This window comes from Eriocheir sinensis, chromosome 15, assembly GCF_024679095.1.
Source record: "Eriocheir sinensis breed Jianghai 21 chromosome 15, ASM2467909v1, whole genome shotgun sequence".
NCBI classification, from domain to species: Eukaryota; Metazoa; Arthropoda; class Malacostraca; order Decapoda; family Varunidae; genus Eriocheir; species Eriocheir sinensis.
Window position 1 is genome coordinate 5872387 of NC_066523.1, and position 144179 is coordinate 6016565.

The following is a 144179-nucleotide window of genomic DNA, read 5'->3' on the forward strand; positions in this document are numbered from 1 at the left end:
AGTTACCCGTAACAGAGCTCGTATTATGAACACCATGTCTGCATATTCCACGTTGCTGTATGTATACGGCATTGAGATGAGCGTGATAACCTAACAAAATTGCAAAAAAAAGCAGCACACTTTCCCTCCTCGCGTGAGTGACCGACCAGTGACGGTTGACAGTAAACTGTCTGTCTGGTAGGGGATAGGGCAGGTACCGGTACCAGTACCGGTACTAACGGTACCAGCTAAACGGTACGGTACCGGTACCAGATTGCTCGGATTTATTTATTGGATTTATTGGTAATTCTTCATGTCCGATTTTTTTTTTAGGTTGCTGATAAATATTGTTATTGTTATTAGACTATGATCGAGTACATCCATAATAACTATACATGCTATTTTTTTATCGAAAAAATAAATATTCACTTCATTCAGAGAGAGAGAGAGAGAGAGAGAGAGAGAGAGAGAGAGAGAGAGAGAGAGCGAAGCCTCATGATCACTCGGCACTGAGCATTGCCACTGGTACCGGTACCGTTTGGATCTCAGTGACGACCGGCGCTCGCCCGCCTCCATGCGGTATCACCGGTATGGGCCCTGTGCGGAGACGCTGAGGCACTGCCTCGCTGACCTCCCAAGTTCCCACCATTTTGTCCTGCTTTTCGTTTCCATCACAGCTCCCGTTTCCATTATTTTATTATTTGATTTATTTATTGGAGTTACTGGATAATTCTTGATGTCCGATTCTTTTTCTTTTTTAGGTTGCTAATAAATATTGTTATTGTAATTAGACTATGATCGAGTACATCCATAATAACTATACATGCTATTTTTTATCGAAAAAATAAATATTCACTTCATTCAAAGAGAGAGAGAGAGAGAGAGAGAGAGAGAGAGAGAGAGAGAGAGAGAGAGAGAGAGAGAGAGAGAGAGAGAGAGAGAGAGAGAGAGAGAGAGAGAGAGAGAGAGAGAGAGAGAGAGAGAGAGAGAGAGAGAGAGAGAGAGAGAGAGAGAGAGAGAGAGAGAGAGAGAGAGAGAGAGAGAGAGAGAGAGAGAGAGTTTTCTTTACAGGAAATTTATTTGGGAATTTCATCAGAAGTCATTAAGATAAAAAAATAATATTCCATCGGGTACCGGTACTAACGGTACCTGAGTTTTCGATACCGGTACTACCGGTACTCATATTAACGGTAATTGCCCATCCCTACTGTCTTCCTGGCTGCCTGCCCGCACAGCTGATCGCTGTTGCCATAGTTCCCAACGTTTTAGTTACTGATTGCTACGATGATACATAACGTTCTTTTTATGTTGGACATTTTCTGTCATAAAGTACTCTTTTCATTTCAATGAGTATAAATGGAAACCAATGCACTTTTTTATCAGCGATAATGATTTACATTTAATTTACAATGATCTTCATTGTCATTCGCATTGGAATTCGGAAGCAGAACAAAAATAAGGTAGTAAACGAAGCATATTTTAGCTCTTATTCTTATTCCTTTTACTTTGTTGAGAAACAAAGTGTATGCTGGAAATTTGAAATTAAACATTAAGTGAAATTAATAAGACAGTCAATCTACAGTAATATGTGTGTTAAGCATATCAAAAACCTGAAAAGGAAACTAGGTATAATGTGCAATTTTAGACAATTGAAACTGCCGGGATTAGGGTTAATTCTATCCCGGAATCCCGGGACAAAGAAAAAAGTCCAAAACGACAATCCCTAGTTCCCACGCTCCAAGAAGTGGGGGAGATTTTATTGGGGTCTTGGTGTCTTGCCGACTGTCTGGGACATTCGGCCAACTAGTTGCCAGCATGTCGTGCTCACCCTCACGACTCAAACTAACGTCACGACGTCGGCACAGCAATCGGCAACAGTCTCAAGACCTCTTTCAAGACATGCCCGACCCTTTCATATCAACACCCAAGACCTCATGTACCCTAGAGTCGTGGGTAGTCGTGGCCCAGAGTCGGCACAGTGTGAACGGGGCTTAACACTTATTTTCGTTCTTCATTTTCGTATCACCTTCCTTCTTCGACACTTCACGCCCCCTTACTTGACAGCTTCTTCCATCTCCTTCATCCCGAACTCAATTAGCGGGCTTTTTTTTTCCCCCTTGAGTTACTTCCTTTACTGTAAAAAATAACAATAATAATAAAACTCAACACATTGTACTCTCCAATACTATCGCAAACAACAACAAAAAAAGCACCAATAATTCAGTTTCAACAAAAGACTTCACTGAATATCGTTATCTCTGTGGGTACGCCAATTTTGGGGCGGACACCAGTAAATGGAATGCTATGAGTAAACAATGATATGGCAACGCTGCTGAAACACAGGCCCTTTGAACACCCCTCGTTACGTTCACGTCGCCTCGGCCCTCACCATATACGCCCTTGTTACCGATATTTCGTACGCGTCAGGGTGACACTGCATTTCGGTTTTCCTATTGCGTCATGTTGACATTAAGATAATAACTGGTACACTCTCTCTCTCTCTCTCTCTCTCTCTCTCTCTCTCTCTCTCTCTCTCTCTCTCTTTTTTGATTTCAGGAGTTCTACCACGGACGTGGGCGGAGAGCGACTTTTTCAGTAAGGCCTTCAGCCTAAACAACCGCTTACAGACTCTTTGCAGGGAGCTTGACGTGGAGTTCCTAAACGCATGGGACAATTTCTATGGACAAAATGAGCTCTTCCACAGGGACGGATTGCACCTTTCTCCCATCGGGGCAGCCAGACTCGGAAGGCTCCTCAACGAAGCAGTGCGTGTCATCCGAGCAAAAAACGAGTCACGGCCACGTCCCTCCACCCCGCCCGTGTAAATAGACGCCGTGCATCGCAACAAACCCGTAACCGTGATCCCGCAAGTACCACCACCTGTATTACCAAGCCTCTAGATAACTTAAAAATCCTTAGTTTCAATGCGCGTAGCCTAAGAAACAAATTTGATGAACTGAGATGTCTTGCTTTAACAGAAAATTTTGACATAATTGCTATAACCGAAACATTTATCGACACCACAAATATTGATTTAAGTTCCGAATACAACATAGATGGCTACAGACTCTTCAACAAAGATCGTGTAAACCGTAGAGGCGGTGGCGTCGCCCTTTATGTCAAAAGCTATTTGCAACCCACTGACAAAACACCGGGAAACAGTAACGTTGAACATTTGTGCGTGCGAGTAAACATTGCAAAAGTCAATTTAAATATATCTGTCACCTACAGACCTCCCGGGCAATCACTCGATGACGACCTTGAAATGTACAGCGTCTTAAGGCAGTCACTTAATAACAACGACTCACTGATATTAGGAGACTTTAACCTCCCCCATATCGACTGGGCGATACTGTCAGGTACAGAAGGCGAGTCACATAGAATGATCGAATTTCTAGAAGAAAATTATCTAAGCCAAATGGTTTCTGAGCCAACTCGACAAAATAATATACTCGACCTTGTTATAACGACCCAAGATAACCTTGTCAGTAGTGTCACGGTAGGAGAACACCTCGGTTCTTGCGATCATAAATTAGTGCGCGTCGACATTAAAGCTCAATCATCAGTGACTGAAAATAAAGTAAAGGTGCCCAATTTCAAAAGAGCTAACTTCGTAGAAATCCGACAAAATCTAACAGAAATACAACTATCAGATGACGGCAACGTAGAGGAAGCCTGGCTAAGCCTTAAAAATCACTTACTCACTCAGCAGAACACATTCGTCCCCTTGTGCGAGAAGCGAATTAACAGTAATAAAAGCCCACCGTGGTTTAATAGCGAAATTAAACAATCAGTCAATGAGAGAAAATTGTTTTACAGGTTAAAGAAAGAACAAAGCACGCCCGAGAACATTAGACTCTATAATGATGCCAGGCGACGAGTAAAAAGACTAGTAGGTCAGGCAAAGCGTAGATATGAAGAAAATATTGCAGCCAACTGTAAAAATAACCCGAAATCTTTCTTCAGTTACATAAGCAACAGAAAGGCGATCAAAAGTGGTATTGGACCTTTAACAAACAGCGACGGTGCACTAGTGACTGACAGCCAACACATTGCAAACCTCTTAAACAATTACTTTTCCTCGGTGTTTAATACTAACAGTCTTCCTCTCGCTACCACCAGCACCAGTACTATTGTAAATCTCGAGCATGCATTGCCTAATTTTGAAATAACAACCGATGAAGTCCTTAAAGCTCTCCATTCACTTAAAACAAATAAAAGTCCTGGACCTGACAAAGTATATCCAACTCTGCTGAAAGAAACGAAGAGCGAAATACTCTCCTCCCTCACAACCGTATTCAATATGTCCTTGCGACAAGGCATCGTCCCTTCAGATTGGAAAAAGGCTAACGTGACACCGATTTTCAAGAAAGGAGACAAAAAGTACCAGGTAATTACAGGCCCATTAGTCTAACTTCGGTTGTAGGTAAGCTACTTGAGGGCATAATTAGAGACAAAATTGTGAGTTACCTTGAAAGCCACTCATTGATTGGGGACTCACAACATGGCTTCCGAAACAAAAGATCCTGCCTATCAAACCTATTAACCTTTTATAACGACCTCTTCACTGTTTGTGACGTAACCAAATCACTGGACGTAGTCTATCTTGATTTCCAGAAAGCGTTTGATAAAGTCCCGCATCATAAATTACTTTACAAATTAAAGCAAATAGGTATTGACGGTCAAGTAAACCAATGGATCGCGAATTGGTTGAGCAACAGACAACAAAGAGTAGTGATTGACAGATTTAACTCAGAGTGGGCGCCTGTCACTAGTGGCGTCCCTCAGGGCTCGGTCCTTGGCCCAGTGCTCTTCATTATTTACATCAACGACGTGGATGTTGGACTCAATAACCGCATTAGTAAATTTGCAGACGACACAAAGATTGGTAACTCGGTTCTCACTGACGAAGACAGGCAAAGCCTCCAAGAGGATTTGCACAAAATTTCAGCTTGGTCGGATAGATGGGAGATGCCCTTTAACGTAGACAAGTGCCAGGTCCTTCAAGTTGGAACGAGGAATAAGAAGTTCGAATACGAAATGCGCGGCGTTAAACTCAAAAGCGTTCAATGCGTCAAAGACTTGGGGTCAAAATCGCGTCAAACCTCAAATTCTCACAGCAATGCATCGATGCAGCAAATAAAGCGAACAGAATGTTGGGCTTCATTAAAAGAAACTTTGTATTCAAGAATAAAGATGTAATACTCCGCTCTACAACAGTTTAGTCAGACCCCACTTGGAATATGCGGTACAGTTTTGGTCCCCACCATGCAAAGGATATTGCTAAATTAGAAGGTGTTCAGCGTCGGGCAACGAAAATGATCCCTTCCTTGCGCAACAAATCCTACGAAGAAAGGCTTTCTACCCTTAACATGTTCTCTCTTGAGAAACGTCGCCTCCGAGGAAAATTGATCGAATGTTTTAAAATACTTAATGGTTTCACGAATGTAGACAGATCAACATTGTTTATGATCGATGACAGTCTGCGCACGAGGAACAATGGCGTAAAACTCAGATGTAGACAAGTAAATTCAGATTGCACCAAATTTTTCTTCACCAACGTTGTAGTGCGAGAATGGAATAAGCTTCCACCATCAGTGGTCCAGTGTAACACGATTGACTCCTTCAAAAATAAGCTCGACCGTCACTTCCTTCAACTTAATATCAACTAGAGTAGAAATGCAACGTTTTGGAGTCTTCTGATTAATGTAAAATCACTTAGGTTTAAGGACAGACCACCAAGTCTGGACCATGGGGTCTGTGTGGTCTGATTTTCTATGTAAATCTATGTAAATCTCTCTCTCTCATATTTCCTGAGGTGTGTGTGTGTGTGTGTGTGTGTGTGTGTGTGTGTGTGTGTGTGTGTGTTCTGAGACTTCTGTATTTTTTTTCTTTATAGCTGTGAAACTTTTTTTTTATTCGGTATTGAGTCCATTGGTTCTGTCTGGAAAGCTGAAATTTATCTTTTTTATGTATTTTGTTTTTTTCGTTGTTGTTGCTGCACCCTCTCGAATATGACTATCTAGAATTCTAGATCAGCGGTTCTTAACCTGGGGGTCGTAACCTCCTGGTGGGTCGTTTGGGGTTTCTCGAGGGGTCACGGAGGGTTTGGAAGAAAGTAATTTATTTCATGTATTTGAGGTGGCCAGCTGCTAAAGACATCACCCACAACCAGTCAATCAGTCAGCTCATAGCTACGGTGGGGGACTGTATGTGTTTCGCCCCTGTTCTGTGACTCCCAAGGCGCTTTGCGTTCCGTTTCACACAACGAAGAACGAGGTAAGTTGTTTCGAGGATTATTGGAATTTATTCATATGGTGTAAGCTTTTCTGCATGTTATACCGTATCCACAACTTCTATAATAATTGTAAGTGGAAAGAGCTTTACAATCTGTAATAACCTGCTAATAAGCCAATGAAATAGTCAAGTGAAATACATTATAATTTTACTTTGTACACTAGCTTATAAATTTGCATTTAGTAAAATAAATATATGCACTCGTTAGCGATAAGGGTTCGTGTCACGGTGACTCAGCATTTTCGGCTCCTAGCTGCGTCATGTGACCTCTGTGATTCTCTCTCTCTCTCTCTCTCTCTCTCTCTCTCTCTCTCTCTCTCTCTCTCTCTCTCTCTCTCTCTCTCAGAACACAAACACAGACAACACAACTCCTTTACACTTGGTTGTATGATTTCCCCCTTACGGGGGAACGGGCCTTTGTCGTATCCTTAATTTACACTGTAACCTAAGAGTAAGAATGACAACAAACAACTTTACTATAACCTAAGAGTAAGAATGACAGATGAAATTTCAAATTAATCAACAACTTATCAAACGACATCTCACTATTGAAGGACAGAAAATATAAGTACGCGTCACTGTGACATGTGTGGTAAAGAAAGATAGACACTGAGCTACCAGTATGAATGGTCGAAAGCAAAATGACTCGTGAAAACCGGATAAACAAATCACTAAGATGCCACACGCCGCCACTTCCATTAATGCCATAAGGATCAAAGATTTTGGCCAAAGAATACATTATGCTAGAGAAAGTATAGAGACGAACATGGATAATCAGAATATGCATCATCCGCCCAAACTGCCAACTATCAAAGCTACCCGACCGTCCTCATTTCCTGTTCGTTCTCCTATTAGGCACACGGTTGCCCCTTGCTCGCAATGTCACGTACCCGTTAAACGAAGAGCAATGTTTAATAACGCTATCCTAAGAAAACAAATGACTGATTTGCTTGCGTTCATGATAAAACTTGAGCCACAGGCCTTTAGCATCAGCCTCACAGGGAAGCCCGCACTCCCGCAGTCTTACTTGGGAGGTGGGTGTGGTGGCACTCAGGCGGCTCGTGGCAAACACCGCTGGAAACATTTTCCTTTTCTCCTCGTTTCCTCAAGTAAGTTGACAGCGATTTAACATTTGAGTATCGGAAAGTAAACGCATATAAATTATGACTCGAAATATTTCTAGCACACGCGAGGCTGAACAAACACCTGGGAATGTGTTTTGCCCATTTCTCATATGAGGAAGATGTAGACGAGACTTTATTTATGTTCAATGCATGTGATGAATTTAAATCAACTGATATATCATTCTTCCTATAAATTTTCATTAAATCTATTAACTTAATCATCTACGTAATGCTCTCCTGACAGATTGATTTAACTCGTCTTAAGATAAACCCTAAGTGAGAGAGCACAGCAGTGTGAAGGAGTCTGTCCAATCACACACAAGACTTAGGGTAAGCCTGCATGGTTGTGGATGCAGCCTGTCGCTCAGTGGTGAAATCTGAACTGTCTTGTGTGGCTAGCCGCTGGCATTTCCTGGCTGAGTGCAAACATTAATTACTGCACGTCCAGGAAATGCTAGTCGCACTTCCTACAGCTAGAGTGCGAATATATCACTACACGTTTAAAGAATGCTCTTGATCCAGAGGTACAGCTGACATGAAAGGTAAGTCAGCAGAATATGAGAATGATCGGGTGAGTATTAGACAGAGGCATAATAACCGATCCCAGACATGACCTTGGGGCGGGTCCCTTCGCAGGAGCAGAGGCGGAGCTTCTTATTACAGCTGAAATTTATTTGTTTTCTTTTGGTTGCTTTTCACACTGATGATTACACATGAATATATGCTATGAATCATTATTTCCAAATTAATTTTCACTTGGAGACCGTGGGTTACAACTTACAACTAATAAGAGACTATTATCATTTATCTTGGTCTTTGGTTGCAAGTCCCGGGAGGCGGGACCTTGGCTGCGTCAGCAGGCCTTCCATCTGTCTCCACTCCGCCAGGAAATCAAATCAAAGTTGAACGTTTTAGATTTACTATTGCAGTACTCACCCATATGTAGTTTTTTTTTTTTTTTTAACTAATTGTAGTCTGTTTCTCATGATCAGGCTTGTGTCACAACTCACTTACACGATCTTGACTCCCGACGTTAAAAAATGTCACACTGCCAGACATACGTTACGACCATCGTAAATAGACCACATCGAAACGACGTTGTTGAGATGAATATCCAACGGTCGTGGTTTATTGCCGACGAGTGACAGATGTACGTCGGGGAGGGCGCCGATTGTTTTGAAATTTCTAATACTGTCGACGTGGCCTGACGTCGGGAGGCGTCGGGAATCAAGATCGTGAATGTGACACTAGACTTAGTGTAACCTATATGACTCTGGTCTGTTTACTCCTAAGCAAATCGTCCCTTACTTATTAAAATAACCTTGTGGCGACATTGTTCGTAGACTAAACAAATATCACTCAACTTCAGATATAGTTTCACTATGGAAAACGAAAAATAAAATAGTTTTCAGTGTTCGTATATTTACGTCTGAAAACTTGAGTGTCACTAATGTGCTACAAACCTAATTGGCAAGAAACACAATGACTCATCCAGAGAAAAAAGAATAAAGATAAAAATAACATGACCAAAAAGGGACTTTGACGTACGTTCTGTAATACTTTTTGGTTCGGCAGGAGTGACGGCGTGGCACGATGGGCGTGGAGACGTGGCTGCTGCTGGCGACGGTGGCGGTGCTGGCGTGGCTCTACTCCAGGTGGCGCCACAGCTACTGGGCCTCAAGGGGTGTGCCCTCCCCGCCAGCCCTGCCCTTCATCGGACATTTCCACAAGTCGATGCTCATGAACAGGAAGCCGTGGGAGTTCCAGACTGAGGCAAGATTATTATTACCATGTCAACTCAGTGCTTCTTAATTGATTATTAGTATAACTCTTCCCTGTTTCATTGTAAGGCGTATGGATGCACTTTATATATGTATATATATATATATATATATATATATATATATATATATATATATATATATATATATATATATATATATATATATATATATATATATATATATGTGTGTGTGTGTGTGTGTGTGTGTGGCTTTATTTGCGGCGTCGCCGCCGCATCGTCGTATTGTCGACGACTCCTCGCCGAAAGTTGACAATGTCGTGAAGGTGCACGACGGTTTGGTGCAGCACCAAGTCATCGTGACCCTTCACGTAAATCTGACGACTCGTGGCACACATCAGCGACACGCCACGATTGCCAACGATTATTTTTCACGATTAGTAACAATCATGGATTTTTGACACATCATGACTTTATCTTCGCCATTTACGGCGAAGTGAGAGAAGGGCTGAACATTTTGAAGTTGACCGGTGGTGGGCGGCGACATCTATACGCTGAGTATACGGTCATCAAAATTATTCGGCAATGCATGGCGGCTTGCCACCGACCATCCCCAATCCTTACCGCCAATTTTCTGCCACCGGCAGAAGATGGGGGATGATCGGGACCGTGACCGTGAATGTGTGCGAAGGCTACCAAGTCTAAGGAATTCCTGTTGTCAATGGCTCTAAGACAAAGTGGTCCGCTGTGCTCTAATGCTTGGTGTACTGTCTGCGTGAGGTGCATGGTTGAGAACCTATTCCGAAAACCAGAATGCTAGGCTGCTTAGAATTCTGCCGGTCTTTCTGAAATTTTGTTTGTGATTATTTCTGTAAATTTGTAGATAAGTGACAGTATGGTGATAGGACGATAAAAAAAAATTCTGGTCACATGATCATGACTGCATTTTTCCAAATTTTTGGATTTTTTTATAGTTTTTATGGATTACTATATATGGCATCCTACAGCACCTTCCCCAGGAGCTTTTCCGCTTTTCATATTTCTTAGTGCTTCTTTAATTTCACCTTTAATTTTTGCCGGGATATCTGTGATCTCCACTCCTGCTTCATTCGGGGCCTCAATATCTGACGGCTAAAGGTCACCGTAAAACTATCCAACGACCTGTATTAGTTCGTTCCTGTCGTACGTGAGTTGACCTTTTGGTTTTATTATGTCCCAGATCTGCTTCTTCCCTATAGTGAATTATTTCTTAACTGGTTTTACACTAGAATCTGAAATTAGCGCTTCGTTGATTATGATCGTGCTGAACTTTGCCATGTCTACTTGTTTTTCTTCTCATGTAGTCTATAGTTTTTATAAGTTCTGCTGCTATTTTATCTTCAGCTGATTGTGCTCTTCATGTTGTTTGCGTTTCTCCATTAGCAGTTTAGTTTCTGAATAGATTTTACAGTGATTTTGTTTTCTTGCTTTATATACTGCTAGAAGTGCAGTTTCTTTCAAAATTTTTGTTGAGTTTTCGTTAATTACTTTAATAATAAGATTTTTTTTTTTTTAAGATAGCGTATGTCTTGGTGATTACTATTTATAGGAATTCGGGCTTTCTATTATGTAAGCTCATGATATTTGTTAGTTACTTTCTTACAAAGACATTTCTGCCTTCTCAGATTGATCATGATTTCTAATTGAACCATTCTGTAGTGACAACTAACATTTACTTTATGGAGGACTTACAAATTGTATTAGGTTCTGCCTGTTTGTGAGGAAATAGTCAATATACTTATTACTCCAAAGGAGATTTCCAAGTCCACCCTCGGTGCGCCTTTTGTTAAAGAGTGAAGTTTTACATTTTGTTTTCATATATTTTTTTCAGTATAATTTACAAATCAATAAAATAATTGTTAAAATGCTGACTCGCTTTTTCTTTTCAGTTGCGCAGCAGGTTCAGGGAGCCGTCAATGTGTGGCCTGTATGAGTTTTTCAAGCCTGTCTTGATGGTCTGGGATACTGAAATGTTAAAGCACATTCTTGTAAAAGACTTTGATCACTTCACTGACAGAAGACAATTCAGTTTAGATAGTGGTTTCCATGAAAGGGATAAAATGATGATGGAGATGCTGTCAATAAAGAACGGTCCCCAGTGGAAGGGTCTGCGGCCCATCATGTCTCCCACCTTCACCTCAGGCAAGATGAAAAGTATGTACCCTCTGGTGTGCGAGAAGGCCGATGCTCTGGTCAAGTTTTCGATGAACCAAGCAACCAAACAGCCTCACGTGGACATGAAGAAAAACTTTGGCCGATTCACAATAGATACAATTGCATCTTGTGCGTTTGGTCTTGAGTGCAATTCTCTGGTGAATGAAAAAGCCGAATTCCCTCGTAAGGCAGAAATCTTTTTCAATATGACAGGGTTGAGGCTTCTGAAATTTGTAATCATGATGGTTGCTCCTAAAATATTAAGAACCTTCAATATAAGCGTAAATCCCCCGGAGACAGACTTCTTCATCAACGCTGCGAAAGCGACCATTGCAGCCAGGAAGGCGGGGCAGAAACGCGGAGACTTTCTGGACCTGATGCTGGAGGTGCTGGATAACCCCGACAATCCGGACAGTAAACACGGTAAGCCATAGTCACAAGTAATCGGCACTGGCAAACTGCAAATATGCTTGTCATCTTTCCCGGTGAGAAGTTTTTTTGAGAAAGTTGCTTCGAGTACCTGTTATTAATAGGCTGCCTCAAAGTAACTCTTGCAAGAAGAGTTTCTGTAAGTAGCTCTTTAGAAAAGCTGCCTTGACGTAACCGTTTAGGAAGGTTAATTCAACGAAGCTATTAGGGGAAAGCTGCCTTGATAAAGCTATATGAAAAAACACTTTGACGCATTAATTACTAATAATTAGGCTACTCCGACCTAAATGATAGTTGAGGGTTATCTTAACGTGTCTATTGGGCAAAGATTGACCCTAAGTAGCCAAAGGAAGGTCTCTCGAAGTAGCTACTGGGATAAGGTTATTCTAAGCCTATACCAACTCTTAGTACAAGATGCCATTCGAAATATAACTCTGAAATCATCATCATTATTATTATTTTTTGTTGATGCAGTGTTGAGCGACATGACTCTTGTGGCCCAATGCGTGATGTTCATCATCGCCGGCTACGACACCACCGCCTCCTTGTTGGCCTCTTCCTCCTTCCTGCTGGCTAAAAACAAGGACGAACAGCAGCGCCTCCGAGACGAGGTGCGGCAGATCGTGGCCGAGCACGGCGACCTCACCTACCACGGCATCATGGAGAACAAGCTGCTCGACGCTTGTCTACAAGGTAATCACATTAGTTTCTTTCTCATCATCTGATGCATCCGGTGTTGCTGATTTCGGCTAGAGGCAATGAACCTTATGATTTAAAGGATATGGTCCTCTGGTACGCTCATAATTAATGAAATCTCGGTCACTCATTTCAATTTTCTTTATCAGAAACTCTTCGTCTCTACCCACCCGCTACAGCGTTGGAACGTTCGTGCACCAAAACTTACACGTACGTAAGATAATCTTCAGTACAGGGGAAGGGGTCGAAAGCACACCAGTTTCATGTTTGCAGATATTGAAGATGAATAAATACTAATATTTTATTTTACTTAAATTCTTCATGTACTCGGCCTAGTTATCGTCGTCTCCCGTTAGACCTTTTGAATGGATCATTGGTTTCCCTAGGTTGCCTGGTACTGACCTGACTCTCGAGCCCGGTGACCTGGTGCAAGTGCCAGTCTGGGGCATCCACCACGACTCCCGCTACTGGCCAGACCCCGATGCGTTCATTCCAGATCGCTTCCTGCCTGAGAACAAGAGCAACATACAGCCCTTCACCCACATCCCCTTCGGAATGGGGCCCAGGAACTGTTTAGGTGACGACCCTTAAATAGAAGCTAATCATCACTTGTTCCAAAGATCTGCTTGTCGAAATAACTGTTGAGTTTTAAGGAACACCAAGTAATGTGTTCCTTCTGGTGCTTACAGCCATGCGGTTTGCCCTGATGGAGGCCAAGGTGGCGCTGGCCAAGTTGCTGCTGGAGGCCGAGCTGGAGCCGGCGCCGGGCCACGAAGACCTTGTTGTGACAGGTGCAGGAGGCCTACTGCGTCCAAAAGATGGAGTGAAGTTGCTGCTGAAGCCACTCAAGGAAGAGTAAATCACAACATGAGCATTTTGCCAGATAGCAATTGGAACACTACTACTACCACATTAGGCCTATTCAAATATACTACGGCAAGGCTAATAAAAGCTCATAAAGAATCGTGTTGTTTTTCACCAATACACACAATCACTTCACCTAACTATAATCGTTTACTGCCCATACATTCCATTACTCAAAGTCCTATTGATGCATGCACGAAATTTATGACTACTATGCATTTCAAGGCTAGCGACATATCGTTTTATTGCAATAGCGTCTAAAATAGGTTGCTGATTGACATGGCATTAAAACACATTGTGTTTCAGACACCGACGTAATTAGGAAAAATATAACCAAGTATCTACTCTGCTTCATTAGGGTAGTTGTCTTAGAGACATGCCATCAAAATTTGATCGAAAAGCGAGTCATCAAAAAGCCAAATGGCAACTGGGGCACTGGGAGCGGGCCTTGGCTGAGGTGTGTCTACCATGACGTATGGCCGTGACGTGTACTCTTGCCACGCCCCAGAATCATTGACTACTAAATAATGTAAAACGTGTACTGAAATATATTGCTCTGTGATGGACTTTAAGGATACTGAACCGGGCTTGTGCAGGAATTAATTCATATTCGACCTCAGTTGAGGCTATTGCCCTAATACAATTAATTAGCAGGAATCGGCGGTTTCCCCGACGTACACACACTCAAAAAACTATCGTTACACATTCAGCACGATGCAAACTGATACCAAGGACGAAGCCATTGGAAACGGGCTACTCATGTTTGTATCACTGCGTGTGTTGGGTGTGGGTTCACTTGCGTGAACCAAGCGAGCGGGACTCGTAAATGAAGCAGTCAAATTTGAGCTGGCACAGTAACGCTTCATGAAACACACAGGTCGAGTCTTAGTCGAAGTTGATTGATCTGTGTTCTATGTAGCTATAATATTGTAGTGTTTGGGGTGGTGAAATTATGCTTTAACACCTCACACACAAGTGAAGAGTTGAAATTTCGTCCATTTAGGATACAATAAGATAAACACCTGGCGGTGATGAATCACTCAGGATTCGGATATCAGAGTGAATCCCACTAACTGATCGTCACATACGGCTCCACTGAGCCTAGGAGGTTACGTGAAACTTACCTAACCCTTATGATAGATTTATAGTGGATTATAAACTTGACTTATCACCCAAATGGTAAGATAACGTTGGCATTGATTTCACTAGTATAGCATGCACCACTCGAGTCACGGTATTCGCTTGTCTCAAAATAATCATGAAATGCACCCAATAAGATTAATTATCTAATAATTCTCGGCGAGTCATTATACCAACATGGACAAATTAACTCCTGCATGCAAGCTATTTAATAAATTACTCTTCTCCAGGGACGACTAATTTCGGCAATTCAAAACGCCCGCGCCAAATTCCTTTTTCGTCAACTTAAAAAGCGCGCAAAGTTCCTACTTTTTATTAGGCAATGAGGCAGCACTGAAGAGAAGGGTAGCCCAGGAGTAGATTGAAACAACCTGTAGAAGTCCATGCAACTCTGTTTAAACTTTATCTTTCTTACCAGCAAAGCTTTTAGCGTTGCAATTTGAAGTTGTGTTTTTTTTTTTTCAGATGCCCACAACTTGTTCATAAAAGAAAAGACACGTTCAGTGGAAGCATTAGGGGGGACCAGATACCATATCTAATCCAGGAAGAAGACAGAATGTGCTACATTCTGTGAAGTTTTCATGCCAATCAAAGCACTACAATAAGCAAGACACCAATAAGATGAGAAAAAAATTTCAGGAGCCGTTTTCTCGAAAACGTGCAATTTTCACTTCAAAAAATTTCAAAAACTCAACAAAAAATCTCAGAGTCCATTGTGATATATCAATGAAAAGTACAACTAAAGAGCTATTTTTTGTGTGGAGGAAATTTGGAAAAGATGAAAAAAACATGCTAAAAAAAAGTATAGAAAATCGAAGGTGAATTTTTTTTATTTTTTTTTTCTCGAAAACTAAAGAAAACTTTACAATTTCATCCACACAAAATAAAGATATATAAACAAGGTTTCTATACAATTTTTTTGAACTCGATTGACAAAAAAATAAAAGCTCCAAAATAAAAACAAAAAAAATGAAGTTGTTTCAGTATCCCCTTCAGTTTCACCCAAATTTCGTGAAATTTGCAGAATCACGTTGATGAACAGCAACAAGCAACATACTTAAATTTCAAAGCCATAGGATCTACCATATGCCCAGGAGGTACCCCCCCAGACCTCCCCCTTAACCCATAAACCTCGGGCTAGGGGTCTATTGTCGCTCTCCCAGCGCGCGAGCGATACTGCAAATTTTTGGAAAAATAGGTGTTGTTCACCAATGCCCTGTGTGGTAATTTCAAACGAAAACATAATAGTTTTTACTGCTATCTCATCGCCAATCCTTCCTCCTCATGATGAAAGATATTGGAAGTGTCTAGGTTGAACCACGGCAGAGATATGATGTTGGGAAGAGGTACCATTTTCGGCCAAGCCGAGCGCACTTGTTCGTGCGGGTGCTGTTGACCTGGGCCTTGGTCTCCTGCCTCGCCCCGCGCCATCACACAGTACGTAGGCATCCTTTCCTACCAGCTCGATTATTCATATTAGGCTACATATTTCGTATGTTTGACTCTCATAAAAAATACCTTCTTCCGAAAATAAATGTTTTTTTTTATTACATGCAGAAAAAAGCTTCCATAAGCACAGTACAATTATGGCATATATACACTCATTAGGCTACATATTACGCAGGTTTGACGCTCATAAAATAACTCTTTACGAAACTGAATGTGTTTTTGCTATTATATGCGAAGAAAATCTTTCATAAACACTGTACAAATATGGAATACATAAACATATTAGGCTACATATTACGCGTGTTTGTAGCTTACATAAAAATAAATCCTTACAAAACTGAATAACTTCTCTGCCTTTATATGTACAAGAAATACTTTCATAAACAGAAATATAACATGCGGTGGCTGAGCGCGCTCCCTGAGAATAGGGGTAGAGGAACAGGGGCCCGCTGGCGCGCTCCCTTCCTCCACGCATTCAGACACAGGGAAATCATTATCAGCACGTCTCTCCATTACAATGGTCTGTAGTGCTCTGGGAGGTTGCGTGAAACGTAGGACAGGGATGCCATCAACCACTGAAAGTAATAATTACGTCACGGGATTACAGATCTTGGCGGGAGAGCAGAGAGCGGGAACTCCCGCCACCCGAAGCTCTCCGCCCGAGCGGGAATTCCCGTCACCCGAAGCGTATGGGTTAAGCAGCACATTGGTCGGGGTGTGGCGGATAAAGTGGGCGGCCCTGGCTTCACCTCTCCGCAGCAAGCCGGCTTCTGCAGGGTTAGCGGGCGGTGGCGGGGCAGGACAGCATGTAGTGCACCAGCGGGCGCCTGGTGCGCCCCTCGCAGTGCTCGCACGTCCGCCCCACGAAGTCGTTGGCGAGCTCCTCTCTCGTGCAGTAGCCCAGCCTGAGGCGCTGTAGCAGCACGCCGTCTATTCTGGGCTGCTGCTGGGCGGGGTGTAGTGGGTGGTAGGCCGTGGCTGTAGCATAACACGCCGCCTGCCTCTTCCTTGCCTCCAGACCTCGGTGTTGCTGGTAGGCTTCGCTGGTTGCCGCCCGCCTAGTCTGTGCCTTGGTCTGCGACAGGCTTGGTGACCGTGGGTGCCTGGGTTGCCCTCTTGGCCGCCTTGTCCGCCGCGTCGTTACCTTGCACGCCCACGTGGCTGGGGATCCAATTGAGCCGGACCCGCCTGCCCTGCGCTGCGAGACTCTGCAGGACGTCCAGGGGCTGGATTCATCATACCATTTACCGGACCTCTGTCTGGTAAGTTTCGCGGTATCTCCGCCCACCCGGTAAATCTGCATTCATCAACCACTTACCGGACCCTTGGTAAGGCCAAAAGTTACCGCGGCTCCGAGCACCCTAAGTGAGTTACCGCAGGCGTGCTAAGTGGGTAAACACTGCCGCGGCTCATGTTCGGAGGCGATTTTGAGCCTATATATATTTTTACCTCGTGACGTGCCCTACACCATCAGAAGTAGAAAACCATGCAGATTTAGGATCTGGTTTTGTAAAAGCGATGTGACGTAAACCAGCTGAGTACGAAGGAGTTGAAGAGAAATAAATGCAAGAAAATGTGTACTCCCTATTCATTTAACTCTGATTTTCGTATGTGTATTTACAGATTATTATTACAATTTTATGCTTGTGTGATGCAGAATTTTCTCAGGAAGATGATGGTGGTCTTCATTTTTCTCAAAAATGAATGTTGGCGTCAGGAAATGGGGTGGGAGTGAGGTGTGTGAAGTCGTCGGTTTGGGATGAACTGGGCGCACCCGTGCACGGCCTCAGGCGGCTTCACTTGCAGGCCGCAGTCTATAGTATGTAGGTCTGTGGAACTGTCCACCCACATGACTTTTCCCTGCTTGTTAAAACACTTCAGAGGGAATAATGTTCTTATCTGTGACAGTCACCTCCCGACCCAAGTCTCCAATATTCTTGCTGTGGAGTTTAGCGTCGTAGAATTTTGCTCTGACCTCCTCCACACTACTCACGAAGCCACTCACGCCATTCACCAAGCAGCCATAGCTTCCCACGCCCACACCCATTTCTTGGCTGCACCAGTGAGGCATGATGACAATGGCCCCCTAGCCAATTTTGGTTGCGAGGGGTGAGTATGGGCAAACATTAGAATAATACCCAATCTTGTGATAGCGAGGCACGCTGTTGGCGTTAGCGACGGAAAACTATGAAGGTAACATACACAAATGTTCATAATATAGGCTACATGATCGAGTATATTTTTATTTCAAGGATAAATATAGAGATAACGTACATTCAATCGTAAAAAACGCATCTAATTGAGGGATTACAACGCTAATTATTTGTTTTAAGGCAGTATTTACGCCTGTACAATACACATGTCTTGATTTTGAAGTCTGTGTTTTAGTAAACAAACGACACGTGAAAGCTGAAATACAGCATCAAAGGTTGCACGTGATTGGCTATCCAGCCCAACCAATCGTTGCTAGGATACGAGTTACCGGAGCGTTACCATACCGTTGATGAATCCCGTGTTTCAAAGATGCCGCAGCTCTGGTAGCGCTCCCGTAAATGTGAGAGACACCGGAGGCGTGGCTGGTAAGATTGATGAATCCGGGCCGATGGCGGTGGTGAGGCCTATGTTGTCCCTCGGCTGGGTCCGCTGAAGGGTCTGCAGCGCCGTCCGCGAGTCCGTGTGGATCACCACAGTGGCCTCCCGGCGGAGCTGGGCGTGTTGCAGGGTGTGGAGGATGGCCACCAGCTCCGTCCGGAGGGTGGAGCAGTGGTCTGATGTTCTCCACGCCCTCTCCAGACCACCCGTGACGAAGGCGGCGCCGGTCCTTTCGCTATCCGGATCCACCGACCCATCAGTGAAGTAGACGGCGCTGTCCAGCTCGGTGACCTGAGAGATGGCTCTGAGGGCGTGCTGGCGTAGCTCCGGTGTGTTGCAGAGCGTAGAATCCCAACGTTAGAAAATGTCGCGCTGCCAGACTACGTTACGACCATCGTAAATAGACCACGTCGAAACGACGTTGTTGGGACGTTGTTTATTGCTGACGGGTGTGTGAATGATGTACGTCGGGGAAGGCGCCGATTCCTGCTAATTAATTGTATTAGGGTAATAGCCTCAACTGAGGTCGAATATGAATTCATTCAAGCACGGTTCAGTATCCTTAAACTCCATCACAGAGCAATATATTTCAGTGCACGTTTTACATTATTTAGTAGTCAATGATTGGAGGGCGTGGCAAGAGTACACGTCACGGCCATACGTCATGGTAGATACACCTCAGCCCGCTCCCAGTGCCCCAGTTGCCATTTGCCTTTTTGATGACTCGCCTTTCGATCAAATTTTGATGGCATGTCTCTAAGACAACTACCCTAATGAAGCAGAGTAGATACTTGCTTATATTTTTCCTAATTACGTCGGTGTCTGAAACACAATGTGTTTTAATGCCATGTCAATCAGCAACCTAGTTCAGACGCTATTGCAATAAAACGATATGTCGCGGGCCTTGAAATACATAGTAGTCATAAATTTCGTGCATGCATCAATAGGACTTTGAGTAATGGAATGTATGGGCAGTAAACGATTATAGTTAGGTGAAGTGATTGTGCGTATTGGTGAAAAATAACGGAAGATAAGCACGATTCTTTATGAGCTTTTATTAGCCTTGCCGTAGTATATTTGAATAGGCCTAATGTGGTAGTAGTAGTGTTCCAATTGCTATCTGGCAAAATGCTCATGTTGTGATTTACTCTTCCTTGAGTGGCTTCAGCAGCAACTTCACTCCATCTTTTGGACGCAGTAGGCCTCCTGCATTTGTCACAACAAGGTTTTCGTGGCCCGGCGCCGGCTCCAGCTCGGCCTCCAGCAGCAACTTGGCCAGCGCCACCTTGGCCTCCATCAGGGCAAACCGCATGGCTGTAAGCACCAAAAGGAACACATTACTTGGTGTTCCTTACAACTCAACAGTTATTTCGACAAGCAGATCTTTGGAACAAGTGATGATTAGCTTCTATTTAAGGGTCGTCACCTAAACAGTTCCTGGGCCCCATTCCGAAGGGGATATGGGTGAAGGGCTGTATGTTGCTCTTGTTCTCAGGCAGGAAGCGATCTGGAATGAACGCATCGGGGTCTGGCCAGTAGCGGGAGTCGTGGTGGATGCCCCAGACTGGCACTTGCACCAGGTCACCGGGCTCGAGGGTCAGGTCAGTACCAGGCAACCTAGGGAGACCAATGATCCATTCAAAAGGTCTAACGGGAGACAGCGATAACTAGACCGAGTACATGAAGAACTTAAGTAAAATAAAATATTAGTATTTATTCATCTTCGTTATCTGCAAACATGAAACTGGTGTGCTTTCGACCCCTTCCCCTGTACTGGAGATTATCTTACGTACGTGTAAGTTTTGGTGCACGAACGTTCCAACCCTGTAGCCGGTGGGTAGAGACGAAGAGTTTCTGATAAAGAAAATTGAAATGAGTGACCGAGATTTCATTAATTATGAGCGTGCCAGAGGACCATATCCTTTAAATCATAAGGTTCATTGCCTCTAGCCGAAATCTGCAACACCGGATGCATCAGATGATGAGAAAGAAACTAATGTGATTACCTTGTAGACAAGCGTCGAGCAGCTTGTTCTCCATGATGCCGTGGTAGGTGAGGTCGCCGTGCTCGGCCACGATCTGCCGCACCTCGTCTCGGAGGCGCTGCTGTTCGTCCTTGTTTTTAGCCAGCAGGAAGGAGGAAGAGGCCAACAAGGAGGCGGTGGTGTCGTAGCCGGCGATGATGAACAGCACGCATTGGGCCACAAGACTCATGTCGCTCAACACTGCATCAACAAAAAACAATAGTAATAATGATGATTTCAGAGTTATATTTCGAATGGCATCCTGTACTAAGAGTTGCTATAGAGCAGTGGTTCCAAAACTTTTCTGGTTGCGACCCTAAATACAGTCTTGACCTGGCCTGGCAACCCCAAATGCGTAAAGATGTATTTATTTCCAATTATCTATATATGTTATACTTTCAGATATCTATGATTATGTTCTCCGCCTCCTTGCTGTCTACTCAGTGGACGAGAATTATACGTAAATGATATGCTCGTATGACGTGCCGTATTGTACCGTATGTGCATGCGAGTTTTAATACATAGCTACTTTTGTTAGTATATTTAGGAGAATCTTTGTACTGTCCTACTGAAGTAATTCAACTACAATACTAAAAAATATGAATTTGACTTATCTGTTATTTAAAAAAATCGTCCTTTATAGTATGATATAGTTATAATTATGGCTTTTTTTTCCAAGACCCTCCAGCGACCCCCAGAAACACTCGTAACCCTCATTTTGGCCGCGACCATGGGTTTGGGAACCACTGCCTTAGAATAACCTTATCCTAGTAGCTACTTCGAGAGACCTTCCATTGGCTACTTAGGGTCAATCTTTGCCCAATAGACACGTTAAGATAACCCTCAACAATCATTTAGGTCGGAGTAGCCTAAGTAATTAATGCGTCAAAGTGTTTTTTCATATAGCTTTATCAAGGCAGCTTCCCCCTAATAGCTTCGTTAAATCAACCTTCCTAAACGGTTACGTCAAGGCAGCTTTTCTAAAGAGCTACTTACAGAAACTCTTCTTGCAAGAGTTACTTTGAGGCAGCCTATTAATAACAGGTACTCCGAAGCAACTTTCTCGCAAAAGCTTCTCACCGGGAAAGATGACAAGCATATTTGCAGTTTGCCAGTGCCAATTACTTGTGACTATGGCTTACCGTGTTTACTGTCCGGATTGTCGGGGTTATCCAGCACCTCCAGCATCAGGTCCAGAAAGTCTCCGCGTTTCTGCCCCGCCCTCCTGGCTGCAATGGTCGCTTTCGCAGCGTTGATGAAGAAGTCTACCTCCGGGGGATTTACGCTTATATTGAAGGTTCTTAAGATTTTAGGAGCAACCATCACGATTACAAATTTCAGAAGCCTTAACCCTGTCATATTGAAAAAGATGTCTGCCTTACGAGGGAATTCGGCTTTTTCATTCACCAGAGAATTGCACTCAAGACCAAACGCACAAGATGCAATTGTATCTATTGTGAATCGGCCAAAGTTTTTCTTCATGTCCACGTGAGGCTGTTTGGTTGCTTGGTTCATCGAAAACTTGACCAGAGCATCGGCCTTCTCGCACACCAGAGGATACATACTTTTCATCTTGCCTGAGGTGAAAGTGGGAGACATGATGGCCCGCAGACCCTTCCACTGGGGACCGTTCTTTACTGACAGCATCTCCATCATCATTTTATCTCTTTCCTGGGCAGCATTATCGAAATTGAATTGTCTTCGGTCAGTGAAGTGATCAAAGTCTTTAACAAGAATGTGCTTTAACATTTCAATATCCCAGACCATCAAGGCAGGCTTGAAAAACTCATACAGGCCACACATTGACGGCTCCCTGAACCTGCTGCGACACTGAAAAGAAAAAGCGAGTCAGCATTTTAACAATTATTTTATTGATTTGTTGTAACTTATATTGTGAAAAAATGCATGCAAAAAAGATGTAAAATTACATTCTTTGACAAAAAAGCGCACAGAGAGCGGACTTGGAAATCTCCTTTGGAGTAATAAGTATATAGACTATTTCCTCACAAACAGGTGGGCCCTAATAAATTATGTAACATTCCTCTATAAAGTAAATGTTAATTGTCACAACAGAATGGTTCGATTATAAATCATGATCAATCTGAGAAGGTAGAAATGTCTTTGTAAGAAAGTAACTTACACATTTCATGAGCTTACATAATAGAAAGCCGGAATGCCTATAGATAGTAAGCACCGAGACATACGCGATCTTTAAAAGGAAAAAAAATCTTGATATTGAAGAAATTAACAAAAACTTAACAAAAAAGTTGAAAGAAACTGAACTTCCAGCAGGATGTAAAGCAAGAAAACAAAATCGCTTCAAACTCTTTTCAGAAACTAAACTGCTAATGGAGAAACGAAATGAAGAGCACAATCAGCTGAAAAGAAAATAGCAGCAGAACTTGTAAAACCTATGGGCTACAATAGAAGAAAAGCAAGAAGACATGATAAAGTTCAACATGATAATGATTCAACTTTTAGTGAAAAACCATTTAAGAAGTAATTCACTATAGGGAAGAAGCAGATGTGGGACATAATAAAACCAAAAGGTCAACTCACGTACGACAAGAACGAAACGAACTAATCATTTCGTTTGAGCGTTTTACGGTGACCTTTAGCCGTCAGATATTGAGGCCCCAAATGAAGCAAGAGTCGAGATCACAGATATCCCGGCAAAAATTAAAGGTGAAATTAAAGAAGCACTAAGAAGTATGAGAGAGGAAAAGCTCCCGGGGAAGATGGTGTAGGATGCCTTATATGTATAGTAATCCAGAAAAAAAAAACAATATAAAAATCCAAAAGTTTGGAAAAATGTAGTCATGATCATGTGACCAGAAAAAAAGTTATCGTCCGCTCACCATACTGCCACTTATCTACAAATTTACAGAAATAATAACAAACAAAATTTCAGAAAGACTGGCAGATTTCTAAGCACAAGACGGCGTCCGCTTGCCATCCGGTCGCCGTTCAACAGTTAATGGTCACCTGTCGGCCACCGGTGGCAGTCCGCTTGCCGTCCAGACGCAGTCCATTCGCCCACCGGACGGCAACCTTTTTTACGACCGGCAGCGACCTGAGAGGTCGGCTGGAGGTTTTAGAGCAGCACCTAAAACCTCCAGCCGTCCTTTTCGGTCGCACGGCGGACGGAGACATGACGATACACGCACGACCATGTGGGACCTCCCGCGACCTACAGGTTGCTGGAGGTCGTCAGCAGGTCGTAAAGTCAGTGTGACTGGGCCCATATATAAGTGCATCCATACGCCTTACAATGAAACGGGAAGAGTTATACTAATAATCAATTAAGAAGCACTGAGTTGTCATGGTAATAATAATCTTGCCTCAGTCTGGAACTCCCACGGCTTCTTGTTTATGAAAATCGATTTGTGAAAATGTCCGATGAAGGGCAGGGCTGGCGGCGAGGCCACGCCCCTCGAGGCCCAGTAGCTGTGGCGCCACCTGGAGTAGAGCCACGCCAGCACCGCCACCGTCGCCAGCAGCAGCCACGTCTCCACGCCCATCGTGCCGCGCCGTCACTCCTGCCGAACCAAAAAGTGTTACAGAATGCACGTAAACGTCCCCTTTTGATCATGTTATTTTTATCTTTATTTTTTTCTCTGGATGAGTCATTGTGTTTCTTGCCAATTATGTTTGTAGCACATTAGTGACACTAAAGTTTTCAGACGTAAATGTACGAACACTGAAAATATTTTATTTTTCCATAGTGAAACTATATCTGAAGTTGAGTGATATTTGTTTAGGCTACGAACAACGTCGCCACAAGGTTATTTTAATAAGTAAGGGACGATTTACTTAACAGTAACCAGACCAAAAAAATAAACACTACATATGGGTGAGTACTGCTATAGTAAATCTAAAACGTTCAACTTTGATTTGATTTCCGGGCTTAGTGGAGACAGATGGAAGGCCTGCTGACGCAGCCGTGGGTCCCGCCTCCCGGGGCTTGTAACCAAAGACCAAGATAAATGATAATAGTCTCTTAGTTGCAACCCACGGGCTCAAAGTGAGAATTAATTTGGAAATAATGATTCATAGCATATGTTCATGTGTAATCATCAGTATGAAAAGCTATCAAAAGAAAACAAATAAATTTCAGCTGTAAATAGAAGCTCCGCCTCTGCTCCTGCGAAGGGACCCGCCCCAAGGTCATGTCTGGGAACGGTTATTATGCCTCTCTAAAACTCATCCGATTATACTCATATTCTGCTGACTTACCTTTCATGTCAGCTGTACCTCTGGAGCAAGAGCATTCGGTAATGTAGTGTAGTAATATTTGCACTCCAGACAGGAAGTGCGACTGGCATTTCCTGGACGTGCAGTAATTAATTTTCACCACTGAGCGACAGGTTGCGTCCACAACTATGTAGGCTTACCGTAAGTCCTGTGCGTGGCTGGACAGACTCCCCCACACTGCTGTGCTTGAGGCAGTCACCTCTCTCACTTAGGGTTCATCTTATGACAGGTTAAATCAATCTGTCAGGAGAGCATTACGCAGCTGATAAAATTAATAATTTAATGAAAATTTATAGGATGAATGATCTATCGGAGTTGATTCAAGTTCAAAATTTATAGGATGAATGATCTATCGGAGTTGATTCAAGTTCATCTCTCATGCAACGAACAAAAATAAAGTCTCGTCTACATCTTCCTCATATGAGAAATGGGCAAAACACATTACCAGGTGTTTGTTCAGCCTCGCGTGTGCTAGAAATATTTCGAGTCATAATAATGTGTTTAGTTTCCAATACTCAAATGTTAAATAGTTGTCAACTTACTTGAGGAAACGAGGAGAAAAAGAAAATGGTTTTAGCTTTGCTTGCCAGGAGCCGCTTGAGTGCCACTCACACCCACCACATTCGCTCGCACACTGCCCCGCCCCCGGAGCGACAGTGGGATTCCATCACCGTCACGCAGGGTTGCCTAGTCTCATGAGTGGGCGCTTACCAAATCCATGAAGATTCATGGCCCGCTTGGCGCTGCTCCAACAAAAGTAACCAGAATAAGAGGCCAAAAGAGAGATCAATTTCGGGAGGAGAGGTGTATACAGATGATATAAATGATAATATCGGAATAGAGTTACATGCATGTTTGCTGATGATGTTAAAACACAAAGAACAATAAAAAATGAGGAGATACGAAAGGATCTAACAATATTAAATAAATGGTGTCATAAATGCTATTTGGAATTCAATGCAGAAAAAAACGTCATACAATATCATTTAGAAAGTATCAAAAGGCCTGACTGGGACGATGAACAAGGGACAGTAGTTTTAGGAGTAATTAACAATAACAGACTATCACCAGGCGACATATACATGAAAACTAAGAAATATGTATATGATCTGATGGGGAATATGCGAGTAGCCTTTGCACACATCGATGAGGAAATGATAAACAGGATAATTGCATCATTCGTAAGACCAACCCTGGAACATGTGGGAGTAATATGGAACCCACACTTGAAAAAAACCATGCTGACAAGGTTAGGAAGGCACAAAGAGCAGCCAAAAGATGGGTGCCAAGCCTGAGAGTTTCATCCTCGAGGAAAACTTGAAAAAAACTACAATCATTAACACTCGAAAGAGAAAGAGAAAAAAGAGGCGATATGATCATACTTAAAAGATATCTCGAAATAGAAAAAATAAAAGATTGAATTTAATGATTATAAATAAAGTATCTATTTTTTTAATAGACTATAGTCATATACGAGAGGGTGCAGCAACAACAACAACGAAAAACAAACAAAAAAAATACATAAAAAAGATAAATTTCAGCCCCCCACACTTACTACTTACTTACTTACTACCGAATACAAAATAAGTTTCACAGCTATAAAGAAAGAAAATTCATAAGTCTGAGAACACACACACACACACACACACACACACACACACACACACACACACCTCAGGAAATATGAGAGAGAGAGAGAGAGAGAGAACCACCATACCAATTATTATCTCAATGTTAACATGACGCAATAGGAAAACCGAAATGCAGTGTCACCCTGACGCGTACGAAATATCGGTAACAAGGGCGTATATGGTGAGGGCCGAGGCGACGTGAACGTAACGAGGGGCGTTCAAGGGGCCTGTGTTTCAGCAGCGTTGCCATATCATTGTTTGCTCATAGCATTCCATTTATTGGTGTCCGCCCCAAAACTGTCGTACCCACAGAGATAATGCTATTCAGTGAAGCCTTTTGTTGAAACTGTGAATTATTGATGCTTTTTTGTTGTTGTTGTTTGCTACAATATTGAAGAGTATAATGTGCCGAGTTTTATTATTATTATTTTTTTTTTACAGTAAAGGAAGTAGCTCAAGGGAAAAAAAAAGACAAAAAAGCCCGCTAATTGAGTTCGGTATGAAGGAGATGGAAGAAGCTGGTAAGACTGGGCGTGAAGTGTCGAAGAAGGAAGGCGATACGAATATGAAGAACGAAAATAGTGATGCATATAGCCTAATGGCCTTGATGACCGAAGCAAAACAGAAGCCTTGAAGACAGAAGGAAACAACGAAATCACTGCCTCTACTAAAAGGAGTATAGCTGAGTAGCCAAAAGAGAAGAGGTCTGGTAACGTTGACTGTCGACGCTTTCGCCTCTCACAACAAACATTTCCCAAGGCCACAAGCGAGACAACTGCTACAGGCGGGTTCCCATGAGTGTTTTTCACGTTCACGGTGCAGCAGGGGCCTTGTCGAATTATCATCATGGGGTTCTAAAACTACCCATGGAAATACTATGCCCATAAAACCCCTTTCAAAGCCTTATCAAATGTGGGTATGTGAAGCCCGAATGCTATGGAAATGCGTTGTGGGGCTTAGAGGATAAAGAGTAAGATTGCATTTATCTTTATTGATGTAGATTACTAGATATGAGAGGACCGGGCATGTTAGGCAACTCTCTCTCTCTCTCTCTCTCTCTCTCTCTCTCTCTCTCTCTCGTGAAGTAGAGGAGAGGCGTGCAGGGGTGGAGTAGAAAAGAGGCATGCAGGGTAAAGGGAGAAGAGTTATCTTGAGTGCGAGGGTCAAGGAGGAGAACGTTGGTATTTATATTAGGGAAGGTTGAGAGAGAGAGAGAGAGAGAGAGAGAGAGAGAGAGAGAGAGATTGTCAGCTGGTCCGTGTGGCGTCATTGTGTGGAGGATAAGTGAAGGGTATTTAGGTATTTAAAGCTCCTTAGGACATTATGTAAGAGACTAAGAGTATGATAGAGAGTGATGGTAAGGTCAGTGTGTTCTTAGGGTGAGGGGTGACTGGGTACGAGCAGATAGAGACAACAGAGGGAAATGTTTTTATATAGGGGAGTGTTCAAGGGAAAGCTTCGCTGTGATCCATAGTTGCTCAGTGCTTGTTGACACGAAGCATCTGTGACCTCATTTACATCATAACGTCTGTACAGAGTCTTGGGGTGTGTACAGGATCAACTGGTACTTACTTCTCTCTAAACCAGAGTTAATGTACGAAGCAATACTGATATTCACTCAACAGTTTATCATTATTTCCCTGCTGCTGTTATCCATGTATTTGATATTGCCATAATTTTGTTCAACATCCCGTTATGACAGTGTCAAACTGGTGCCAGCGTGGTCACTGTCTGATGTTGCCAGAGGGACTTTCAACAGTGTCATTATTTTTGTTTGTGAGGAAGATTCTTTAGTTAGCTATTTGAACGTCTTCCTATACATTTCAACATTTTTGTGAGGGGATTGACAACACATCGTTAAACACCACGAGCAAGACACCCATGCAGCTCACCTCTTTTCTTCCACTGAGCACGCATGACTCTGTGTTTGATTTTGGTTAAGCCAGAAAGTTGAAGCGTTTTATCCGCTCTTGTATCTCCTCAAGTAATGTGTGAAGGCTATCCAGTCTTCGACTCAAGTCCGACTTTGGGTAGTCATGCACGCTCCAAGAATCCAGCCATTCATCACTCCCTGCTGGTTGGCAAGCGAGTGGATTCAGAGAAAAACGAAAGAAAGGCACCTCCATGTCAGGGTTGTTGTGCGCTTTAGCTGAAGGATCCACCACCACCCCAGCTTCAAAACTGAAAAAGAGACGGAGCTGTGGGCTGAGGCAACGTGCAGCATCGTGTGCACGCCTCCTAAGGTACCATCCCTCACCTTGACTTATCCTGACAGTTCCCGTTTTTGCATTGTATCTTCTTTTATTCCCTTGCGGTTTCTCTTCTTTTCTGTGGCTTTTTTTTTTCTACACGCACATATATTGAGTACCATTTTATAGGTGTGTGGTAGTGGTGATAGGGGCTGTGTGTGTTTGAAACCTGCTTTAAGTGTTGTACATTAATAATATCAGCCAAGGCCTTCCTGAAAGCAAGATAGATAGATAAATAGATAGACAGACAGATAGATAGATAGATAGATAGATAGATATAGATATAGATATAATAGGTTAAACTTGCCGCGTCATCAGTTTTGGGAACTTCTATCAGCCGTACTTATGGTAGGCTTAGAGCATCCTATGATCTGGTGGTGATGCGGCTGAGGCTGGGCTACAGATATTACTGGGAGGTCAGTGGGGCTGACCCTGTACCTTGCCGCTTGTGTGCCAGGCCAGGGGCTCACACGCTCAAACACTATGTCCTGCAGTGTTCTGCTATTAGTGCCTACCGCCCACAGGGCCACTGGGACCTGCCTGAGCTGGTGGGCTGGTTCATTAACAATAATGTTCTTTCAGTTGTGCTTAGTGAGTATCCTGCATTTGCCCCTAAATTGTAGTTCATATGTCCAGTCCCTTATGTCTGCTCCCTTGACTACATCAAGGCCTTTATTTTTTTTTAGGACTTGTCCCCAACCATTGTATCTTTTTAGTTTCCTGGTGCTACTTACACATGTATCCTTAGTTGTATAATCACATTCTGTACTGCCTGGGGGTTAGGATGGCATGCTCCTCCCTTCTCCTTTGTTGTTTTACTTGCAACAATAAACTATCAATCAATCAAATCTCCTATACTATCGCAAACAACAACAACAAAAAAGCATCAATAATTCACAGTTTCAACAAAAGGCTTCACTGAATAGCATTATCTCTGTGGGTACGACAGTTTTGGGGCGGACACCAATAAATGGAATGCTATGAGCAAACAATGATATGGCAACGCTGCTGAAACACAGGCCCCTTGAACGCCCCTCGTTACGTTCACGTCGCCTCGGCCCTCACCATATACGCCCTTGTTACCGATATTTCGTACGCGTCAGGGTGACACTGCATTTCGGTTTTCCTATTGCGTCATGTTGACATTAAGATAATAACTGGTATGGTGGTTAACTCTCTCTCTCTCTCTCTCTCTCTCTCTCTCTCTCTCTCTCTCTCTCTCATATTTCCTGAGGTTTGTGTGTGTGTGTGTGTGTGTTCTCAGACTTATGAATTTTTTTTCTTTATAGCTGTGAAACTTATTTTGTATTCGGTAGTAAGTAAGTAAGTAGTAAGTGTGGGGGGCTGAATTTTATCTTTTTTATGTATTTTGTTTGTTTGTTTTTCGTTGTTGTTGTTGCTGCACCCTCTCGTATATGACTATAGTCGCGGGCTTTTTAGTTGCTTTTTAGTTTGATTGCCCTTGAGCTGTAAAAAAAAAAAAAAATCAGGGCCAACACGATTACACGTGTCACCTCTTTTATGGATTCTTAGTATTGTTATCATTCCCCTACAATGGAAAAAGTCCTTCATCCAACGCAATAGGTTCCTCTGGATTCTTCTTTGTACTTAAGCATCCATGTTAACTTTTCATGAGGCACCCTGTCAGAGGCTTTTCAAGTCTAAATGTATATTGTCTATCCATCCATTTATCATTTGGATTGGTTCTGCAACTGTTATAGTAATGTAATGGATTTGATCTGCATGATTGTCATTTCCTAAATCCAAACTGCCTTTTCTGGTGGGTGGGTTTTCTACCCACCTTTGCCATAACAATTATCTTTTCTATTATTTTGCTTACAATACTAGTGATTGAAACTGGTCAGTAATTCAAGAGACATTGTCTTTTGATTACATTTTTTTTTTTTTTTTTGTAGAGAGGAACTGCGTTTGCATTTTTCCACATTTCTGACAACTTACCTCGATTTAAAGTATTTTCGTTGGTCTTTGTAATTTCCCAATTTATATAATTTAGTGAGTTCATATAATCATCTTCGACTATCATAAGCTACAATAAAGTTATATTCTACTAATGCATGATCAGTGTATCCTAGTGGAGGATTATGCATGTAATCCACCATGGTCTAATCACGCGATAGACTTGCGATCGCCAGCCAATACCCTCCCCTGAGCATGGTGCGCAGATATGACGGATTTCTGGGTTCGGCAGAAACCTCACACCCACACACACCCGGGTGGCGGGACACAACATCCAACTGATACCCGGAATCGAACCTGGGACCCCTCGGTTGTGAGGCGAGTGCGATACCACTGCACCACGTAACAAAGCCCATCAACACCAAACCCAGCTGGTTCACGCCCGACGCCATGCTGACACCACGTGTCACGGTCACGAGTCACGGCGACTTAGCATTTTCGGCTCCTAGCTGCGTCATGTGACCTCTATGATTTTCTCTCTCTCTCTCTCTCTCTCTCTCTCTCTCTCAACAGACAACACAACTCCTTTAACCTTTACTATAACCAAAGAGTAAGAATGACAGATGAAATTTCAAATCAAACAACCTATCAAACGACAACTCACTATTGAAGGACAGAAAATATCAGTACGAGTCACGTGACATGTGTGGTACAGGAAGACAGATACTTAGCTACCAGTAGGGTGACTAAATAAGATAAATGAGTGATCCCAAGCAAAATGATTCTGGTGAAAACCGGATAAACAAATCACTAAGATGCCACACACTGCCACTTAATTAATCCCATAAGGATCAGATTTTGGCCAAGAGAGGAAGTATAGAGACAAACATGGATAATCAGAATATGCATCATCCGCTCAAACTGCCAACTATCAAAGCTACCCGACCGTCCTTATTTCCTGTTCGTTCTCCTATTAGGCACACGGTAGCCCCTTGCTCGTAATGTCACGTACCCGTTAAACGAAGAGCAATCTACCCCCCCCCCACCCCCACCCCACCTTCAGCATCAGTTACAGGGAAGCCCGCAGGCCCCCTGGCCCCGCACTCCCACAGTCTTACTTGGGAGGTGAGTGAGTGTGGGGTGTGGTGGCACTCAGGCGGTTCGTGGCAAGCAACGCTGAAAACATTTTCCTTTTCTCCTCGTTTTCTCAAGTAAGTTGACAACAATTTAACATTTGAGTATCGAAATATGTCTAGCACACGCGAGGCTGAACAAACACCTGGGAATGTGTTTTGCCCATTTCTCAGAGGAGAAAGATGAGACTGATTATTGCTGTACATTGCATGAGAGATTAATTTAAATGAGCTCTGATGGATCATTCTTCATATAAGTTTAATTAAATTTATCAATTTATCAACTCCGTAATGCTCTCGTGGCAGATTGATTTAACTTGTCTTAAAGAGAGTGAGAGAGGTGACTGCCTCAAGTACAGCAGTGTGAAGGAGTCTGTCCAGCCACGCACAGGACTTACGGTAAAGCCCCGTTCACACTGTGCCGACCCTTGGCCACGACTACCTACGACTCTAGGGTACACGAGGTCTTGGGTGTTGATGTGAAAGGGTCGGGCATGTCTTGAAAGGTCTTGAGACTGTTGCCGAATACTGGGCCGACGTCGTGACGGGAGTCTGGAGTCGTGAGGGTTAGAACGACATGCTGACAACTAGTTGGCCGAATGTCCCAGGGCCAGACAGTCGGCAAGACACCAAGACCCCAATAAAACCTCACCCCCCCCCCCTTCTTGGAGTGTGGGAACCAATTTGTCAAATGGAAAAGCCGCTGGGTTGTCGTGGCCCAGAGTCGGCACAGTGGAACGGGGCCATGAGTAAAGCCTGCATAGTTGTGGACGCAGCCTGTCGCTCAGTGGTGAAATCTGAGCCGTCTTGTGCAACTGGCATTTCCTGGCTGAGTGCAAACATTAATTACTGCACGTTCAGGAAATGCCAGTCGCACTTCTTGGCTGGAGTGCGAATATTACTACACTACACTTCAGAATGCTTTTGATCCAGAGGTACAGCTGACATGAAAGGTAAGGTAGCAGAATATGAGTATGGTCGCGTGAATTTTAGACAGAGGCATAATCGTTCTCAGACATGACCTTGGGGCGGGTCCCTTCGCAGAAGCAGAGGCGGAGCTTCTATTTACAGCTAAAATTTATTTGTTTTCTTTTGGTAGCTTCTCATACTGATGATTACACATGAATGTATGTTATGAATCATTAATTCCAATTTGAATCTCATCTGGAGCCCGTGGGTTACAACTAATCAGAAACTATTATCATTTACCTTGGTCTTTGGTTACAAGCCCCGGGAAGCGGGACCCACGGCTGCGTCAGCAGGCCTTTCATCTGTCTCCACTCCGCCAGGAAATCAAATCCAAGTTGAACATTTTAGATTTACTATTGCATTACTCACCCATATGTAGTGTTCATTTTTTATAACTTCAATTGTAGTTTATTTCTCATGATTAGGCTTCCGTCACACATTCACCATCTTGACTCCCGACGTTAGAATATGTGCTGCCAGACTACGTTACGACTATCGTATATAGACCACGTCGAAACGACGTTGTTGGGACGTTGTTGATATGGATATCCAAGGGTCGTGGTTTATTGCTGACGGGTGTGTGAATGATGTACGTCGGGGAGGGCACCGATTGCTTTGAAATTTCCATTATCGTCGGTGTGGCCTGACATCGGGAGTCAAGATCTTGAATGTATGACACTAGCCTTAGTGTAAATTTACATGAATATGGTCTACTTACTCTTAAGAAAATCGTCCCTTACTTACTCAACTTCAGGTACAGTTTCAGTATGGAAATATGAAATATTTTCAATGTTCGTATATTTACGTCTGAAAACTCTAGTGTTATTAATCTGCTACAAACCTAATTGGCAAGAAACACAAGGAGCAAGGCAACACAGTGACTGAGACATAGAAAAAAATTAAAGATAACACCTTTTGGTTCGGCAGGAGTGACGGCGCGGCACGATGGGCGTGGAAACATGGCTGCTGCTGGCGACGGTGGCGGTGCTGGCGTGGCTCTACTCCAGGTGGCGTTTCAGCTACTGGGCCTCAAGGGGCGTGGCCTCCCCGCCAGCCCTGCCCTTCATCGGACATCTTCACAAATCGATGTTCATAAACAAGAAGCCGTGGGAGTTCCAGACTGAGGCAAGATTATTATTACCATGACAACTCAGTGCCTAATTGCTTATTAGTATAACTTCCATGTTACATTGTAAGGCGTGTGAATATATATATATATATATATATATATATATATATATATATATATATATATATATATATATATATATATATATATATGTATATATATATATATATATATATATATATATATATATATATATATATATATATATATATATATATATATATATATATATATATATATATATATATATATATATATATATATATATATATATATATATATATATATATATATATATATATATATATATATATATATATATATATATATATATATATATATATATATATATATATATATATATATATATATATATATATATATATATATATATATATATATATATATATATATATATATATATATATATATATATATATATATATATATATATATATATATATATATATATATATATATATATATATATATATATATATATATATATATATATATATATATATAAAAAAGGCACAAAATAATAATAAAATAAAATAAAAAGCCCGTTACACGCTGCTCACAAAAAGAATCCAAAGAGGTAGCCGAAAGAGAGGTCAATTTCGGGAGGAGAGGTGTCCTGATACCCTTCTCTTGAAAGAGTTCAAGTCGTAGGCAGGAGGAAATACAGAAGAAGTCCGCTGTGCTTTAGTGCTTGGTTTACTGTCTGCGTGAGGTGCATGGTTGAAAACCTATTTCGAAAACCAGAATGCTAGGCTGCTTAGAAGCCAGCCTCTCTGAATTTTGTTTGTGATTATTTTTGTAAATTTGTAGATAAATGACAGTATGGTGATAGGACGATAAGTTATTTTGGTCACATGATCATGACTGCATTTCCCTTTTTTTTCCTGGTTTACTATATATGGCATCCTACACCTTCCCCGGGAGCTTTTCCGCTTTTCATACTTCCTGTGCTCCTTTAATTTCACCTTTAATTTTTGCTGGAAAATCTGTGATATCCACTCCTGCTTTATTCGGGGCCTGAACCCTGTCGGCTATAGTTCACCATAAAACTATCCAACGACCTGTATTAGTTCGTTCCTGTCGTACGTGAGTTGACCTTTTGGTTTTATTATGTCCCAGATCTGCTTCTTCCCTATAGTGAATTATTTCTTAACTGGTTTTACACTAGAATCTGAAATTAGCGCTTCGTTGATTATGATCGTGCTGAACTTTGCCATGTCTACTTGTTTTTCTTCTCATGTAGTCTATAGTTTTTATAAGTTCTGCTGCTATTTTATCTTCAGCTGATTGTGCTCTTCATGTTGTTTGCGTTTATCCATTAGCAGTTTAGTTTCTGAATAGACTTTACAGTGATTTTGTTTTCTTGCTTTACATCCTGCTGGAAGTGCAGTTTCTTTCAAAATTGTTGTTGAGTTTTCGTTAATTACTTTAATATCAAGATTTTTTTTGTTTTTAAAGATAGCGTATGTCTTGGTGATTACTATTTATAGGAATTCGGGCTTTCTATTATGTAAGCTCATGATATTTGTTAGTTACTTTCTTACAAAGACATTTCTGCCTTCTCAGATTGATCATGATTTCTAATTGAACTATTCTGTAGTGACAACTAACATTTACGTTATGGAGGACTTACAAATTGTATTAGGTTCTGCCTGTTTGTGAGGAAATAGTCAATATACTTATTACTCCAAAGGAGATTTCCAAGTCCACCCTCGGTGCGCCTTTTGTTAAAGAGTGAAGTTTTACATTTTGTTTTCATATATTTTTTTCAGTATAATTTACAAATCAATAAAATAATTGTTAAAATGCTGACTCGCTTTTTCTTTTCAGTTGCGCAACAGGTTCAGGGACCCGTCAATGTGTGGCCTGTATGAGCTTTTCAAGCCTGTCTTGATGGTCTGGGATATTGAAATGTTAAAGCACATTCTTGTTAAAGACTTTGATCACTTCACTGACAGAAGACAATTAAGTTTCGATAGTGGTGGCCATGAAAGAGATAAAATGATGATGGAGATGCTGTCAGTAAAGACAGGTCCCCAGTGGAAGGGTCTGCGGGCCATCATGTCTCCCACCTTCACCTCAGGCAAGATGAAAAGTATGTACCCTATGGTGTGCGAGAAGGCCGATGCTCTGGTCAAGTTTTCGATGAACCAAGCAACCAAACAGCCTCACGTGGACATGAAGACAAACTTTGGCCGATTCACAATAGATACAATTGCATCTTGTGCGTTTGGTCTTGAATGCAATTCTCTGGTGAATGAAAAAGCCGAATTCCCTCGTAAGGCAGAAATCTTTTTCAATCTTACAGGAGTAAGATTTCTGAAATTTATTATCTTGGCAGTTGCTCCTAAAATCTTAAGAACCTTCGGTATTAGCGTAAATCCCCCGGAAACAGACTTCTTCATCAACGCTGCGAAAGCGACCATTGCAGCCAGGAGGGCGGGGCAGAAACGCGGAGACTTTCTGGACCTGATGCTGGAGGTACTGAATGACTCCGACAATCCGGACAGTAAACACGGTAAGCCATAGTCACAAGTAATTGGCACTGACAAACTGCAAATAAAGGTTGTTATCTTTCCCGGTGAGAAGCTTTTGTGAGAAAGTTGCTGCTGAGTTGCTACCTGTTATTAATAGGTTGCCTCAAGGTAACGTGCAAGAAGGGTTTCTGTAAGAAGCTTTTTAGAAAAGCTGCCTTGATGTAGCCGTTTAGAAAGGTTGCCTCGACGAAGCTATTAGGAAAAGGCTGCCTTAATATAGCTATTAGAAAAAAAATACTTTGACACTTTAATTAGGCTACTCCGACATAAATGATAGTCGAGGATTATCTTAATGTATCTATTGGGCAAAGACTGACCCTAAGTAGCCAATGGAAAGTTCCTCGAAGTAGCTACTGGGATAAGGTTACTCAAAGCAGTGGTTCCCAAACCCATGGTCGCTACCCAAAAGAGGGTCGCGATAATGTTGCTGGGGGACGCTGGAGCGTCTTGGAAAAAAGCCATAATTATAACTATTATACTATAAAGACCGAGCTTTTAAAATCAGTTAGGTCAAATTCAGATTTTTTAATAATGTAGTTGAATTACAATTCAGTAGGACAGCACAAAGATTCTCCTAAGTATACTAACAAAAGTAGATTTGTAAAAAAGCACGTATAGGCTACACATACAGTACGGCACGTCATACAAGTAGCATATACGAATAATTCTTGTCCACCGAGCAGACAGCGAGGAGACGAAGAATAAAATCATAGATATCTGAAAGTAAAACATATACAAATAATTGCAAATAAATACCTGTTCACCCATTTAGAGTAACCAGGCCAGGTCAAGACTGTATTTAGGGTCGCAACCAAAAAAGTTTGGCTGAGTGGTTAGCGTGCTGGGCTCACATTCACCACGCCATGGACAACGTCTGTTCGAATCCCCATGCTGCCACCTGTGGGATTTTTCAGTCACCGCCGAGTGGCCCACATGCTGTACAGAAGACCACCCATCAACCCGGACTCTAGAAGAAACCGTCCAGTGAATCAAGAATGAGTTCCGGGGGGCAGCATGAGGCAAGCATAATTGGCGCCACTATAAAAATTACCTACGCCATGACGGTCTTGGGCTGACCATCTGGCGGTATTTTATTTTTTTATTTTTTTATTTTTATTTATATTTTTTTTTACAACAAAGGAGACAGCTCAATGGCACACAGAAAAGGAAACTGTAATAAAAAAAAAAGCCCGCTACTCGCTGCTCCTAAAAAAGAATCCAAAGAGGTGGCCGAAAGAGGGGTCAATTTCGGGAGGAGAGGTGTCCTGATACCCTACTCTTGAAAGAGTTCAAGTCGTATACAGGAGGAAATACAGAAGAAGGAAGTTTGTTCCAGAGTTTACCAGCGTGAGGGATGAAAGAGTGAAGATGCTGGTTAACTCGTGCGTAAGGGATTTGGACAGTAAAGGGATGAGCTTTAGTAGAAAGTCGTGTGCAGCTTGGCCGCGGGAGGGGGGAGGCATGCAGTTAGCAAGTTCAGAAGAGCAGTCAGCGTGAAAATAACGATAGAAGACAGAAAGAGAGGCAACATGGTGGCGGAATTTAAGAGGTAGAAGACTAGCAGTAAGAGGAGGAGAGCTGATGAGACGAAGAGCCTTAGACTCCACTCTGTCCAAGAGAGCTGTGTGAGTGGAGCCCCCCACACGTGAGAAGCATACTCCATACGAGGGCGGACAAGGCCCCTGTATATGGATGGCAACTGTGCGGGGGAGAAGAACTGGCGGAGACGATACAGAACGCCCAACCTCGAGGAAGCTGATTTAATGAGAGAGGAGATGTTAAGTTTCCAGTTAAGATTTTGAGTTAAGGATAGACCGAGGATGTTTAGGGTTGAAGATGGTGACAGCTGAGTGTTGTCGAAGAATAGGGGATAGGTGTTTGGAAGATTGTGTCGAGTTGATAGGTGGAGAAATTGGGGTTTTGAGGCATTGAAGGACACAAGGTTCCTTTTACCCCAATCTGCAGCCTCCAGCCTGGAGTTATGTAATTCCTGTTGAGAGGGTCTTCTGTTGAAAGAAATTGAATAATGCAGAGAGGAGTCATCAGCGTATAAGTGGACAGTTTGTTATGGAAAGAAGATCACTGATGAATAATAGGAAGAGAGTGGGTGATAGAATAGAGCCCTGTGGAACTCCACTGTTGGTAGGTTTAGGGGAAGAACAGTGACCGTCTACCACAGCAAAGATAGAACGGCTGGAAAGGAAACTGGAGATAAAGGAACAGAGAGAGGGATATAATCCAAAAGAGGGCAGTTTAGAAAGCAAAGATTTGTGCCAGACTCTATTGAAGGCTTTCGATATGTCTAGCGCAACTGAGAATGTTTCACCGAAACGGTTAAGATAGGATGACCAAGAGCCAGTTAAGAGAGCAAGAAGATCGCCAGTAGAATGCCCCTTACGGAACCCATACTGGCGATCAGATAGAAGGTCTGAAGTGGATAGGTGCTTTTGAATCTTCCGATTAAGGATTGATTCAAAAGCTTTAGATAGACAAGAGAGTAGAGCTATAGGGCGGTAGTTTGAGGGATTGGAACGGTCACCCTTTTTAGACACAGGCTGTACGAAGGCGTACTTCCAGCAGGAAGGAAAAGTAGATGTTGATAGGCAGAGACGAAAGAGTTTAACCAGGCAGGGTGTCAGCACGGAGGCACAGTTTTCAAGGACAATAGGAGGCACTCCATCAGGTCCATAAGCCTTTTGAGAGTTGAGGCCAGAGAGGGTGTGGGGTTCTTGAAAGGTCTGGACTTCCGAAAATCCCGTAAATTCTCAGCAATAAAAAATAAAAAATAAAATAACTGAAAACTGAGTTATCAGACTCACAGCCCCTCTAGTCCTTATTTATTTAAATATCTGACTTCTCACATCTCTCATAGGGTAAGCAAAAACCAGATAAACCTGCTCTTAAGTTTATTGAAAACAACAAAGAAACTCGCTGGAAATTAAGAATAATTAATTAAACCAAGCACACAGCAACCTAGTTATCTACGTTAACACATCCTAGCAAATGGTTACTTAGCTGTAGGGGGAGAGGAGGGAAGCCACACCCTGATTTGCCTCGTGTCTGGAACCTTGGAGTCCTTCTGTCCTCTTCTCGTTCCTTGCTGCAACACGCCGTGCCCTCCTTCCTCCCACGGGCTTCCCTTGACCTGAGTATACAATCACTCTGGAATTGTGGATACTAGACGGCAGGAAAACCCCACGATGGAAAACGTGGTGTGGGAGGCAGGAGGTAGGGACGTCTGCTCGCGGCCGAGTCTGGGCGGAAGATGCTTGGAAGATGGCGGCCGTCCCACAATGCTCAGGCCGGGCTACGCCGTCAAGATGCCAGCTCTCGCCATACGGCATCTCGTTTTCTGTGCAACACATACGCTAAAACGCCCTAACGGCTATGGATTGTTATTTATTAATAACCTAACACATGCAATTGGTCATAGTGGATCATGCATCCCACACATAGCTCAGCGTTGGCAGTAATAACGAATATGATTTGAAAAGCTCGCTGCTCCCTGAATAATGAAATCATGACAGAGTCACAGAGGGCATAGAAAACATCATTCTTAAGAATCTTAATAACAGGCATGAAGGAGTCAGAGGGGGGGGGGGGGGGATGAGTTGGAGGAATATACCCAGAATCGTCCAGAGTGGAGTTGTTACAGAAAGTTTGAGTGAAAAGTTCAGCCTTAGAGATAGATGAGACGGCAGTGCTGCCGTCTGGGTTAAGAAGAGGCCGGAAAGAGGAAAAGTGAAATTGGAGGAGATATTTTCGGCTAAGTGCCAGAAGTCTCTGGAAGAATTAGAGAAAGCAAGGTGTTGACATTTAATATGGATAAAGGAGGTTTTGGTAACGATTCCGGGCGGGGATGTGAAAAAAAAAGGCAACTCAGCACAGGATGCCATTCGATATATATCTATGAAATCATCATTACTATTACTTTTTGTTGATGCAGTGTTGAGCGACACGACTCTTGTGGCCCAATGCGTGCTGTTCATCATCGCCGGCTACGACACCACTGCCTCCTTGTTGGCCTCTTCCTCCTTCCTGCTGGCTAAAAACAAGGACGAACAGCAGCGCCTCCGAGACGAGGTGCGGCAGATCGTGGCCGAGCAGGGCGACCTCACCTACCACGGCATCATGGAGAACAAGCTGCTCGACGCTTGTCTACAAGGTAATCACATTAGTTTCTTTCTCATCATCTGATGCATCCGGTGTTGCTGATTTCGGCTAGAGGCAATGAACCTTATGATTTAAAGGATATGGTCTTCTGGTACGCTCATAATGAATGAAATCTCGGTCACTCATTTCAATTTTCTTTATCAGAAACTCTTCGTCTCTACCCACCGGCTACAGGGTTGGAACGTTCGTGCACCAAAACTTACACGTACGTAAGATAATCTCCAGTACAGGGGAATGGGTCGAAAGCACACTAGTTTCATGTTTGCAGATAACGAAGATGAATAAATACTAATAATTTATTTTACTTAAGTTCTTCATGTCCTCGGCCTAGTTATCGCCGTCTCCCATTAGACCTTTTGAATGGATCATTGGTCTCCCTAGGTTGCCTGGTACTGACCTGACCCTCGAGCCCGGTGACCTGGTGCAAGTGCCAGTCTGGGGCATCCACCACGACTCCCGCTACTGGCCAGACCCCGATGCGTTCATTCCAGATCGCTTCCTGCCTGAAAACAAGAGCAACATACAGCCCTTCACCCACATCCCCTTCGGAATGGGGCCCAGGAACTGTTTAGGTGACGACCCTTAAATAGAAGCTAATCATCACTTGTTCCAAAGATCTGCTTGTCGAAATAACTGTTGAGTTTTAAGGAACACCAAGTAATGTGTTCCTTCTGGTGCTTACAGCCATGCGGTTTGCCCTAATGGAGGCCAAGGTGGCGCTGGCCAAGTTGCTGCTGGAGGCCGAGCTGGAGCCGGCGCCGGGCCACGAAGACCTTGTTGTGACAGGTGCAGGAGGCCTACTGCGTCCAAAAGATGGAGTAAAGTTGCTGCTGAAGCCACTCAAGGAAGAGTAAATCACAACATGAGCATTTTGCCAGATAGCAGTTGGAACACTACTACTACCACATTAGGCCTATTCAAATATACTACGGCAAGGCTAATAAAAGCTCATGAAGAATCATGCTGAACCCTGTGTTGTTTTTCACCAATACGCACAATCACTTCACCTAACTATAACCGTTTACTGCCCATACATTCCATTACTCAAAGTTCTATTAATGCATGCACGAAATATATGACTAATCTTGTAACATGTGCCACCATGACACACCTGTGGAATATATATATATATATATATATATATATATATATATATATATATATATATATATATATATATATATATATATATATATATATATATATATATTGGGATGCACTGAACCAGTATATCAAGTTCCGGCCGGAACCAGAACTGACCTGAACTTTTAAAATTCCGACTGAATTCAGGTTGGAACCGGAACTAGAAAAGTACTATATATATATATATATATATATATATATATATATATATATATATATATATATATATATATATATATATATATATATAATATACTATTTATTTTAGTACTGAATATGTTCTCTAGTTTCGGTTCCGGCCGGAACTTCCGGAAAACTGTGCAGGTAGCACAAATAGGTTGTTGAAACGGCAACGTAGTAGAGAGGCAGTGGGAATTTTGACTGAAATAGCTAATGATATTGATAAGTATGGTAATAGTGAAACAGCTGAAAAGAATCAGGACCTAATGAAATTCTAGAAAGATTCTGCATTAGTTTTCCCGCATTAGCCAAAGTTTCCAGAAAGTATTTGTCCTGTCCTGCTTCTTCAGTCTCCTCTGAAAGCCTGTTTTAGGAAGCAGGCAATGTATACGAGGAGAAACGCTCTCGCCTACTTTTTTTTTTTTACGTGTACGCCTATAGCGCCGGTAGGCTTTCTGAGGGGTCTGGATGGTAGTCGTAAAGGAGAACAAATTCTTTTTTCTCCATCAGAATGTTCCTTGAAAGAAGTTGAATAATGCAGAGTGGAGTCGTCGGCGTATAAGTGGACAGGACAGTTTGTTATGGAAAGGAGATCATTGATGAATAACGGGAAGAGAGTGGGCGATAGGACAGAGCCCTGTGGAACACCACTGTTGATAGGTTTAGGGGAATAACAGTGACCGTCTACCACCGCAGAGATAGAACGGCAGGAAAGGAAACTGTAGATAAAGGAACAGAGAGAGGGATAGAATCCGAAAGAGGGCAGTTTAGAAAGCAAAGACTTGTGCCAGACTCTATCGAAGGCTTTCGATATGTCTAGCGCAACTGAGAAAGTTTCACCGAAACGGCTAAGAGAGGATGACCAAGAGTCAGTTAAGAGAGCAAGAAGATCGCCAGCAGAACGCCCCTTGCGAAACCCATACTGGCGATCAGATAGAAGGTTAGAAGTGGAAAGGTGCTTTTGAATCTTCCGGTTAAGGATTGATTCAAAAGCTTTAGATAGACAGGAAAGTAAAGCTATAGGGCGGTAGTTTGAGGGATTGGAACGGTCACCCTTCTTAGGCACAGGCTGTACGAAGGCGTACTTCCAGCAGGAAGGAAAGGTAGATGTTGATAGGCAGAGACGAAAGAGTTTGACCAGGCAGGGTGTCAGCACGGAAGCACAGTTTTTAAGGATAATAGGAGGCACTCCATCAGGTCCATAAGCCTTCTGAGAGTTGAGGTCAGAGAAGGCATAGAAAACATCATCAGGAAGAATCTTAATAATAGGCATAAAGAAGTCAGAAGGGGGATGAGTAGGAGGATTATGCCCAGAATCGTTCAGGGTGGAGTTCTTACAGAAAGTTTGAGTGGAGTTCAGCCTTAGAGACAGATGAGACGGCAGCGCTGCCGTCAGGGTTAAGGAGAGGAGGGAAAGAGGAAGAAGTGAAATTGGAGATATTTTTGGCTAGGTGCCAGAAATCACGGAAAGAATTAGAAAAAGCAAAGTGTTGACATTTTCTATTGATAAAAGAGGTTTTGATAAGTCGGAGAATAGATTTGGCACGATTCCGGGCTGAAATATAAAGTTCATGGTTAGTAGGAGTGCGAAGGCTCCGGAACCTTTTGTGAGCTGCCTCTCTGTCTTTAATAGCACGAGAACAAGCATGATTAAACCAAGGCTTTTTAGCATGAGGAGAAAAGAAAGAACGTGGAATGCATGCCTCCATTCCAGAGACAATCACCTCTGTGATGCGCTGGGCACACACAGAGGGGTCTCTCTCCTGGAAGCAGTAATCATTCCACGGGCAATCGGAAAAGTACATCCTCAGATCGTCCCACCGAGCTGAGGCAAAATGCCAGAGGTATCGCCTCTTCGGTGGGTCCAGAGGATGAACAGGAGTGAAAGGACAGGATACAGAAATAAGGTTGTGATCGGAGGAGCCCAAGGGAGAGAACAGTTTGACAGAGTAAACAGAAGGATTAGAGGTAAGGAAGAGGTCTAGAATGTTGGGCCTGTCTCCAAGACGGTCGGGAATACGAGTAGGGTGCTCAACCAACTGCTCTAGATCGTTGAGGAGAGCAAAGTTGTAGGCTTGTTCACCAGGCTGGTCAGTGAAAGAGGATGAAAGTCAAAGCTGGTGGTGAACATTGAAATCTCCCAAGATGGAGATTTCAGCGAAGGGAGAGTGAGTCAAGATGTGCTCACTTTAAGAGTTCAAATAGTCAAAGAATTTTACATAGTTAGTAGAGTTAGGTGAGAGATAAACAGCACAGATGTATTTAGTAATAGAATGACAATGAAGTCTTAGCCAGAGACATCCTAGAGTTAAGTCAAAGTATGTGCTTATCTTTGTATTCATTCATACACACACTGGTAATATTTCTGTTGTGTCTGATTCATTAGTTTGAATGAAATTCTGTTGTGAAAAACAGTCAGATATTCGTGTCACTAGTAAAAATGAAACTGGTAATGTAAGTTTTGCCACCATGAAATATACACAAATAGATAAATATGAAAGCTCACGAAGTCACAATAAGTGACATCACCTGGTTTGCGCAGTAAAAATATGCTATTTATGGTATCTGATACCCCCAAAATGGTGTGTAGGCTGGCTCGGGCCACGGAGCTACAGCCAGGCTGTAGCTCCGTGGAATCCTTATAACCAAAAACTAACTAAAATTATGGGTATTCTTTTTCTTGAACAGAACATTGAATAAACAACAGAACAATAATATGAAAATACGTATAGCCTATACGTATTTTCATATTATTGTTCTGTTGTTTATTCAATGTTCTGTTCAAGACAAAGAATACCCATAATTTTAGTTAGTTTTTGGTTATAAGGATTCTTTACGAAATACAATTATAACGTTACCTCCTACTAGTTAGGAAACGTACTGAATCCTGGATCGGCTACGGTGATGTCAGGTGCGCCTATTGGACTCAATCAGTCAATCGGTATCAGTCATCAGAATCAGTTATTTAATCATTCTGACTTTTCAGTTATTGTTCAAAATTAAATACTAAATAGACAGACTAAACTACTCCACTGCGAGTCTTCTTTAACCCGCGCGGTGTCGGCCATTTCAACCCTGGACCCGTCCGTTGTGCCGGCCGATTTTTCATTGTGCTATTTTAAGCATGTTTCCTTTATTTGGATAGCCAGGATAGGCATTGAAGTATTTTTTTTATTTTGACTACCGCTACCGCAGTATCGCACACCGCGTACCGCATTGGGAAAGAAAAAAACGAGACCGCACTACCACAACCGCACAGCTCCGGAAAAAGTACCGCACTACCGCAACCGCACTACTGATTTTTCTGTACCGCGCCCACCTCTGACAAAAAGAAAGAGACAGAGACAGGAAGAGAAAAAGAAAGAGTGGAAGAAAGAAAGAAAAAGAGAGAAAGAGTGGAAGAAAGAAAGAAAAAGAAAGAAAGAGTGGAAGAAAGAAAGAAAAAGAAAGAAAGAGAAAGAGAAAGAAAAATAAAAGAAAGAAAGAAAGGAGAAAATAAATAAATAATGAGAGAAAGAATGAAAAATATATACAGAAAGAAAGAGACAGACAAGAAGAGAAAGGCTCAGGAAGTGGGAATATGCCTCCTGCTCAGCTAAAAGTGTTAGATGGACAACGGCCCCGACTGTACAGTTAAGCTGGAGGTCCAGGCAAAGGGAACATGTCCTCGGAGGAAGCAAAGATTGAAGAGCTTTAATAGAGAGCTACCAGGAACTTTCTGAAGCAGACGAAGCACTTGGTAAGTAATACCGTCATCGCCGGGGGCAGTGGTGTTTGTACGTACAAGCTAGGGCACGTCGCAGTTCAGTCTCCGTTAAGGGGGGGTTGTGAATGGTCGGCCTGAAGAAATTTCCTCTTTCTTTTGGGATATGAATGAATATGATGAAAAAATAATACAGTGCTATGCAACATGCAACGCAACGTCCTGCAATGAGCTTCCGCGCGGCGCCACTGGCTTGCAACCATGTTTTCGCCCCTTTTTAAATTTAGGATTTTTTTCATGGTCTGTCATGGTACTCTTAGGCTCTCTCACACCACTAGTCAAGAAAATGGGAAATGTTAGCAGTCACTAATATATTTACGTATTTATCTGTGAAAATCGATATATATAATATTTTTTTTACATAAATCCAACAAAACACTATGTATCCGCCTCAAATATCTTTTGAATTATATTTTATTAATTTTACACAGTAGAAGACCGTTTTTTACTTTGAACTATGGTCAAAATCGAGTACGTGGATTTGTGACCCCGTAAAAAAGACGTAACAGTGGGTAAACAACACAGCCTGTGTACACATCCAACGAAAGTAAGTTAATTAAGGAAACCATGTCTGCTTTTTCTTCATATCCTAATGTACGTATCACGTGGATTTCAAGTCCCTAGTTGGAATAGGTAAAACACAAAAAATATTTCAACTTCATCGCTTGATATCTCAAAACCATGATTTTGCACTTTAAAAATTATATCCTCCGTTGCACTTTTTGTTATACACGTATCTCCAACTGCAGCTTTTGAAAGTATGTCTAAGGAATAGGGTTTGATATCGGAACTGTGTTTGAAGTTGATTTTGATTTTTGAAAACTATTTGTCAAATTTATTTTTTTTCCATCGAAATTTACAAAAAAAAATTTTTTTTACTGTTGTAGAAAACTTACCGATAGCAAACGTTAATCTTCCACCCTTCCTGATTAAAATGCTTTTTGAATGAAAGAAATCGGCCCGTAAGTAAGGGAGGAGATACGCTTAAAACTTCAGGAATTTAACATGGGATTTGAGATTTTACAACACCCCCTTAATGGTAACTCATCCTCCTCATCCGAATTAAACAGTGCAGCCATCAGGCGGAGGCTGCGAACGTTGCGTTGGGAGGAAATTTAAGTGCCTCTTGAATATGAACAGGAAGATTACATACTTGAGACTGTGTGACCAAATATTGGTGAGGTTCTGTGTGGGCATATTCCTGTGGGCTGTGGTGGAGGGCGCAGGTGGGGGTTTTCATGATGATCCTGTTTATTAAATGCCACATTATCCTGACGCTAGTCGAGATAATGTGCGCTACGGCGCCGTATCTCTGCATTCCTTTCCCATATTCAAAACTTTTTAAGGCCGCTGCCTTAGGGCGCGCAACGCTGCAAGGCGGCCGCGTCGCAGTGGCCAATCAGGGGCAAGTTCTAGTCGGCAAATAGGAAGCGTCGAGCAATCGCGAGATATAAACACAAATCAGCGGTTGTGCGAACGTTCCCGCGGTGCCCACCCTCACGACAATGGAGTCTCTCTCTTCACCCCCTATACCTTGCCTCCTACGAAGAAAAGGAGGCCAAACTTTTCGGAAGAGGAGCTACTAATGCTAATAGCACTGACACAAACCTAACCGAACTGACCCTACCTTTGTTCATAACCTCAGACATTCAGACTATTCTATATTCTATATGCAAGCTAACACCACTTTTGTGAAAAGTTACCTTGAACATTTATCAGCACTATGGTATATACGTATATACAACACTTGCAACACAGTGATGGCCCTGCTCACCCAAGCGTGCAAGATAATACGTTGCGAAGGATGGGGGGTGGATCCCCAAGTTTGTAGGCTTTAGGAAGGGAAATATGAGGAAAATGGTGTCGTGCGCGTAAACTGCATGTATATTTGCCCCGTCTTCAATTGTGATGCTGTCCATAATTAAGGTATGAGTGCATAGGAACATGGCAACATACCTATCTACTAATTCTTTGCAACTCCACGTAAAAAAAAATGTATCATTGCAATTAAGAGGCAGTGGGAAGCCCCCTCACAAGTTTTCACCAAACTTCCTATATATATTACTGTATTACTAAACATGTTACTGGTAGTTCATTCACTTCTTACAATTGTATAACTAGTATAACTACGTAAACATCGTTTATATGCATTTCCTTCCTGTATGGAGGCTGTATGTTCCACTTGTAGCAGCGAAGGCATGCAGGGAATTGAGCACTACCCGCCTTAACCTGCGGCGCCGTAGCTCTCCTCAAAATGGCCGCGCCAGTGTTTCCAGCGGAAGCGCTACGGCCGGACTTGCAGCGCCTTAAGCAGATACGACGCCGTAACTTCGTTTCGGAATCCGCCAGCTTGTTTTTAAAGGAGTCAATCGTGTTACATTGGACCACTGACGGTGGGAGCTTATTCCATTCTCGCACTACAACGTTGGTGAAGAAAAATTTGGTGCAGTCTGAATTTACTTGTCTACATTTGAGTTTTATGCCATTGTTCCTCGTTCGCAAAGTGTCATCGATCATAAACAATTTTGTTCTGTCTACATTCGTGAAACCATTAAGTATTTTAAAATATTCGATCAGTTTTCCTCGGAGGCGACGTTTCTCAAGAGAGAACATGTTAAGGGTGGAAAGTCTTTCTTCCTAGGATTTGTTGGGCAAGGAAGGGATCATTTTTGTTGCCCGACGCTGAACACCTTCTAATTTAGTAATGTCCTTTGCATGGTGAGGAGACCAAAACTGTACCGCATATTCAAAGTGGGGTCTGACTAAACTATTGTAGAGCGGAAGTATTACATCTTTATTCTTGAATAAAAAGTTTCTTTTAATGGAGCCCAACATTCTGTTCGCTTCATTTGCTGCATCGATGCATTGCTGTGAGAATTTGAGGTTTGACGCGATTTTGACCCCCAGGTCCTTAACGCATTGAACGCTTGTGAGTTTAACGCCGCGCATTTCGTAATCGAACTTCTTATTTCTTGTTCCAACTTGAAGGACCTGGCACTTGTCTACGTTAAAGGGCATCTCCCATCTATCCGACCAAGCTGAAATTTTGTACAAATCCTCTTGGAGGCTTTGCCTGTCTTCGTCAGTGAGAACCGCGTTACCAATCTTTGTGTCGTCTGCAAATTTACTAATGCGATTACTGAGTCCAACATCCACATCGTTGATGTAAATAATGAAGAGCACTGGGCCAAGAACCCAACCCTGAGGGACGCCACTAGTGACCGGCGCCCACTCTGAGTTAAATCCGTCAATCACCACTCTTTGTTGTTGAGAGAGAGAGAGAGAGAGAGAGAGAGAGAGAGAGAGAGAGTTAAGAAAGCTACTATTTTTTAATAATACAGGAGACCCTGTGGAGCACCTTTGGGTGGAATGGGGCCTGTAAACCCAATAAAGAATAAAGAACTCACTGCTCCCTTGACTTAATCAAGGCCTTTATTTTTTTAGCACTTGTCCCCTACCATTGTATATCTTTTTAGTTTCCTGGTGCTACTTACACATGTATCCTTAGTTGTATAATCACACTCTGTACTGCCTGGGGGTTGGGATGGCATGCTCCTCCCTTCTCCTTTGTTGTTTTACTTGCATCAATAAACTATCAATCAATCAATCAAGATCAAGACGACGGTGGCGTTACAAAGGCTCCCAGCCAAGACCGAGACCACGACCACATGTTTACAGTTTAACACGGGTGCATCAGCTGGTGCGTGGAAGAGCGAGGATCATTGGTCATCAAAGGACACCAGAGGAGCGTGGCCGAGGTAACCATTCAAAGCGTCAGAGCTTAAAGAAGAGAAAGCAGCAGCAGGAGACTTAAGGAAGCGACTGGAGGTAACGGGGAACGCTTATTATGACAGCTAAGATTGTTCCTGGCGTGGCTCACTATCTCTTCTTATTGCTGCTTTTTACAGACCGCCTTCTACTAATACAGACTATTTACACAATCTTCAGATTTCTCTTTCACGCATACAGGCAGACAAACACATCTGGATCACGGGTGATTTCAACCTCCCCGACATTGACTGGACTGCTATTTCCCCATTTGATCCTCCCGATGCTGACGCCCCCAACCCCATTATTCCCCCACACAAACAGACGCCAACTACACGACACATTCATTGACATCATAAATACATTTTCACTCTCACAAACAGTACTCCAGCCAACACGAACACATACTGTAACACGCCCCGCTGGCCACAGTGGCCCTTCAACCACAGCACATACACTTGACCTTTTTCTCACCAACAACATTCTTAACATAACAAACACTCAGGTTGTTCCAGGACTTAGTGACCATAACATACTTCTCATTGACGCTGACCTCCGACTGATTAGATATAAAATGGCCATATTCAGAAATAAAACAGACCTGCGGAACAACACAATGCATGATGGAATAAAGATTACTTATGATCTCACCAGGAGGGAGAGGGAGCAGGATGCAGCTCTTTGAAATGAGGCAAAAAACCTGTACACTGCCGGGAAAGGGAGACACACAGTAGTTGGGCCACCGTGGAAACGAAGGGTTGTGAAAGCCAGGGAGCCTCAGAGCCCAACAGGACCCAATACTCAGATCAACTCAAGATCCAAACCTTAGGTGAATCATCAGAATCATTTTCTCACCCACACTCATGTCCAGTCCAGGTTTCATTTCTAGACCATAGTAAGCACATCATGGACAAGTATTTTGACATAGTGCATCCCCGACAGGTGAGATTACAGCTTTTTGTGCAGTTTTCCTGATTTATTAGTATATCAAGGAAATTAAACATATGAACATAAATTACTGAACTCAATACAAATTGTGTTCTAGGGTCCAGCGATTTCATCACATAAACCTTTTGCATATCCTAGTCTATATTTAGTAGTACTGTTCTTGAAGGCAAAGGATGCAGTACAATAGATTAAACAAAATATCAGGAAAAGTTTAATATTTAAACTTTTCCTGCACAACCACGCATAACCACATCTGGGAAAACGTCTGGGATAGCCCATCAAACACTTGCCTCAAAATCAAGTATTACTTTTTGAACTTTCAATTGTTCTCCCAGAATTTCTCATTTCGGTCACACAAGCTCTATGTTGCCAAAAACTGCATCCATCACGCAGCAATGCCCCCTGCAAAATTATTTAATTAATTTCTAATAAAGGCCTTTCACTGGGGACAGGCTGTTTGGAGGAAAGTCCATGAACTCGCCTTCAGTCTGCCTACACAAGCGACAATGAAATATACAAATTTTTAAGACAATTGCTTTCATTACCATATGTGCCTGCTGCATACAGAAAATCAAATGGGTCACAACCACTATTAAATCTTTTAGAGTACGTAAACACTACATGGATGAGGTCTAAGGTTTAGCCTCCCACACCACTTGGTGTGTGTTTGCAAGGAGTGTCAGAACAAATAATTATGTTGAAGATTGGCACTATAGACTTAATTTGAAAGCATGTAAAGGCCAACTTAATCTCCATTCACTCATAACAGTATTGTATAATGAGGCAAGGCTCGTAACACTACAAGTGCATTTATTAAATGATGGAAAGGTATTGCGACACCAAAAAACAAAATATGCCAAGCATCATTGACAACTTGTAAAATTTGGGACCAATTTTCTAATGGCCATAGATCAGCTAAAATTTTAATAAAGGCAGTTTCTCATTACATTGGCGTGAATGTTATTGTCTTAATGTTACGCGTGAATTTTATTGTTTCAAAGCTTTTATACTTTTGTTTTTCAACTACTGCATTTTAATTTTTAATTTCTTAACCTTGTTGTTTTAAGTTTTTGTAATTTTAGGTTTCTTAATAATGAATTGCAAACAAAATTCTTGGATGCGTGAGCTTTGTTGTTTTAAAACTTTTGTTTTTACCTTTTGTTCTATTCATTGATATCTAGATCTGGTCCGAGTTGGTCCACTATTGTGGTCCGAGTTGGTGCCGGTCTGGTCCGAGTAGGCAATGGTCCGAGTTGGGGGTGAACCGTTTATTATGTTTAGTAATGTAGATATCTTTAGTTTAGATAAAAGACTTGAACTGAAGCACAGGCTAAAAGAGATGGAAAAAATGCCAGACGTTATTGCTTTACAAGAAGTGAAACCAAAACACTACAGATATGAAAGGACCATAGCAGAATACACTCTGGATGGGTATGAAATTGTTGAACAGAACCTGCACAGTGACATGGGGAGGGGCCTGGTCATCTATATCAAGAGAGGTATACAGTTTGAGGTAGTGGAGTTGTAGACCAAATTCTGTGAGTACTGTTGTGTTGAGGTAGCTTGCTGTGATGGAAAATTATTAATCACCTCTATATACAGAACCCCCAGCAGTGGCATCAATAATAACGACAGTTTGCTCCAATTGATGCAGGAAGTAAGTGATATGCAAGTGCAATACAAGCTGTTTTTAGGGGACTTCAACCTTCCTCACATCAGGTGGAGCAACTATACAACTGAACTGGAGCAGCCAATTTTGACACTGTTTGTGGAGAAAATGCGAGATTGTTTCCTCATCCAACACATTCATGAAATAACCAGGATGAGAAGGGACAATGCAGGCAACACATTAGATTTACTATTCAGCAATGAAGAATCGATAGTTGACAAGATCAAGGTGGACAGTCCACTTGGGAGGAGTGATCATGCCTGCATTTCCATCAGAGTAGATATCCAGGAGTTGGAAAATAACAGCAAACAGCAAATTTATATGTATGAAAAGGCAGATTATCAACTAATGAAAAGACAGCTTGACATAGACAGGACACAATATCTGCCACAGACTCAAACACGGAGCAGAAGTGGAAAAAATTTATTAGCAAACTGCAAGAGGTAGTAGAACATGTACTGAAGATCCAAGTCAATGCAAGGAAAATCAGAAAGAGGACGAATGAAAGTTTACCGATGAACAGGAAGCTCTGGTTAAAAATCAAGCGAAAACAGAGACTATGGGAGAGGCTTAAAACAGCAAGGAAAGTGAACGACACGCGTGGAACAGACAAGAGAGTTGAGAATGAATATAGGAGGCTAAACAATCAAGTCAGACGGTTAACAAGAAATGCTGTGAAGAGTAAAGAGAAAGAAGTGGCAAAACATGTGAAAGAGAATCCCAAAGTGTTCTGGAAGTATGTAATGTCAAAAACAAGGACCAAGTCTCGTATTAGTGATTTATACAAAGGCGCAAATTGTACGGAAAAGATGACAATGGACAAGGAGAAGGCAGATGTACTCTCAGAACAGTTTGCCAGAGTCTTTACCCAAGAACCTGAAGGAAACTCACCACCACCTGCACTAAGGGAGGCACTGAGATTAAACAATATAAAGAGTTATAAAAGGAAATTACAGACCCGATCAGCCTGACAAGTGTGTTCTGCAAGTTAATGGAGTCACTGCTAAAGGAGGAAATTATTTGCTTTATGATGGAGAACAAATTATTCAGCACCAAGCAGTTTGGCTTCATCTCAGCCTGGTCCACAGTGTTACAGCTGATCAAGGTGCTAGACTCTTGGACAGAGAAGGTATCCAGTTACAACATTGGAGAGAAGGCACTAAAATGGATGCAAAGCTTCTTGACTGACAGGAGACAGAGGGTGATGGTTAATAGCAAGGCATCAGAATGGAAAGTCTTGTTCATCAATGACCTACCAGAAACAGTCAAGCATGGAAGTGAGGTGTTCCTGTATGCCGATGACACCAAGATCTTCAGGAAGGTACAGAGCACCAAGGACTGTAACAAGCTGCAGGAGGACCTGGATGGACTTAAGGCATCCAGAAAAGAGCAGGCACATGAGAATCAGTAGAACCCTGGCTGATGATATGGGATACCATATGCATGCAGGGATAGAGAAGACCAGGAAAGAAAAGGACATTGGTGTGGTCATTGATGACGAGCTGATATTCTCAGACCATCTTGCAGAAAAAATAAATAAGGGCAACAAGATAGTGGGACTTATAAGAAGAACATTAGTACACCTGGACCCAACAGTATTTAAGCCTTTATTTACAGCCTTGGTGAGGTCACACCTTGAGTACGCTAACCAGGTGTGGTGTCCCCACCTTGTTAAGGATATAGAGGCTGTGGAGAACGTCCAAAGGAGAGCGACAAAGCTGGTGCCTTGCCTGAGAAACCTGCCCTATGAGGAGAGACTGAGGAGGGTGGATCTGCCCACACTGGCATACAGGAGATCCCAAGGAGACCAAATTGAGACCTTCAAAATTGTCACCAGGAAATACGACAGGGACTGCACAGAGGGAATCTTTGAGTTGAAGGCCGACAACACTATATGGGGGAATACCAAGAAAATTTACAAAACAAGAGCTCGGCTGGACCTCCAACAGTATTCGTTTCCCAGCCGTGTAGTGAACAACTGGAACAATTTGCCAGAGTGGGTGGTGAGTGCAGACTCAATGGAAACATTTTAATCCAGGCTGGACAAATTTTGGAAAGACCAGGATCAAAAATTTAACTATAGTGCACAAATCACCACACGCAGCCAACATACAGTTGTTGTGGCTGCCAGACTGGAGCCACAGGCCCACTAGGGCCTCTTCCAGGGAATCTTCTGTGAGTATCTGTGAGAATCCCAGACAGATATTCCTTTATTCAAGGGCAGACTTAGACATGATCAAACAAGACCTAACTGCCTTCAGCACTGACTTTTTTACGACAGACCCACACACAAGACCTCTTTCCGCCAACTGGAACAACCTGAAACACGCTATACACAACTCTATGAACAGACACATACCACAAAAAACACTTTCTAAACACTTTCTAGTAGGTACACACTTCCCTGGTTTTCCAGGGATCTATGCAGACAACATCGAAAGAAACAGACTCTACAGATGTGCGCAGACATACAGCACAACAGATAATTGTACCACCTACAGAAACCACCAAAAAGCCTTTGCCAAAAACATAAAAGTAGTGGAATGTAAACATATAGCAACTTATCTCACAGACAACATAAGAAATAACAAAAGAAACTTTTTCAAATTCTTTAAGGTGCGCAAACATGACACTAACACGATTACATCACTAAAAGACAACAGTAACACATTAGTAACCAGCCCACAACACAAAGCACAAATACTCAACACACAGTTCCAATCGGTATACACACAAGAACACAACCTAACATCAAACATGCCCACAGCCCCTTTCCCCCCATAGCCCCCCTTGACATTACAACTAAGGGAATACAGAAATTACTGGAAGGACCTGACACAACTATATCCACTGGCCCCGACAACATTCCCGCCTTCATCCTTAAATCCTTTGCCCCATTCTTGCCCCCATCCTTCAGGCCATATTCACCCAGTCCCTATCATCCACTTCATTACCCTCTGACTGGCTTTTGGCAAATATTAATCCTTTATTCAAGGCAGGTGACTGGACTGACCCAGCCAATTATCGCCCCATCTCACTAACAACGATTCCATGTAAAATTTTCGAACACATAATACACAAACTCATAATGAATCACCTTGACACAAACAACATCCTTACTGACTTACAACACGGCTTTCGACCCAAACGCTCATGTGAATCGCAACTCATTACTACATTTCACGACATTACCAGGCTACTTGACTGACGTGACATTAAACAAGTTGACACTATTGTTTTAGATTTTGCCAAAGCCTTCGACAAAGTCCCGCACAAAAGACTGACATTAAAATTGAAATACTACGGAATATCAGGACCTGTTCTACACTGGATCACTGCATTTCTTACTAACAGGACTCAACGTGTTCTTCTTGACGGATCTTCATCTGACACTGTCCCTGTTTCTTCAGGTGTCCCACAAGGCACCGTTCTAGGCCCCCTTCTTTTCCTCCTGTTGTAATGTATATACAGTCGTCCCTCAAATAGTACGGCTTCCAATAGTTCGGTTTCGGTTTTATGTGGATGTTCATTGATTTTTTTAGGATTTTTAAATTTCACGACGAGCAGGAAATTTAAAAATCCTTAAAAGATCTTCCATGACAATCCGTATAAAACCGAAACCGAACTATTGGAAACCGTACTATTTGAGGGACGACTGTATTATAATGTACATGTGAGTGTGTGACTGTGTGTCTAAGCACAGGCTCAGTGCCTTTGCCAGGATGTTATGGAACACATCAGAGCTGATGGCCGTGGAAACACATGCTTGGCTGATACTAAATCAGCAATTGATGACAAATCATCGTCAGTCATCAACCTGAAGCCACACCCTTCCGGAGGAATCAACATCCAATAAAAAGGGCGAGCAACGCAGAAGAGAGAGAAGACGGGCAGCGGGTGGTGCTCAGCCATATATATATATATATATGTATATATATATATATATATATATATATATATATATATATATATATATATATATATATATATATATATATATATATATATATATATATATATATATATATATATATATATATATATATATATATATATATATATATACGTTAACTGAATCTCAATCACCTGTTCTGCAGTGCTATATTACACCATTCATCTTTCAAGTGAAGTAATAATAGTAAGGTAACCAACACCCTAAACAAATTAAGGTTTGTCTTGTTTCAGCACTTAATTGTATGTGTCTGTTTCAGGTTTATGTTGGTTGGAAGATGTCGAAAAATAAGAAAGTGCTCTTTGAAGAGTCTGAGAATGAAGAAGAGGAGGAGGAGGATGATGAGCTGCACATCAACAAAGCATATGCCAATAAGTATCAGGAATGGCGGCTGTCTGAGGAGCTCCAGAAGTGTATGTATTATTGGCTTCTGTTTCAGCCTTGTATGCAGTTTCTTTTATTAATGTTAACCTTTCAGGTCATAAATGGGTCCTAGTGTCGTGTCTGAAAAATCACTTTTTTTGGCCAGCACATCAAACTTTCAAGCATAAGGAACTAATAATCTGTCTACAAAATACTTGACCTCTACTTACCATACAAGTGCTGTAAAAATGATGAGAAATTACATAGCAAGAGGTATGAGGTGTGTGCCAGTGTTAGCATTTCAGGGGAGGGGTTCTTAGTGCATATGGGAAAATGCTAAATTGCATTTGGCAACCATTTTCTTGAATTTGACAAGTATTTTCACCCTAGGAAATGCTCTCTTTCTGTTCTCAGTATATATCACCACTATAAAAAGTTTGGCAAACTATCATATGATTCCAGTTCTCAGCTACTTCACCATGTTGATGACATCGTCTTGTGACATGAGATAAGGAAATACTGAATTAATATGTAATCTCTTTCAGACAAGGATCGATTTGGGGATGAAGATTTGACATCATCAGAGAGCTCTTCAGATGAAGACTTTGCAGAGGTAATGTCAAGTGATGGAGTGGAGAGTATGTCTTGAAGAAAGTGCAGGTGAATCACAGCAGGGTGTTGTATTGGCAAGAGGAACCTGACACACCTTGTCCTATCTGTCAATAGCTGCAATACCCTGTTTCCTCCTGAAACTTCTTGAAGGGGTGGCCATATCAGAAAAGTTTCAGGTTCTCCCTTTTTACAACACACAGCCCCTCTTTATAATTAATACACCTTTCCAGGGGCCTCCCTACCACCTCCTGCCATCCTATATGACTCATACACACTCTTCATAAAATCTTTATTCTATATGGTGGGGCAGGTGGGAGCAGGGCAAGCCAGACAGGGTGTTCAGCCATGGGAAAATGCTAAATTGCATTTGGCAACCATTTTCTTTCTGTTCTCAGTATATTTCACCACTATAAAAAGTTTGGCACACTATCATATGATTCCAGTTCTCAGCTACTTCACCGTGTTGATGACATCGTCTTGTGACATGAGATAAGGAAATACTGAATTTGCAGAGGTAATGTCAAGTGATGGAGTGGAGAGAGTATGTGTCGTCACTGCAGCCGCCATTATATTTACACAAGATCATTCACTTTATTTTTCATTTTGTAATGATCTTTTTTTAGATTCATAGTTTACTATCCAGTATACAATAATGGCACCAAACTGAAGAGCATAATCACATATGTGCCTAACTTATACCAGATATAACTTAACTTATGTGTTCCTGTCACTTACAATATTGATCTATTTGCATCTCCATGCCTTATCCTCTCATGGGAACTTCACCCACATGACTGCCCACTGTAGAAGTCTTAAGATTTTAGGCTTCCCAGATTCCCTCTCCACACATTCAATCCTTTACCTACCAACTCTCCAGTACTCATCAGCTCCATCAGCCCACTTCACTGATGGTCTCCCCTTCATGCCATTTCTCTCAATCATGCTCTCATATGATCTCTTCATATTCTCAGCCCAACCTCCCCCCACCCCCCCAGATAGCTGAGTCAAACCTGAAAACCTTCCCCCATTCATTTTTATTTGTTTTGTATAAGTTGTATCCATTGTAATATATAATTTTTCAGTCTAACAGTTGCCTCCAAATAAACCATTTCTTCCTTTTCCTCATCTTTTTATTATTATTATTATTAGAATTTTTGTGGAACTGTATATTAAATAGTTTAAGTAGCCCCACTGACTGTAATGGTTTTGTACAATTAGATGCATATATTTCAACAAAAACAAATCATTTCAGGCAGATAATCCTGAATTTGACCGAGAGTTTTTACGGACTTTGGGAGCGCTGCATAAGAAGACCGACCCCAAGCTGCAGGGTGCCAGATTTTTCACCGGGGACTACAGCAAGAAGAAGGAGAAGGAAAAGGAAGAGAAGTCCATGACTGTTAAGGACTACGAGCGTCTGATGATAACAGACCGTGGCGGGGAGCTTGACGAGGAAGAGGAGGGTGAGTCTTTTCTTAAATGCCCAAGAATGGTAAAGAGCATTTGCTTTACAGTACCACAAATTTACCCTGAAATCAAGCCATGCATGATTCTCAGAGACTTCCATCTTTACATTCCCAACATATTATTAGGCAGCACTTCACAATTTTTTTATCCTGATTATCTTCATTACTCCACACCATAGATGACTTGGGAACATTACACCACATCAAAGATTTATGTTTGTTTGATGAGATTTCCATTGAATTACACATCCCATGCTACCACTTTAGAATGCCTGCCATTTTCAAAAGCCTTCTCTCTGAAACAAAAGCTAGTGAGTAATCTCATCTTAATGGAGTGTGAGATATCATACACTATCAGTCTTGATGACATGGACACTGCAGATCTTAGTGTTTTGGGCAACAGTGCTTAAAATAATGTGTGAATATTTAGTGTCCCACATTTTAGTTGGTAGTGTTTTGTTTCTTTTGCCTTCTTTCTCTCCCTCCCCAGCCAGCGCAAGAAATAAGATTTTTGATGGCAGTAAATTATCAGGTTCACTGTGCATTGATTTTGTCAGGTTTGTTGTTTTGGGGGCAGACTCTATGTGTGAAAGATGTAAAGCAAAAACAGGGAAGTAAATTGATTCATCAGAATTTCCAACATGTGTATACAGTTCAGAAATTATTGAAAAATGTTCTCAAGAAAAGTATTAGTGTGATGGAATTTGTAGGATGAACAAACATTGATTACTTTCCATTAGCATGAACTGATTTGAACATTCATTCACAGGCCAGGGATCAGTAAAGGGTAAGATGAAGGCTCCCAAGAGTAAAGTGAGTGGGTTTGAAGATGGCCTGAGCAGCGATGAAGATGATGGCAGTGATGCACTGCTCAAGTCTGGACTCTTCAAAGTCAAGGAAACTCCCAAGCCCTCAAAGGAGGTGGAGGCTGAGGTACTGTACAAAAGAAAGAGGCTGACCATTAGACTGTGTGAAGAGGAGATTAGTTTTTGTTTTCTTATTTTTTCCATATGTTAATTTTATAAACAAAGCTCATAAGCCTTTTCATTAATTTTCACTATAAGTGTGGGTAGTTCAAAATGGGTAAACATAAGAACATAGATATGTAAGGAGTTTGCAAGAGGCCAGTCAGCCTATACAAGACAGCTCCTGTAAACCTAACCCCACCTAACCTCATTATCCATGAATTCATCTAACCTCTCCTTGAATGCATCTATCATATTGGCACTCATAACATGATTGGCGACCCTGTTTCACTCATCCACCCCTATATTAGCAACCCAATTCCAACCTATATCTTTATTGAATCTGAATTTATCCAGCTTAAACACATTGCTACATGTCCTACCTGGCTCTCCACCAAAACCTTATTAACATTACACTTATTAAATCCCTTCGTACTTCTATAAATTTTGATCAAATCTCCTTGCACCCTCCGCCTTCCCAGAGAATGCAGATTTAAATATTAAAGACCAGCCTCATAAGGCAGATTTTGCAACCCTTCAATAATTTTTGTCATCCTCCTCAATTGGAAGTTTGACTTACCAGAGGCCAGTTCAATTAATAGCAAGGTTTGGATAATGGCAGATGGGGTATGGGAGGGATTACTGTATGTGTATATATATATCCACTTACAGAGCCAAGAGGATCCACTTGCCTTCATCAGGGGTGAATCTTCATCAGTAAAAAATGATGAGGACAGAGATCTGCTGGAGGGCCTGAAAAAAGTGTGGAGTGATCCAAAAAGATCTAAAGATGAAAAGTGGCTGATCGACTACTTTGTCAATGAGAGGTTTGTTGCCCAGTTTTTTACCATTTCATATCCATTTCCAGTCTGTCTGTCTCATATTCACTCTGTAAGGATATAGGCGTTGGCAACATTGTGAATATTTCCTACATTTCCATGCTCTGTGTGAGTATGGGAGAATGGAAGGAAAGGAAGAGAGAGCACCTGAAGGAAGACAGGTTATGAATCAGTGGAGGAATATGTGATCATGAAACCAGATTGGAGATTAAGGAATGGGATGAGGGAAAAAATTAATGTGGAAACAATCTGGAGATACTTAGTAAAGGCAAACAGGTGTGTATGCTGGCATTGGAAATTAGGTAACCAGTGAGAGCATGATGGTTAACCCATCTGCTGTGATTGGCATGGATTTGGATTTCACTGGTAGCCTGGCAACATATACTCCCAGGTCTTTCTCTGCCTCTGTGGTGGATAGTGGAGTGTTTCCCATGTGGTATTGGTATGCTGATATCCCCTCCCAAGGTACATGACTTTACATTTTTCTTCGCTGAATTGTAGCAGTCATTTTTTGTTCCACTCCTGTAGCTTGTTGATGTCCTCTTGTAGGAAATCCACAGTCAAGGGGTCATTGGAACAATATGTAATCATGGAAGCAGATTGGAGATTAAGGAATAGGATGAGGGAAAAAAATGACCATGGAAGCAATTGAGAGATACTTTAGTGAAGGCAAACAGGTGTGTGAATGCTAGAAATTAGGTAACCAGTGAGAGCATGATGGTTAATAAGAGGTGGTGAGAGCATTGAGAACTTGGGTAAGATGGATAGTTTGGATGTAAGAGCAATAGGTGTAAGGCTGAGAACATCACCCTTTAAATTTACTAATACTATACTTAATTGAAAGAAGAAAGTTGAGAGTGAATGTGGGAAAAAGCAAGGTTATGAGATGTGTAAGGGATGCTGATGGTGGCAGAATGAATGTGAGGCTGAATGGGGAACTGCTGGAGGAAGTTGAGAGCTTCAAGTATCTGGGGTCACATGTAGTAGTAAATGGGAGAGTGGATGTGGAGGTTGGAAACAGAGTGAAAGAAGCAAGTAAATGTATGGATGGAATAAAGAGTGTATTGAGCAACAGAACATTAGGGATGAATGTAAAGAGAAGACTGTATAAGGGAGTAGTTGTGCCCACAGCTCTGTATGGGGTCGAAACGTGGAATGTGAGACAGGACGAGAGGAAGAGGTTGAATGTGTTTGAGATGAGGTGCCTGAGGAGTATGGTAGGTGTAACAAGAATGAACAGACCGAGAAATGAGGACGTGAGGCAGAGAACGGAAATGGTGAGAAAGCTGTCTGAAAGGGTGGATCAGAGCGCGCTGAGTTGGTATGGGCATATGGTAAGAATGGGTGAGAAACGTCTGACGAAAAGGGTATGGAAGGCTGAAGTGAGTGGGGTGAGAGTGAGAGGAAGGCCTAGAAGAGGTTGGATGGAGGGAGTGGAAAGAGCGCTGGGTGTGCGAGGTCTGTCAGTAGAGCAAGGAAGGAAGAGTGCAAGAGATAGGCGTCAATGGAAAGCAATTGTAGATGGATAAATGGTGACGCAGGAACAGGGGTTTGCCTTACACTTAAGCCTGCACAGGTGGGGAAAGTGTGATTCGGGTATGGTGGATGAAGCGGTGGGGGTAAACCAGTTTTCGCTGTTGGGCCTCACTGTGGAAGGTTCCCGGTAACTGTGCTGTATGTGGCCTGCGTGTGGTACAGGAACGGTGAGTACCCTAAGGCCCCTCGGGACTATGTTGGTATGAATGATTGTGTGGGTGTGTGAGTGAAAGAGCATCTGCCAAGAGTGGGCCACCCCCCTTGGATAGGGAGACATTGGCTAAAGTCTTTAGATAGATAGAGACTTAAGGACTACATGAGGGTGCATAAGAGGTGTTAAGCAAGGAATGATCTTGTGTGGAATCTTTGTAGTAAGTAAATGGAGTCTTTTCTGTCTTGGCATTGGAGCTATAAATGAAGATAGACTTAGAAATAATATGACAGCATTAGGAAGGAAGCATTTCTGTTACTGTAAATTGTAATTTTATTTATTCATCAGGTACAATGAAGAAGAAGATGAGTCAAAGTTGCGGCCCTACAATGGGGTGGTGATAGATGAAGAGCCAATATCAGACGATGAGAAGACCCTGGAGAGCATGGAGACCTTTGAGACAAAGTACAGGTTCAGGTATGCTTACACAGTGGACCAAAACTTTATTAGTAGATCATGAGAAAGACTATTCCTAAGATCGTTGTAATGCTATGTTTAGTCTAGAGTCTCTAGACACTCATTTGAAAGTTTCAATGATAAAATGTAATAACATATTGATTTATTGTCCTTTGAGTTTAAAGTTGGACATGTGGTAAAGCTTAAGGTATGAAGGAATGTACAATAAATCATACACTTGTGTGACAGATTCGAGGAGCCCGATGAAGAGTTTATCAAGAAGTATCCGCGCATCATACCAGACTCCCTGCGAACAAAGGATGAGAGCAGGAAACAGAAGCGCATTGCCGTGAAAGAGCGTAAACAGAAAGAGAAGGAAATAAAGCGGCAGGAGATTGAGAGACTGAAGGCATTGAAGTACAAAGAGATTCAAGCTAAAATTGAAAAGATTAAAGAAGCTTCGGGAAACCAGGATATAGATCTTGGGGTATGTATATAAATTGTTATACGTGCAGACATTTTGCCTGTAGTTGCCTGTCAAACCCCTTATTAAAACCTGATATTTGCTCAGAGAAAATGGATGTAGTGAAAAAGACAGAGATAAAATTAATTGTTTTAAGTTTATTAATAAAAAAAAATTCTTCACAAAGGAAAAACTGTTTGAAGAGGATTTTGATGAAGCAAACCACGACCAGGTAATGTCAGGCATGTTTGGCGATGATTATTACGCCACCAATGACTGCGACGAGGAGAAGCCGGTCTTTGACGATGATGACGACATTGATGTCATACGTAAGTTGAGAATTTGTGATTATTTCTTGTCATTCTGTGAAGTACCGTAGCTTATTTTCACACTTATTTATATTCCTAGTTCCAAGCTGCCGTTTGGTGAATGAGGCTGACACATGCAAATATATAGCCTTCCAAGTTGACGCAAAACAATTTACATGATCTTCTCTCCATTTGACCAAGTATTGCAGATACTAAATAAAAAAAGATATACTCTTGTGATTCATTGCAGAGGACTATGATCATTGGCTGGAGAAGCAAGGTGCCAGCCAGTTTGGTGGTGAAGAAACTGGTGACTGGGAAGAGGAGGAACACTGGGATGAATCTGTAAGCAAAAAGTGTAGCTTCAAAATAATTTTCAAGCTTGTCTTTCCCAACTTGTATTAACATATGCTCCTTGAAGTGCCATTTTAGGGGTGGCCATACAATCTATATTTGCCTGCTATGTAATTATTTCTCTACCATCTGCTTTTCTTTATTATTCTGATTTATGGGTCCCATTTTGCTTCCATTCCCTCATTCTTACATGCCAGATATTCCCTACACATTAGGGTTATTCTCATCATCCATTCTGTTAACTGTAGTTGGAAATGGTAATATTTTAGTGAAACTTTAACTCAGGATCCTGTTTGTCTCTAAATGGGTGACCTTTCTTCTTCTGCCTTAAATCATGAGGCAATACACAAAGATATCAGGACACTTACAAGAGGCCATTCTTTCTACATGTGGTAGCTCTTCATCTTCCCTCTAAGGTAAAGGTAAACGTAAGGGCATATTCCATATATAGCTGTGTTGTGTCAGTGCTCATCTGTCACCTCTGCCCTTGACCCCCAGGACATGGAAAGCTAACATCTGGGTTACCAAAGTTTATCTTCCCTAGGTTTCCCAGGCACCTCACTGACTAGCCTGAAAAGCAGGATGAACAGTTGTTTGCTATGTGCTGATTCCCCAGGCCAGGATTCGAACCTGGGCCTGTGGATTCATAGCTGGACATGTTAGCCATTACACCAGAGGTGCACCTTCCCTTCCCATCCATAAAATAATCTAACCATATGAAACTCCAGCATATTTGTATCAACTTCATATCTGCTATTTATCAACCAGTTTTTACATCCTTTTCCTAAACCCAAATTTATTATGAAAAGTACTTTATGAACTTAGTTAACTTTAGTTATCTTACCTTTGACTTGCCTCATATTGAATGATTTATTCCAGATGGGTGATGGCAATGATGACAGAGCTGGATCCAGAAAAGCTCTAGAGCAAGAGATGATTCAGGCATCTTCCAAAAAGAAGGGCAGGAGGAGGAAATCTAAGTTTGCCATGGCCATCAAACAGAAGAAGCCGGTGTTTGATCCTGATGAAAAGACCTTCGAGTCCTACTTTGATGAGTACTACCAGCTGGACTTTGAGGACATTATCAGTGGTGTGCCATGCAGATTTAAGTATAGGAAAGTAGAGCCTAATAACTTTGGGCTTACAACTGAAGAGGTAAGTTCCTGATTCATTAGCATTCATTTGATGAAGAAGTAGTATTTTTAAAATTGATTTACAATCCATCTTGTGTGACACATCCACAAATAAACAGGCTATTGTAACTGGAAAGTGTTAAGAAGCAGGGAGAAATAGATCTGTGCATAAAAGTAAACTATAGCAGGAAGCAGGGAGAAATAGAGTTGTGCATAAAAGTAAACTATAGCAATGAAAATAAACTAGGTATGTAATAGACCAAAAGCTTGAAAAGCAGAAAAGAATTGTTCATCATCATCTCATCGACTCCTGCTCCTAGGAGCTCCCACCAGGGGATGGCCACGGCAGAAGAGTTTCCATCTCTCTATTCAGGCACTTCCTCCTTGCCTGCTCAGAGTTTCTCATGGATCTTTCACCCCTCTCCCTGACATACTCCTGCACCCTATCTCTCCATTTCACTGGAGGTCGTCCTCTAACATTCCCTCCCTCTATTTCACTCACATACACTCTCCTGGTCATCTTACTCTCCTCCATTCGCTCCATGTGACCAAACCACTTTAAGGTCTGTCGCTTCACTTCTTCCACCACTCCACACTTCTTCCCTTCACCCATATGACCCATTCCAAAATGCTCATTCACCCTAACATTACTCATTCCATCCATTCTACTCACACCACAAGCACTCCTCAAATAACTCATTTCCACTGCCTGCACTCTAGACCTCTGACTTTCATTCCAGGCCCATGTTTCGGTTGCATATGTGAGGGTTGGTACTATTATTGTATTTCTCAAATTCCTCTTTACCTCCATGCTCACACTTCTGCCATTCATGATAAGTCCCAAAGACCCTACCACTTTTCTTCCTTGCAATGCCCTTTCTCTTGTCTCTCCCTCCATACCACCATGCTTACACATAACTGATCCAAGGTACTTAAACTCATTAACCTCCTCCATTTCTTCACCTTTCAAAATTATTTTGCATTCTTTTTCACATTCAATTCCCACTGTATATGGGCATACAAAATCCACAACCTCACTTCTACTCTGCTCACAAACCATCACCTTACTTTTGTTGACATTTACTTTCAGCTTTCTCCTTTTGCATACACCCTCCTTTCCCAACCCTGGGGTTGCCAAGTGCTTTTCCTGTGGTTGCCAAGACCTCAAAATATCAAACATGGTGTTATGTTATAATAACACATATACAACTAAATTAGTGGAGTCGTGGTCATGTCTAGAGGTGCATGATTGGGGTCACTTGAAAAAAAGGTTGGGAACCACTGACATACACTATCAAAAACACTGACCAAATTTTGTAAGTCACTTTCATTTTCTGCAATGAGCACTGTGTCATCAGCAAATAAGATTGAATTCAGCACCCACTTCCTTCCCTCAGCGTACATTTTTACACCAACTTCCCCAACTTTGCCCTTCATTTCTCTCATAACACCATCCATATAAATATTGAACAACCACACACCCTTTCCTGAAGCCCACTTTTATCTCAAAATGTTCACTTGTTTCTCCATAATTTTGACACATGCAGATTTTCATCCTCATAGAAAGACTTTATTGCATTAAGCAGTTTTTCTCCCTCACCTTATCTTTAAAACGTCCCACATTGCCAGCCAATCGACTCTGTCATAAGCTGTTTCTAGATTCATGAAGGCAGCATATAGTTTTTTTTCTCTTCTGTAAGTCTTTGCACCCTCTCTATTATAACTTTAACATATACCTTTCTGGGGATACTCAGCAGACTTATACCTCTATAGCTCCCACACTCCCCTCTCCTGCCCTTCCCCTTGTAAACTGGGACAATGATGGCTTTTGTCCAGTCTGTTCCCCCCCCCACCCACCCCCACTTCACATATCTTGACCATCCATTTAGTAACTACATCTCCTCCACACTTCAACATTTCTGTTGTAATTCCATCAATTCCTGCTGCCTTTCCATTTTTTAATCTTTTTATTGCTTGATTTACTTCTTCATATGTTATACTTTCTTCTTTATATACTCCTCCTCTACCTCCACTCAAAATTACTGCTGTTGCAACCACTAAGGCCTCTGCCATTTCACGTTTATACTCATCTCTTATTTCTTTTTCCTGTAACTTTTCTATCTTCAATATTTCCTTTTTTACTTCACCTTTCTTTTCAAACACCCACTTTTCCTTCAGCCTTAATTTTGCCAGCACTGCAAGATGGTCAGAGTCATCGAACATTCCTCTTACTACCTTCGCATCACACGTATCCTGTCCAAGTTTTCCATCTACTGCCACATAATCAATCTGTCCTTTCTGCTCATAATCTTCCTCCCTCCTCCATGTGTATCGGTGGATATTCTCGTGCTGAAAGAAAGTGTTCACTAGGAACAGCCCCCTCAGTACAATTGTTGCATGTGAGATCTCAGATCTCCAGTTTGGTGTAGCTAAACAGAGGTCAGTCAAACACTCACAACTGATGTTAAACCCAAGAGTCAAAAGAAGAGCATTCACTTACGTTGCCTTATATCAGTTTCCCTCTTAAAACTTATTTGCAGTCTATTTTGAAGAGTCCATGGTCAATGACAACTTTTTAGCTGTAGCAGAAGCATTAGCCTTTAGCCATGTCTTCTCAGCTAATGGACATCAACACACCCATACTCATGTCTCTAGAACTTGCCAATGCTGGCAGTAAAAAAGAAGGAAAAAAAGCATAAATTTTATGGAGGACAGTTTACAGATTTACCATTTTTCCCCCGTCTCCTGTAGATGTTTTATCTTTATATGGTTCAAGGGGTAGGAAGTAGGGAGGGTAATAAGGGGGGTAGGGGATGTGTGTGGAGGAAGAGCTAGGTAGTGTGCAGCTGGAGGGAAGGAAGTGCAGACCATTCAGCAGGTAAAGTGTAGTTCATACTTGAGGAAAAAGACTGAGCCGGGCCAGGAACAAATCCCCGGTCCCAAGTCACCCCCTGATGACATCAAGGCTTAGAAAGGGGTGTTTTGTATCGAGTGCCATTTGATCAGAGAGGCATTCTTATGTAACCTTTCTTAAGCAGCAAAGTGTGAACGGTTTATTGTAGAAGATACTCATAACAAATAAATCCAGCTAACTAGTTTATCAATAAACATCAAAGGAATCTTTTAACTTACCAAACTCAAATGCTCCTAAGCAAGAATGTTCTTTACAGATTTTGTCAGCCCAGGATAGAGAGCTGAATAAATGGACTTCACTGAAAAAGATGCTGAAGTATCAAAGAGATAAAACGGAGGAGCTCAAGGACAGCAAAATGTACCGTCACCGAGCATCCCTGCCGCACGTAAAGCAGAAGATTCTTCCCAGCCTTTTTGTAGAGTAAGTTAAGAATAGATAAAATGTAACTATTAGTGACCACATTTTCTTCAAAACACAGGGTCAGGTTGATTTTAGGTAAACAAGTAATTGATATTTATGGGGGTGACCAGACATCTAATCACAATTTCCTTTCAGGCTACTAAAATGATTTTCATTCACTACCCATACAAGTTTATCAAGCTGAAGGCCTTAGTTAGATTAGTCATCATGTACCTGTAACTGATATATATATAGTTGCAGTACCTGAGTCTGAGGTGTGCATTATTGTGCTCTGGCAAAACCTGCTGTCAAACAGCATGTCTGATTTCATGGATAATATATGATAGTCTTTCCAGAGGAAATAGTTATCTGTAACAAAAAATATGCAGGCAGCAATAACAAATATCATCACTTATAATTATAGTTGATTGAGTTTCAAATAATTAATACTGTCATGGATAGCTGTTTTGTTAATTTGTAAGGTCACTGATTATAATTATTACACAATCGTGGTGTGACAGTATTCATAATTTGAAACTTAAAATCAACTGTAAATGACAGTATTCCTCATTACTGCCTGCATATAATTGATACTACTATTTCCTGTGTGTAGGCTACCATATATTATATCCATGAAATAAGACATACCATGTGACGGCAGGTTGCCAGAGCATGTTATGCACATCTCAGACTCAGGTGCCGTGACTATAGTTAGTCTAGCCCCTGTGACCGACCCATAAATTTAATTCTTGTTCAGCAAATTCAATGCCCCCCCTCTTTCCCTATTTTCATTTGCATGACACCTTGAATTTTCAGGAAGAAACTAACTTGGAGCATACACCAGGGTGTGTGTTGCATCACTATTCACCTGCCTCCTCCACCCCTCTGAGCAAGCCCCTACACAGTTACCCTTCCTATTTTAATCCACTCTTTGGCAGGATCGATCAGCTTGCCCCATCCATGAGTTATGTGGGTGTCCCCTTGATCTCCACTCAGGGTTGCGTCTTACAGAAATAACCCTGTAAGCAGGATTGACATCCAGGAAGCATGCCACATAGCCACAGTTGGTGTTCACAGATGAAGCTAGTAATGGGCCTCATTTCAGTTTCACAAAATTGTTGCTGGTTTGACATTACGTCATTCCAGCGATACCCTATGGCTCTGTGAAGGCACTTGGTAACAAAGGCATCAACATGCCTCTCCAAGTTCACTATTCAGAGTGAAGCAACGTGCCCCCTGGCATATGCTCACTGTTAGTATAGAATATGGTATGAATGAGAAAACAGATGTGGAATGCAGTGTTAGAGAATGTAGGTGTGGATTGGGGGGCTCAAAGACTTTGCTGAGGGAGCATTTGAAATGAAGGGTGGTGAGACATGGAAAGAAGATACTGAGGTAGCTTTAGCAAATCAGAAAAGTTGTAAGTTATAAGAAAGTTATAACAAGGTGTGGGGTGACTTAGAGACCCCTAGTCAAATAGATTGTTTTGTTTGTACAGCTGCTAACCATGTTCATATGAGGTAGCTGTTTTGGAGTTATGACTGGGGTTAGAGCACATGAAAACAATTGATTGATATAGCATCTACAATACCAAAAAAAAATGCCACGTAGCAAAAGGAAATTCATTAATGAACTGTAATACATGAGGGTTAAGTTAACTAAATTTTAACTTCAATTACAGAGATACTGTAAATCACCACATCACAGAGGAAGAAAAGAAACGTTTGAAGAACCTCAAGAAAAAATTACGAAGACAACAGAAACTGCAGAGCACCATGGAAGGAAATTCTAGTACCCAAACAACAGGGGAGTCTGAACATGCTAGTGATAGTCAAAATGAAAGTAACACTACACAGCAGACTGGTGGCATAGGACCTCACAAGACAACGAAGAAGAGGAAGAGTGCCACTGAACATTCTTCTCAGGATGATGAAAAAATAAATCAAGCATCTGCAGTTGAAACTTTGGAACAACCAAAGAAAAAGAAGAAAAAGAAAATAGGGAATGACTCCAATGAAGACAATCTACGTGCACCATTGAGTTCATCTGGACACATAGAAATTAATGAAACGGAGGAACTTCAGTCTAATACAAACAAAAATGTGGAGGAAACAAAAGGCATACTTCATAGTTCTGAAGTTTCAGAAACAGACAACAAAAAGAAAAGGAAAAAGAAAAAGAAGGCTAACAGACAGTCTGCTTCAGAAGTTACACAAAAATCAAAGAAGCACAATGCACCAGCCCTCGAAAACTCAGTATTCAAGGGGATAAGTGACAGCAGACTGGCAGCGTATGGGGAAAACCCAAAGAAAATTAAAAACAAAGTAAAATATGGAAAACAGAACTTCTGAAAAAAAATGTATATATAAATAAAATTCATATACAACTAACAGACAATGCAGTTTCCCTCATTTCCTCTAAACTTGGTGACAACCAATTGCACATCAGGAGAAAAATCTTACCTAAATATATTTCATGGCCATTGTGGTTACAATCAATCTTTTTGTTTCCCCATTGTATTTTACATGTAAGTAAAATGTAAATGACAACCTGTTTCAGGGAAAGAATTTATACATGTATTCCTGTAATGTAACACCACTGAGTGCTGAGGATCAAACTCTGGCCTTCCGAGTAGAAGTTAGGACAGCAAACCAACCGACCCACTGATGAGCTCAAAGGTCACTGTGGTAGAGGCCACTTCTGCTGCACTATATCACTATACCCACTATGTGGACTTGAAGGAAAGGTGACATTGCTCACACTCATGGTAGCTCGAGATACTTATAACCTCTTCACTACTGGTGGGCAAAAACAGCACCCCGCACCGTATCCAAGCTGGCTGCATGCGCCAAATTTCAAATGTCACTTCTGATTATAACAAGTTTTCAGCCATAAACTCAACATAATCATGTATTATATATAAAATCATGCAAAATTAAATGGTGCACAAAGAAACATAAATTATTTGATAATTTTGAGATGTATGCATAAATATACAGAGAAATTTGCGTTATTCGTAGGTGACACGTTTCTGCTGAATTTTATTTCCTGATATTAGTTGTGATAAAGAAATAGATTTGTGTAGAAAAGTAGAGGAAAGGGAAGGACACAGATGAAAGTAAGATCATGGAAAATATCCCACTGATTCACCAGCAATACACAGACATTACAGAGTAAATGGCTGAAAGGCCATGTGAGAGAGAGAGGAGGGGGGGGGCGATCAATAGTGATACGAAGGGAGAGATGCATTCTCTCTCTCTCACACACACACAGATTAGATGGCGAGAAAGGGAGGGAAGGTTCGAGGAACAGCAAACTGAAACTTAAAGAGGCACCTCTCATCTCCCTCCCTCTCACACACACACACTGCAAGGAGGAGGTATAAGGAAGGAAGAAAGAAAAGACAGGAGGATGGATGTCCGCGTGAGCCTCACGCCACGTCCCAGATCTCTCTCTCTCACACACACACACTGCAGGGAGGAGGTATAAGGAAGGAAGAAACGAAGAAAGAACGAGAACAGACAGAGCAGGATGAATGTGAGGTGGAGGCAAGGAGGGGGAGACCGGAGCCGTGTCCTTGACAATGCACTATATAGCCAGCCACTCTGCAGCTCGAGGGAAGAGGACCTCCACACACATACACATGTATCATTTCTTTCTCATTATTTTTGTTATTTTCAGTTGGAACTGATTGTTACTGTCGAGTTCAAATGCGCGCAAGACACACTTTACATTATTACACAATAATAACATTGAAAGTCAAATAAGACACCGTATCATATCCGACCTATATCCTAAAAACAATCGTATAATATCCAGGATGAAATAACTCATGTGCTGGCTAAAGCGAGCCAGGATGCTGTATACACGTCCTCTGATATGCTACGGAGCGTGCAAGGACACGCTATACGCGTCCTCGTGTTGAAGGGGTTAATGGGATTTACATCAATTTCAAAGGGGAAATTCGTTTTGGTTTACAAGTGTTTCTGTGTGCGAAGAAAATTACGGAATGAATTAAACTCGTAAACCAAGGCATGACTGTACATTTGTGATGTAAATAATAAATACTCTGGTGCCAAAGACAAATTTGGTGACTAAATCAATTTCTAATGAGGTCTTGCTCATCAAGATTCTAAATCCTCTTATACATGGCAGTGTTGAGTATTCAATGTGCCATTTTGTTAGACTTTCTGCCAACACAAGGCTGTAGTTAACCAGGTATTTAAGCAAAACCAACCAAGTAAATACTGATTGAATAGACACAATTTTAAAATTCTCTAAGTGGCCAAGGGTGGTGGTGCCTGTATATGAAATATGAAGAGGGCCAACACAGGCATGTCAAATTTCTGACAGGGTCAAGTGAATACAAGGGAATGAGAGTAATGTAGGAGAAAGGAATTACAACAAATAACTCTATGATGAAAACTGAAAGAATTTCATTCACTAACAAAATCTTTAGTATCCTAATGACAAAGAACTTTTTGTTTTTGATCTCCATGAGACAGAGATGAGCACTGCAGCCAAGCGCATCTATAGCACATGCCCCCTCCCCTCCTGCTTTTTTTTTTTTTTTTTTTTTTTCCCATGTTACTGATTAGTTCACACACACACACACACACACATATATATATATAAATATATATATATATATATATATATATATATATATATATATATATATATATATATATATATATATATATATATATAAAAGAAAGTAGACATTTAAATTCCTGTGAATAATTATTTTTTTCATAAATTACTTATCTACTTCGTGAGTGGCAAAATAATACATTCTGACATGTTGTATTCCTTTCTTTCTCACTTCATTGAAAATTGCCCACACAGTGGGGTCACAATAATGAAAGGAAAATAAAGGCACTTTTCTTTGTGATAAAAAAAGTACAAATACATTCAAACATTACACAATGTCAAATGTTTTCAGTACACCAGTATTACAACAGTCCTGATTAAATTATAAAAACATTTAAAGAAAATCAGGTGTAGTTTCAAAATATTACATTCTGAACCCTTTGAACTCTTGAATTTAAATCTGATGTAAGTTCAAGCATCTAATGAAATGCACAATATTTTTCTACTAATATCAGAAAAGAAAACTATTGATATCACAAAAAAAGAACAGGAGATGATTGTAGAGAAGTGCACAAAATAAAACAACTTTTCTTACAAGTACCTATCTTAGATGCAAGGCTGTGAGGGAGTCAACCAGAATGTTGCTTAAGTAACAAGATTGAGTGTTCATCATAGTTCAAAGGGGCAGTAAATTCTTTAAGAAGCGATAAATTCAATCTTGTCTTGGTATAGATCTATGATGACATAAAACAAGAGTTAGGATTTACAGCATCAAATATTCTGAGAATAATACAAACATTAATAACAAGTGCAATATTATTTGAGTTTTTTTCCACTTTTTGCAACCCATTTTCAAGAAACTTGGAAAGTCTATATCAACTGCATCCTGTGAGAGGCAGATGCTCCAAGACTTGAAATTATCACACAGCAACAATGGAGAAACAAACATTTCACCATGTACCTTACTTACTTCCACCCATTTCCAATATAGCTTGGCATTAATATCACCCTCACTGACCCTAGACTTTCTTGCAAATCTGGACCACATCTTCATCATTGAGAACATGCTCCTTCCCCACTTTCTGCGGCTGGTGCTTGACAGAACTTCCCCACACCAAGGCACTGCAAGACACAACCCGTCAATATTGCTTACAAGCACATCCTCCAATACACTTGCCATCTATTGACATAGGTATTAGAGTACTACATCTTCCTCGTCTGAGACTAAGGGAATTAATGCATGGTCAACCATGCATCCAGAAAAATATAAGACTTTCAGTGATAGATGACTCCCTAGATATCAGTCACATACAACTGCTGTAGCATGCTTCCATGGCACTCCCTTGATAAATAAGGAAGGCTTGGTCCAGGGGAAATCGTAGAATTGTTATCACTGGGTACATACTAATAGTGCGTCCACTGTTATTACCCTTCATCTTTTACCCTGCTTTTGAAATGAAACGCATAAAATACTCTTAAAGTTTCAGCAACAAAAAGAGCAAAAGCAAAAAACAATATAAGGGCGATGAGAATAAGTCAAATAGATAAAAGTTGCAAAACTTACTATTTGAATTCCCTGATGATTGTTCTGTGGATTTTGTTGCAAAAGTCCTCAACAGTTCTCTTATCAGCATGTAGCACAACAGGAGCACTGTAGTCTGGGAGCTGCCCTTTGGGTTTGGTGTAGCTGGCAAAGATAAAAAAAGGGAGCAATTTAAGTAATAGCATATAGAAGGTTAGTATTTGTTTTACCATTCCTTCCAGAAAACAAGTGAACATCTGTACATTGCTAAACAAAAAAAGGTTAGACAATCAAAAGAGACTCGTTACTGTAGCAAGTCACAAGAACTTACATTCTACAGAGGTTGAGGTACTCCCACATCCTCTCCAGCAAGTCATCAAAGTTCCATTTGTGGTGAGCAGAAATGGGCACGCAGTGAGGGATTTTGTAGATGATGTCCAGCTCCTCAATGCTTATCTGGTCTGCAAAAGCAAAGATAACTGTGTTCAGGATTTTCACCACATCATTTCCTGCACAGGCATACAGGAGGGTGGGAAGAATAAATACTTGGACTTTATTGTTGTTGGGAGAACATGCAACTGATTTTGAAATTCCTGTCATGTGCTGAACCCTTTCTCTCTACCTATTGCCTTTCAGTGAATGGTTAATGGTTTGATACACTTTACAATGAATTATTAATTAAATCTATACTAAGAAAACACCTCAATCTACACTAAGATAAACACACCCTTACCCTCAACAATCATAAGTAACAAAAATGTGTGATACAAAGCCTGAGCCTTACCAATTTTGTTAAGGAGGTATATGCAGGGAATGTACACCCGGTTGCCTTCAATCACATCTATGAGGTCGTCAGCATTGGCATCATATTTGAGCACAATGTCCGCATTGTGGATGCGGTACTCAGCAAGGATGGTCTGTGGAAAGGAAGCATTGTAAACACCTTCATATTACCCCTTTGGTCACCTGTGGAAGAATGAGGTCAGGGGTTCCTAACTTTTTACCGGCCAAGGACCACAAATCATGATGAGCCTCCTTCACAGGCTCCCTGCTATTGTAGTGATGAAGAGGCAATCTCACATGAGTGAGAGTTTTTATTCTCTCTAAAGTGCAGTTCACTGTGTCTTCTATATGTCAGAGTAACACTATTAAAATTGTTATTGATAATTTTCTGGCTCTACCTACCTAATAGTAATTTCAGCGCGATCAAGGCATATTCCATTATTTTCATTTCCATTACTTTGTGTGGATGAGAATGCTTGAATTAGTAAAAAAATAAATGAATAAATAAACACTATCATATAACATGTATCACTACCATATTAACCAAAATCATACGTATTTTGATGACGACCATCATCAATCACTTATTCATTGTATTTTATCAGCAATGAGTCGGAGAACCCAACAGGAAACTAGAAATTTCTTCAAAAGCTTTCCAATGGTGTGCTTTCAAAGGAATCAGTCCCCAAATAACCATTCCTCCAGCCTGGCACAATAACATAATAATCTTACCCACTCCTCATATATATTTGTCTCACCTTTACAAGTTCCATGTCCAGTTCACTTTGCTGCACTGCACACTGCAGGTTCACGCCACCCTTCTCCTTCTTCCTAAATGTGATCTGTGGTGGCTCCTGTAGGGCAAGGGATTATTATAAGGACTCATCAAATGGGAACAAATGGCATGGGAAAGTTAGTTGTACTGAAACCGTGTAGGAATATAGCATCCTGCCCTCATTCTATCTATTAAAGTCTCAAGAGCATACAATAAACCTGTCTAGTAAATTCATACAATGGAAAATGATCTGTCTACTACCTACAGATCAGTTGATGTGAGGAGTTGACCATGTAGGCTTTGGCTGCTGCCACTGCCCACTGCATGGCTGCCTCCCTGAGAGGGAGTGGGCACTCAATGTATAATCATACTGTATATTTCTCTCATAATGCTTGATAATTTTCATAAAAACTCAGTGTTCCCCCATCACTGGCATAACATATCTCAAAATCCCTGTAGCTGGTGAATGAATTATAAAATAAGCTTTATAGAGAAAGTATTGGGGGAGCAGGTGCTTTTGTTTGGTGTGCAGGTGCTAGCTTTCAGATGGCTCACCCATGTACTGTGACACTGCATTGTCAACTGGTATTTGGAAAAGACCACACCATATAATCCTCAATATTGCCATTGTGAAGCTTACCTTGGATTATAAGTGAATAAATAATATGACAGCTAATTAAGATAACTGACAGAACCACTGAACCATTGGGGGTCGAGAAAGTCCCAAACACTTGTGTCTGGTGGTGGACCAACCAGTCAAATGAGCAGGCAAGAGTTAAGCCCAGGATTCAATATTCCATACACTTTCTCCACTTCTCATACTAAAAAGCCCTGGTTCAGTCACGCTTGTCCTCCCACTATCATGTAAAGAGGCAGCTCCCAAAAGGTACTTGAGCCTTTGAGCTCCTGCTAATCATGATCTCCATCTGGCATTTAGCTACCCTCTATCAACAGTGGTCCTTCACAGGGCTCTGTCCTATCTTCTACTTGCTATTGTTCATGGTGTTTACAAGAGCAACTGCTCTATCCACCTCTTTGCCAATGACTCTACTCTGCATCACTCAACATCTTTTAACACAAGACCCTACCAACATCATGACTTAAACCTGGATGCTCAGGATGATTAGCCTCTGATCTTACTATCATTTCTGAATAGGGAAGAAGGAACTTGGTGTCCTTCAGTACCTCAAAAACTCAACTTCTCCACCTGACACAATCTTGTAAATGTCTATCCGCTATTCTTCGATAACACTCAGCTGCCCATTTCTACATTAACCCCTAAAGTACGGCTGGTGGGAATTCCCGCTCAGGCGGAGAAAGGCAGAAAGGCGGGGTGTGGGAATTCCCGTCATCCTCTGTCCTGCCAAAATTTGTGCTTCCCAACATCATATCTCTGCCGTGCTGTAACCGAGGAACTTCTAGTTTATTTCATCATGTAAATGAAAGATTGGTGATGTAAAGCACTATGAACTTTTTTGTTTTTGTCTGAAATTGCCACATAGGGCACTGATGAAAACCACATTATTATCCAAATTTTATCAACATGGCACACACTCTGCGAGCAAAAAAAGCCCTCTAGCCCGTCCTTTAGGGGTTATTAAACATACTCAATCTACCTCAACTTCAAATCTTAACTGGAAGCTTCATTTCTCAGATCTTACTAAATCAGCATCCTTGAGATTAGGAATTCTGTATTCTCTCCACCAGTTCTTCTTCTCCCAGATGCTACGTATATACAATGGCCTTGTCCACCCTCACATGGAATATGCATTTCATGTGTGGGGGGTTCCACACACATAATCCTTAGGAAAGAGAAAAGTCACATACTTTTCGTCTCATCAGCTCCCCTCTTGTTCCTGAGTCTTCTACCTCAAATTCTACTGCAATGCTGCCTCTTTCTATCTTCTATCAATATTTTTACACTTAACTGCATCCCCCCACCCCTCCCATAGCCCCGCTGCACACTGAATTTCTACTCTAGCTTATCACTATGCTATCCAAATCCCTTATGCAAGAGTTGGCCAGCATCTTCATTCTGTACTTCCTCCTGCCAACAACTTTAACTGTTTCATGAGGCAAGTATCAAGAAAACTCTCCCACCAAAATTAACCGTCTTTTGGCTACTCCAGCTATTCTCTATTTGCAGGAACAGCATTGTGGGTTTTTTTTCCCTTCAATTGATCCATTAGTGAAAGAAAAAATAGTATTAACCTTATGATCAACTTGGGTTAGAGTGAAACAGATTCAGCCTCCTTTGGGAACACAGCAAACTGAGCCCCCAGTGGTAGAGTCAGGGGCACAGTTGACCTTCCTCATGTTTTCATAGGTACTCAGCTTCTACTGGACATGAAATATGATAACTTGTGAAAACTCCAAAGCTAGAAGAACAGAAAGGATAATGAGGAGATATTTACACACCTTATTCAATCTGATGCCGAATCCCTCCAGTTCCTTCTCAATGAGTTTTTTGTGTAAGATGGGCTTGAGGACATCCAGCACGATGAAAATGAGGGAGCAGGTGCGCGCCACAGCAATCACCTGCTTGCCACGTCCCTTACCATCCTTGGCTCCCTCAATGATTCCAGGCAAGTCGAGTAACTGTTGGTGGGGCAGATGATTGGGTTAACCCGGTAGCTGCAGGGATCACGTTTCTTAATTAAAGGCTCCTCTAAGTGAATTAATGAGAAAAAATCATCACTCACACAAACCATTTCATAATATATATCAACGCATTTGTGATCAGTTTATCTATCATCTATTTTGGGGGGTTTATATCATGGCAAAAATATGGCCCGTTGCTGGTACACGGTAAGGCCACAAATTTGGCCCGTCACTGCTACCAGGTTAATGAACACAAAGGACCAAATAACATCATCATACAAAGAAAACCTCTACACTAATAATCACAACAGAGGAGCTTTAACATTTATTTACGAGAGCCTCCCGTGGGTAGGTAGGACTGGCTGGCATCCGAGGTATTACAAACGGGAATGGGAAAAAATAAGATGGTTTAGCATAACTTTGGGTATCCAAGAAACTAAGAATTCAAAACTTCAGTCTACTAGATCTGCATTACACCAGGCAGCAGTATCTCAAAATGTGTCACCTCCCCCAGTCAAGTTCAGTATCAACTTGAGGGATTAAACAGTCACCAACCTGGATCTTGGCTCCCTTGTACTTGATGCAGCCCGGCACCGTGGTGAGGGTGGTGAACTCGTAGGCTGCCACCTCTGAATACACACCAGCCAGGTTGCTCAACAAAGTAGACTTGCCAACTGATGGGAATCCTACAGAATGGTGTGTATGTTAGATGTTTCATGCACTTGGAGGTGGGTAGAGCAAAATTAAATAAATAAATAAATTAATTAATTACTAATGTAATTTCTGAGGCAGCAAGTAATTAGTCATTCCATATTTTGGTTCTCTTATACAGGGAATGCTATACCTATAAGCCCACATTTTCAATGGATACTTGGGGGTTGTTTTATATGCTGACAAATACAGTATATATTCTTCATGGTTAAAAACATCCCAACTCAAAGTCATCACTTACCATTCATGAAGTAAGAGACAACATAAGTGAAAGCCATTCAGTCATTAAAAATAAGCCACTGAGTGAATCACATACACAAGGAATAATTCTTGCAGAGTTGGTCCCCCTGAAGCCATCACACATCAAGCAACACAAAACACTGCAGTGGCAACTCACCAACAAAGCCAATACGAGCGTCACCAGTCTTGGCCACGTCAAAGCCCTCGCCCGCTGCCGCTCCCCCTCCCTTAGGGGTGATCAGCTCCCGCTTCAACTTGGCCAGTTTGGCCTTGAGGAGACCCAGATGGCCCATGGTGGCCTTGTTCTTCTGGGTCCGGGCCATCTGGAACCAAGGTCTATAACTTTAACCAAACTCTTTTGATGATGCTAAACTTGCACTACCCAGCAGTAACTATGTGTTCTTATGGTTACTACTAAAATAAATGGCTGCCTCCTGAACTTAGAGTTAGCATGAGTTCTGATTCTAAATGTTTTTTTCCCTAAGCTTCTCTTGATCCCACTTTGTATAACCTGGATAAGTTTCCTTGGCTACATGACACTGCATTAGTAATATTAATATAAATTACAAAATCCCACAAACTAAGGAGGCAGGTGAACAAAATAAAAAATCTAAGTGCATGACAATGCTACATCCCCCTCCATGCCCCTACAGTGGGTAGGACGTTTGGGAAGTGCAGCGAGGATGAGAGCGAGGAAGTATGATGTCATCCATGAGGTTTGGAAATGTGCAGCTGTCCCGAGCATTATGTATGGAATGGATGTGGTGACATGGAACGGCAGTGAGATAGAGACAGATTGGGGTAGCAAGAATGGCACTGAATGCACCAAGGTTTGCAGCAGAAGAGGCACTTAGGGGTGACATGAGATGGAGCACTTTTAGGGCAAGATTAGTGAAGGGAACCTTGAGATACAAAGTGAGACTGGAACAAATGGAGGATGCAAGATTAGCACGAAAGGTATACTTGTGGAATGTAAGAGATGGCAAATGGGCGAATAAATGTGGGCGAATGATAGACAAGAATGTTATGCAAAATAGGTAGGTGGGTGTGCCAACCCTTTGAAGATAGGCAGAATGTGTTTGAATGGAGAATAACAAACAGAAATGGAGAGGAATTTGAGTGTGATGTAAGAAAGTGGAAGAATGTGATAGATATGGCAGTAAAAGATGAGGGATTGAGCAAGTGGAAGAATGAAATGGAAAGAAACCCTAGATAGTCCATGAGCCAAGACTGTATTTTTAACATATCAGTACCAGAAATTCTAGTAAATCTTAGTATTTTTTGAAGAGGTCTATGCTTCAGGATCATGAACTGGTATGATAGCACTCCCAGATGCATAGCTAAGTGGTTGCTATCACCGTTTAAAGTTGACATATCATGTTTGCTTTTTGGGCCAAAATTATGGGGTACGGGAAACATTAAGTCACAGAATCTTTACTTTTCAACTTACAGCAACGAATGACCACTCAAAATGTTTGCATAATTGTTCTCTGCATACCATAATACATATGTCAATATGCAAATTAAATGTCTATTTAGGTCACCAAAGGTCAAAAGGTCATGAACAAAGGGATGCTAAATACCTGAGCCCAACAAAACTTTCTTGTTGTTGCTATTAAAAACACTCCTGTTGGTTGAATTCTTTAGAAGATAAGTTATTTGGGAGTGACCTAGTTTATTTTTTATTTTTTTTACGTCTTGGCCAGTAGGCTTCTTCCCGGTGGATCCTGATGGTCGGTCCAAGGCTTCTTCCCAGTGGGGCCTGATGGTCGGCCCAGCCCATTCTGGCGCAGGCGAGTATTTATAGTGGCGCCATCTTGCATTGGCTCATGCTGCCCTCCCAGAGCTCATCTTTAACCCTTTCATTGCTAAACGCTTGCAGCAGGCGTTAGGCGTATTTGCTGGTGGCGCTAAACGCCTGCTGTGACCTCCACCCGCACTCAAATCTCCCACATATGAGTGTTTTCTAACACTAATTCTCACAACACAGGATTGCCAATTGAGTGGGTTCTTCACTAAATTTGGTGGAAAATCATATCAGCCCAGCGCGGCAAATGTACAGACAAGTAACTGGTGGATGTTCTTGCCCAATATAGCGGCATTTTTGCATAGCTTCACATCACCTGACTGATTCTTTGACCAAATAGTTGTTAATATTGCAGGTGGCAATACTCCCTTGCCAGAATCTGAAGAAAAGATGTCCGCAGTTCCCTCAATATGGCTGATCATCCCGCACGCATCGAAGTAAGTGTTAACATTCAACACTCCCTGAACGTGCATGTACGTTCGCAAAAGAGGCATACATAACCGACTCCTATAGATCTGGACCTCCTCTTTCCAATGGTGTTTTTGGTTTTTAGCTGTGATAAATAGTTTTTGAGATACAGAGGTTAAAAGAGACTCCCCACTGGGCTCCCCAACTGCGCCTGAGGGCGCACCGCGCGCAAGGAAAGAGTTCATCCTAGAATCTAGAGTCCGGGATGATAGGTGGTCTTCTGGACAGCATGTGGGTAGTTTTAAGCCACTCGGCGGCGGCTGAAAAATCCCAGCTTGGTGGCACCGGTCGGGGATTGAACTCGCGTCCTCCTGAATGCGGGGCCGTCTCGCTATCCGTTCAGCCACCGCCTTATGATTTCTCATAAAGCAGATGTTCAAGATCAGGGAAAAGTCATTTTAAAATATTAAACACCATAATAAGATCAGCTCTAATCAGTCTGCCTTCAACTGAGTACAGACTCATTATGCAAGATGATCCCTATAAGGTATATACATCACGGTAACCAATGATTTTCTTCGTCCACCTTCACTGAACAGTTTCTGAAAGTCTACCATCACCCAAATATCCAGTACCACAGAAGTGTAGTCGAGGATTGACCTAATATGCAAAATAAAAACCGTTCATAAAATCTGGATATCTACAAACAGTTCCCTTAAGAATGCTATAGATTATAGGGGTGCCAAGCACAACCCATGTTGGTTAGGCTACAATTAGTTTTAATAAATGGAATTAGAATTTCCAAGTCTTCTTTACCCTTCATATAGCACAAATGTCCTCTGCCGTGAGACAGGCAAACTTCATTTCATTTCATTTCTAGGGGACCCGCAGAGGGCCTCTCTCAGGTGGCATGATATGCGGGAGTTGTGCGGGGGATTCAAGGGGCCAGGACAGGATTAGGATAAGGGTTAGGATAAGGAAAGGTATTGGGATATGGTAAAGGGGCAGGATTAGGCAGATAATGATTGATGATCCTATTTCTAAATGTGTCAAGAGTGGGACTATTAACTACATGAGATGGGAGATGATTCCATTCTTGGGTGCTGCAGTGAAAGAATGAATATTAGAATATACTAGTGTTGGTCTGGTAAGTGTGGTATTTAAGGTTGTGGCTGCCTCTAGTGGATCGTGTAGTTGTCGGGTGTAGATAAGTGTCTTTGTTTATGTCTACTAAATTGTTTGTGATTTTATATAGCATTTGTTGTCTGTGTATTTGTCTTCGTGTTGCTAATGGGTCTAGTTTTATGTCTTGTTTATGTCTGATGTAGTGTGTCTGTAATCACGTCTGGCCCATCTTGCAGCTTTGTTTTGTATGGCCTCTGATTCATTTATGTTATTGTTAGTGTGTGGGTCCCAGACAATGTCACAATATTCTATGTGTGGCCCAACGAGTGTTTTATCTGCAAGAATTTTTATGTTTGTGTTACATCTGCTAAGGTTCTTATGCAGAAACCCTAGGGCTCTGTGAGCTTTGGCCCTGATGCTGCTCATGTGTGTGTTCCACCGCATGTCTGCCGAGATGTGTACGCCCAGGTATTTGTGTGAAGAGACAGTGTTTAGGTTTGAGTCATGGAGTTTGTAAATGAAGGGAATTAGGTTTGTTAGTATGGATGAAACAGATGTGATGGCATTTGTCTGGTCTAAACGTCATCTGTCACTTGGCTTCCCAGTCTTCAAGTGCAGCTAAATCATCCTGTAGATAGTTGAAGACAGTCATCCCTATCTAAAATGGGTCAATAAACTAAGCTGTCATCTGCAACAAGTCTAGTAGTAGAGCTAAGTGATAGTCAGAGGTGGGCAAGTGTGGTACTTATGAATGAACTGAATGTATGCTATATTAGCGGAGGGTGTGAAACATACTGTGGCAAAGCATCATAGTGATCCAACAGATAGTTACCGAGATATTCCAGAAAAACGATATAACACAGCCTCTGAAATCCATAGTAGTGCGGTAGTACCACATCACAAAAAAAGTACTGCACTACCACAAAATTTCTGAAAATACCACACAAAAAAATCCTGCGGTACTTTTAGCGGTACTTTGAAAACTACCAAAGACGACATTTGCAGTGTGGCATGCTCACAGAAATGGTTTTGTTTTTGTTTTTTTGTTTACAATAAATCGGAGTCAGTCAGTCTATCAGTATTAGTCGTCCGAATCAGTGATGCAATCATTCTAACTTTTCAGTTATTGTTCAAAATTAAATACTAAATAGACAGACTAAACTACTACACTGCGAGTCTTCTTTAACCCGCGTGGTGCAGGCCATTTCAACCCCGGACTCGTCCGTGGTGCCGGACGATTTTTAATTGTAATATTTAAAGCATGTTTCCTTTGTTTGGATAGCCAGGATAGGCACTGAAATATTTTTTTTATTTTGACTACCGCTACCGCAGTACTGCACACCGCACTGGGAAAGAAATAATGGGACCGCACTACTCCGGAAAAAGTACCGCACTACTGCAACCGCACTACTGATTTTTCAGTACCGTGCCCACCTCTGGTGATAGTGGGAGATCATTAATGTAAGAAAGGAAAAGAAGGGGGCCGAAGACGGTGCCTTGAGGTACCCAAGAAGTAACAGGAATAGATGAGGATTGACTACCATCAAGAACAGCTCTTTGCTTGCAGGTAGTCAAAAACATTGTAATCCAGTTAGAAAGTTGTCCTCGTATGCCATTGTATTCCAATTTAGCTAACAGTCTTTGGTGGGGAACTTTGTCGAAGGCTTTCTTCTGGAATAATACTGTAACCTAATGAGCATGGTTAGTTTTTTTTTTTTAAACTGGCTACAAACTTTCCCAACCACACAAGTGAGCCGAAAATTATCTTATGACCCGAGCCACGACCCGCCGCGGCTGCCTGACCCCGGCACCGTGTCGTGGGGGCGGGATGAGTGGCCTCCGGTCAGCACCACGGCGAAACGACCTCTAATGCCATCAGAATGATGCCTCCATTAACAAGTGATGAGCGAATGCCGAAGGAGGACCTGTCAAACCCGCGCCCACATGAGCCACACAACCCAGACGGTCAGCTGTTCGCCACGCCGCCCCACCACGCCCCCCACACGCCACCCCCGCCACTCCCGCGCCGCCCTCACCTCGGCCTCTATGTCGGCGATCTTCTGCAGGATACTCATGGCTGTGGATGTCTGCTGCAGGAGCCGTCAGGAGGAAAGTGTGTGTGGGGCGCCGCGCAGCCACCCCGCACGCCCGATGGTCTTGGGTCTCGGTCTTGGCTTGGGTCGCCTCCTTGGCCTTGCTCGCCTATCACTCGACCATGACGAAAAAGGAGATTAATCGTGTTTTCAACTTTTCATGAGTATTTTTTTAGGCTTATGGTACAGAAGAAGGCTCCGACTACCACCAGTGCCATTAAACTACTCCTAGAAATGCCCAAAACTCCTACGAAAGCCTCTCTCTGTCTCATATCAATTATTTCCAAAGGCCAAAAAGGAGATTATTCGGGTTTTCATGAGTGTTTCTTTAGGTTTATGGTACAGACGAAGGGAAAGACCACCATCAGGGCCCGTACTAATTACAAAACAATTCTAGGCCTCTCTCCCATCTACCGTAGCCTTAATTTAATTTAGGCTTAGGGCTTGTTCACGGCTGATATAGTCTTTCTTTTCTAATCTTCCACAGTTCTTACCGCCCCCCTCCCTTGTTGTGCATTCATTCCTACCATTGTATCTTTTTACTAATAGTTGTATAATCACACACTGTCCTGCCTAGGGGTTGGGACGGCATGTTCCTCCCTTCTCCCTTGTTGTTTACCTGCAACAATAAACTATCAATCAATCAATCACATAATATGCTCTGTATTTTTCTTATTCCTTTTCTCTCTCTCCCTCCCTTTTTCCCTCCCATTGGCTGACAGTAAGCCTTTGTAACGGCTCATGATTCCTTGTTGTGTTCTACTTTTCCTTTTGCTTATGTTGTTGTTGTTTTCCAGCTGGCCTTCACGTCTATGCATGTTCTTGCTTTCTTTTTCTTCCATTCCAGTCATTTCACAAATTATTTTCTGGCACGGTACCGAGACGGTCGCCATCTGCTAAACACGTGCTGGCTGGAGCCGTGCACATGTCATGGTTTTGGCTATTATTCTAGGACTTCTTATGTTTTCTATGTGTGCTTTTAGTCACCCAGATACTATTGTGAGAGTACAGACTACCATTTAGCTTTTTTATATATTGTTGCAGCCGAAACGGTGTGTATCGACAAGCCCGCCAAAATTTGAATGGGTGATTTTTTTTTTGTGAACTTTTTTATTATTAACTTCTCAAAATACTTTCCTCTGCTTCCTCTTCATAATATGTCCTCAGCACTCCACACTTCGCCTGACCCTCTTCCTCCTCATCTTGTCAGCCATCCTCTAAACATATCCTTATTTCTTGTTTTAAGCATTGAATTTTCCTGCTCATGCCATATTTATTTCTCTTCCTTATAAGTCTATCAAGAATGGCATCCGAGTCCTTCCATGGATATCTTATTCTGGTTTAATACCCACCTTACTTTCATCAGTTTAGCTTCACTTACTCCGAAGGAATTATGAGAATATTTTAACTTTCTGCTTCACTACAATATATACTACCTTTCTCATCACTTTAAACTTATATGCTTCACTAAATCAAGGGTTTTATAATTCATCTCAGTATTCTTTGGCCATAACAGTAATCTTTTCTATTTTTCCTGTCTTTACTTCATGGCTCTGTTTATTAGTACCAAGATTCTGCAAACATCTAATCAAAACAAACTGAGCCATCTGCATGAATGAAACTCAAAAATATTTGTTCCAATGATAATGAATTCTTTCTTCCTATTTCATGTGTAAGTATCACCTTGACATAAATATGAGCCTCTGCCAGCTGGACTTGATTAAGTGAAGCCATCCAACACTATTCCGTACTATCCTTCTAAAAGCAGTGATAAGTTATTGCTATGTGGGATCTCAACTATTTTTCTAATGAGAATATTCAAGATACACCTTCAAAATTGTTTTATTAGTAATGCATACATCATACAAATAATGGCTGAAACTGGACAGCTCAGACTAGCAACCGAGAGTAATTAATGGTGAGGCGGCCCGAGGGAGGGTCGGCCACAGGCACGCCTGCGGGGCCGCCCTCCCCCCTCGGCCACACCTCAAGGCCACACACGTCCCTCTCCTTATTTTGCACCTGTAAGCTTAAATCAGTGGTTCCTAGTCACTGTCTGGCACTGATGTCTTATAATCTTTAACTTACTCATTACCTTGCATAATCAAGATTGATGAGTAGAGCAAGTTATTCAGCTTTAATGAGAGTAATAAATAATAGAATCCTTCACTCCAGCACACACTCAGTTGAGGCAAGCTGGCTATCACTGGTATCGTTTCTTAGAGTTCCACTTTGCTCTTACTTACTTCATCCATGCCAACTTCTAAATGTTACATGAAGTCAAGCATTATATGCTCTTGCACACTCTGCTTCTTAGTATGTACATTGTTATTAGGTATGACAAGCAGGTGATCACATTGTCTTTGACTGAAAAGTTTGTCAACATGACAGACACATGCCAACACTGGACTATCAGGAATGGTATCAGAGGCAGGACAGTGTGAGGTGAACACCAGGGTGTGCCAGCCTTGGGTGTTCATGTGGGGTTCACAAATAAGCTGATAAGTTATCATTCTGTAAGGCAAGAGAACCAGGAATAGCAGCTGGAGTATTCCTTCACCCTGAGATGATTCTGTTGTGGAGCCAGACAAGGATAGAACACTCATCATACATATGAAAATATATATCACAGACATGGGAAATATATCATCGCTATGTATGAAAATATTGTTATTGGTCAGCTGTAATAAAACCAAACCTCTAAATGAGTATTATGATAACTAGAAAGAGCTCGGACATCTGGTGACAAGAAGGTACAGAAGGGACTACATGGAGATGGTGTATTTTACCCTTTCAGGTTTTGTCTTAAAAATCTACATTGAATAACATAAAAGAACTAGCATATGACAGATACAATTTGAAAAGCTTCCCTTTGATTAAATGAGAGCTGACCACTTTTCTCTGATGAAATAAATGCAATGATCGACCTACAACACTTGTTTGTCACCGGTTATTATCAGTGCACCTCAGTTCTAAGCTTAAAAGATCAGCGTATGAAGTCAACTGAGGGCAAAGTGAATGGCAGGAAGACACCTATGTACAATCACAAGAAAGAAAAAGAATCTTAAAAAGTATATGGACTCCCCAAACATATCCATTAAAACAAGATCCAGCAACAATGAGAGTTATCACTTTTAAGCAAGATCACTCATTGTTTCCTCTAAAAGGAAATAAAATTTTTAAAAAATCACATTTTAATAGTGGAGACTAGAATTTGTGACAGTAACAAAATATGGGAACTTTTTGCAATTTCACTAATGAAACATACATTCTAGTAATGTTTTTGTGAATTAATAATTTGGATAATAAACAAAACTGAACAATAATGTGTCTACTAATAGCCTGGATTCTAAGGAGTATCACTGGGCTGTGTTCTCTTATGAAGGGCATGTGCCTGTGGTCCAGTTCTGTGTTAAGTCTTGAAGAGCTGAACCAAGTCACATTCCCTTTCAGCACAGTTTTTAAGTTATCGATAAAATGACTGAATCTCCTTATGAATCAAATTCTACAAGATTTATACCTTTATAAATACAAAGCCGGACATGCAAATACCTTCCTCAGTTGAAATATATAAGGAGTTACCTTGAAGCAACCTACAGATGGACTTGGGACACAATACACTTATCTCCACATTGGAAATGACACAAAAAATTTCCTGTGGGAAGACATAAGGCAGACTGAATTGTAGTTGGTATTAAAGTAGCAAAACTTGGACACTATTTTGAAAATTATTAATTTTCAGCCTACAAATATACAAAGTATGAGACCTTCAATACTGCTCCTTAAGTTTTAAAATGTTTCGCCCATTCCCTTCGATTGCACCTTGGGCTTTGACAAGCTTGCTGGTCTCTCCCTTGATATGTCCCTAAAACAGCATTAAAACCTGCCCTTAATGACATGATTACTTTGTACTGTTCAGTCATGTAAATAAACTAATTTTCCATAACAGCATTAGATGCCATACTAAGGTGAACTTGAGATGTCTAGAAGAGCAATATACAAGGTGAAATAGTTTTCTAATGAGAGGCTTTGTGTCCTTGAAACATTGAAGGGACAGGAGCACCTGATGCTAATGGTGCTGATCTGAAAGATCTTGCATCTGGAATAAACACATTCTTCAAAACTATAAACACTTCAAGCTTTATCATAAAGCAAGCAAAAAATGGAAGTACATTTCTTTAAGGACTGGAGTCGTGTTATTTACAAAGGCTTAGTTTGGCAGTAACAATCCAGCAGAGCTGTGATTCTTAGAGAGACTATTGTCTGTTTTGAGTAAAATACTTAAATCACAATAACAAATAATCTCAGGAACATCAATAAAGAAAATCAGACACAAAGGATGAAGTGGTGGAGTTCCCCGCGCCCTGGTCCCAAAGGCTACCTAAGGCTGGTCATCACTCGGCAGGCTTGTTCTGCCACTTGCCCTTGATGGGGTTGTCCGGAGTGAAGACGTCATAGGTTCCCTTCTCTCTGAATGCCTGCTTGTAGTGCGTCATGCAGTAAAGCTCTCCTCCACCCACCGAGAACCTCCCAACACTGGAAAAGTTATACAAATATAATGCTTTTACAAATCATTATGAACACAGTGTTCATATATTGACCAAAATACTGCATTATATTATTATGTCAAATAGGTAACTGAGCTGTTCATTGAGTATAATGGTTAATAATGAATATTATCTTATTTTTAAAACTTATAGCATATATCTGAGAACTAATATGATTATTTTGCCCTTGATCCAGGAAAGTGAAAAGAACTAAATGTTCCAAACTAACAAATAAAAATAAAAAAATTAAAATAAACTACAGTAAGGATGTAGTTTGCATGGAGGTATGTGAACTAGGTTACCTTCAACATATCCCATGAGCACTGTAGGGTGAAAATGAGTTATTGTGAACAGAAAATGAAGTAAACAGAAAAAACCACTGAAAGTTAGAAATTATGACTCATTCAATTGATGCTGAATGCCGTTGTGGTGTCATCTGTTATCCGGTATCCTAAGATATCCCATCCTTAATTTTGCATTGCAGAACCCAATCTTTACTATCACAGAGTAACTAAGTGTAAAAAAGTACCAAGGAGGTCCTAAAAAGCAATGCAAAGTGGAACAGGTCACAAAAAGAAGAAGAGTGACTGTTGATATCCTAGTTATGTACATACATACATCATCATTTGCTTTCATAATAATATAAATAAACTTGGGTGGGACAGATCCTGACAAGCAGTCGACAAAAGACACGGTACCGTGTCGAAATTCATGTACGCATGTATTCAGGATGGGATGTTTCACAATCTTGGGATGTCTCATGACACCACACCGTCACTGGCCAAGAATCAAGAAGACCGTTTTAAGATTTCAACATGGAGGAAGCAGCGAGGTACCTGAGGGGGGAGTTACACTTGCAGCATCTGAAGCAAGTCTTGTGCATCAGGCGGCCGGCCACCTCCATCCTCTCCATCGCATACACTGTCTTCTGGCACTGGTTACACTTCTCAACAGTGCCACCCTACAAAACAACATCAAAATATAAACAAAATCTTATAACAACCTACTAGTATATGTAAATCAGCGTGGACTTTTCTAATAATGGTATGTATATTGTTTCGAAGGTTTCTCCACTTTCTATGTAGTATCTGAGGAATCTAAATAAATACCTTCATGATATGTTGATTATAAATAGCTTCAAGTTACATGAAAGTGGAATTGAAGCCTTGGGTACAGTTCATGCTCGCCTCAGGTCAACCAATTCTATATATATTCACTGCGGCAAAAGATACATTATGTGTTGTTTCATACATTGCTGATCTTATTTCCCACAGAGCAAGGTTGGGTTATCAAGAAGAGCCATGTGACCCTTTGGATAAGTGTTCTGGGCAAAAATACTTGACAGGAGGCCCACCCTTCCAAGCTAAACCTCCTGCACTGAAGGAGGTACAGTCCCTCAAGTCACCTCTTACAGCATCCCACGAACACAGAGAAATGATGTCTTAACCCGGTAGCAGCAGGGATCATGTTTCTTAATGGTCCCTCTAAGTGAGAAAAATGAGAAAAAATCATCACTCATACAAACCATTTCATAATATATATCAAAGCATTTGTGATCAGTTTATGTATTTGATCTTGCTTTCGGCCACCTCTTTTGTTTCTTTTTTAGGAGCAGCGAGTAGCGGGCTTTTTTTATTATTGTTTTCTTTTTTTGTGTGCCCTTGAGCTGCCTCCTTTGTCGTAAAAAGAAATAAATTAAAAAAAAAGTATCATCTATTTTCGGGGGTTAAATCGTGACACAAATTTGGCCCGTCGCTGCTACCAGGTTAATCATCATGTTACATGGAAAACAGGGTTAATAATAATAATAATAATAATAATAATAATAATAATAATAATAATAATAATAATAATAATAATAATAATAATAATAATAATAATAATAATAATGATAAAATTACACATGATAGTGCTAATTTTACAGTATGGAGTTAATGTGTCCAAAATAATGAAAGCAAAAAAGAGTATAAATATGAATAGCATGAACTGAAATGAAAATAATGCAACCTTTTCATCAAGCTACAAAATATTAAAAAAATGTAAAAAAAAATGCGACTATTGCAAACACGGTAAGCCACTCCTTTCATCAGTTGGTGGTCAGCTGGTGAGCGTGTGAGTGATGGCAATGAGTCAGTGGGAGACACTTCACATGCTTGTCTAGATGACTGAATGGCAGTTCAGTGAGAACTAAATACAAAATCAAATCTCAAGTAACACTTGATTTTAACCCCAGTTCTATAAAGTTTGAAAGTGTTATGTATTTTCTGAAACAATCCATACTAATTGCAAAATTATATCTTAAATATAATCTATCATAACCCCAGCTCCTAAGTTTTATATATATATATATATATATATATATATATATATATATATATATATATATATATATATATATATATATATATATATATATATATATATATATATCATTTATCTATAGGAATTTGTACTGCTGCAGCTATATAGAGAAAAAAATCTAATAAAAGTTGGCATGAGTCTGAAGAGTACAACACAAAAACACTTCCGGGACTTTCAACAAGTATAGGCAAGGCAGCGGGAGGGCCTATATATACCTGCAATTGCCTGAGAACTGCCAAGTTCACAGGGGCAAGGACTGTGCCAAAGCCTTGTTGTTAAACACTAATGGATGAAACACCACCAAATTTAGAACAGTCCCTTCCCTCCCTCCTATTGAAGCAGCATCACATGTCATGCCTCCCTGACAAAACCCTTTCAATCTTGGGCCAAGCAATAAAGGAGCATGCAGATGACTAATGACTTTGATTTAAGAGCCAATATATATATATATATATATATATATATATATATATATATATATATATATATATATATATATATATATATATATATATATATATATATATATATCCTAGATAATTAGCAGAAAAATGATAATAAAGAGCTACTAATATTTCCAGAGCTGGAATAATTGATTAATGAACATTTATAATATTGGCAGATGCTAATCATGGGTGGTCTACCTCAGTGGGTCCTGACATAATCTAAAACAACTTGCTGCATGAGTCATGAGAATAAATTTGATGCAGGGCATCAGCACTCCTTTGATGCTTGGCAACAAGAACAATAAGTTACAAGAAGGTCCATGAGAGTGCATAGTTGTGACAGTCCTGCTCTAAACATGTGGAACATGGGTGGGGGGGTGGGGGACAACAGACTTAAAAAATCCAAATAGTGGAGATGAAATATTTGAGGGGTGGTGTTGATGAGAGCAGGGGGATGGCAAGACTGATGAGAGTGTTAGCAGGTTTGGCAAGGCTGACAAGCGTGACGGAAGCTGTGGGGTGGCATGAGTGACCACACACAAGACACTGAGGAGGTGACATGGAGGAAATACTGCAGTGGCAGAGGAAGCAACGTGAAAGTACTGAGCTGCATCTAGAGAGCAAGTGACATGGTTTTAGGCTCCATATTGGGTAAAAATATCAATTTGGTGAGGGATGATGAGATGATAAAGGTTTATAAGGGTAAAATAAATGTGAGAATAAGGGAAAAATACAAGCATGTACTTACGAAGCGACTGGTCTTTGCGGTGTCAGCCATGTTGTCTCCCTCGTTTCTATGGGAGTGGTCTGTTGGGGAATCGCTATGCTCCTTCCCAAATGAATCCCACTTGGACTTGAGTTCACTGATGCTCTGCTGACTCTCCTCCTGCTTACTTACTTTCTTCTTGAAGTCAACTATGTCACCAGACTCTTGTTCCTTATTCTTGTTGTTCTCTTCTTCTTCTTTAGTTAGTTGTTCCTCAGGCTCGAAGTGATTGTTCTGTTCTGCACTTGTACCATTGATGTGGTTCTCCTTGTTGTGATCAGCTTCCTCTTCCTCTTCAAGTGGTTCCTCAACTTTCTTGTTTGCTTCTTTGTCTAGTGATTCTTCATTCTCTAAGTCTTGCACCTCTTCTCCACTCCCTATATCATTTACTTCTTTCTCTTCTTGAACCACACTTTCACTTTCCTGCCCCTCAATCAGCTCCTCAGCAACTTGTTCATTGGTCACTGGCTCTTCGTCTCCAGAGTTCTCGCAGCTTTCAGGAAGATCTTGTCCAGTTCCTTCGTCCTCAGATTCTACCTTTGAGTCATTGGTTGCCTCCTCAGACTGCTGCTGCTGGGGCTCCTTAAGCTCCTTGGTGGTGTTCAAATCACCTACAGGTTGGGAAATTCTGTAAGTAACTATTTAATATGTAAGGAAAGTTTAGCATACAAAGCAACCTGTATTGGGCAAAACTTTTCAAAACTTTTTTTCGACACCTTTGATGTTCTCTTTTTTTTCTTCAGTTTGTATAAGTTTAACTACTCTTACAAAAACTGTATAGGTCTATACACTCTACCTCCCTTTGCTTTCACTGTCTTAATGTAACTATCTTTCAGCAGCCTGTAAAGGGGTGAACTTTCTTAAGGGAAAAAAATAAATAAAATAAATAAATGAGCCTAGACTTTCAAAGGTGGATGAAATATATCATATGTTGAACTTTAAACTTTGAGGACAAGTTTTGGCTGACTGAAAGTATACCCAGTTTGAGAACAGCCAGAAACACTTCCCTTGTGACCCAGATTGGAGCAACTGTAAGTATGCTCCAAAAAATAATTTTTCAGTATGGAAGTTAAAGGCAAATGTATATCAGGTCTGTGTTAAGAATACTGGATTACCTACAAGACAACTGTAAATCAAACAGACTCAATAACTGGTGATGAAAAAAAAGTAGGACGATGATTCAAGAACAAAGAAAATGTGGCTCACAATTAATTATAAGACTGATGTTTTTTTTTTTTGTTTTTTTTCACGAGGCAAGGTGCTTTAATGGACACACACAAATTGGTAGACACCTATAAATTTGACTTAATTAAATGCATTGTACTGTCAAAAGAGAATAGGGGATACCTCATCTTTTCTTTAACACTATGAATGACAAAATAAAGCAACAAAGGACTGGATGTGAAGAGAATGAAAACTGCAGTTGTGTGTGTGTATATATATATATATATATATATATATATATATATATATATATATATATATATATATATATATATATATATATATATATATATATATATATATATTTTTTTTTTTTTTTTTTTTTCTATGAAGGGACGATGTAGGTTAGGAGAGGATGGGTTGACTATCATGCAATATATGCCGAGTGGTGGGAGGTTGAAGGGACTGGAGGAGTCTTGAGTCTCTCAGAATGGATGAGTAAACACGAGAGAGAGAGAGAGAGAGAGAGAGAGAGAGAGAGAGAGAGAGAGAGAGAGAGAGAGAGAGAGAGAGAGAGAGAGAGAGAGAGAGAGAGAGAGAATTTGATACAGAAAACAGACCAGCAAAGAGACCATTCCGTCCAAATTCGGTGGTCTTTCATTGGAGAGAGAGAGAGAGAGAGAGAGAGAGAGAGAGAGAGAGAGAGAGAGAGAGAGAGAGAGAGAGAGACTTCGTACTGTTGACAATTGTGCTGTAATAAAAACAACAAACAATTAACCTTTAGATAGCATGCTTTAATGAAAACGAACACCAATTCTTTTTAATCGGGTTAGTCATCAACTCATTATTCTATCTCTCTGAGCACACCGATGCAATAATAAATTCTTCTTACCTATAATACACGTCTCGCGGCATTGGATGAACAAACGTCACATTCGCTCATCAGATATGCGACAGACATCTTCCTCGTGGGCTTCACCTCATGTCCCATTAACTTTTATATACCTCTAATGGGTGCGCAGGTAACCATCAAATTTTATATACTTCTAATGGCCGCAAGGGTGACTGTTGCCTACTGTACGCTGGCACATACATCAAGGGAGATGGGGTGAATAGCTACCAACCTCATCCGTCTCAGAAGACATAACATGTCACGGATCCTTAGAAGAGCCCATATTTTTAAACGTCTCGGCTCCTCAGCTCGCCTGTTTGAAAAGCCTCTCATAGAAGTTATACCGGGCTTTCTATGGACTGTGTTGTAATCCCAGTGACAGTTTTACACGACTTCTACACGATGAATGGGAAAAACACTCATGAAAACCCGGTCAATCTTCTCTGTGGCCTTAAGGGGCTATTACACTGGACAAATTTTCCGTGGATTTTCAGTCAAACCACGATTTCCGCTGGCGTGGTTCTCATATTTCCGTGGTTTTCTGACGTGTCCACGATCTTCCAAAGCTACTGTAGATTTCACCAAAGGAAGACGGTATTACTCATCATTATCAGCAGCAGCAATAACAAGAAACAAATGAGAACCACACCAGCGGAAATCGTGGTTTGACTGAAGATCCACGGAGAATTTGCCCAGTGTAATAGCCCCTTTAGAAGAGTCGTAATGGGAGCCCAATACGTTTAAGAACATGGACCTTAGCCACGCGTCACCCATAGCGGGCAAGGGTACCACTGTCACATAATCTCCATAGAATAAACAGCCACTACCATAACTAGAGACAAAGGTAGTGGTTATTCCTCTTATATGCAACGTACATATAATAAGACCGTCGCCATCACATCTATCACATACTGAGGATTTTATTTGAAGAAGTGAATAAAAAAACCTCGCAAAGAGTCTATACCTGTAAAGAGAATGAAGAAAGATCCACAAAAGAAATGATCGAATTGAGTGTTTAAAGTATAGCATAACTCTCCAGTTGCGAGTAAGTTTAAAGTCGTGATTCTCTTCCTCTTCTCTATGCGTCGACGAAGAGGCACGTCGACGCCAGCCAGACATAACCAGAGCTACGTACCACCCAGCACGCCTTGGTCCTGCTCCTCCATGCCGGCGCTGCAGGTGGTGGTGGTGGTGGAGGTGGGCGTGGCCGCTGTCCCGCCGCTGTGGTCTGTCTGTGTCTCTCACCGGCACCACCGTATTGCAAAGAACGTACCGAGGGCGGCTAGGTAGGCTATCGCGTCAGTTAAGGCACAGCACTGGAGGATTAGCTTCTGAAATAGACACATGATCCATTCTTCCACGGTTTTCAACTCGTTTTTGGTTTTGGTTTTTTCTTAGAGCGACGGCGGAAGCTGATGCAGAACCCCCGGAGAAGCGATGCTGTGTGTGTGTGTGTGTGTGTGTGTGTGTGTGTGTGTCCCATGTGCTGGTGCTCTCCCTTGGCAGGCTTGCTGGTGGCCCAATCATGCCGGCGACTTGACAAGCGGTTTAGCTTATTAGGAGGATCATCCCAGCGAAGAGTTCCGCTGGCTCATTCCGGTGACCCCGAAGCGATGGATCTAAAACAGGAGCGGGGGCAGAAGGCGGCCTTGTGGGACTGCAGTTATTCGGCAAAATGTCATCTAAACATTAAGAGTGTTGCGAAGGTGGATTCTGAGGTATAACGGTAAGCCTATATTATAATGTTATGCACATCCACGTGTAAAAGCTACATAAGCAGGAAGCACCCGATGTCAACACAGTAACCAACCCTCTGCAGCGTGTTACCTCGGAAGCACGTACCCCAAAGCAACATGTCAATCATATAAGCTCAGCCACATGGTCACGATCGTTACTGTCAAGACGAACAAGGAATGAGTAACCCCTGAAGCACGTAACCCCAAAACCGACATGTCAATCATAAAATCTCTCCATTATAATCACGATCGTTACTATCAGGACGAACAAAGAATGGCATCAGTTAAAACATTCCCAAGCTATTTGACCCCCTGGTGAGCTAGCCACGTTGCCTCTATGTGTGTGTGTGTGTGTGTGTGACCAGTATGACACACACACAGAGGCACGAGCTGCGTCACTCACTAAGCTCATTACGTTAGGCTAGTTCACGTTCATCCTTCTTCACATTGACACGCGCTCTTTCACCATCACCAACACCATCACCACTACCATCACAAGTTCCAATCGCCACCACTACTTGCTTATGCCATGTGTGTTGATGTACATATGTCAATTACTGGGTTAGCTATATACACCATCACTACTGCTACTACTATCATTTCTACTATTAGGCATGCAGTATAAGGTATAGGTACGTATATATGTCACCTAAAATGCGAAAATGTATAAAATGTTGATATTCTAATTAGTTTTATAATGGCTGTCTTTACCGGCATAATCAAGTGGACAATTAAGCATCGGTAGGATAGAAATTGGTCACACACACACACACAACCACGCCCACCTCGTCTTTCTCCAGCCTTTCAAACTCTCACCTTTTAAACACCTCCAATTAATACCTACCTTACACAATGCCGGCAGCGACTGAATTCTCACACCCAGTTAATGATAGATGTTTTCCCTTCTTACAACACACAAAGTAGTATCCAAAAACAAGAATTACCACCTTTTTTTTCTCTGCCTCTAGTTGACGTGTGACACCTTGACATTAATTAATTACCACGAAGAACACCTGTTTGTCTTTTACTTCTTCCTCATTACGAAAGCACGCAGGTGAGAGTTGGATAATGTCACGGATATTTTTCCTGTTTTCATCATGACGGAAACCCTGAACTACTAAATCACCCATGCCCTCACCTGCCCTGTCCCTTCTCACCTGTCCACCTGCTAATTGTCTACCCACCTGTCTTCCCCCCTTCCCCCCCTTGCACAACGGCCCTCAGGCAAACTAGGGAATCCCCCGCCCCTTCGACTTGTCACTCTTGCCTCCAGAACCTATCAAAGAAAATAAACAGATCGAGCGACTGTTATTATAGACCCGCTCAAGGTTTACGTGATCTTATTCTGCTCGCCCGTGTGCCTGTGTGTGTGTGTGTGTGTGTGTGTGTGTGTGTGTGTGTGGTAAATAAAGGCAGTATAAAAACACTTGCATGCAGACCTTTAGGAAGTAGATCTTGCCTCACAAGAGAGAGAGAGAGAGAGAGAGAGAGAGAGAGAGAGAGAGAGAGAGAGAGAGAGAGAGAGAGAGAGAATGATAATTTGATACAGAAAACAGACCAACAAAGAGACCACGCCGTCCAAACTCGGTGGTCTTTCATTGCAACCTTAAACCCCCACATGAAATTAGACGAGAGAGAGAGAGAGAGAGAGAGAGAGAGAGAGAGAGAGAGAGAGAGTAATATGCCCTGCCCTGGTATGTACGTAAATTTCCTGTCACCGTTTTCTCTTTCAATATTACATAATACTCAGTCGCGCACGATACGGTCAGCTAACAGGGCAACCTCGACCTCTGCGGATGATTGCAAACTGAACGAAAGGTGAAAATAAAGGCAAATGGCAAGCAGAACAGGGGAAGGGGGAGAAGGAGAAGGAGAAAGGGGGTGGGGAGGGGAGGGTGATAATGGATGTGAAGGAGTGAAAGGGGGAGAAGGGCAGGGGAGGATGGTAAAGGTAGTGAAAGGGGGAACGAGGGAGAAGAAGAAAGAGGTGGAAGGGTGGTAATGGTGGTGAAGGGGGGAACGGGGGAGAAGGAGAAGAAGGGGAGGGAAGGATGGTAGAGGTAGTGGAAGAAGGGGGGAGAAGGAGATGGAGAAAGAGAAGGATTGAAAGGAGGGGAGAGGTGGGTGGTGGTGGTGAAGGGGGGGAAAGGGGAAGGAGTAGAAGGGGAGGGGAGGATGATCGAGGTAGTGAAAGAGGGGAGGGGGGAGGAGAAGGAGAAAGAGAAGAAGGGGGAGAGGGTGGTGAAGGTGGCGACATTGAAAGCTCACGCAACTCAATTTCCTTTGCCAACTCCTTAACACACACCTCACCTCACCCCACCCAAAGGAATAAAAACAAAAAGAGAGAAAATACAAAAACCAGAACTCACGGGAGGGGGGTACTCGTATTGTTGATGTTATGACCTCAATTAAAGTGAGAAAATATACATATATCTTTTTTTTGGTTATTGTTATCAAGATCGTGATATTTAAACGCGACAAACACTTCTGAAACCTTTACAATATATATTAGTCATCCTTTGTGTACGAGGAGGAGGAGGAGGAAGAGGCTGACGACGGAGAAGACGGCGGAAAAAAAAGGTTTCACTAATCCCCTTTGGCAAGAATTACGACACACCACTCACTCAGGGTAAGCAGCTACCTGGTAAATGCCTCATGAGCGACCGATATATATGTACAAACAACTTACGTAAGCATACATCGCACACACACACAAGGACAGACGTACGTGACACCGTTATAAGAACAGTTACAATGCGGGGTTGCCTACTGATGGGCCTCGATCTTATGCAAATGGTGGTATATATGGTCCCTGTGTGATTTATTTGTTTCCCGTTCTCCCCTTACTTTTATTTTTATCCTTTTTTACAGTAAAGGAAGCAACTCAAGGGGAAACACAAACAGAAACAAAATAAGTCCGCTAGCTGTTCCTATAAAAGCGAGCAGAGAGGAGTGGTCAAAAGAGCGGTCACTTTCGAATGGAGAGGTGTCTTGATACTCTCCCTATGTTGATGTGTGTGATAATTCCGCTTGATTGTGTATTTCGGTCGTCATATAAGACTTTTATATATTGCTATAGTTATTTCTTCGGCTTCGATATACCAAAGAACAACCTCAAGTTACCCTCCTATCATATGAAACCTTCGTCTCAGTATTAGCCTACTTAACATATAATGGTTCTTAGTTTGTATTTCTTCCTCTCTAATATCCCAAAGAAGCCACCCTGATAGCCCTACTTCAATAAATAATAGGCTAGTTAATATAAGAGGTAAAGACTGGGTAGCGTAATTCAAATTGGGGATATACTTAACAAGGGAACGATCAAACTAAAAAAATCATATAACCAACACAGTATAGGTGTCATTTTAAGAAACAAAACAGGGGGTGGTACATGTTTCATACTATCCTGTCTAATTTTTTTATAACCGCCAACTTTACTGAATGAGTATAGCTAAACATTTCTATTTGTCTTCAGGAAACACTGAGATATGTCCAAAAGTTTAATTATTGCTAATTTTTGGAGTTGTCAAAGGTGGATACACTAATCAGGGAAATAAAGTATGTCATCATTACATGCCTTTTGGTGCAACCTTTAAATCTGTGCCGTCCCAATTTCTGCAATAAATGTTACCAAATCAATACAGGAAGTCTGGCGCAAAGCGTGAAAGTCGCCACAACCTTCTCGAGGGGCAAAAAGAAAATAAGCAGTGACCATCAACCTTACATTTAATTAAGGGTGAGTTGAAAGAGAGCTTCACACGTTTTGATTTTATTTTTCTAGATAAAAGAAATTATCGAAAAGAACTTTAATACTGAGTCATTCATCGTCTAGTATTCATATTGCGATGATAATTAGTATGCTTCATTATTATTTGCTTGACTACCCTTATAGTAATATATCTTATGCGGTACTTAACGATAAAATAAGTTGACAAGGAACATCGAGATGGGTTCATGAGGGTATATAAGTGTAAATGGTAACTAGGGATAAAAGGAACCATAGGAATGAACTAAGACCTACAAGAAAAAAATATGGACGAAAAGAAATAAGAAAAAAAGAACAACGCAAAGAGATAACTTAGAACATTTTACACAGAATCGGACTAACTCTAATCCTAACCAACTTCTACGAGAGGCTTTTCAAACAGGTAAACTGAGGTGCCGATACGTTTAATTAAGAACACGGACTTAATTTTGTACAGAATGCGACTTGCTTTCCTACCGAACCATCGCGTTCCCTCTCTTTTTCAGGGTGTGTACGGTTAGGCAGTCGGTCATCGTGGTGAAGGCCATAATTATTGAAGAGGGGGAGGGGGGGGGGTCAGGTTGGGTGTGGAGCTGACCTTAGGAATATCAAGGTCGGAAAACTGTAAGAACTGCTGCTCTTCACCCGTTTAATTTTTTCGCCCTACTGAACACTTTCTCAACTTGTTTTATCGTGAAGTTCCCCGGATGATATTTTATTGAAAGGCCAGGCCAGTGAATAATAATGAACCGTAATAAATAAATATCGCCATGACTTGACAACGAGACAATAAATTATTCGGCACTAAAATAAATACTCTAGCAAATAAAAGCAAACCTCTTGGTAATAATATAGAGGAACTTATTTCGTAACACCAAACGCCCCTTCATCCTCTGCCTCCTCACTTTTAAGTAACGACATCTTTACCAGAATTTACCTGTATTACCTATTGCATGGCGTTTCAGTAATTATATGTCCAGTTTATTTTTTTCACAGCAAGGAAGACAACTCAATGGCATTAACGAAAACAACCGCAACAACAAAAGGTCCGAACAAAAGCAGAAAGAACGAGAGGCCAAAAGAGAGGTCAATTTCGGGTGAAGAGGTGTCTTGGTACCAGCGTTGCCAAATTATCGTATTAACCACATATCGTATCTATCATTTTTATGCCTCAAACTCTCGTACCTACACAAGTAACGTGAGAAAATCAAAGTTAGTGCTAAAACTGTTGAATATTGATGTTTTTCGTTTTTTGTTGTTATAGTTATCGGTCAGCAACTACGAAAATGAAATGCGGTGAGTACGATAATTTGGCAACGCTGCTTGGTACATTCTTGTGTTGTTTGGGTGATAGAGAAATATCTGACAGCTTATGTATAGAGAAAAAAAAACTAAGGATGAAAGGAATTGAGAACTATAAGAACGAAATGAGGACTATAAATGAATTAGTGACAAAAATGGCGGAAAATAATACCGAAAAAAGAACTTAGAACGTATTAATGATGAAAAAAACTAGGGACAGAAAAATAACGGAGAAAAGAACTTAGAACGTATTAATTAATGATGAAAAAAAAAGACGGAAAAAATAACAAATAAGAACCTTGAACGCATTAATGAGGCAAATAATAACTAGGGACAGAAAAATATATATAAAAAACTTAGAATGTATAGAAAAAAAGACCTACGCATGAATATAATCGTTCAGAGCAAAACAAAACCAACACGTACAAAAAAATCTATCACGGCTTTGAGTTTTAAGAGCCAGAGACAACTCATCATCTTCGAAGCGGCACGTAAGCTTTAAAACAGTTGCCCTTCCTCCTCCCAGCACTGAAACGTATACGTGTCTCCTACAGGGTGCCGAGGACTAGCGCGCGTGAGTCTGCGATCAGCGGGTTGCGTCAGAGGTGGGGGGGAGGGGAGGAGTTGGGGGAAGGGAGATGTAGTGGTATGTTCGCCAATTTGTACGTAGGTCTCCATTTAGCACGCATATTACCCATTACATAAATAGAACCCCTCTCGGTAACTGAGTCCTAGAGGTATGCAACGGTGCCAGATTGTCGTACTCAGCCGCTTATATTTCCCGACTTCCTGCCCCAAAACTGTCTTCTGGGCTCGAATAACGAAACGCATTTATAATTATCGTTAAAAGTTAGATTCTGATGTTTCTTGGCAATAGTTAAGCGTCAGAAACCGGTAAATACTATGCTCTGAGTACGACAATCTGGCAATGGTGGGTATACGTATAAAGAAACACTGTTCAGATTAAATAAATCAATACTAAATAAATACTGTTAAAGGTAGGGTATTTATATAGATGAAGAAATACTGTACAATCTTTCTTCGTTTTGATTTGTTCATTTTCATACCTCGGCTATTTTTTATTTATTTTTCTTTTCCAGAGTGGTTGTAGTCTTGATATGCATACTAGCTGGGATGGCGCGTACGAGTTGGCGAGCTAGCCCATCTATACTTTCCCACCCATGGCTTCCACTCAACGCCTCTCACCCAAGACGCCCATCACCCGTCCTTTGACCACACCCAATCATGTTCTCACCTAATCGAAGGAGCGAGACAAGTTATATTCTTATTAAACATTTCGGGGCTTACACAACCACACTTAAAAAGGCTTTCGCGGAGATTGTATTAATAGTTCCATGAGGGGCAGTTTTATGAGCCTAGCGATCGTTTGACAAGGCTTCTGCACTACGAACATGAATAGACTCATGATACTCCGACTAATCCCCTTTGTGGCCTTTGAAAATATTTATTGTGAGAAGTTGAGAACAGAAAGTGTCTGAGAATACGGGGCTTGCCATGCACTGTCAGCTTCTCAGTAGAGACTAACGTACCGGTGCAGACACGTAAAGGAGTTGCGGATGAACGGGTAATAGCCTTGACAACAGCTAAACCTCATGCAGGCGACTCAAAAAAAGACATTGTGAAAGAGACGAGAGAAAGAAAAGAAGCATAAGTTCATAGACAGAGAGCTTGAGAAAGACACGGTAGAGGAGTTGCGGATGAACGGGTAATAAATAGCCTTGACAACAGCTAAACCTCAGGCGACTCAAAAAAGACATTGTGAAAGAGACGAGAGAAAGAAAAGAGGCATAAGTTCATAGACAGAGAGCTAGAGGAAGGAGAGTATGGTCAATATCAAGGAAAAAAATGTAATAGCTACCTTTTCTTCAAGAGGTAAATGAACACACACTCACACAAGCCTATACTGTAACCCGAAACGCGGATGAACGGATAATAGACAGAGAGCTAGAGAAAGGAGAGTATGGTCACTATCTAGGAAAAAAAATGTAATAGCAACCTTTTCTTCAAGAGGTATACATGAACACACACACACACACACACACACACACACACACACACACTGTAACACACACACACACACACACACACACACACACACACACACACACACACACACACACACACACACACACACACACACAAGAGGACACCAAAACCACTGATACACAGGAAGCTGATCCCGGCATTTCCCTTTCACGAGACAGTCCCTTTGGAGCACGCTGGTGAGAGAAGCGAAAGAGAGCCGCAGAGAAGACCTGACGCAAATAAGGGATGACGCAAAGAAAGGGAACTGAGAACGCATAGAAAACAAAAACGAGGAAAAAAAATAGAAGTGAGAACGAGAAGAGGGAACTGGTGGCGTATGTATAAAGAAAATTGACACGTAAAATAATAACTGGGGAAAGAAAGAACTCCGATCGAAAATAATGAACTGAGGGCGTAGAGATAGGATAGCATTAAGAACTAAATACGAAAATGAACTGAGAACATAGAATGGCATAAAGAACTGAAAACGATGAAGAGGAAGTGAGGATAGAGAGAGGATGACATAAAGACGACGATAATGAAGAGAAAACGAAATGAAGAGAAAGAAAATTATGAAACTGAGAGCAAAGAGATAAGTTAAGGTAAAGACAGTACTGGGACGCAAAAAACAAAACTTAGAACGTAACTTAAGAACTGGGAACGTAAGTGAAAATAACTGGATACACATATAAAGACCTCAGAACGTAAAGAAACAAAATATAAAGACGAAAGGAACTGAGAACTATCGGAAAGAGGAGTTTAAAGACACGAAAACAATAACTTAAAACAGAAAGAAAAAACAGGATTAAAAACTTGGGGCGCCAGATAAGAACGAGACAATGAAACACATTGAAGCGAGAATTATATAGAAAAAAGTGTAGATAAGAGAATATAAATTTTGATGAACATTGAACTGGAGGAGAACAGAAACAACGAAGACTGAACATTAAAGAACAACTACGTAATATTATGTGGATATCAGATAGCATTATGTAGCCTAATCGTTCTTTGGTGTCTGAATAGAAAAACCTAACACTAATAGGCTATAGATATGAAACCAGTGTAGATGACAACCAACATCACCACCACCAACAGTAAACATAAACAAGAATTACGAGAAGCAACACGAAACAAAACTTCAGGATAACGAAATACAAACAGAGAATGACTGGGATAAAGGAAGAAAAGAACATGATCGTGCCAATGTGAATGTATGTTATGCAATTCTAAACGTGACAACATCTAGATCAGGGGTTCCCACGTGGGGTACATGTACCCCAGTGGTACATTTCCACTTTTCAGGGGGTACATTGGGTCCGAGAGAATAACCACTACTGTACAATACATCTGCATTCAAATTGCAATTTTTTTTTTTCAATTTTCTCATTTTAGTAAGCAAAACTGTTATTTAAATTATATCACCAGTCTACACATACATATTTCACTATGAAATAATATCAAAATATTACAATTTCATTGTTTTTTATCCTTGATTTTTAGGGGTACACGGGAACCTATAAAAATGCCCAAGGGGTACAGAGGAACAAAAAGGTTGGGAACCCCTGATCTAGATAGCCTACTTTATAATTATTACCTAAAGAGTTTCCGACTTATACAATCCCTTAAGAGTGAATATGAAATGAAAACTGGAAATCCATGCTATAGATAAGATAACCATAACACCATAACCTTTAATATGTAGCAATCAATACGTATCTAATAAACATGATTACGTATAAAAGAATGAATAGGTGAAAGATAATAATATAGATAGATAGAGAATACTGGAAATCATGCAATAGATAAGAAGATAACCAAAATACCGTAACCTTTAAAATGTAGCAATCAATACGTGTCTAAAAAGATGAGAGAGAGAGAGAGAGAGAGAGAGAGAGAGAGAGAGAGAGAGAGAGAGAGAGAGACAACCAGGGGGCGACACAGAGAGAGAGAGAGAGAGAGAGAGAGAGAGAGAGAGACAACCAGGGGGCGACACAGTGCAGAGACAGAGAGAGAGAGAGCCTCCGTAAAAATGGAGCTGGGCTAGGAACACAGTAGCCCCCACACACACAGTCTTGCCAAGTTGGGAAGGCACCTCTTCTATGCTCACAGGCTCTTGGCACCAACAACCAACACCAGCACCTCTGTCATCCTCAAAAATCTAACCAAGAGCACACACACACACACACAACGGGGCCAGGAAAGAGGGAGAGAGGGAGAAAGAGCAATGTGGGGCTAAATATTATACGCATTCACGGTTCATTCCTTATACCACAGAAATAGAGAGGTTGAGGGGGATGGGGGATGTAAATAACTGGAGTTCCTGACCCCCTACAGCGAATAAGTTTTTTTTTTCTTTGTTTGTTTGTGTTTTTAGGTCATTATAATTGTGTGGAAAGTCGTCAGGTTCATACCACTGCCGAGTTTGTTCTTGTCTTGTAACTCTATATTATATTCACGTGTGTGTGTGTGTGTGTGTGTGTGTGTGTTGCCGTCAGTGTTCACATACTGTAGCTACCTTGTATTTCTTTTGTCTGTCTCAATAACACGCTCTCTCTCTCTCTCTCTCTCTCTGAACTGTTAAAAAGGCAATACATAATCGTAGTTTATTAGTAATTCAAATAATATGAAAAAAGGTCACTGATAGACAGACAGATGTAGATAGATAGATAAACATATAGATATAGAGAAAATGTCTATCTGTCAAATTTAGGTTCAATGTAGCCTATCCACCTCACACTACTACTACTACTACTACTACTACTACTTCTTTTGTCAACAACACCAACCACGGCCTTTCCTATCTATCGAGTAAAGGCCACACGTAATTTAGCTTCGTGATACACTTGCAACCACAACGAAGGCTGAACATTACCACCTTGTTACCCTTGAAAGCTATCTCTGCAGGCCTTTCCTTATCACGACTATTAACAAAGGGAGTCACACATTTATACTCCAGGAAATGGAAAGTATATTCACGTAAGCAAGAGTGTGACGAGTCAGTAATTCCATTCAGCTTATGTGTATGTGTGGCCTTCACGACCGCTGCAAACCAACAATGAGAACTAGAACAAAAACAAGTACAACAGCAACAGGAACAACAACAAGAGCAAGTAAATAAATAAAGGAGAGGAAGTCAGATATCAGATTCTTTTTTTTTTTTTTTTCATTTTTGCGGACGTCAACGTTATTCGCTTTCCCTTTCTTTTTCCCCCATTTTTCAAGCCCGTATACACACACACACACACACACATTGACACACGAACTCGAAAAAATCTCCCTCTCTCTCTCTCTCTCTGCATTTCAGAGCTGTCAGTATTGAGTGTCATTATGATGTTGTTGTTTTTTCTCTCGACCGACGGAAGTTTAAAATCTTAAAACCCTCGTGTCTTCTGCTGATATCACCTTTATCTTAAGTTCTCGCAATCCTCCTCCGTCCTCTCTCTCTCTCTCTCTCTCTCTCTCTCTCTGACAGATGGAGGGAGGTTAGTCAAGTAATAGCATTGTGACAGGAGAGAGAGAGAGAGAGAGAGAGAGAGAGAGAGAGAGAGAGTAAGAAGGCGGGAGAGAGTGAGCGAGTGAGTGAGTCAGGGGGGAAGACGGGAGGGAAAGAGACAACAGGTTACTGCAATTTCAGAGGCTAGGTATTTTTGGCAAGGTCGCTGCTGGCGGGGCGGCGGTGGGAAGGTGGGATGACAGGTGGCCGATGGGATGGTGCAGGTGGTAGGTGGGAAGCGGCAACGGTGACAGCCCCCCCTCGTCCCCCCCCACCTCTCTCTCTCTCTCTCTCTCTCTCTCTCTCTCTCTCTCTCTCTCTCTCTCTCTCTCTTATTGCCGAGGACGAGAAACAAGGTCAAAACAAGAAAGAAAAAATGCATCTCTATCTATCTATCTATCGAGCCCCAATTAATGCCGAGGACGAGTAACAGGAAGAGTGAAAAGAACAAACCAAAAAGAATTAACGTACGTAACACTCTCTCTCTCTCTCTCTCTCTCTCTCTCTCTCTCTCTCTCTCTCTCTCTCTCTGTTACTGTCGAGGTCGAGTAACCAGAGGAATGAAAAAGGGACAAGCCACTGAGGGCAAACGTGCGTGCCTGAGTCTACTTATACCAGAGTAATTATGATTTATTCAACCATTCAACCACCCACACAAATTCCTTCAAAATGAGAGGAGTCCAGGAAGACTCACGTGTGTCATTTTGCTTTCACTACTTTTCTCATTTATTTGGTCAGGTCGCTTTGGGAGTTCATGGATAACGAGGAGAAATTATGTATTATATTCCGAGTTGTTGTTACCAGAGCAGGAGTTTAAACATAGCAACATAAAAACAGACTAAATAAGATTGATAACACCACAACGGAAGCGGATGTCCAAATAGGTTAGTAGGACTGTCTCAGAGGTAAGTTTGGTCTCTCTCTCTCTCTCTCTCTCTCTCTCTCTCTCTCTCTCTCTCTCTCTCTTAACATGTCTCCTCTTCTCTCAAGGCCTCTTCAGCGACACTACTGTTCTTTTCAGGTTCTTCTCTTCATCTCATCATAAGCTCTCCTAAAGTTCTCTCCTCACCGTTAACTGGGGCCTTTCAAAAAGCAAACTCTTCCCTCCCTCTTGCCTCTCTCTCGCTCCTCTTAAAGTGCTCCTTCCCTCCACGTCTTCTCTACTTTAAAAATTTACCCTTCCCGGCGCGAACCTCACTCTCCCCACGTCCCATTCCCCTTTATTCCCTATCCCCACCATCTTCTGTTCACCAGGTATACGATATCTTTATTATGATACCAGGCTGTGCATTATACCGTCCCCCCTTCAAGATGATTATGCTCCCTTTCAACTCTCTCTCTCTCTCTCTCTCTCTCTCTCTCTCTCTCTCTCTCTCTCTCACACACACACACACACCGGTCTCCTCCTCCTGCTCCTCCCCGCCACTACCCTTTTGCCTGTCTGCCTGCATGCCTACCTCACCTGCTCCCTCCCTCCCTCCACTCTCCACCCCACGTAACCTCACCCTGCCTGCCTGTCTGTCCTTCTGCCTGCCTACCTTCACTATTGCCCTCTGCTCTTTCAAAAGCCTCTTGTCTGACTCTTATTTTTCACGCCACAAGAACTAGTACAATTCCAGAGTTTTAAAAGGGCATTCACTACACGTAACAAAGCCTCAGTGCCCACGGGATAACGTTATGTATATTTCCCAGGCGTTATTTATTTATTTTTTTTTTTTGGTGTATCTCCAGCAACCAGCGTGTCAATCTCACTTGCTGTAAATCCAAGCTTATGGAAATCTGGGAAGCCCCGAGTGTTAGTGTGTGGTGGCAAGAGATCCCGTCACCAGAGCGCGTGGTCTTGTGGTTATGCAACTCGGAAGCATTATTACGAGGATTGCTATCAACATGCACATTACTAAATGCTCCCGGCGAGACAAGCAGAGCCATTCCTTTGTGTCTGGGGAGGCGCCTGCACAGTCCCAAAGCTCCGTGATTGTTATGTTATCAGCGAGACAGACAGCAGTAGCAAAAAGCCCCTCTGCACCAAGCCTATCACTACATCGTGACCAAAATCAATACCGCCACACAGAAAAGCCTGCTGATGACACACAACACATCAAAACACTCACACAGGACACACCTCGCCACACGCCACAGCACAGGCAATGATCAGAGTCAGATATTATAAGACAAAAGGGACACCAGAGACTATTAGTTCTATTCTCAGTTTAAAAATTCCCTCAAAAACAAAGAATTCCGTGATAAAACACACCAGCCAGTCCTGTTCTAAGTGGGAGGCGCGCGGGCTGGACTCCTTACCTTGTCGACGTCAGTGACAGGTGGCTGGGCAGGTATCTTGGGCACAGATAACCCGAGTAGGTGTGTTTGTGTGTAGAGGCGTAAGGGAGGACCGGCACCGTGATGACAACCCAGCGTCCCAGCCCTCAATGATAACGTTCGCCGCCGGATGGGGAAGAGTGATACAGCCCCGGTAAAGTTCCCACCTCTCACCTGATGCCGCCCCAACCCTTACCTGGCCCGCCCTACGCTCACCATCTGCCAGGGACTAAACGGGGGAGTTAATACCCGTCATACCTACACAAGAAAAATAAGTAAAGGTATTTGAGGGTTTGCATTGAAAAGGAAAGGTGCTGTAAGGAGTAGGAGCAAGCGAGAAGGTGCAGCTGTCCGGATTGCCTTGTGACCAATGGCAGTGCAGGAGCGGCTCACGTCCCCCCGGTGACCCCCAGTACCCTCCGGCTCCCTCTGTCCCTCCCTCAAGGTCCCCATCCTGTCTGTCTGTCCCTACCTCTGTCCCAGGTCGGATTCTCGCCAGCATTTTTTTCCAAACACCATTATTATGCCATTATAATTATCGTGGATGTTTTCCCTGCTCTGACTTATAAGTACGGATGCTTAGTAACACGATGGAGTTCGTTTGGACTCCACCTCATGCACAAAGGGAAGGATGGTGAATAATAAGTACAGTATGGAATGAAAGCTTCTGTTGGATGTGTGTACGCAAGCTTGCAGCAGACCCACCCATAGCAGCCTCGGCAATACGCCACATCACTTCGGAAATACTTATGATTCCTACACGCCCGTGGACAGCTAGCGAGCATCACACTCACAGACGGCCTTGTAGTACCCCTTACACCCACCACTCGATCCTCTGTTGCGAGTACTGACTGACGGGCAAGTGTGTGTGTGTGTGTGTGACGGATTCTTATCTTAGGAGTGCGAAGACGTGAATCATGAACATCCCTCCCTGGAAATACAACCATAGACTTTTTAATGCCATACGTGATCTTACTCCAGTCCCCCTTCAATCTCTATATACCTGCCAACTCCACGCACATCAACTTACGGAATGTGATCTTAGGAGTGAGCAGACACGAATCATGAACATCCCTTCCTAGAAATGCAACCATACAGTTTTTAAATGCCACAAGTGATGATCTAACTGCATTCTCCTTCACTCTCCTTTAATACCTGCCAGCGCCGCGCACATCAACTTGACGGAATGTGATCTTAGGAGTGAGCAGACACGAATCATGAACATCCCTTCCTAGAAATGCAACCATACAGTTTTTAAATGCCACAAGTGATGATCTAACTGCATTCTCCTTCACTCTCCTTTAATACCTGCCAGCGCCGCGCACATCAACTTGACGGAATGTGATCTTAGGAGTGAGCAGACACGAATCATGAACATCCCTTCCTAGATATGCAACCATACACGTTTTAAATGCCACAAGTGATGATCTAACTGCATTCTCCTTCAGTCTCCTTTAATACCTGCAAGCTCCACGCACATCAACTTGACGGAATGTGATCTAAGGAGTAAGAGACGAGAATCATTAGCATACCAACAGTGGAAAAACAACCAGAGACATTTTAAATACCATGCGTGATAATCTAACTGCGTCCCCCTTCAATTTCTTTTACCACCTGCCAGTTCCACGCATACGTATCAACTCTTAAAGGTAATAGGTTCGCAAGTGACCTTCCGTCGCATTATCATCAGCCATGTACGTCTTTGTGAGCGCTATGGTGATGTCATAACATTATACAAAGGGGTAAACACGGAAGGCTTCTGCTAGCTGCTGGCTGCCTGCTGACATCACTGCCTAAAGATATCGTATGACCACTGGACGCTCCGTTGAAGAAAATGAATCGTCTTATAGTGTGATTACGGGCGATATGAAGGATGATGTATGTTTGCTGATGTATTTGAGGCGTGAGTATGTGTCTGTTTGTGTGTATGTGTGGATGAGGGTAAGAGAGAGAGAGAGAGAGAGAGAGAGAGAGAGAGAGAGAGAGAGAGAGAGGCCGTTGCCCGCTCATCGACATATATGTATTCAATTGCAATATGGAAGATGTAAAAATAAAGAAAGAAAAAAAAAGAAAAGAGAGAGAGAGAGAGAGAGAGAGAGAGACGTACGCCCTATTTCACACTTCAGTCATGTTCCCAGTCTTACATAAGTGGCGTGTGGGTGCGTGGGGTCGCTTTTAATACGTGGATAGTATCTGATTATTTCGTGTAAATGGCAAGTGGGTGGCGTGAGTCATATATAGTTTTAGTGTATTAGTTGGTGGTGCTTTGTTGTATACGTGCAGTCACTAGTGGCGTGTGTGTGTGTAACGTGACGGCGAAGACAGCCAGGAGATCATCGTGTTTCAGGTTATGACTCACTCATTCACCTTCCTTCCCTTCCTCCCCTCCCGCGTCAGGTGTGTGTGTGTGTTTGTGTGTGTGTGTCAGTGCGAGGAACACATGCTCTCTCACCTCAACACACACACACACACACACACACACTATCTCGCTACACGCCCCTACACACTCCACCGCAACAAAACCATGACTACAAACCTCATGCCACTACAGCATAGATAATTTCTCTCTCTCTCTCTCTCTCTCTCTCTCTCTCTCTCTCTCTCTCTCTCTCTCTCTCTCTCTCTCTCTCTCTCTCTGGGCATTGCGTTTTCTCTATCTTTAAACCTTTTCCTCTCTCAGTTCGGCCCGGGGCATGCAACATAAGATGGGTAGCGGGCACCCCTCATCCTACCCTACCCTGCCCTGCCTGTCAACGGTTGATCTGTCTGTCAGTCTCTCTCGGTCTCCGGCAGCCTGGCGTGCCTCACAAGCCGCCCAAGGGCTCCTCCACCTCCTCCACCTCCCACGTAAAATGTCATCAGCCCCAGCAGCTGTCAGTCAGAAGGCTAAATGGTTCCTCTCTCATCCTATCCATCTCTCTCTCTCTCTCTCTCTCTCTCTCTCTCTCTCTCTCTCTCTCTCTCTCTCTCTCTCTCTGCCGCTTTAAATGCAAGTTGAATTGGGCACTGAATTTGTCCATAAAACATCCTGAATCTACGTACAGTCAAACATTTGTATCACAAGTTAAATTTCCTGAGCAAGAAACTGCATGCAAACCAGGAACTTGAAGTCGCACTAAAATAAACCTTTCAGTCTTCACACACACACACACACACACACACACACACACACACACACACACACACAAACATCCTGAGCCTGTAGAAGTGTAAATGGAGTATATTATAAACACATGTGACGAGGTGGGTGGATGTAGGTACAGTATACGCCAGAGGGTATGTGTTCTCAGACCCTTTTGGCTCTTCCAACAAATATTTCCACAAAGGTGATTAGCCGAATACTCATGAGTGTTATTCATACGTTCATAGTGCAGAGGCCTTGTTGATCTATCATCAGCTTCATAAAACTATCAACGGAAATACCCACATCCTCTACGAAAGCCCTGTCAAATGTAAGTGTGTAACCCCCGAGAATTTTAATGTTTGAGAATTGTGGGCCCTTCAGAAGCGTCACAAGGTTCTACTAAAAAAAAAAAAAAAAAAAATGCCATCCAAGGTCGTCGTGTGTTTCCGTTTTTGTTAACCCGGGGACTAAAATTACCAACCAGCACAGCCTCTCAGTCCATCCCTCACCGCGTTGTGGGCCCGCGTCAGCACCCAGGCGGGGAGAGAGGGACGAAGAGGAAAAATGAGCTAAAGTTTAATGAACGTGGCAGCGGCACAGAGCTCCCAAACCGACTATACGTCTCTCTCTCTCTCTCTCTCTCTCTCTCTCTCTCTCTCTCTCTCTCTCTCTCTCTCTCTCACACACACACACACATACACACACACGCTCATGTAAACATAGCGCACCATCCCCCTCCTCCCAAAATTAATAAACAACTCCTAATATCAACTTGCTACTCAAAATATTCGCTGGTGTACGCTCCTCCTGATTAGATAGTTTTCAGCCTTGCAACTTCAATGTTGTAATAAAAAACAACAGCTTAATTATCTCGGTTTTAGACTCGCATTATCAGACGTTTAGGGCTGTGGCTGTTACGACCGTTTCTGAAGGCCAGATAAGAGATAGTTAAGTCGAGTTGTAATGAGCGTTTTTTTTCCGTTCATGGGACAGAAGCTTCCCAAACTATCGCCAGACTCAAGAAACCAGCCATGGAAACCCCAACAACTTCTGCAATGGCCTTTTTAAATATATAAACTAAGGTTTCAAGGAGTTTAATATGGGCCTCAGTCTTCTGGATGTCCTATATGAGGTTATATTTTGGGGCCTCTTAATGCACGTTTTCTGTTATTGCAAAGGGTAAATTAAATAATCTTACCAAATAGCAAGATTAGTTTTTATGTGAAGTTATGAAGTAATTATGATTCACGTAGCTGCTGCAGGTAAAGGGGCCGCAAGTGGCTGCATATGTATTCCTTGAACTCTTTTACTCAGAATCGGCCCCACACACTTGTTCTCAGCGCACGCACGCACGCGACCGATAACGACTCAACACTTGCTCCTTGTCTGTCCGCCACACATCCAGGGTACACGTCATCTCTCATCACTTCGCCCCGACATAGACTAAAAGTGGTTCATTCATCTTACCCATGGTCTAAATCTATCTACCTATCTATCTGTCTATCTATCTGTATATGTCTGTACCTCTCTATCTCTCTATCAATCTATCTATGTACCTATCCATCTATCTATCTGTCTACCTATTCATCTATCTACCTATTTATCTATCTATTTGTCCGTCTATCTATCTATCTAACTCCATCTACCTATCTGTAAAAGGTTTCATACGCGGGACAAGCGAAAAAATAACTGACTTGATCTTCCCAATACCAGAGCCACATTCTATTCTACGGCTCTGCTCTGTACTAATCCTAAAGAGAAAGTATTTAGGTTGAAATTAAAAAGAAGCACATTTGTCAATAGGATAAAGAAGCGTTCATATTCTAGGTTATTTCCATCTCACTGGCACAGCTGGGAGCGCCGCACCTCAAGCCAATTCTTTATTTTTTTAACCGAAGCGTAGTAAAATATCGAAGCTGGGGCGGCAGGAGAAGAGGGGAAGAAAAGGCGAACAGTACATGAATAATCAGCGAGGGTACATAAGGGTGCAAGAAAAATATATACCCTTCTGTACCCTCACCGATTATTCGTACACTGTTCGTCTTCCCCTCTTCTCCTGCCATCCAAGCTTCGATATTTACGTACACTTTACTTCGATTAAACATTTTTTGGCCTAAGTAAGGTGTGGTGCTCCTAGGTGTGCTTCTAAGACAGAAATATGTGTGGACTCCTACCCAACGTATATATCCTCCTGTAAAGACATGCTATAAACCAGTAAACTATTTTTCTTTCCCCTGAAATGCTTTGTAATATCACTAACTTTTTTGCTAACAGTAATATTACTAACTTTTTGCTCACAGTAATATTACTAACTTTTTTGTTAACAGTAATATTACTAACTTTTTTGCTAACAGTAATATTACTAACTTTTTGCTAACAGTAATATTACTAACTTTTTTGCTAACAGTAATATTACTAACTTTTTGCTAACAGTAATATTACTAACTTTTTGCTCACAGTAATATTACTAACTTTTTTGCTAACAGTAATATTACTAACTTTTTGCTCACAGTAATATTACTAACTTTTTTGCTAACAGTAATATTACTAACTTTTTGCTCACAGTAATATTACTAACTTTTTTGCTAACAGTAATATTACTAACTTTTTGCTAACAGTAATATTACTAACTTTTTGCTCACAGTAATATTACTAACTTTTTTGCTAACAGTAATATTACTAACTTTTTTGCTAACAGTAATATCACTAACTTTTTTACTAACAGTAATATCACTAACTTTTTGGTAACAGTAATATTACTAACTTTTTGCTCACAGTAATATTACTAACTTTTTTACTAACAGTAATATTACTAACTTTTTTGCTAACAGTAATATCACTAACTTTTTTACTAACAGTAATATCACTAACCTTTTGCTAACAGTAATATCACTAACTTTTTGCTAACAGTAATATTACTAACTTTTTGCTCACAGTAATATTACTAACTTTTTGCTAACAGTAATTTTACTAACTTTTTGCTAACAGTAATATTACTAACTTTTTGCTCACAGTAATATTACTAACTTTTTTGCTAACAGTAATATTACTAACTTTTTTGCTAACAGTAATATCACTAACTTTTTTGCTAACAGTAATATCACTAACTTTTTTACTAACAGTAATATCACTAACTTTTTGCTAACAGTAATATTACTAACTTTTTGCTAACAGTAATATTACTAACTTTTTGCTAACAGTAATTTTACTAACTTTTTGCTCACAGTAATATTACTAACTTTTTGCTCACAGTAATATCACTAACTTTTTGCTAACAGTAATATTACTAACTTTTTGCTAACAGTAATATTACTAACTTTTTGCTCACAGTAATATTACTAACATTTTTGCTAACAGTAATATTACTAACTTTTTGCTAACAGTAATTTTACTAACTTTTTGCTAACAGTAATATTACTAACTTTTTGCTAACAGTAATTTTACTAACTTTTTGCTAACAGTAATATCACTAACTTTTTTGCTAACAGTAATATCACTAACTTTTTTGCTAACAGTAATATCACTAACTTTTTTGCTAACAGTAATATCACTAACTTTTTGGTAACAGTAATATCACTAACTTTTTTGCTAACAGTAATATTACTAACTTTTTGCTAACAGTAATATTACTAACTTTTTGCTAACAGTAATATTACTAACTTTTTGCTAACAGTAATATTACTAACTTTTTGCTAACAGTAATATTACTAACTTTTTGCTAACAGTAATATTACTAACTTTTTGCTAACAGTAATATTACTAACTTTTTGCTAACAGTAATATTACTAACTTTTTGCTAACAGTAATATTACTAACTTTTTGCTCACAGTAATATTACTAACTTTTTGCTCACAGTAATATTACTAACATTTTTGCTAATTCTCTATTCCACAGTTTGATACATGGCTGGTGCCTTTATTTACTGACTAATTCTTATTTATTAATCTATTCATTATTGATTAAGTGACCGATTCTTATGTATTTATTTATCGATTAATTCTTATTCCTTCATATATTTATTCATATTCATTTATTTGTTAGTTGATTCTTATATACCTATTTATTTATTTTAGTGATTGATTCCTACTTATTCATCTACTGATTATTTTTTTCTTATTTATTCTTATTTATTTGTTTCTTCACTGATTGATTGATTTTTACTTATTTATTCATATATTCACTGACTGATCATGGTTTATTTTTTATTGATTCTTATTTACTTTTTTTAAATTTATTTATTAGTCTGTCCCTATACATTTATCTATAATTAATTTTTCGTATTTATTTATATTTGCGCAAGGGGAGGAAAGGTGACTTAAATTAAAAGAGCCCTCGCAGCTGGTCAAGGACAAGGGCGGGGAGCTCAAGGGAAGGGCAAGGTTGCGGGGAACACCAGCTGGCGTTGGCAATGGCACCAGCACCCGCAAATGGCTCCCTCAAAAGTGACCGCCTCCACTACGAACGAAAGGACAAAAACAAATACACGACAACTAGATGGAGTGGGTGTTGCTGCTTCTAAATAGTCAAAGTTTTAGTTCGTTTTCAGATTATCCCGCTCTGGTGTTGGGTTTGTGCTCTCTTGGCTGATTAATTTGTCCCTCCCTTGGGATTCACGGCCAAGGGCAAATGATTAACCGCGTAGCACATGTTATTTTGCGACCTTCATAACTCTGCCAGGGAAGTGATGCTGGGGAATAGGAAATGAATGGGGTTTTAAAGGGAGCGGGGAGGTGTACTGTAAGACAAGAATTTGGGGCAGGCGGATGGAGAAAGTGCGTGGGGTTTGTTTGTTTCCCATCGTTCGGTTGTAACTTTAATCATTCTGCCAGACAACTGATGCTGGAGGATGGGAAATGAAAGGCGTTAAAGGGAGCGGGGAGGTGTACTTTAAGACAAACATTTGAGGCAGGAGGATGAAGACAGTGGTGGGTTTTGTTCGTTTTCCATCGTTCGGTTGTAACTTTAATCATTCTGCCAGACAACTGATGCTGGAGGATGGGAAATGAAAGGCGTTAAAGGGAGCGGGGAGGTGTACTATAAGACAAACATTTGAGGCAGGAGGATGAAGACAGTGGTGGGTTTTGTTTGTTTTCCATCGTTCGGTTGTAACTTTAATCATTCTGCCAGACAACTGATGCTGGAGGATGGGAAATGAAAGGCGTTAAAGGGAGCGGGGAGGTGTACTATAAGACAAACATTTGAGGCAGGAGGATGAAGACAGTGGTGGGTTTTGTTTGTTTTCCATCGTTCGGTTGTAACTTTAATCATTCTGCCAGACAAGTGTTGCAGGAGGATGGGGAATGAATGGCGAGAAGGGGAAGGAAGGGGGAGTGTATGTCAAGTGTATAGTTTGGGCAGGAGGATGGAGAAAGTGTGTGGAGTTTTGTTTGTTTCCCATCGCTCGATTGTAACTTAAATACCACCTCTGTCAGACAAATGTTGCAAGAGGATGGGGAATGAATGACGATAAGGAGACGGGGGGGGCGTATATGGCAAGTGAGAATGGAGAGTGTGCATGGGTTTTGTGTTTTTCCCATCGTTCGGTTGTGACTTTGATCATTCTACCAGATAAATGTTGCAAGAGGATGTGAAATCAATGTCAGGAAGGAGAAGGGGTGGGGAGGGAGGTGTGTATGGCAAGTAGTTGGGGTTAGGACAGGAGGATGGAGATTGTGTTGGAAAGGAAGGAAGTACGGGGAGCGATTAGGGCAGGAGGATGCATAGGGAAGTGGGTGGATTTTTTCACGTGTGTTTCCCATCTACTAACCCACACTTTTTCACGACGAGGAGGATGTGGCAAGGGGGGTTAGGTTAGATGAGGTGGGTAGGGAGGTGGTGGGGGTGTTTTGTGTGTTTCCGCGGTGTTGGGGGCGGGGTGGTACTGTGCTCTCTCTCACCCAGCCCGTCCCCTTCACCCACCCTCACGCCGACCCTGCCAAGTATTTGTCCTTCCCACAACCTTTTCTCGCGTTGTGTTGTGCCGCTGGCGTGGTCGTTACTATTGTTCAGGGCAATATTTACTTTATGATACCATCTCGAAAATTTTCTGGCGGTCGGCGGTGCTAACGTGAAATACTTCGAATTTCTTATGCACTGAATTGTTTTTACGTATATGTACAAAAGCCAACTGCACTGCTACGTCATCGGCAAAGCATTTGATATTCCCCGGCAGCTTTTAGAATCAGTAAAAACACTTATAGGCAGCTCGGGGCCGTGTTGCATGAACTGGACGGCCAAATAAGAGTTTCGCTGCTAAGCCACAACGGCTACTCCGAGAATATTGAATACAAAGATTAGTTTTTTTTTTTTTGTTGTTGTTGAATTTGCAACGGAAAAAGAATGATGGGTGACTAATGTGATCCCATCTCGCTCTCTCTCTCTCTCTCTCTCTCTCTCTCTCTCTCTCTCTCTCTCTCTCTCTCTGCGAAACAGAAGCATACGCAAGGCATACGCTATAGCTGCGCGTGGCCTTGGTGTTTATCTTCGTTGCATCAGCCCTTGAGCCTGTGGTGGGTGAGATACTGAAAACCCATTACCGCAGGACACACGGTCAGTCTGACAGCCGAGTTACCACAATTTACCTCCCTCAGGTTTCCCCAGGTACCCATTTATCGACCAGCCCGAAAACGAGGTTGAAAAGTTGGGTGAGCTGCGCCTCGACTGCCCGGGCAGGGATTCGAAAACGGGCCCGCGGATTTGTAGCTAGCCGCGCTAACCACTACACCAGGGATTGTGATGAAAGGCAGAACTTGGACAAGAATTATAACACTTACCTATATGTGGACACTATAATAGTTCAAGGAAAAGTATATGATGCGACGAACATTTGAAGAGTGGCTGAGTAAACTATATCCTGACAAAGTGTTCTGGACAAAGTTAGAAAATTCTAAGGCTACGGAAAAACAGTTGGAGGTAATGATTTTCGATGATACGCCGCCTTGAAACCTCAAACAATCATTAGTAAGTGGACGTGAAGGAAATACACTACAGGGAGAAGGAAACCGTGAATGACAGGCCACCAGAAATGGGGTAGTGTAAAATACAAGAGAATGCAGAAGAAATAAGTCAGTTAGGATAAACAGTATACGTGCATTGCAATGCGATAGAAAGTTGTCTATTGGAACTGAAAACGGGCAGCAAAAACTTTTATATGGTCAACATTGCTGTATGGATGTGAAACTTGGACGGTGAACAGAAAAATACAAGAAAATTTGGAAGCAGCTGAAATGTGGTTAAGGAGGAGAATTTTGAAAATACCATGGACAGCAAGAACTAATGAGGATGTGCTGAGAGATATGGGAGTGCTGAGGGAAATGATGACAACAATAAGACGACAAATGAGATTTCTCGGACATATGATGAAGAGGAATGAGATGGAGGCTGTGGTGTTGACTGGGATGGTGGAAGGCAGAAGGGCAAGAGGAAGACAGAGAGAGAAATTTATGGATGGTGTGAAGAGAGTGGCGGGAGGACATCTTAAGCCTGCTGAGTTGGTGCAGTTAACAAGAGACAGAATCAGGTGGCGCTCCATGGTTGCCGAAGTCCTGGTGGATACGGCACGTCGGAAGGTAAGGTATTGTAATGTTAAAAATGCAATATTTGTAAATGTTTACATTCTAAATTAGATTTTCAAAGTTCATCACTTAAATTTGCCAATGAAATATTCAGTGCGAATGGCGTAGAGTTTATCTCCCTTTTCTTTCAATAACAACATTTAGTAATTAAAGTTTTATGACCTTTAAGTGCTCTGTAGCACTTTTTACTATAGTAAACTGTTATGGAGAATTTTGCAAATACGGTTATGGTTAGTTATGTAATTTAATTCAATATCTACACTTTTTTTCATGTAGGTGTCGGGTAACTCGGGGGAGGGTGGTGGACTCGATCAATAATCCTGCTCTTGTGCAAATCCAGTCACCGATGATGATAAAATCTATTCAGTTTACCGAAACAGTTCTCAACACTAGGACTTACTTACTAGGAATTAGACTTTAGACTATTATTTTGTTTCAGTTTCCTTCAACATTAGCTTGTGATCTGATGGAATTGTTAAAGATATGAATATCATATTTGAACAGTAAAACAGGACGTCCCATCCTGACAAAGTCTGGAAATATGTTGCTTGTGGAGAGCTATCTTAAGGGGTGCAATGTACATCCAATAAACAATAGAAAACAATATAAATTTAATACTGAAATTTCTTTCTATGTATTAAAAACATATACAGTACCCTCCCAAGTTTCGTGTTATCCGAGTTTTGCGATCCTCGAGTTTCGCGCTTAGTCCTAAATTTTTATACCATCCCGACTTTAGCGCATTATCACCCCGAGTTTCGCGCTGCTTTGACACGTACGGGTCATGTCTGTTTACCATCGGCGTCATGCGCACTGCCTTAAAAGGTAGTGTCACATTGGCCGTTTTCCTCCAAACATTGGAGCTACGGGCAGTGGCGTAGCCATGGGGGGCCTGGGGGGTAATGAGACTAAAGGGCGGGGCTTCCTGGTTGACAGGTGCTTTCCAGTGTTGGCTTGAATTATCATAGGGACCGTGAAGTCTTGAATAAACAGAAAAATAATGTTTCTCGCATTGTGTGACTTTTTATATAAGGCCTAGAAAATTTAAATTGTTCTTATACCCAATTAATAATACAGCAACATGGAAAAAATGTTGTAATAAAGCATTAAATGTGCGAAGATATTAGGGAAGAGCTGGCCTTCACCTCCTCTTCGTCAAGAGAGGAAATTAGTTAATTTCTTTCCCGCTCGCCGCTTCGCGCGCTGCATCAAAGACATTCCTCGTCACTGAGAATACCGTTTGGTCCACGAAGCCTTGTTTCCTCGCGTGAAGGGGGAAAAGATAGATTGAGAATTCCAGTCTAAGCAACGCTTCGACGAAGAGGGAAGAGCTTCACTGAGAATTCCGCCGTTGACTTCTAAAAGAAATGAGGAATGCTGGCATGAACTGTGGGTGAAAGCTGAAGGTGTTCGAAATCAAGTTGATATACCTGTTGCAGACCCAACCCAGAAGAGGACGACTAGACCCTCTAGACTTCTGCAGGACAGCATGGTTCTGGAATCAACGGGCCAAAGAAACACACAAGACAGCTATGAATCACTTGAGAAGAAGTACTGTGTAAACTTGTACTACGAAGTGTTAAATAGATTACTCGAAGAACTGCACTCAAGGTTCAGTGATGCTAATAAAAAGTTGCTCAAATCAATGTCTGTGTTAGATCCACGTAGTTTAAACTTTCTGGATTTGGGCGCTTTGAAACATCTGCCATGGTTCATGATGAGTTTGGTGTGTGCATGTGTTTGTTGTTACTCGATCCACGTGTTTATGTGGGCAGTCTAAATGGGTGGGGTGGGCGCGCACGCGCAGTGGTGACAATGAGAACTGGCACGGAGGAGCCACAGGCATGCCACACCTACAACCGCTTTTTCCTTCTATTTAACTGCAGCAACAAGTCCATAACTTGGGTAACGGCAGCACAAGCCGCTACAGCCCTTACTTTAGCAGACGACGCCATGTCGATACAGAGCAAGTGCTTTGTTTACGTTGCTGGTTGCCTTAGCTGCCGCCAACGCGGTGGGAGGAAAAAGGCCCAGTGTGACACCAGCTTACCGACACCCTACAACTCGCTCCTGGTTGGGCGTACGAGAGTTGCCCGTAGGCCGTAGCCCCAACGATTGGAGGAAAACAGCCAGTGTGACACCGCCTTAAGGCAGTGACGCCGCTGATTGGGTGAGCGCCGGCGATGACGTCATCGGACTCCCAGCGAATCACAAGCGTGTTTTCAGAGCTGTCAGCCAATCATAAGGCAGCCGCCTTCAGCTGCGGCTTTAAAACGACCCGTTCGTTCTTTCCATTTTCTTCCTTATTCCAAGGTAGGTATTTTGAGATAACAAGGGAGTGAAGTGGGAAAAAAAAAGTCAGCTTCTCACGGGTCGGAACGAATAAGCGCATTTTCAGTGTTTTCAGTACCCCGAGTTTCGTGATCCTCGAGTTTAGCGCTATGCCTTGGGAACGAAGCAAGCGCGAAACTCGGGAAAAATATATATTTTGCATTTTAGATATTCTGAATTCCTTGAACCTTAAATTTACCTAGTTACATATTTTTCCTTATTTTGATTTTTTTTCAGTAGTATCTTGATTGGTCTTTAAAAGTACAGAAATTATAATTAGTGGTGGTAAGCAAGGGACTCTAGTGGTTACTGATTAGCAAGCTTAAGCTATGAATATATGGGCTCAGGTTCAAATCTAGGCCTGGGCAATTGGTACACAACCCAACCATCTGTCATGCCAACTTTTGAACTGGTAGATAAAAGGATACCTGGGGAAGGTTAACTGTGGTAATGCAGATGTCACACTTGCCCTGTGTCCTGGGGTGATGGGTTTTCACAGGCTCAAAACAGATACAAGCACTGAAGCCATGCACAGCTATTGCGTATGCCCCAAAGATTACTTTAATCTTTATATTGGAGTCACTATTCCCTTCAGAATTGCAACATTAAAGGTGTTTCTTTTCAGTGTCAATTGGTTTTTCATTAAAGAAAAAAAAACATTTGCATTATGAGATGTCATGGCAAAAAAGAATTATCCTGCAATTTGTACAACCACTTGTGTGACAATATTCTTAAGACTTAAAAATGTCTGAGCCCCTTATGAATCAATCAGTCAATCAATTTCAGGAAGTTGGAATGCAGCTCACCCAGCTGTTCATCCTCCCCTGTGGGCTGGTCTCTAAATGGGTACCTGGGGAGACCTGGAGAAGGCAAACTGATAACTCAGAAGTTACAGTGGCCCTGTGTCCTGGGGTAAAGGGTTCTTCCCACCACAGGCTTGAGGGGCAATGCGACAGAAATGAGCACTGTGGCCGTGCACAGCTATAGTGCATGCCCCCAACTTTACCTTTACTTGACACATTTCCTGAGTAAAAAAAGAGGATATGTCGAGAAAACAATACAAATGGCAACACTAGGAAGGGTGGGTCTGCTGGTGGTGGTGAAGAATGGCACAGGGACTTTACATCATGTACACTAGTCTCCTTACTTGGTGGCTGGTGCTGAGGGTAAAGTACTCAAGTTGTGGCTGAATGTCTTACCCTGTACACCACAAACCCTTAGGATGAATGCATACAACAAACTAGTCAAGCAAGTCAAGTCATTTGACTTGACTCATTGCCATTCACATTGACCGAGTTATCCTGAGTCAGGACTCGGTACTCAAGCTAACCTCAAGGAGGATGGACACATACTCTCGCTGAATTATCCATTTTGTTGTGGATTTGGTGTCATAAATGCAGGAGGACCTGAATCTGGATGTGTGAACTCAGCAGCAAAAGACAGGCTTTTGGAAGCTTCAGCCATTTATTCCCAGACTTGGTGACTGACTATTTATTGACTCACAACTTGAGTTGAAGAAAGAATGGCCATTTTTATGAGGTAAGAAGTATATGTTATTGCAAACATACCAATCATTATTGAGAGTATGCTTACCTGCATCATCATCATCATCATTTCATCGACGCCTGCTCCTAGGAGCTCCCACTAGGGGATGGCCACGGCAGAAGAGCTTCCAACTTTCTCTATCCAGACACTTCCTCCTTGCCTGCTCAAAGTTTCTCAAAGATCTTTCCCCCCTCTCCCCAACGTACTCTTGCACCCTATCCCTCCATTTCACTGGAGGTCGTCCTCTAGCATTCCCTCCCTCTATCTCACTCACATTCACCCTTCTGGTCATCTTACTCTCCTCCATTCGCTCCACGTGGCCAAACCACTTTAAGGTCTGTCGCTTCACTTCTTCCACCACTCCACACTTCTTCCCTTCACCCCTGTGACACATTCCAAAATGCTTGTACACACTTTCATTACTCATTCCATCCATTCTACTCACACCACAAGCACTCCTCAAATAACTCATTTCCACTGCCTGCACTCTAGACCTCTGACTTTCATTCCAGGCCCACGTTTCACTTGCATATGTGAGGGTTGGTACTATTATTGTATTTCTCAAATCCCTCTTTACTTCCATGCTCACACTTCTGCCATTCATGATTCGTCCCAAAGACCCTACCACCCTTCTTCCTTGCAATGCCCTTTCTCTTGTCTCTCCCTGCATACCACCATGCTTACACATAACTGATCCAAGGTACTTAAACTCATTGACCTCCTCCATTTCTTCACCATTCAAAATTATTTTGCATTCTTTTTCACATTCAATTCCCACTCTATTTGGGCATACAAAATCTACAACCTCACTTCTACTTCGCTCACAAACCATCACTTCACTTTTGTTGACATTTACTTTCAGCTTTCTCCTATTACAGACACTATAAAAAACACTGACCAAATTTTGTAGGTCACTTTCATTTTCTGCAATGAGCACCGTGTCATCAGCAAACAGTGTCGAATTCAGTACCCACTTCCTTCCCTCATCGAACAGTCTTACTCCAACTTCTCCAACTTTGCCCTTCATTTCTCTAATGACACCATCCATATAAATATTGAATAACCATGGTGACATGACGCACCCTTGTCTTAAGCCCAACCATGCTTATGTGCACAGCAATAGTAAACAAATTTGATATATGGCAGGACATTTTGGGACTAAATTTATCAGGATGTCCACTTGCATGACACTCACTATAATGAAGACTCAGTGATTGATGCAAAAAATTGGCCCAGTCAATCTGTGACTCGACTTGATGTGATGCGAAATGACTTGAACTGACTTGACTCATCTGGTGGGAATGGTTTCTGGGAAAACACATTGCAATAAATGTGCACTAGAGTGGCAATTAACCTGTACAGCGTTTTGGTATTTTGTAATTTCCTCCCCACCCCAGTGTCGGAGGAAAAATCAATTTTTTTTTTTTGCATAAAACAGCTTAAAACCATAAAAAATTAAGAAATGCAACATCTTTTAGCTTACCGTTGCATAGAAGTCAGTGTTTTGAGCCATTTTTTGTCAATTTGGGAAGCGAAATGGTCGTGTTGATTGCTGTAGACTTTCTTGGATTGTATGTGCATATCAGAGTAAATTGTTTTCTCTCGACATATTTAGCACAGACTTATATATATTGTTAGAGAGTGACTCATTTTGAGCTTTTTGATGGTTCAACTCAATGTACAGTCGCCCACAAGAGTGTTCGCTCACACAATAACAGTTTATACATGGTCCCCTCCTTACCAAAACTACCAGTACAAAAATGTCGGTTCTGGATGTTGGCATACCCACTATACCTCACCCACAACACTGTCAAACCACTTTCCAACCACCAACCACTTCAATTTCCACATCACAATCTCCAAAACCACCTACAACATCCACACAAATTAAAAAATTGTACCCAGAATAATGGCTGCCAGGCTTGCCAGTTATGACAATAAATGAAATATATTGGGTGGTCAGTATTCTCAAAGGATCAGTCTACTAGGGCACCACCACAGAAATCACCCTTGACACACTCCAGTGACGGGAAAAATAATACATTAAATACGTATGACGTACGTATTTGACGCTCAATGGTATTAAAAATTAATGCGTTCGTCGTATGTATCTAACGCTGTACGGGTTAAAGGTGAGTCATAATATTTCTTGATTTGACTTGACTTGACTCTTAGTGTTAATGCAGCCTTACATGAAGGATTCTGCTTCAGTATTGAGGACACTCAGAAATTAAAGATAATAACTTTTGCAGGTTTACTAAGGACAATAAGGAACAAAGGTAATCTAGTTCTTCTGATAGAAATAGCCAATATTGAATTACAAAACACTTCAAATAAATATGTGTGGTACCTATGTCGATGCTTCAAGCAAAAATATATCTTAGTTTAGCCTGAAAATATTCAGGTATTTATGAATGATTTATGTAAATACAATAAAAGAAGACCACACAAGTAGGTGGCATATTAAAAACCAACAATTAAAACAGCCTCAAAAAGTACATGTGTATAAGATACAATATTATGAGACAAGGCCAGAACATGGTGAGCAGCACTCACTCCATGCTTCTGAGAAGGCAAGTATAGGAGCCGGAGTGGAGTCTCACTGCACAAACACTTGACACATCAGCTATTACACTGCAAGATGCCTGCAAATCTTTGTGCTATCAATGAAAAACACTGCTACTGTTGTGACAGCAGCTTATTAGCAGCTCACTGACCATAAATTGCACCCTCAAACTTATTGGACCTAAAAGTCACACATGTGTTTGCTTGTGCCTGGAATCCCTGACTGCATCCTACCAGTGAACAGTTCTAGTCAAGAGAGTGGTTGCTGCTTTACTGCTTCAAATCAAGGGCTTTAATGATGGCTAGAAACGGAGGTTGAGAGACTAGGAATGACATCTACAAAGAGCTCCTGAGCTGCCAGTACAAACAGTGTTGAGTCAAATTTCAGGAGGCAATGGACACATGGGAGGACGCAGCACTTTGGTCTGAATGTCAAAGACCAGGTTCATACACTGGAGTGACTTTGGTCACACCTGAACTGGTTTCACATTATTGTGAAGGTCCTCCTTTAGCAAAATTAAACCTTTCTGACTTCAGATTCTTAAATGATTACTGACAGTTAGGTTCATCATAAGTTTTGATATACTTATAATAATGTAGAGACGTATTTCATACTATTAGTAGAGGTATTTCTTTAGAAAGATAAGATCCTTTTAGCAGGTAAAAAATAATTGAATCTTGAGGGTCTTGGAACAAATATTGAATTCCCAACTGCAAGACATTCGCATACTGCATTTTGCAGAATTCATCGCTATTGTTATGAAAGAGCCTTTAATTTTTAATCCAACATATTAATGGCTGCTGATGTTTTCTGGCTGACTAGCCTGCAATATATCTGTAATCACTAGTCCAACACCAACAATCATCATACTGCTTATCCCTAAAACCACATCAGTCTACTATTCATCTCAGGCCTAAGCCAAGTGCTTTCCAGTTCATACTCAACAGCAGGCTACTGAGGTGCCTGAGTAGCCCCTAAAGAATAAAGTAATTAAATAAATGAAGGAACATGAATACATATCCCATAGAATAAACCCTCTCTGCCCCGTAAATAAGAGGCTTGAGCATTAATCAACAGACCTACTAATAGAAAACCTAGCCTTTCACATAAAAAAAGACAAAAACAACCTAGAAACTCCCAAGAATGAATGACTAACTTGAAATAAATGAACACCAGTAAATGAATGAATGAAATTAATAAAAATAAAAACCGAAAAATGCCATCTCTGCAAAGAATATTTATGAATAAGCAGGAATAGGAATCCAAATCTCAGAAAACTTCTTCTCCTATGAAGGTAAAAGAAAGACACTGAAGCTTCAAGCTACACTAAAGCTAGATTATAAAACCATCTGCTTCACAGTCCCTCACTGTCTCTAAGAGGCTTATCATCCTCGCACCAAGAGACTCCCATCAAGTGGTGGAGAATGAGATGTATGTGAAAAATAATACTCTGTGTGGCAATTTCAAACTTAAGCTGATCATAAAAAACAAAAAAACACCTCATTATGGGAACTCCTGCAATACACTTTTATTCAGACAATGGATGTAAGAACACACACACACACACACACACACACACACACACACACACACACACACACACACACACACAGGGTAATATCTATATAATGAATGATCAAGCTAACAACTTATGTGAGGCTCACCTGCTGGACAGTCCTCATGGCACTTCATATACCTCCTATATTTCCTTCTGTTTATAGTAATGTTATCTCATTCTTTACTCTTCCAATCTATGGGAAAAAAAAGGAAAATAATGAAAAGATACTTGTGAACGAACAGGTAAGAAATAATGAAGATGACAAATAATCAATGAATCAAAAGTAATTGAGAGTTGAATTGATTCTTAATAAGCTTGGCATAATGATGCCAATGCAATGCTAATTTTTCTACTGATGAGTACAAAAATAGTCACCACATAGCAGTAGGAATGGACTTCATGTGTTAATAATTGATGGCTATTATGTAATGCTTTGTGCTTACCAGGCTTCTCAAGGTTTGTGTTACTGTGTGGATCGTAATGATCTGGAAATTTAAAGTTTGGGTCTAAAGTGAGTGGGACGAACACACAAGAGAAATATAGTGATGGCTATGAAGTTTTAATCAGCAGATTCCTGCAATGCCTGTTATCAGATGCTCCCCACAACCTTTAATTCTAGAAAGTGATCTTGATTAACAAATATAATAAATAAATTACAACTAAATAAAATTATAAACTAAGTTAAGGATGCTATAAACGTCACAATATGTGTAAGAAACAATTAAAATTTCATCCTAAAAATACTAATGGCAGCAACTTACATTGGCTGGCTCATTTCTTTTGTCAAAGAATATATATATACTAAAACTCCCTTTAAATAACTACTTTATACATCAAATATATTTTGCTATACTACAACTAATTATAAGAAATTGCACCACATATTCATAAACTTCATAATCCATTTACAAAAGTCTGCAAGCAACATCATCTTCATAACAAAAATATTACTATTTGTAATGTACACACACCTTAAGGGCCACCCACTCAGCTTTCACCTGCTGCGGCGTTGCCAAAGCCGTCAACGCCAGCACCTCCCACCACAGAGTATATGCAAACGACACTAAAATCCTTCAAGTAGTCTTTTGATCATTATCAATGACAATACTGGCATTACTTTTCTCACTATGTGTAGCTTCTGTACCTTTTCTTTTTTAGAGGACTCTTACTGGTGATAGCCTGAGTTATTTTTCAATTCTGGCTGCTATGATAATGAACAAAGCAATTTAAATTTTCAAATAGAATTAATACTAAGTCCTTCACCTTGTACAATGAATATAAAAAAATAATGTATGTATATATAAACTCTACATGACATATTCAGTTCATTCAGACCTTTTACTCTTACTGTAGATATTCACTCGGCACTTCAATGCTTACTTAACACTGTTTTCATTCCATCTTTTGTCCTGACAGCACACGGCAAGGCTCACTGGGTGTCACTGGTCACTGAGCATCAACCTTCTCCCAGTCATCGTCCCAGTTGTCCCAGGTGTGACCTTTCCCGCTGCCACCGCCGCTGCCGCCTACGTCCACCAGCAACTCCTGCTCTGCCTTCCCTTCCTGCCACACCCAGGAAGAAGATTAGTGAGCATTGCATGGCTAAGCCTCCACTCATGACAAATACACAGTGCAAATTAAGTCTGCCTCCTAAACTCTGCACACTGTTAACCCAAAATTCACCAAAGCTGAAAACTATTTCTTTTTTTTTAAACTAAGGGATAGAGATAAAGTTGGGGGCTTATATCATAGCTGTGGGTGGCCTTGGTGCTCATCTCTGTCCCACTGGCCCTTGAGCTTGTGGTGGGAGAGAACCCTTTCTCTTAGGACAAAGAGTCATTGCAACATCCAGGTAGTCACAGTTTACCCAGGTTTACCATTATATCCTTTTATCAACCAACACAAAAGGGAAGATTAACAGTTGGGTAAGATCCGCATTGACTGCCCAGGCCAGGATTGGAACCCAAGCCCACTGTGTGTGCTAATTACTATACCAAAGAGGTGCTGGCAGCCATATTAAATCCAATCTTTGCAAAAGCTAAAAGTAAAATTTTAACCTTGTTGAACTAGAAACCATTCATATTAAAACTTATCATTGTTCAAAGTAGAGGCCACCATATAATATTATATCATATACATATTACATCACATATTTGTTAACAGAACTGGTCTAGTATTTAGCACCCCTGTAGCTACTAATCTACGAGCCTGGGTTCGAATCCCAATCCAGGCAGTTAAGAGTGCGACCCTGTGTCCCAGGGTAGATTCTCACCCACCACAGGCTCAAAGGCCAATGGGACAGAGATGAGCACCAAGACTGAGCACAGGTATAGTGCATGCCCCCAACTTTACCTTCTGTTAAAATTAAAAGTCAGGCTGGTTTCTTTGAACTAAGATCCATTCAAATTGAAACACGTGTGTTGAAACTGAAAACTATTAAGTCTTATCTTTACTGACAAAAGAAGTTCCTCTAAAAGGAATCTTGGAGAATAATTCATTGAGGACAAAAAAAGAGTAAGCATACTGACAATAGTGGATGGGGAGAGCAGTAGTCAATGTGCATTATTTCTGACTCTGTTTATCTTATGTATACTCTCAAACAAAAAAGTAGAATACACTTATCACCTTTTTAGTAGAGCTTTTGTTCTTCTTGCTGGCATTGTTGGCATTTTTCTTGGAGACCCGAGCGTTGGGAGATGTTTCTGCTGAGTCCTGTTTGGTCAGTGTGGGTGAGTTGGGCTGGCTGCTGTTGCCCCAGTCGCTGGTCCACGTGTCGTCTCCCCAGCCATCATTTGACCTTGAGGAAGTAAAAAGTTTAGTCATACAATCATCAGACTTTATCATCATGCAGCATCAAATTAAATAATTATAATAATCAGTTAATATAAGTTTTCTCCTACACATGCCCTCATTTTTGATTGATTAATACAAAGACTGGAGTAACTTCCAACTAAAGCTCAGTGTTATTAAAATAAACTTGTATGAAACAGTTACATGATGAGTTATTAATGAACGTAAATGAAGCACAGAGGACTGGAGATGAAAATAAGTCACATGTGAACACGGTGAGGCTATATCTTACTCCACACTGCAACTTTCACCCCCAGCCTTCTCATCACCACCGTCATGGCCAGTGTCAGTGCTGTTGTCAGGGTCAGAGGGGTTCTGCACACTGCCTCCACTGTGTTAGGTAGGGTTCAGGAGGACCATGCAGGTATTTGGAGAACATGCAAGTAGGATTCACCAAAGCACCATGTTATTGGCATCAAGAGGGAGGAAAACACATGAGTAAAGCCATGGATAAAAGATGTTAGGGTTGAGTTAATTCAATGGATATTAATGTCAAAATTCAGACATATTGAAAGTTAATAGGATTCTGACATTTTTATCATGCATGGTATGGCATATCTACAGAAAAAACACATTAGTTAAACATAACACATGAACAGGATTCCTCATATCTACAAAAACTAAGCCTTCTAATAATATATGGCTCATAACATGGCTTTTTCAAGTAATCAAAGCCTGTAGTAAAAACAACACTTCTTCATTCATTGACAAACATTCTGCACTTGGGGTTCATGCCAAGGCCACATATGGGAGCTGCCAGCCTACCTGTTGTTGTCGAGGCGCTGGTATCCTTCACCCGGCCCCAGCAGGAGGGAGGAGCGTTCGTGAGGCCCACCGGAGCCCCCCGTGAGGCTGAGTGTTCCCATCCCCGCTCCGCCGCTGCCCCAGGCACGGGATGCTTCGTTCCACCCTCGGCGGGACACCTCGCTCACCTGGAAGAAACGTTACAAGTTACAAAAGGGCAATATTCTTGCCTAACTTCACAATTCCTATAGGCCTTTTAACATAATACATATTCACTAACTGCAACAAGCACCAACTTTCCATTTTCTCTTTGAACATAATTTTACAGCCATATGAAATTTACTTGTTCAAATACTGTAAGTGCATAATGCTGTGCTGACACTTTGCTTGTGACACACACATACACATACAAGAACATGTCCTAACTTCTAGAATGTTCTCACCACACACACAATGCTGCAATTTATGGCCACAGAAAAGATAAACAAGGAGGGAAAAAGTGGCAGCTGGAACAATAGAGGGAAGAATGTAATGCTGACGGTGCAATACACAAAAATACACCCAGAAAGAAAGGTTTACAAGTAATGGTAAAGTATTAATCCAGTAGCAGCGACAGGCCAAATTTGTGCCACAATATAAACCCCCAAAAATAGATGATACATACTCTGATCACAAATGCTTTGATATATATTATGAAATGGTTTGTGTGAGGGGTGATTTTTTCTCATTTTTCTCGCTTGGAGGGACCATTAAGAAACATGATCCCCGCTGCTACCGGGTTAAAAACAACAATTCTTCTGCAAGGGTAGAGAGTGGAGGTAATGTTGGTGCAGTGAGCAGTGTCATAGAAGCCATTTCAAAGTGTCATGATAGTGATGAGAAGCATGAGACAGAGCAAGGCCACGAGTGTCTGCGCACCAGCCTCCCCTTGATGGCTGCATGAGTCTAAGGAGTGTCTGTGCATAAGTCTCTCCTTGATTCCCTCCGCTGTGCTGGACTAAAGGGGTTTGGGGCAGATTTAAAGCCGCTTTCACAGTCTAGCACAGAGGCTTTGTAATCGCTCGAACCAAACTTTTCAGTCTCCTAGGGCCGCTTTCATAGTCACTTGGTTTGTTTTGATCGTTACCAATGGCGGCGATCGACGCTATAGTTTTCCACGTGAAACTGGCCTATGGGGTAGTGGCGGCTGCAGAGGAAGCGAAAGGTGTTGAGAGTGAGTGGTATGGTGCGGGGCTATGCTAACCCCACAGCCGCCACTACCCCATCGGCCAGTTTTAAGTGGAAATACTATAGGGGCGATCACCGCCATTGGTAACGATCAAAACAAAATGACTGTGAAAGCGGTCCTAGGCTACACTCCACAATGGTGAGGTTTTCAATGCAAGACCAGATGCACAAGAGCTTTTCCGTATAGTTTCCTCAAATTTCTTAACTTAAATATGAAGACCAAACACTACACAAGGAATTTTCGAAGTCTTTGGTATTGGTTTGGAAGGAACCCATCATGGCGAACAGTGAAAGTGGCCCTTGTGTGGATACCTGATGACATGAACAAACAAGAAAATCAAACACATCACCCCTTCCTCTGTATGTGTGTTTACGACATTAGTATTTAATATTTGTAATGGCACGGACTCCACCTCGCATTTAATACGTATGTGATTATGAAATTCATATTAACTGCATATCTTTTATATAACAAGTGGTAATGAAGTACTTCCTTAACCACACCCAAAACATGCCTGTCTCTGAAGGGGAAACATTAGCTCTGAGGTCAATGCAGTCACTGCCTCTCAAACCACAGGAGCAAACAACACGATTTGAATTATACATCAATTTGCGTCACTATAACTTAAATCACTGAGCAGATAAGTAAGTGAGGCGGCAATGACCCCGGTGTATCTGCCCATCACGTTAGCCTTTCATGGTGTGCTCCCCTTTCCTTTGCACACACACACACACACACACACACACACACACACACACACACACGACCAAGTTTGTCATGTGGAGGCGACCTTGTGGGGGCCAGAGTGACTTTGGTATGGAGAGATAGTCCTTGCCCTCCTTTGTCTCGGCCCCCACGCATACACTTAAGAGGACAGTGCCTATACATCTATCTATATCTACCTCTCTATCTATCTATCTATGTGTGTGTGTGTTGACGGAGGGGGTGGGGGTGAGGTATACGCATATGAGGGCTGCAAAGTGGCACTCCTCAAGGCTGGGTCAAATGAGGAGGTTAAACAGTGCCAGGTAGCGGAGTGGTCAAGGGGAGGAGGGAGGGTGAGAGCGAGGGAGTAAGGCATCAGGTGAAAGTACGGAGGTCCACACACACACACACACACACACACACACACACACACACACAAATACATACACACACACCTGACACATAATACACATAGGCAAATTATCCACACAAAGGAATTAGATGGCTTGCAGGATAGACGGAAAGGCGGTACATTAATTTCTTCCGGCTGAATAACGGGACACTCAAATTCCTGATGCTCCTCTCTTCCTCTCCCGGCCTAGCGCACCTGAGCGTATGCTATTATTGTACCTCCAAAGGGCATGCAGTAGAGGCGCCCCCCCCAGCACTCCTATTAAAGATGAGCATCACGCGGACACCTCCACCACCTCGTCACTATGGGAGGAGTGCGGTAGAAAGGAAGAGGATGGGAAGGGGAAAACAAGGGAATCAAAAGAGGGAAAGGAAGGGAATGGAAGGGTGACAGGAAGAGGATGGTAGGGGGAAAGAAAGGGAATGCGAAGGGGGAAAAAAGGTAATGGGAGGGGGAAAGATGAATGAGAAGGGGAAAGAAAGGGAATGGGAAAGGAAAATGATGGGATGGAGAAGGGAAGGGAATCTGGAGGGAAAAAAGGGAATGGGAAGATGAAGGGGAACGGAAAGCAACGGGAAGGGAAAAGGACGCCACCATTCACGATCACCATCATCAGGAGTCCAACCATACACACACACACACACACACACACACACACACACACACACACACACACACACACGAAGAGAAACCTGAATGTAAAAAGAGTAAACAAAACACTCATCTCGTTCGTGGCCTCAGTTTGACCAGCTCACTTTGGCTTCCTCTGTGACCTTTCATGACATAGTTTTCTCCCCCTTGACCTCGCATGCCTCTGCTCCCCGCCGTGTGCCTCTCTTACCCACCTTGTGCTCCACTGCCCACCCGGCGTGCTTTATGGAGTCGGTGAGAGCCAGCTGGGCGCGGCGGACGTGGGCGGCCAGCCTCGTCTCGAAGAGCTTAGCCTTTAGTCGCCCAAAGGCTAACCTGCTGCTGGCACCGTCCTGCCGCGACCACGGGGCCAAGGCCACGGGTCCACTCTTGTGGCATGGGTCGTCCTCCTCTTCCTCGCACTCCTCCATGTTGTTCTGTAGCCTTCCTCGGCCCACACTCATCACGTCCCCGTTATCCATGTCCTCACACGCACCGTTCCAAGTCTCCTCAACACCACACCACCGTCACCACCACCACTGGCTTCTTCTGTTGCCACGGCACTCCCAAAGCACCACTCTGTCCTATCACTGCTTTATCTCACTGAGCCAACCTGCATCTCTTTCCCTTCGGCACTGTGCACATGGCAAGGCAGGCTCAACACTGTACACGCTGCAACTCCTCTCTGCAACCGTCAAACCCGTAATATCCTGTCCGCCGGAAAGGTCTCTCCCATGGTCTCCACCTCTCCCTCCTACCACCACCACAACCACCACCAGCAGCAGCCCTTTCTACCCTTTACGAGTCCGTCCGCTGCTGGCTATATCAACGAAATGTTTTATTGCGAATATTAAAGGGAAAATAACACGCCAGATTTAACAGGAAAACAGAGCGCACGGTACGGCACTGGGCCTACTGGTTGGGTTGGGATGGCCGGCCGCACATCAGCAATGGAAGCCAGCGAGCAAGCCAACCATGCAGTACCCCTCTCGCAATATTTCTTTCCCCTCCCCAATACTATAGCACGGTGGAAAAAAGTAGTGAAAGAAAACAGAAAACCCATGACAGCAAGCGAGCAAACCAGCCAGTCACTCGCCCCAATCCATCTCCCTCCCGCAATACTTCTTCCCCCTCCCCCAACTCACCACGAAGAAAGAATAAATTAAAAGAGGAGCAAGAAAACAGAAAACTCATAACAGCAATCGAGTAAACCAGCCAGTCAGTCGCCCCAATCCATCCCCTTCCCGCAATACTTCTTTCCCCTCACCCAACTCACCACGAAGAAAGAATAAATTAAAAGAGGAAAAAGAAAACAAAATACCCATGACAGCAAGCGAGCAAACCAGCCAGTCAGTCGCCCCAATCCAACCCCCTCTCGCAATACTTCTTTCCCCTCCCCAACTCACCACGAAGAAAGAATAAATTAAAAGAGGAAAAAGAAAACAATACCCATGACAGCAAGTGACCAAACCAGCCAGTCAGTCGCCCCAATCCATCTCCCTCCCGCAATACTTCTTCCCCCTCCCCCAACTCACCACGAAGAAAGAATAAATTAAAAGAGGAAAAAGAAAACAATACCCATGACAGCAAGCGAGCAAACCAGCCAGTCAGTCGCCCCAATCCATCCCCCTCCCGCAATACTTCTTTCCCCTCCCCAATACCATATCACGTTGGAAAATAAAGAGAAAGAAAACAAAAAACATGGGAATGCCCTTAACCCGAGAACACAGGCAAGTCGTTACCGAGATATGTTACCGCTAAGTAAGACCAAATGGCCCTCGGTCTAAACACTTACCTGATCGTCACCATGCACTCCTCCCCCGCTCCTCCCCGTCCTTCCTTCTTCCTCCACCACTATAGTAATTAAAAAAGATGGTGCACTGGTGGTGGTGGTGGTGGTGGTGGTGATAAATTCCTTCACACGCCCACTCTCCTCAACGCATGATGAAGCGACATAATGTACCACCACCTCCGCCATCACCACCATCACCATTACTGTACTACCAAAACTATCATCACCACCCTTCTTCCCCACTTTACCCATCACCAATACCACCCTCACCACCATCATCATCACCACTACTATTACTGTACTACCAAAACTATCATCACTACCCTTCTTCCCCACTTTGCCCATCACCAATACCACCCTCACCACCATCATCATCCCCACTACTATTACTGTACTACCAAAACTATCATCACCACCCTTCTTCCCCACTTTACCCATCACCATTACCACCCTCACCACCATCATCATCACCACATCACCATTACTGTACTACCAAAACTATCATCACCACCCTTCTTCCCCACTTTACCCATCACCATTACCATCACCAGTACCACCCTCACCACCATCATCATCACCACCACTACTATTACTGTACTACCAAAACCGCTAACCACCACCACCACCTTTCTCCACTACTTTATATATGACCATTACCACTAATATCACCAACCATTACTATTATCCGCTTAGGGCCCGTATCTTCACCACCACCACCACCACAACCACCACCACAATTACTACTTCTACCAATGATACCAACCCTTACCACTCTCCTGCACCACCATCATCACCACCACCACCGTCTACTACCAAAATCACAGACCATTGCCACCACCCTTCACCACCACTATCACCACCACCACCACTATCACCACAACTACATAATCCACCATCCATTACCACCCATCTTCATCACCTCATCCATCACCACCTCGTTGAGTGATTGGTGACGGGTGTGACGGATTGAGGTCTAGAAATTGTAGTTCACCTCCTTTCAACACTACCTCTTCACATCCTGTATCACCTCCCTCACACCCCTTATCATCACCCCCCCTATACCTCTTACACCCCTTATCTCTCTCTCTCTCTCTCTCTCTCTCTCTCTCTCTCTCTCTCTCTCTCTCTCTCTCTCTCTCTCTCACACACGCACATCAATTCTCTCTTCACAGTAGCCTCGAAAATAAGCCCCTTCCTCTTTCCTTATTAACTGGATATGATTGGCCAGTTCAAAGCATGCCACGCCCCTTCTCCAACTCAGACACTGGTGGATGCTGGTTAATGTGGGCGGGGCTTAATTGCGGAGTTAATGTGAACAGAGTACGTCCTTCTACCTAATAAGCTTCTTTCGTCATAAACGCTGCACGCTGCAAAAACATACTCAGTTTTGCACGCCGCCGTCTCCACCATATAGTGATTCTAAAATACAGCACATCACAACACAGTATTTGAATCATCCATGTATCTATTAACTCATCCGTCCATTCATACATCCAACAAGTCTTCCAGCCCATATATTTTTCCACTAAACCGATAAAAAAAAACGAAAACAAAGCAACCAGTTCATCCCTCCATCTATCTATACATACACAAATCCACCACTACCACAACCACCAAAACTCTGCCAAGAAGCATCATCATCACCAGCAGCATTATCACCATCATCACTTCACAGCCACCCAACCTAACTCATCACTATAATATCACCATCACTATCACCACAACCACAGAAATCAACCTCTATTACCCCAGTCACAAAACACCATAAGAACCTCACCACCACCACCACTAAAGTACCACAACCCCCACCAAACCCTTCCATCATCATCACCACCACCATCACCACCACCACTACAATAATGAACAGTTACTACTAAACGTTACAAGTATTTCCACCAAATCATCACCATTCCTAACTTATCACCATCACCACCATCACCACCACCACCAACACATCACCACTACAATAATGAACAGTTACTACTAAACGTTACAAGTACTTCCACCAAATCATCACCACTCCTAACTTATCACCACCACCACCTCCACCTCCACACATTCCCCGTCGGCTGTAAAGTCCACACCACGGCCTCCACTTCTCCAGCTCCCTTCCTCCCCCCACCCACCACCACCACCACCACATTATCCTCAGTCAACAAAGCTTGGCCATTCTCTCTCTCTCTCTCTCTCTCTCTCTCTCTCTCTCTCTCTCTCTCTCTCTCTCTTAGTGCTACAGGCTTACAAATAACATGGAAAGTCACAATCATTCACCATCTATTTCATCATCATACTCATTATTCACCATCACTTCCATCACCATCCCCATCAATCACCATTATTTCATCACTATACACCATCAGTCACCATCACTTCCATCACCAGTCATCATTAGTCACCATTACTTCACCACCATCACTAACTTTCATCACCATTCACCATCACTGTCATCCCCATCACCACCACCATATCCTGATCGATTTTATACACGCTTGCGGTCGGTTAATCCTCCTTCAGTCCCTTGTTCTTGGACTTACCTTCTCTCTCTCTCTCTCTCTCTCTCTCTCTCTCTCTCTCTCTCTCTCTCTCTCTCTCTCTCTCTCTCTCTCTCTCTCTCTTCCATTTCCATTTTCCCTCCTCGTGAATTCCCGCCTCATTGCTTTTCCTTTTCCCTTCCCCCTCTTCCTTTTTTTCCTCCCTTCTCTCTTTTTTCCCTTTTTCCTCCTTCTTTCTTTCGTATTTTCCCTGCCACCAACACCTTCATAGTTATCACCAAGCCTTTCTGATCCCCTTTTCTTCCATTTTCTCTCTTTCTTCCTTCCTACGTTTCTTCCTCCTTTCCCTGTCTCCTCTCCCTTCATTGTCTCCAGGCCGGTTCATCATTACTGACATGTTGCTCTCTCTCTCTCTCTCTCTCTCTCTCTCTCTCTCTCTCTCTCTCTCTCTCTCTCTCTCTCTAAATGGTCCTCCCTCCCTTGTATTCTGGCCGAGTTTATCTCTTCCTTTCAACCCTTTATTGTCCCATTTCTTCTCGTTCTTTCCTCCCTGGACTGCTGATGAGAGAGAGAGAGAGAGAGAGAGAGAGAGAGAGAGAGAGAGAGAGAGAGAGAGAGAGAGAGAGAGAGGTTAGGGGGATATTTTTTTTTCTTTTTGTGAATAATGCACCTAATCACATGACTCATTACCTCATTAGTGTTTTGTAGGGCTGCTGCTGTTCTCTCTCTCTCTCTCTCTCTCTCTCTCTCTCTCTCTCTCTCTCTCTCTCATGCAGCAAATAAACAAACAGCGGTGAGGTAATAGCTTTCTTTGTTTACGTTACATTACCGACACACACACACGCACACGCACACGCATACACACACACACACACACACACGCACACGCACACGCATACACACACACACACACACCACCCATGACCGTCTGTACTCCTGCAAACTACGTCTACGTCTTCAGAGCATCATCAGTGTCACTCTCACGCCATCCCGTGCGTCCCCATCAGGAGGAGGAGGAGGAGGAGGAGGAGGAGGAGGAGGAGAAGGAGCAGAAGGACGAGGAGGAGCAGGAGGACGAGGAGGAGAAAGAGGAGGAGTGCTCGGGGAAAGAGGCGAAAGAAGAATGCTAAAAAGGAGTAAGGTTATGAGAAGGATGAGGAAACACGAAACCACGGAAGAGCAGGCAACTGATACCTTATTACGAAATTGCCTCCTTTAGTGATGCATTCAATTCGGCAGCCACCTCAATGACCTGCGGAATATAATCAAGCACTTGTTCTATGTATTTGCGGGTACATTCACTTCACTCAACGCGACAAAGTGACTGACGGCCAATGCAATTCTCACAAGTCGATCGTATTCGCATTAACTCTTTCTGCAGGGAGGTTGTTCCAGTGGCGAATGACTAGACTGTTCGAGAAATAACTCTGGCCGATATCTGTATACGGCATCGCCTCGCTTGAATGGACCGTATTGGCTATACAGGCAGCGCCATACGTGGCCAGTCGGTGAACTGTCAAAGCAGTACTTTCCATAGAATTCAAGTTTTGTACTAGAGTGCGTCTGAAGCTGTCTCCAGGATACAAGGCCTTGGTGCCGCCACCACTCCAAGCCAATGACTGCACACACTTTACTCCTACCCGATTTCCTGACTACTATTTGACATGGAGAAAAACTGAATTCGGGTAGGAATGAAGTGTGTGCAATCATCGGCTTGGGGCGACGGTGGCACCATGGCCGTGTACCCCGGAGACAGCCTCAGACGCACTCTAGACTATAATTTGAACTCTATGGAAAGGACAGCTTTGAGTTGAGTGGCCACATGTGGTGCTGAGTGTATATCCAATACGATCCAATAGACGAGTGTTTCTAGTTCGCGGGTTACTTTGGAGTGAAAATCCTAAAGAATCGTCGACGTTAAATTTTCTGAACCTGGTGTGGGTGGTGTATGAAATTTCCCCGCAGTCATCTTTTTTCCATCGTAAAGTTGGCACTGGTAAGACGCCACTTTAATTGTATCGTGGTGTTCAGCTTGGTGTCCCTGTTACAGAAAGGATACAGGTTCCCTTAAGACTTGGGAGGAGGAGGAGGAGTTGGAAGGACAGCTCTGAGAAAGGAAAAGGAGGAGAAGGGGCGGAGGGCGAAGAAGGACAGTGCCGAGAAAGGAAAAGGAGGAAGGGAATGCGGATGAGAAAGAGGATGGGGAAAGGAGAGACCTAAAGGAGAGGAAGAGGAGGAAGAGGAACAAAAACAAGGACAATAATAAAAGCGACGCCAGATAAACGAGAGCGGCGGGAATGGAAAGAGTTTGGAAATACGACCGTGAGAGAAAATTGAGATGGGAGAGGAACGGAAAAAAAAAAAAAAAAAAATGAAAGGCGGAAGAGAGAGAGAGAGAGAGAGAGAGAGAGAGAGAGAGAGAGAGAGAGAGAGAGAGAGAGAGAGAGAGAGAGAGAGAGAGAGAGAGAGAGAGAGAGAGAAGGGTGAGGAAAATAAACCGATGAAAGAAACGCAGGAAAAAAAAAAGTGAAAATACAAAATGAAAAGAAAATACCAACTGAAGAAGAAAGATAAAGAAGACAAAACAGACAAACAACAAGAGAGGAAAAGGTCGAGACAGGACAACTAACGAACCGAGGAATGCAACAAAAATAGGAAGATAAAACAAGAAGAAAATGAGAAAACAAGAAAACAAGAAAGAAAGAATACGAACTCATAAGGAGGGGGAGAGAAGAGGGGAAGAGAGAGGGGAGAGGGGAGGAAAAGAGGAATTCCCGGATGAAGAGAAAGAGGGTATTAAGGACGAAGGAGAAGGAATAAATTAAATGAGTGGGAGAGAAAGGAGAGGGAAGGAGGATAAAAGAAAGGGAATAGGAAGAAGAACAAAGGAGCGGGAAGAGGAAGTAAGGAGGAGAGGTGAATGACCACAGCGAGATGAGGAGGACCAAGAAGAAGAAGAAGAAGAAGAAGAAGAAGAAAGAGGAAGAAAGAAGGCAAACGAAGACGACGATGGAGAAATGAGAAAAATAATTAAACAAAAAATGAGAAAATAAAATAGGAGGTAAAAAAAATAAGAACGAAAAGAAGAAAAAGTAAAGAAGAAAAATATGATGAAAAACGAAGAAAACAAACAAAATATATTAAGAAAAAAATAACGAAAGAAAATAATGAAAAAAATAGGAGGAAGAAGAGGAAGAGGAAAGAAGAAGGTGGAAGAAGAGGTGGAAAAGGAGGGAGCGTCCTTGATCTTACTTAAGGGCATGAGAGGAGACCCTTCATCTCTCCTCCTCCTCCTCTTCCTTAAGTGGAGGTAAAAACAACAACAAACTGGTCTTCTCCTTTCCTATCTATTGTTCGTCTCTCTCTCTCTCTCTCTCTCTCTCTCTCTCTCTCTCTCTCTCTCTCTCTCTCCTGAGGGAAGATGATTGGATGTCTTCGACCGAGATGAGGAAGAGGAGGAGGAAGAGAGGGACGTGGAAGAGGAAGAGAGGGAGGTGGAAGAGAGGTAGGAGGAGGAGGAAGAGTGGAAAGAGGAGTAGGAGGAGGGGGAGAAAGGGGTAGGGAGGGAGAGGGGAAAATTGCGGAGGAAACAAAATTAATAAAAAGGTGGAAGGAAAAACGTGACCAAAGGAAGAATTGAGGAAGGAAACTAAATTAATTCCACGCAGAAAGAAAAAAAAACTTAAAGGTGGAACAGTACAAGAAGAAGAAGAAGAAGAAGAAGAAGAAGAAGAAACGGAGAAGAAAAATAAGACAAAAATGAAGAACAACAATAATAATAATAATAAAAATAATAATATATACAAAAAATAGGAGATGAAAATGATTTGACTGAGAGCAAAGAATTTAATGATGAGAGAGAGAGAGAGAGAGAGAGAGAGAGAGAGAGAGAGAGAGAGAGAGAGAGAGAGAGAGAGAGAGAGAGAGAGAGAGAGAGAGAGAGAGAGAGAGCAACACAACAACATTCACAAAACATTCACGCACGGGATTCACTCGCAATTCCATTCTTTTCTTCCCCTGGTAAAAGTGGAGAAAAAAAAAGAGCACCGTTGAGAAGAGAAGTGATGACAACATTGAAGAAGCGTAAACATTCTCTAACTCTTCAACAAAGCTTAAATGTGGAATGCAAGTGAGTGAATGATTATATATTACACATTTGGACCGTTACAGTATTCTATTGACGTCTAAGAACAAGAGCAAGACCAAGGGCAGTGATTAGCGGACTTTTCTTTCTCTCTCAATTATTTTTCCGCCCTTCAGCTGCTTCCATGACTGTAAAATTAAATAAAAGTTAATTTGGGCAAGTTGTATCAAGCATAGAACCGAAATCAGAAGAACAACCAAAGTAACAAAGAGGCAACCTTGGTATAGTAGTAGTAGTAGTAGTAGTAGTAGTAGTAGTAGTAGCAGTAGTAGTAGTAGTAGTAGTAGGGGCCGACATCGAACATTAGACAAGCAGAGATAAATACAGACAGAGAGATAGACAATTGCCCTGAACACGATGGAGTACACTAACATCAGACAGAGAGGCGGAGCACGTTGGTAAAGACCTTTGCCCTACAGTGGATTATATAGTGATGGCTGATGATAATAAAAATACTAATACTCTAATACTCATAAAACTACCCATGCAAAGTATATACCCACAACCCCTACGAAAACCCTGAAGAATATAAGTGTTTAAAAGCCCCGAGATGGTTGACAATATGGGCCTTAGTGCTCAAACGTCTAACCCAAACTTAAAGAGACCTCAAGCTCCATCTGACAGGCTTGTTTCGTTATATATATATTTTTTTAAGGGGGCACAAATTCATTATCCGGTCACGTGCCGCTTAAATTTACAGTCTCATTTTGTTACTGAAAAGAAGGGGAAAAAAAACTCCGTCGCATTAATACAAGTGGATGAATGAATGATGCACCAGAGACTCGCCTGAATGTTACGGTCCAATGAAGTTCGTGGAAAAAAAGTTTAAATCCAGTTATATTAAGTTGGGAGACTCTAATGGATTAAACAACTCACAATAACAACAATAACTGGAAGAGAGAGAGAGGAGGGAGGGAAAGTGTTGGGATTTTCTTTATTCTCTCTCTCTCTCTCTCTCTCTCTCTCTCTCTCTCTCTCTCTCTCTCCCATCAATGTTAGTGCAGGGAAAGGGGTTAGGTGATGATGATGATGATGATCTCTCTCTCTCTCTCTCTCTCTCTCTCTCTCTCTCTCTCTCTCTCTCAG

The 144179-nt window shown here is 41.8% G+C and overlaps 7 protein-coding genes across 13 annotated transcripts in view; 3 read left to right on the forward strand and 4 right to left on the reverse strand.

Moving 5' to 3' along the window:
• Positions 1-7234: 7234 nt before the first annotated feature.
• LOC126998829 (cytochrome P450 3A41-like) lies at positions 7235-13423 on the forward strand. 2 transcript variants are annotated; one of them, XM_050860964.1, is made up of 8 exons: positions 7255-7385; positions 7645-7730; positions 8976-9173; positions 11070-11757; positions 12238-12456; positions 12609-12669; positions 12846-13036; positions 13149-13423. In XM_050860964.1, the coding sequence occupies exons 3-8, from the start codon at positions 8994-8996 to the stop codon at positions 13316-13318; spliced, it is 1509 nt and encodes a 502-aa protein (XP_050716921.1). In that variant the 5' UTR covers positions 7255-7385; positions 7645-7730; positions 8976-8993; the 3' UTR covers positions 13319-13423. The 2 variants fall into 2 exon arrangements, with proteins under 2 accessions (XP_050716919.1, XP_050716921.1); XM_050860962.1 differs by lacking the exon at positions 7645-7730 and having other exon boundaries at positions 7235-7385.
• Positions 13424-18141: 4718 nt separating this feature from the next.
• On the reverse strand, positions 18142-25481 carry LOC126998828 (cytochrome P450 3A41-like). Of its 2 annotated transcripts, XM_050860960.1 has the most exons (8): positions 25325-25481; positions 24923-25022; positions 23870-24067; positions 21671-22358; positions 20511-20729; positions 20298-20358; positions 19931-20121; positions 18142-19818 (listed from the first exon to the last, which is right to left on the reverse strand). In XM_050860960.1, exons 3-8 carry the CDS (start codon positions 24047-24049, stop codon positions 19649-19651), a joined length of 1509 nt encoding a protein of 502 aa, XP_050716917.1. In that variant the 5' UTR covers positions 24050-24067; positions 24923-25022; positions 25325-25481; the 3' UTR covers positions 18142-19648. The 2 variants fall into 2 exon arrangements, with proteins under 2 accessions (XP_050716917.1, XP_050716918.1); XM_050860961.1 differs by lacking the exon at positions 24923-25022 and having other exon boundaries at positions 25325-25477.
• Positions 25482-31628: 6147 nt separating this feature from the next.
• LOC126998830 (cytochrome P450 3A41-like) lies at positions 31629-41509 on the forward strand. The gene is made up of 7 exons (XM_050860965.1): positions 31629-31790; positions 33609-33806; positions 35662-36349; positions 40315-40533; positions 40686-40746; positions 40923-41113; positions 41226-41509. Exons 2-7 carry the CDS (start codon positions 33627-33629, stop codon positions 41393-41395), a joined length of 1509 nt encoding a protein of 502 aa, XP_050716922.1. The 5' UTR covers positions 31629-31790; positions 33609-33626; the 3' UTR covers positions 41396-41509.
• Positions 41510-49285: 7776 nt separating this feature from the next.
• Positions 49286-62851, forward strand: LOC126998708 (protein KRI1 homolog). The gene is made up of 8 exons (XM_050860697.1): positions 49286-49455; positions 56224-56377; positions 56873-56940; positions 58192-58402; positions 59175-59338; positions 60043-60197; positions 62245-62373; positions 62602-62851. Exons 2-8 carry the CDS (start codon positions 56242-56244, stop codon positions 62849-62851), a joined length of 1113 nt encoding a protein of 370 aa, XP_050716654.1. The 5' UTR covers positions 49286-49455; positions 56224-56241.
• Positions 62852-72723: 9872 nt separating this feature from the next.
• On the reverse strand, positions 72724-84691 carry LOC126998832 (GTP-binding protein 128up-like). The gene is made up of 9 exons (XM_050860969.1): positions 84525-84691; positions 79306-79471; positions 78753-78883; positions 78015-78194; positions 75580-75675; positions 74823-74955; positions 74370-74499; positions 74081-74203; positions 72724-73638 (listed from the first exon to the last, which is right to left on the reverse strand). Exons 1-9 carry the CDS (start codon positions 84561-84563, stop codon positions 73536-73538), a joined length of 1101 nt encoding a protein of 366 aa, XP_050716926.1. The 5' UTR covers positions 84564-84691; the 3' UTR covers positions 72724-73535.
• A 1716-nt stretch (positions 84692-86407) lies between these two features.
• On the reverse strand, positions 86408-109545 carry LOC126998833 (LIM domain and actin-binding protein 1-like). Of its 2 annotated transcripts, none has more exons than XM_050860970.1 (5): positions 109381-109545; positions 95893-96088; positions 92684-93312; positions 89965-90089; positions 86408-89117 (listed from the first exon to the last, which is right to left on the reverse strand). In XM_050860970.1, exons 2-5 carry the CDS (start codon positions 95921-95923, stop codon positions 88976-88978), a joined length of 927 nt encoding a protein of 308 aa, XP_050716927.1. In that variant the 5' UTR covers positions 95924-96088; positions 109381-109545; the 3' UTR covers positions 86408-88975. The 2 variants fall into 2 exon arrangements, with proteins under 2 accessions (XP_050716927.1, XP_050716928.1); XM_050860971.1 differs by having other exon boundaries at positions 95893-96085; positions 109381-109532.
• A 16667-nt stretch (positions 109546-126212) lies between these two features.
• LOC126998834 (ADP-ribosylation factor GTPase-activating protein 1-like) overlaps positions 126213-144179 on the reverse strand; it is an 81005-nt gene continuing 63038 nt past the window's right edge. For 2 of the 4 annotated variants that reach the window (XM_050860975.1, XM_050860974.1), the window contains 4 exons: positions 131712-131878; positions 131179-131277; positions 130722-130893; positions 126213-129659 (listed from right to left, as the gene is read on the reverse strand). In XM_050860975.1, coding sequence (XP_050716932.1) covers positions 129543-129659; positions 130722-130893; positions 131179-131277; positions 131712-131878 — 555 coding nt within the window. In that variant the 3' untranslated portion in view covers positions 126213-129542. The remainder of the gene's footprint in view (positions 129660-130721; positions 130894-131178; positions 131278-131711; positions 131879-144179) is intronic. The other 2 variants (XM_050860977.1, XM_050860976.1) reach the window with 1 other exon arrangement.

Bases quoted from the DNA above. Each gene is read 5' to 3' on its own strand.
- LOC126998829 (XM_050860962.1), top strand. From the start codon at position 8,994: ATGGGCGTGGAGACGTGGCTGCTGCTGGCGACGGTGGCGGTGCTGGCG. The intron at 11,758-12,237 runs GTAAGCCATAGT...TTGTTGATGCAG, and splicing joins CAATCCGGACAGTAAACACG to TGTTGAGCGACATGACTCTT. The intron at 12,670-12,845 runs GTACGTAAGATA...TGGTTTCCCTAG, and splicing joins TCGTGCACCAAAACTTACAC to GTTGCCTGGTACTGACCTGA.
- LOC126998828 (XM_050860960.1), bottom strand. From the start codon at position 24,049: ATGGGCGTGGAGACGTGGCTGCTGCTGGCGACGGTGGCGGTGCTGGCG. The intron at 22,359-23,869 runs GCAAGATTATTA...TTTTCTTTTCAG, and splicing joins CGTGGGAGTTCCAGACTGAG to TGTCGCAGCAGGTTCAGGGA. The intron at 20,122-20,297 runs GTACGTAAGATA...TGGTCTCCCTAG, and splicing joins TCGTGCACCAAAACTTACAC to GTTGCCTGGTACTGACCTGA.
- LOC126998830 (XM_050860965.1), top strand. From the start codon at position 33,627: ATGGGCGTGGAAACATGGCTGCTGCTGGCGACGGTGGCGGTGCTGGCG. The intron at 40,747-40,922 runs GTACGTAAGATA...TGGTCTCCCTAG, and splicing joins TCGTGCACCAAAACTTACAC to GTTGCCTGGTACTGACCTGA. The intron at 41,114-41,225 runs GTGACGACCCTT...TGGTGCTTACAG, and splicing joins GGGGCCCAGGAACTGTTTAG to CCATGCGGTTTGCCCTAATG.
- LOC126998708 (XM_050860697.1), top strand. From the start codon at position 56,242: ATGTCGAAAAATAAGAAAGTGCTCTTTGAAGAGTCTGAGAATGAAGAA. The intron at 56,941-58,191 runs GTAATGTCAAGT...AAATCATTTCAG, and splicing joins CAGATGAAGACTTTGCAGAG to GCAGATAATCCTGAATTTGA. The intron at 62,374-62,601 runs GTATGCTTACAC...CTTGTGTGACAG, and splicing joins GAGACAAAGTACAGGTTCAG to ATTCGAGGAGCCCGATGAAG.
- LOC126998832 (XM_050860969.1), bottom strand. From the start codon at position 84,563: ATGAGTATCCTGCAGAAGATCGCCGACATAGAGGCCGAG. The intron at 78,195-78,752 runs GTTGGTGACTGT...CCCCACCAACAG, and splicing joins ACAAGGGAGCCAAGATCCAG to TTACTCGACTTGCCTGGAAT. The intron at 74,500-74,822 runs GTAAGGCTCAGG...TTGCTTTTGCAG, and splicing joins ATACCTCCTTAACAAAATTG to ACCAGATAAGCATTGAGGAG.
- LOC126998833 (XM_050860970.1), bottom strand. From the start codon at position 95,923: ATGGAGGAGCAGGACCAAGGCGTGCTGGGTG. The intron at 90,090-92,683 runs GTAAGTACATGC...GTTGTTTTGTAG, and splicing joins CCGCAAAGACCAGTCGCTTC to GGTGGCACTGTTGAGAAGTG. The intron at 89,118-89,964 runs GTACCTCGCTGC...TAACTTTTCCAG, and splicing joins AAGTGTAACTCCCCCCTCAG to TGTTGGGAGGTTCTCGGTGG.